The sequence below is a fragment of the Dendrobates tinctorius genome, unplaced genomic scaffold, assembly GCF_039654945.1.
Source record: "Dendrobates tinctorius isolate UK_male_01 unplaced genomic scaffold, ASM3965494v1 ptg000159l, whole genome shotgun sequence".
NCBI lineage: Eukaryota > Metazoa > Chordata > Amphibia > Anura > Dendrobatidae > Dendrobates > Dendrobates tinctorius.
Genome location: NW_027361826.1, coordinates 10,943,115 through 11,087,293, shown reverse-complemented (window position 1 = coordinate 11,087,293; position 144,179 = coordinate 10,943,115). Strand labels below are relative to the sequence as shown.

General features: G+C 44.0%; 1 protein-coding gene and 1 long non-coding RNA gene across 7 annotated transcripts; one reads left to right on the top strand and one right to left on the bottom strand.

Annotated features, from left to right (window-relative positions):
• Positions 1-32,086: 32,086 nt before the first annotated feature.
• Positions 32,087-120,559, bottom strand: PLA2G6 (phospholipase A2 group VI). Of its 6 annotated transcripts, none has more exons than XM_073549516.1 (19): positions 120,443-120,559; positions 118,694-118,910; positions 91,515-91,730; positions 88,024-88,207; positions 87,513-87,700; positions 84,836-84,932; positions 83,711-83,893; positions 78,818-78,926; positions 75,103-75,237; positions 74,191-74,281; positions 59,194-59,357; positions 45,798-45,948; positions 42,150-42,286; positions 41,821-41,856; positions 41,380-41,534; positions 34,365-34,532; positions 34,201-34,274; positions 32,656-32,816; positions 32,087-32,486 (listed from the first exon to the last, which is right to left on the bottom strand). In XM_073549516.1, exons 2-18 carry the CDS (start codon positions 118,900-118,902, stop codon positions 32,672-32,674), a joined length of 2,442 nt encoding a protein of 813 aa, XP_073405617.1. In that variant the 5' UTR covers positions 118,903-118,910; positions 120,443-120,559; the 3' UTR covers positions 32,087-32,486; positions 32,656-32,671. The 6 variants fall into 6 exon arrangements, with proteins under 6 accessions (XP_073405617.1, XP_073405616.1, XP_073405619.1 ...); XM_073549515.1 differs by having other exon boundaries at positions 120,368-120,495; XM_073549518.1 differs by lacking the exon at positions 75,103-75,237 and having other exon boundaries at positions 120,368-120,495.
• A 16-nt stretch (positions 120,560-120,575) lies between these two features.
• On the top strand, positions 120,576-132,272 carry LOC141052310 (uncharacterized). The gene is made up of 3 exons (XR_012220775.1): positions 120,576-120,681; positions 129,009-129,074; positions 131,241-132,272. It is a non-coding gene; the product is annotated as an uncharacterized lncRNA (long non-coding RNA).
• The last annotated feature ends 11,907 nt before the right edge of the window (positions 132,273-144,179 follow it).

Below are 144,179 nucleotides of genomic sequence, written 5' to 3'. Positions count from 1 at the left end.
CTATGGAGCATCTTATGGGGGAATAATCTATGGAGCATCTTATGGGGGAATAATCTATGGAGCATCTTATTTGGCATAATCTATGCAGCATCTTATGGGGGCATAATCTATGCAGCATCTTATGGGGGCATAATCTATGCAGCATCTTATGGGGGCATAATCTATGGAGCATCTTATGGGGCCATAACCTTTATGGAGCATTATATGGGGCATATTATTGGGGCATTATTAACCTTTGTGCAGCATTATATGGGTGTATTTTGTATGGAGCCCATCATGAACTGTATGGATCATTATATGGGGCTCCTGATTCAATATGGATAGTAAAAAACATTTAACCTACTGATGTCTCAATTAATTTTACTGTTATTGGTATCTTTTAATTTTGAAATTTACCAGTAGCTGCTGCATTTTCCTTCCTAGGCTTATAGGCGAGTCAATACGTTTTCCCAGTTTTTTGTGACAAAATTAGGGGGGGGTCGGCTTATACACGAGTATATACGGTAGGATTATTTAGTCTAGAAAAAAGACATCTGAGGGGCGATCTAATAACCATGTATAAGTATATAAGGGGACAATACAAATATCTCTCCAAGGATCTGGTTATTCCAAGGAATGTGACGGTCACAAGAGGGCAATCTCTGCGTCTGAAGGAGAGAAGGTTTATCCACCACCATACACTACCGTTCAAAAGTTTAGGGTCACTTAGAAATTTCCTTATTTTTGAAAGATAGCAGCTTTTTCCAATGAAACTAACATTAAAATGATTCAGAAATACACTATACATTGATAATGTGGCAAATGACTATTCTATCTGCAAACGTCTGGTTTGTACTGCAATATCTTCATAGGTGTATAGAGACCCATTTCCAACAACCATCACTCCAGTGTGATTATGGTACTTTGATTTGTTAACTGTGTAAGAAGGCTAATGGATGGTTAGAATACCCTTGAAAACCCTTGTACAAGTATGTTAGCACAGCTGAAGACAGTTTGGCTAATTAGAGTAGCTATAAACCTGACCTTCCTTTGATCTAGTTGAGAATCTGGAGCATTATATTTATTGGTTCCATTAAACTCTCAAAATGGCCAGAAAAAAAGAACTTTCATGTGAAACTCGACAGTCTACTCTTGTTTTTAGAAATGAAGGCTATTCCACATGAGAAATTGCCAAGAAACCGAAGATTTCCTACAACGGTGTGTATTACTCCCTTCAGAGGAGAGCACAAACAGGCTCTAACCAGAGTAGAAAGAGAAGAGGGAGGCCCCGCTGCATAACTGAGCAACAAGACAAGTATGGTACATTAGAGTCTGTAGTTTGAGAAATCAACGCCTCACAGGTCCTCAACTGGCAGCTTCATTAAATAGTACACGCAAAACGCCAGTGTCAACATCTACAGTGAAGACGTGATTTCAGGATGCTGGCCTTCAGGGCACTGTGCCAAAGAAAAAGCCATATCAGAGACTGGCTAATAAAAGGAAAAGATTAATATGGGCAAAAGAACACATACATTGGACAGAGGAAGATTGGAAAAAAGTGTTATGGACAAACAAATCCAAGTTTGAGGTGTTTGGATCACAGAACAACATTTGTAAGACGCAGAACAACTGAAAAGATGCTGGAAGAGTGCCTGACGCCATCTGTCAAGCATGGTGGGGGTAATGTGATGGTCTGGGGTTGCTTTGGTGTTGGTAAAGTGGGAGATTTGTACAAGGTAAAAGGGATTTTGAATAAAGAAGCTATAATTCCATTATGCAACGCCATGCCATACCCTGTGGACAGCGCTTGATTGGAGCCAATTTCATCCTACAACAGGACAATGACCCAAAGCACACCTCCAAATTATGCAAGAACCATTTAGGGAAGAAGCAGGTAGTTGTTATTCTATCTGTATTGGAGTGGCCAGCGCAGTCACCAGATCTCAACCCCATTGAGCTGTTGGGGGAGCAGCTTGACCGTATGGTATGCAAAAAGTGCCCATCAAGCCAAACCAACTTGTGGGAGGGGCTTCTGGAAGCATGTGGTGTTATTATTTTCCAGATTTCATCAGCAAATTAACTTCTAGAATGCCGAAGACCTGCAATGCTGTAATTGCTGCAAAGGGAGCTTTCTTTGATGAAAGCAAAGTTTGAAGGAGAAATTTATTCAAATAAAAATCTTTTTTTCGAAACTTGTCAATGTCTGGACTAGATGTTAAATTCATTTGGCAACTCATTTGATTAATAAAAATGTGAGTTTTCATAGAAAACACAAAATTGTCTGGGTGACCCCAAACTTTTGAACGGTAGTGTAGAAGAGGATTCTTTACTGTTAGGGCAGTTAGAATCTGGAATTCCTTGCCTGAGGAGGTGGTGATAGCGAACTCAGTCGAGGGGTTCAAGAGAGGCCTAGATGTCTTCCTGGAACGTAACAATATCGTATCTTACAGTTATTAGATTCTTTAGAAGGACATAGATCTGGTGATTTATTCTGACGGAATATAGGCTGAACTGATGGACAAATGTCTTTTTTTCGACCTTGTTAACTATGTTACCATGTTATTTTTTTGGGTCTTATACAGGGGACATGGGCTTCGATGGATTTTAGGTGGATAGTGATGAGCGAGTATGTTCATTGCTCGGATGTCCTCAGAGTATTTTGGCGTGCTCGGAGATTTAGTTTTCGTCACCTCAACTGCATGATTTGCGGCTGCTGGACAGCCTGAATACATGCTGGAATTCCCTGACAGGCATTCCTCACATGTATTCAGCCTGTTCAGCACCCACAAATCATGCAGCTGCGTTGACAGAAACTAAATCTCCGAGCACGCCAAAACACTCGGAGGACACCCGAGCAGGCTCGGAAAAACTTGAGCAACGAGTATACTCGCTAATCACTAGTGGAAAGGTGAAAATAACTTTGTTTTTTTGTGAATAAATGTGTAAAAGAGGATGTGGAGTTTTATTTCAAATAGCAGACTTTATTCTTGGTGTGTTTATTTTACAATATGACTATTGAGTTAGAAATTATAGCTTCTTATAGATGCCTCTCCATTACTATTCTGTCCCCAGGGCCTGTGGCTGCAAATACAGGTCTGTGAGATGCTGGATCTCTTCACCCTACTTACAATTGGCGAAGGTCACAGATAGCTTAACTCAGCTGCCGGCACACATGTTATGAAGAATCCAGAAGAGACTTTGATTTCTTTAAGAATTCTTGTTGAATGCATACAAACAGCAGGTAAAAAAGACTTTCTTCAGACAGGCTGAAAGCACATGTGCCTCTAATGAAGCCAAGATGGAGACTGAGACACAGGGGGAAGACAGACATAAAATTGTTTTGTTTGGTTATAGATGTAACCAAGTACCACTTAACTGTCTGTGTAGAAGGTAAATGAATCAATAGCAATGTCCATTTCCTTTATAGCGTCAGCTAACTCCACTGCCAGAACGGCGGCACAAAGTTCGAGTCTTGGAACAGAGTGAGCAGGTTTTGGGGTTAGTTTTGCCTTATACTACAGTTTCACACTAGCGTTTATTGCGCTGCGTGCGCAGTCCAAATGCATACAAAAAACGTATCAAGTGTTTTGCATGCGTTTGCTTATTTTATGCGCATGCGTTTTAACCAGTTTGTTGCCATGTGAACTCTTAAAACGCATGCGTTTTTTAAATTCTGACGTGCGCATGTGCACGCCAGCATTCCCATAGACTGTAATGTGATTTTTTTGCGCATTTGTGCCCATGCATTTTTTTGACACAGGTTAGTCGCACAAAAAATGCAACAGGGTGCGTCCGGTGCGCCTAGGCGCACACTGGAGAAAAACGCTTACAAACGCTAGACCATGCGCACCCATGTTATACTTAGGGGGGCATTGCGCATGTATGCAAGATGCGCTGCGCTAAAAAACGCTAGTGTGAAACCAGCCTTACCGAGGATGAATCCACAATACATCTTGCTACCTTCTTCCAAAGTCTTCAGGTAGGCTACGTCAGCTATAGCCTCTGTAGAAGCGTCGGAGAAAATGTGGACTTCCCTTCTGATGGTGGCCGAAAGGGTGCCTGGGGAATAACAACGTGGGACTTGGAAATGTTCTAAGACCTTCAGAGATTTCTTCCACGCCTCCCATCTTTGTTGTTTCTGGGATGGTAGCGGAGTGTCCCAATCCGTACTCTCGGCGGTCAACTGTCTCAACAGTATGTTGCCTTGAATGGTGATGGGTGCAATAAACCCGAGAGGATCATAGATGCTGTTCACAACAGATAGGACTCCTCGTTTAGTGAAAGGTTTATCGCAAGCTGACACCTGGAAAGTGAACGTGTCCTGCTTAATAGCCCAAAGCAGACCGAGTCTGCGTTGCATGGGAGGAACGTCAGAACCCAGAACAAGATCCCTTACACCAGCAGCGTGATCCTCAGATGGAAATGCTTTCATTACCTTTCCACTGTTGGAGATGATTTTGTGGAGTCTAAAGCTGGAGTCACACATAGCGACTCACCAGCGATCCCGACAACGATGTCAACGTGTCAGGATCGCTGGTGAGTCGCTACATGATCGCTGGTGAGCTGTCAAACAGACAGCTTCACCAGCGATCAGCACAGCGACGCTGTGTTCGTTAGTTACCAGCGCGCTGATGCAGGGAGCTGGTAACTAACGTACATATCGGGTATCCAAGGGTCGTGCGTCCCTTAGATACCCGATGTGTACCTTAGTTACCAGCTCCCTGCATCAGCGCGCTGGTAACTAATGTACACATCGGGTTTCTAAGGGACGCACGTCCCTTGGATACCCGATGTGTACGTTAGGTACCAGCTGATCGCTGGTCTCCCGCCTGTCACACGCAGAGATGCGTGAGGGCCAGCGGGAGACCAGCGATGGAAGAAATGTCCAGAGGTTTCCAAGAGCGATCAGCGATACCGGCAGGGGGGCCGGTCGCTGATCACTGTCACACACAAAACTTGTGATTCAGCAGCGATCTCGCTAGTGAGATCTGTTAGCATGGGTGGTCTGGAGCCGGAACTCCAGGAGTGGACCCTCTGGACCGTGGCACCGAGGGGCCCCCGGGCGAGCTGCCAGGTGGGATTGACCCCTATACAGGGACCGTTAGGAGCAGGCCCAGGGGTTCGAGTACCACGGTAGCCGGTACCGAGAGGGGCGGCTCAGGATGGACCGGAGTAGGACTGTGGGACTGAAGAATAGAATGACAGAGCTGGAACCAGGATTGGAGTGAGACAGTAGACTGGAACGAGGAGGGATGACAGGAGTAGGAACACAGGAGAAAGGATGGGAGGAGGACGGAAGGACAGAAGCTGGAAGGAACTGGAACACCGGAGGCAGGACTGGAGTATGACGGCAGGACTGGAGCAGGATAGAACAGGAACACTGGATGCAGGACTGGAGTAGGATGGAACAGGAACACCGGAGGCAGGACTGGAGTAGGATGGCAGGCCGGGAGCAGGAATCCCGGAGGCAGGACTGGAGTAGGATGGCCGGACTGGAGCAGGATGGAACAGGAACACCGGAGGCAGGACTGGAGTAGGATGGCAGGAACACCGGAGGCAGGACTGGAGTAGGATGGCAGGAACACCGGAGGCAGGACTGGAGTAGGATGGCAGGAACACCGGAGACAGGACTGCGGAAGAGAGCAAGGAACACGGGTAGCAGGACTGAGAGGCTGCTGCGGAGAGCAGGCGAGAACGGAACTGCAGGAGCAGAGAGGACACGATGCAGCGAGGCCAGTGTGCTAGGAAACACAACAATCAGGCACCTCCCTCAGGGGGAAGCGGCCTGATATGCTCCTGTCTGGTCTGCCATTGGTTAGGGAGGTGCTTCCGGGTCAGGGCATAGCCGGAGCACAAGAAGCCGGAGGGAGGCGCGGCCTATGGCGCATGCGCATAGCATGCATGAATGGCATCGGCCGCGAGCCCGTCACAGGTGAGCGCCGCGACCGTCGGAAGGAGGCTGCGAGGGAGCGGAGGCCGGCAGCAGCGTGGGAGTGGAGGCCAGGTGAGTATGATGGAGCGGTGTAACAAGATCGCTATGTGTGACGGGGCCTTAAGGTTTTCTGTTGACAGCATTTCCTGAGTCCTAGAGAGCAGATCGATAGTCTCTTCACTTGTGGGAAGAGACTTAAGCCCATCATCTATGTAGAAGTTTCTTTCCACAAATAGACGAGCATCAGACCCATACTCTCTCACCTTCCCATGCTGTCCGTCTTAGTCCATAGATGGCCACTGCAGGCGAGGGGCTGTTCCCGTAGACGTGCACCTTCATCCTGTAGTCTATGACCTTGTTGCGGACGTCATTGTCTTTGTGCCATAGGAATCTGAGGTAGTTTCTGCGGTCTTCTCTCATGAGAAAGCAATGAAACATTTGTTGAATGTCGGCCATTACTGCGACAGATTCTTGTCTGAAGCGAATCAGTACTCCTATAAGGCTGTTTACATTAGGCCCAGTGATGAGCAGGCTATTTAGGGAGATGATTTCATACTGAGCACTGGAGTCAAATACCACTCTAATTTGGTTCCTTTTGTTGGCTCACTTGTGATGTACAAAGTTTGTACACTTCCATCCCACATGATTTGGCTATTTTGGCTCTTACTACTTATTTACAGAAATACAGTAATTTTTCAGAAGATTTACAGATGTATTTGATTGAAGTGACCTATTTTTTGTTAAAAAACAATTTTTTTTCTTTTTTGGATGATCTTTATTTACAGGTGCAAGGCTGTTCCATGGGTCCTAGTTTTCACCATCTCTTGCTAATATTTTTATGGCCTGGTGGGAGGAGGAGTATATTTTTTCTGAAAAAAATCCTTTTTCTTCTGATATTTTTCTTTTTTTGAGATTTATTGATGATGTTATAATTGTGTGGGATGGTGATGTATTTAATATTGAGAATTTCATGTTCTATATTAATAATAATCCATGCAATATACGTTTCACATATCAATTTGATGCCAAGACAATTTCGTTTTTGGATATTCTTTTGTCGGCAAATTTGGAAGAAAAAAAGATTGATTGTGATATTTTTAGAAAATCTACGGCAGGTAATTCACTGTTACACGCATCTAGCTGCCATCCACGTCATGTTATAGCCAATATACCTACAGGGGAGTTTGTAAGAGCAAAAAGAACATGTACCACGCCTAATTTATACGATAAACAATGTGAGATCATTGGTAAACGTTTTATAAAGAGGGGTTATACTAAGGTAGACATTCAGAAAGCTAAGCATAGAACGGATGAAAAAAGTAGAGAGGATTATTTGCAGAAGGAAAGCAGAAAAACACCAAATTCTGTGGAGGGTCGGTCACCTATTGTTTTTTCAACTAATTTTAGTACTGACTACTACAGGATTGTTCATATTATTAAAAAATTCCTCCCTATTTTGTATGTTGATGATACATTAAAGAATATACTGAAGGATGGGATTAGATTTGTTTCAAGGAGGAATAAAACTATTGCTAATAATGTATCTCCAAGTGATCATACTAGTGCCAATAGACATGCTAATAAATTTTTTTCAGACAGTTCAGCAAGTATAACTAATTGGTTACCCACTTGTGGATCTTTTAAATGTGCTCAGAAAAACTGTGGGCTATGTAGGTTTATGTGGAACACAGAAAAAATAGTATCTTCTGTTAATGGAAAGGAATTTAAAATAAAATCTTTTTTGAACTGTGGTTCTACTGGTGTGATCTATGTCATAACATGCGTGGATTGTAATATTCAGTATGTGGGAAATACTTCACGCACCTTGAGACGTCGTATTTCCGAGCACGTTTATGACGTGGGTCACACTACCACACGCAGTTTGTCTGCTTCTCGACATTTTTTGCATATACATAAAGGAGATCTCAGCAACTTTAGGGTTAATGCCATAGAGAAGGTGCAGACAAAAAGGGTAGGTGGAAATTTAAATGATTTATTATTACGCCGAGAGGCAAAATGGATGTTATTGTTACAAAGCAGAGTTCCAACGGGTATGAATATTAGGAGTGAGATTTTGAGTGTTTTGTAAGTGTGATTTTGACTTACTACCCTCTATTAATCAGCTGGCTATGTTTAGTCTTGATTGTTCCTTGACTTCCTTTGTTTCCCTTTATAAGCATGTGTTCAGATGTATTATGTGTTGTCTTAGAATAAGGACTGTTTTTTTGTCCGAAACGCGTCCAACTACACGTCCTGATGCGTCTCTTATCATGATGGAGAATCTTATGATTTTTTTAAATTTTGGAATAAAGGAATAAAATTTTTTTTAATCTAATTACTGATCTGGATGCTGGAATTTTTTTCCATATTACGCTTTGCTGCAGAGGGATCCTGTTTCCACATTCCGTGCACCGATCGGACTTATAGCTGTCTTCTTTGGGGTGAGCTGAAAAAATGTTCTTTTTTTACCTTACTGTTTGGATTCCCTATTTTTCGTGCTCCCCTTAATTTGATTTTGACATATCCATTATTATTCATAAATATGAATTTGGAGATAGCTACCAATATTTCTGATGACATTATCAGTGATGATTTTTTCAATGTGAACAGTCGGCAACGACTAGACAAGGCTGCCAACATTTTTTCTACTATCCATGCCTTTACACCTGAGGATGGAAAGGATTTGAAACCACTTATGTGGGAACTTGAAAAACTTATGTCATCACGACTCAGGGTGTGGTGGGACCACAAAACCTTACAGGCTTATATAAGCAGCAATATGATTCCAAGAGGTTTGCGCATTAAGAAGCGCCCTACTACGGAATATGACCCTGAATTTGTAAAAGAATGGGACAATATTCTTAGTGACTGTTCTACTAAGCTGATGAATTTGATTGTGAAGAGAGAGGAAGCCAAGATGTTAACTTTGGAGGAATCTATTAAAATGATTGAAAGTGATTTGGTGAAATATAAAGATTCTTCTTCTTTTATAATGGCCAGAGATAAAATTAATGACAATCTGAGCAAAATGGAGGACTCTATTACAGTGATAAAGGAAAAGAAATTCAGAAGAGATAAAACTGATTACCAGAATAATCATATTTATGACTGGCATGATTATAGAAGAAAACGTAATAACATTCACCCTTCCATTCTCAAACGCAGAGATAATAGGGTAAGCTTTTCCTCAACGGATATGGATAATACGGATGTTAATACTGACACTTCCGATACTGAGAATTTACCATCTAACAGTTCCATGTGTGCACGGGATGTGGGGCAGCTGATTTCACAAAGCAGTAGTTTTTCAAAAAACTGTTCAGGAAAAAGAAACGTCAGAGGAGATCAGGGAGGAAACACTCCCATCATAAGAGAATTCAGGAGATCCGCGCGGAACAAGCATGCTTAGATACAACTGATAATTTTACAGTCCTGAACCTTTCTGCATCGATTTTATCGAATGATCAAATTAATATCCTTGAAAGGGGTCTTAATTTTGTGCCTACAGCGAAAATGGACTTATTCAACACTATGCTTGATGTTAATCACTTTATGAGAAGATTGACTCTTAGGAGACATTTTTTTGCAGAAGATGTGGAACGTGAAAAAACTTCCAATATCAATGATGAATATGTTGATAAAGTTCCTGAGGAATTTATGCCTACTTCTTTCCAGGAGCAAGTTACCCTAAAGAATTTGAGGGACTTGTCTGAATCTGGTTCTAAGTTAATGTATTTAACTGATGTTAATTTTTCCTCTAGAGTCCCTAATCCTAGATATTATCCTGAGCAGTCAAAATTGCAAGTTATGGATGATTTTCAATTTCTTGTTGAGGATGAACTTATGAAAATCTATAATGCTAATCAGAATGGTCGTTCTAACATTTCTCGTACTGAGAAACAGGCACTTGATTTGTTATCTGCTAATGTCAATATCGTGGTAAGAAATTCTGACAAGGGGGGATCTGTGACCATGTTAGATACTGGGCTGTATGAAAGAGAGGTGAGGGCTATGCTTTTTAATAGTGAGGTATACAAGGGAATTAATTATAACCCTACAGATAACATCAGAATGGAATTACAGGAATTGTTACATAGGGGTTTTAGTTTGGGAATTATTAATCAAAAACAATGTGAATTTTTCTGTCCTTTATATCCCAGAGTTCCTTTGTTACATGCACTTCCAAAAGTTCATAAGGAGGTTTTTCCACCTTTGTTCCGTCCTATCATATCGGGCATAGGATCTCTTAATGAAAATTTGTCAGAATGGTTGGATGCAAGATTAAAACCTCTAGCCACTATTTCACCTAGCTATGTGCAGGATTCCAAGCATGTTCTTAGTATTTTTTCTCAGGTGGAATGGCGAAGTTCCTTTTGTTGGCTCACTTGTGATGTACAAAGTTTGTACACTTCCATCCCACATGATTTGGCTATTTTGGCTCTTACTACTTATTTACAGAAATACAGTAATTTTTCAGAAGATTTACAGATGTATTTGATTGAAGTGACCTATTTTTTGTTAAAAAACAATTTTTTTTCTTTTTTGGATGATCTTTATTTACAGGTGCAAGGCTGTTCCATGGGTCCTAGTTTTCACCGTCTCTTGCTAATATTTTTATGGCCTGGTGGGAGGAGGAGTATATTTTTTCTGAAAAAAATCCTTTTTCTTCTGATATTTTTCTTTTTTTGAGATTTATTGATGATGTTATAATTGTGTGGGATGGTGATGTATTTAATATTGAGAATTTCATGTTCTATATTAATAATAATACATGCAATATACGTTTCACATATCAATTTGATGCCAAGACAATTTCGTTTTTGGATATTCTTTTGTCAGCAAATTTGGAAGAAAAAAAGATTGATTGTGATATTTTTAGAAAATCTACGGCAGGTAATTCACTGTTACACGCATCTAGCTGCCATCCACGTCATGTTATAGCCAATATACCTACAGGGGAGTTTGTAAGAGCAAAAAGAACATGTACCACGCCTAATTTATACGATAAACAATGTGAGATCATTGGTAAACGTTTTATAAAGAGGGGTTATACTAAGGTAGACATTCAGAAAGCTAAGCATAGAACGGATGAAAAAAGTAGAGAGGATTATTTGCAGAAGGAAAGCAGAAAAACACCAAATTCTGTGGAGGGTCGGTCACCTATTGTTTTTTCAACTAATTTTAGTACTGACTACTACAGGATTGTTCATATTATTAAAAAATTCCTCCCTATTTTGTATGTTGATGATACATTAAAGAATATACTGAAGGATGGGATTAGATTTGTTTCAAGGAGGAATAAAACTATTGCTAATAATGTATCTCCAAGTGATCATACTAGTGCCAATAGACATGCTAATAAATTTTTTTCAGACAGTTCAGCAAGTATAACTAATTGGTTACCCACTTGTGGATCTTTTAAATGTGCTCAGAAAAACTGTGGGCTATGTAGGTTTATGTGGAACACAGAAAAAATAGTATCTTCTGTTAATGGAAAGGAATTTAAAATAAAATCTTTTTTGAACTGTGGTTCTACTGGTGTGATCTATGTCATAACATGCGTGGATTGTAATATTCAGTATGTGGGAAATACTTCACGCACCTTGAGACGTCGTATTTCCGAGCACGTTTATGACGTGGGTCACACTACCACACGCAGTTTGTCTGCTGCTTCTCGACATTTTTTGCATATACATAAAGGAGATCTCAGCAACTTTAGGGTTAATGCCATAGAGAAGGTGCAGACAAAAAGGGTAGGTGAAAATTTAAATGATTTATTATTACGCCGAGAGGCAAAATGGATGTTATTGTTACAAAGCAGAGTTCCAACGGGTATGAATATTAGGAGTGAGATTTTGAGTGTTTTGTAAGTGTGATTTTGACTTACTACCCTCTATTAATCAGCTGGCTATGTTTAGTCTTGATTGTTCCTTGACTTCCTTTGTTTCCCTTTATAAGCATGTGTTCAGATGTATTATGTGTTGTCTTAGAATAAGGACTGTTTTTTTGTCCGAAACGCGTCCAACTACACGTCCTGATGCGTCTCTTATCATGATGGAGAATCTTATGATTTTTTTAAATTTTGGAATAAAGGAATAAATTTTTTTTTAATCTAATTACTGATCTGGATGCTGGAATTTTTTTCCATATTACGTGTTAGACTTTTTGCAGGGTTTTTTGCGTGACAGACAGTGTCTTTCCTTTCCTGTCTAGTCAGTGTGGGCCCCATCGTTTGTTCAATCTATTTTTCTGCCTGCGTTTGCGTTTTCATCTTGTCTCACCAACAATATATGTTTGGGGGCTATCTATTCCTTTGTGGTCTGCTCCGGGGCAGTTTAGATTTCCCCTTTCTTGCTTTAGGCTTGGTTAGCTCTCCGGCTGTGCCGAGGCGTTTAGGATTATCGTAGGTACGCTCCACGGCTACTGCTAGTTGTGTGGATAGGATCAGGGGTCTGCAATCCGCTTAGTTACCAACCTCTGGTTTTCTGTGGCGTAGGCTAGTTTCACATTAGCGCTTTTGAGCGCAGCCCCGCCCCCTGCCGCGCCTCCGCTGGTAGCTCTGCCTACCGGCGCATGACGCTGCATGCGTCCCCTATCTTTATCACTGGGGGCGCAGGCCGTGCGCAGTATGCATTTGGCGGCGCATGCGCCTTTTTGACTTTCCGCCGAGTGCAACCAAACTGCAGCAGGTTGCGTTTGGCGCAGGTCGGCGCACCGTCAAAAGGACGCATGCGCCGCCAAACGCATAATGCGCACGGCCTGCGCCCCCAGTGATAAAGATAGGGGACGCAGGACGCATACAGCGTCATGCGCCGGCAGGCGGAGCTACCGGCGGAGGCACGGCAGGGGGCGGGGCTTAGCGGCGGCCGTGCGCAGGCCGCCGCTGCGCTCAAAAGCGCTAATGTGAAACTAGCCTTAGCCTGGGCCTGCTATCCTCCTCGGTGACCCAGTCATAACAAGAGGGTCTTCAGTATCAAAATCACTTAAACTGATGCTGTCTCTTTGGCACCCACTGATGGCTTGTTCCAGGACCTTTAACCCTGCCATGGCTATGGCGTGTTCACGTTCCTTCTCTTGGGCCTCTGTTTTCATCTGTTTCCTTTTGAGCGAAGGCAGCTTGTATTTTAGTGGCCTTGGCTTCTGCATGTGCTTTTACGAGCTGTTCGCTAAGGGTTGAGGATTTTGAAGAGCATGACTTAGATGATCGCTTTGACTGTCTGGCTGAGCCAGAAATACAAGATGACATCTTGGCTATTAGCGCTATTCTTGCCTCTGTCTTGGCTTTTATATCACGCACCATGCTTTCTATCTCAGAGTTAAGTTTTGGAAAGCTTGCAGCTCTTTGCAGGTAACTAATGGGTTAAGTCTCTAACACTGAGATGTACTGGTCTGCTATTTTTGCATAACGTTGATAATCTGAACACCGTTGTGCAAGGGTTCCCTCTGGTGGTCGTTAGAGAGAAGCAGGCTGAGACAGGCTGTCTATATGACTCAGCAGTTTTTGCCATAGCACTGCTATAGCATGGAGAAGATCATGTTTACTGGATTCTAGAGTCTCCCTTATTTTCATGTTGGCTTTGTGGGACGTCTAGCCTTCTCACTAAATGATGGATCAAGTTCTATGCACTCTTCCTCTATCAATGGATCTGGCAGAGACCGTGTAGTCATTCCTTTAGCCATCCTGATTCACAAGGAGAAGGGGAGCTATATAGTCTCTTATATGCTGAGAGCAGGTGCTCTGCAGGAAGTTCTGTAGCTTTATAGAAGCTGTGGGTGGCTTTACAGATTAATCTATTTTTACTATTCTGTCCCCGGGGCCTGTGGCTGCAAATACAGCTCTGTGAGATGCTGGATCTCTTCACCCTACTTACAATTGGCGACGATCACAGAAAGCTTAACTCAGCTGTCGGCACACGTTATGAAGAATCCAGAAGAGACTTTGATTTAAGAATTCTTGTTGAATGCATACAAACAGCAGCAGGTAAAAAAGACTTTCTTCAGACAGGCTGAAAGCACATGTGCCTCTAAGGTTATGTGCACTGCACACGCTGCGGTTTTTGCTGCGGTTTTGGCCCTGCAGAACTGCAGCAGTTCCGCAGACATGGTACAGTACCATGTAACCCTATGGGTTTTGCTGCGGTTTTTTTTCCGCAGCATGTCAATTGTTTCTGTGGATTCCGCTGCGGTTTCACACCTTTAACCCCTTCCCGACCTGTGACACAGCGTATGCATCATGAAAGTCGGTGCCAATCCGACCTATGACGCATACCCTGTGTCATGAATTCAAAGCCCCCCTGCGGGTCGGGTGACCGGGGTCAATGAAAGGTCACCTGACCCGCAGATACAGGGGGCTTTGTAATTCACCACAGGGGGCGTGGCTTCGCCCCCACGTGGCTACGATCGCTCTGATTGGCTGTTTCACTTTTAACAGCCAATCAGAGCGATAGTAATATTTCATCAATGAAAATTGATGAAATATTACAATCCAGCCATGGCCGATGCTGCAGTAGCATCGGACATGGCTGGAGACACCGATTCGACCCCCCCCACTGGCGATTGCCCCCCGCCACTGAATGACAGCGGCGATCTGCCGCCGCTGTCATCTGCCCCCCCTCCCATTCCCTCCGCTCCCTGCCAGCTTCCGATAACCCCCTCACCCACTCTCACCGCCCCCGGCACCTTCTAAGTCCCCCTGTCGCTCCCGGTGTCCGGCGGGTCCGGTTCATGGGCGCCGCCATCTTGGAAAATGGCGGGCGCATGCGCAGTGCGCCCGCCCAAATCTGCCGGCTGCAGATTCCATTATTTCATTTTGATCACTCTCACAGTGATCAAAATGAAATAAAAAGTAAATGAACTCCCCGCTTATCACCCCCATAGGTAGGCATAACTAATAAAATAAAGAAAATATTTTTATTTTTCCATCAGGGTGAGGGATAGGGTTGGAAAGAGGGTTAGGGTTGGAAAGAGGGTTAGGGTTGGAAAGAGGGTTAGGGTTGGAATTAGGGTTAGGATTAGGGTTAGGCTTGTGGTTAGTGTTATGGTTAGTGTTGGGGTTAGGGGTGTGTTGGGGTTAGGTTTATGGTTAGGGTTGGGACTAGGGTTAGGGGTGTGTTGGGGTTAGGTTTATGGTTAGGGTTAGGATTAGGGATGTGTTGGGGTTAGGGTTGTGGTTAGGGGTGTGTTGGGGTTCGGGTTGGAGTTAGAATTGAGGGGTTTCCACTGTTTAGGCACATCAGGGGGTCTCCAAACGCGATATGGTGCAACCTTTGATTCCAGCCAATTTTGCGTTCAAAAAGTTAAACGGTGCTCCCTCCCTTCCAAACCCCGACGTGTGCCCAAACAGTGGTTTACCCCCACATATGGGGTATCAGCGTACTCAGGAAAAATTGCACAACAACTTTTGGGGTCTAATTTCTCCTGTTACCCTTGGGAAAATAAAAAATTGGGGGCTAAAAAATTATTTTTGTGGAAAAAAAATGTTTTTTTCATTTTCACGTCTCTGCATTATAAACTTCTGTGAAGCACTTGGGGGTTGAAAGTGCTCACCATACATCTACATAAGTTCCTTGGAAGGTCTAGTTTCCAAAATGGGGTCACTTGTGGGGGGTTTCCACTGTTTAGGCACATCAGTGGCTCTGCAAACGTAATGACGACTGCAGACTATTTTATCAAAGTCTGCATTTCAAAACGTCACTACTTCCATTCCGAGCCCTGACGTGTGCCCAAACAATGGTTCCCCCACACATATGGGGTATCAGCCTACTCAGGACAAACTGGACAACAACTTTTGGGGTCCAATTTATCCTGTTACCCATGTGAAAAAAAAAATTGCGGGCTAAAAATCTTTTTTTGAGGGAAAAAAATGATTTTTTATTTTCACGGCTCTGCGTTATAAACTTCTGTGAAGCACTTGGGGGTTCAAGGTGCTCACCACACATTTAGATAAGTTCCTTGGGGGGTCTAGTTTCCAAAATGGGGTCACTTGTGGGGGGTTTCTACTGTTTAGGCACACAGGGGCTCAGCAAATGTAACATGACGCCCGCAGACCATTCAGCATTTCAAAATGTCACTACTTCCCTTCCGAGCCCCGACGTGTGCCCAAACAGTGGTCCCCCCCACATATGGGGTACCAGCGTACTCAGGACAAACTGGACAACAACTTTTGGGGTCCAATTTATCCTGGTACCCTTGTGAAAATAAAAAATTGCCGACTAAAAAATTTTTTTTTAGGAAAAAAAAAGATTTTTTATTTTCACTGCTCTGCATTATAAACTTCTCTGAATCATCTGGGGGTTCAAAGTGCTCACTATGCATCTAGATAAGTTCCTTAGGGGGTCTAGTTTCCAAAATGGGGTCATTTGTGGGGGAGCTCCAAAGTTTAGGCACACAGGGGATCTCCAAACACGACATGGTGTCCGCTAACGATTGGAGCCAATTTTCATTTCAAAAAGTCAAATAGCGCTCATTCCCTTCTGCGCCCTGCCGTGCACCCAAACAGTGCCCCCCCCCCACATATGGGGTACCAGCATACTCAGGACAATCTGGACAACAACTTTTGTGGTCCAATTTCTCCTGTTACCCTTGTGAAAATAAAAAATAGCGCGCTAAAAAATCATTTTTGAGGAAAAAAAATGATTTTTTATTTTCACTGCTCTGTAATAAACTTTTGTGAGGCACATGGGGGTTCAAAGTGCTCACTACACATCTAGATAAGTTCCTTAAGGGGTCTAGTTTCCAAAATGGTGTCACTTGTGGGGGAGCTCCAATGTTTAGGCACACAGGGGCTCTCCAAACGCGACATGGTGTCCGATAACGATTGGAGCTAATTTTCCATTCAAAAAGTCAAATGGCGCTCCTTCCCTTCCGGGCCCTGCCGTGCACCCCAACAGTGGTTTATAACCACATATGAGGTATAGGTGTACTCGAGGAATTGCCCAACAAATTTTAGGATCCATTTTATCCTGTTACCCATGTGAAAATGAAAAAACTGAGGCTAAAAGATCATTTTTGTGAAAAAAAAGTACTTTTTTTTTACGGATCAATTTGAGAAGCACCTGGTGGTTCAAAGTGATCACTATGCATCTAGATAAGTTCCTTGTGGGGTCTAGTTTCCAAAATGGGGTCACTTGTGGGGGAGCTCCAGTGTTTAGGCACACAGCGACTCTCCAAACGCGACATGGCAAGCGCTAAATATTCCAGCATATTTTCCATTCAAAAAGTCAAATGGCGCTCCTTCCCTTCTGAGCCCTGCCGTGCGCCCAAACAGTGGTTTATGACCACATATGAGGTATCGGTGTACTCAGGGGAAATTGCCCAACAAATTTTAGGATCCATTTTATCCTGTTGCCCATGTGAAAATGAAAAAATTGATGCTGAAAGGAAATTTGTGTTGGAAAAATTAAAATGTCCATTTTTTCCTTCCACATTGCTTTAGCTGCTGTGAAACACCTGAAGGGTTAATAATCTTCTTGAATGTGGTTTTGAGTAGCTTGAGGCGTTCAGTTTTTAGAATGGTGTCACTTTTGGGTATTTTCTGCCATATAGACCCCTCAAAGTGACTTCAAATGTGAGGTGGTCCCTAAAAAAAATGGTTTTGTAAATTTTGTTGTAAAAATGAGAAATCACTGGTCAACTTTTAACCCTTATAACTTCCTAACAAAAAAATATTTTGCTTCCAAAATTGTGCTGATGTAAAGTAGACATGTGGGAAATGTTATTTAGTAACTATTTTGTGTCACATAACTCTCTAGTTTAACAGAAAAATTCAAAATTTGAAAATTGCGAAATTTTCAAAATTTTCGCCAAATTTCTGATTTTTTTCACAAATAAACGCAAAAATTATCAACCTAAATTTACCACTAACATGAAGCCCAATATGTCACGAAAAAACAATCTCAGAATCGCTAGGATGCGTTGAAGCGTTCCAGAGTTATTACCTCATAAAGGGACACTGGTCAGAATTGCAAAAAATGGCCAGGTCATTAAGGTCAAAATAGGCTGGGTCATGAAGGGGTTAACATAGTAGAGGTGTGAAACCGCAGGGCAAAACCGCAGGCCAAACCACAGGTCACTTTGCCTGCGGTTTTACCTGTGGTTACATGGGAAAAAACCTGCAAGTGATTCCGCAGCCTAATGAAACCAAGATGGAGACTGAGACACAGGGGGAAGAAGGAAGTGACATCACACCCAGAAGAGGGAGAAAGGGAAACAGAACAGACAAACTTGATGGAAAGGGAGGATTTCAGCTATGCAAAACACAGGAACACATAGCAACAATAAAACAATATGAGAGACTGCAATACAGCATGCAAAATGTACAAGACAGTCTGTAAAATGTCTCATTCATGGGACATAACCAGGGCTGTGGAGTCGGTAAGCCACAGTTGCGACTCCGACTCCTGGATTTTATCAGGCTCCGACTCCTTCATAAATGGCCAATTCATAACAACAAATTTACTGTTGTAAAATATTAAACATCGTGCTTATTCAGTTTCTCACCATCATATAAGTAATCAGACCACATAGAGCAAAAACTACATTTATTAGAATACAATTAGAATATAGCAAATAACTTTTACAAACTTTTCTAAACTGTAAGTAAATATGCAATAAACACTTTTATGCAGTTAATAAGAAGAAATCTATAAATTTGTCGTCAGAAAAAGTATTGCCTCTGTCAGATCCTCCTTCATGGATGCCCTCAAATCTGATCTAATTATTTTGAGAGCAGAGAACAACCTCTCTACACTAACTTGTGTTGGTGGCAAAGCAGTAACCACTCGGGCAACATCTCTGACAATGTCAGGATACAGAGGAATCGCTTGTTGTACTGTTATTTTTGATGAACGGTCAAATTTCTCAATTTCTTTTAGTGCACATGAAAAATTCTGCTGAAATGTACTGGCTGTGTTCCTTGATGGGGATGACTCTTCTTCTATGCGGGAACGCTTTGCACGGTCTTTGTGATCCAAATATTTTTCGAAATTAAATTCTTCATCAGTTGATGATGAGGGTGAAGATGTGGCAGGACGACCAAATTCTTCTTGTTCCTCCTGACTGTTCTGCAACCCTTTTATCCTTACTGCTATTTCAAACAGAGCTTCTTTTCCTTTACTTAGCTGTTGATCATCTAGAAGAATCCGATGCATTGGGTCTACATAAACAGCTGCCAAAAGAATGTTATTTTGTAATAGTAGCTCCTCTCTCCGTTTCATTGATGTAGCAATGCCACTTGCAATTAACCCTCCTCTTTGGGACAGGCGAAACATCAGGTTCTTCCACTCCTTTAAGAAAATACCTGGAGTTAAGTCGTCTGCTTGTAATTTTTTAGTCACTGTGAATGGGTGCTCTAGCAATTTTTCCAGCTCAGTCACCTGATTCCACTGACTTTCATTTAGCGTCAGTTGAGGGTTAGCCATGTCTACAAGAAAGGTTTTCAGTTCAACCAAGCGCTGAATCATTAAGTAAGTACTGCCCCATCGTGTGGCTTGATCAATAATTGCCCCTTTTCCAGCACGTCTCTTCAAAATTGAGTCAACTTTAGGGGTTCTGGCAACAGTAGCCAATTTTCTCACCTTGCCAATCAGTGCAGCAGCATGTCCTTCTTGCAGACTGTCTCTTATAGCCAGCTGTAGCGTATGCACAACACAGCGCATGTGATGAATGAAAGAACATATTGACACAGTTTCAACAAGATCATCTAAACTATCATGTTGCTGTTCATCTGAAGCAACTTCAGTTTGCTCCTCAGTTACAATACTGTCTTCCTCTATTTCAAACATTTCTGTGTCTGTGGACCCAGAATGTTCTTCTAGCTGCTGGTCACCATCATTACTCTCATTCATTAGCTTAATAGTACTTATCATATTTGAAGCATTGTCAGTTACGACAGAAAGAACTTGCTCTTTTTTAAGTTCATAGTCTTGCAGAACCTTTTCCACCAAGACCTGGAGAAACTCACTGGTGTGATGAGCTTTGGTGTCTTTTACTGCCAATGTCTTGGTAACTATTTCATTTTTGTCACAAATCGGACATTGATGGCAAAATAGTTCACTCTGTGACGTGTGCAGGCATCCATTTTAAGAAACAGAAAGCGTCCCTTGATAGTTTTTTTTTTTAAGTTCTTCCTTTTGTTTAAAAGCTTCTTCGATTACTAATTTTCTAATACTCTCTCCAGAGAAACACCAAGCTTGCGGGCCATTTCCCCATTCAGACTCATAAAAGCTGGTCGTGAAAATGATGAAATAGGCACACTATCCTTTACAACAAGCTCTATGATCTGTTTTTTAAGTGTATCTACTGTCATTGTCACAGTAACTTTGTCACTGACAAAATATCTTGCAACTGATGGCTGCAAAGTTCTCTGCTCCTTTGTTTGGCTGGAAGAGCTGGGCACTGGTTCATTGGTTTGGATGCAGTCTCTCATCCACTGCTTTCAGTACTTCTGGATGAAAGCGCTGTAAATGTCTCTTTAGATTAGAAGCTCTGGTAGGAGCATTTTTATCTTTGCCTGAATATGCACTCATCTTGGCTTCACAGCATTTGTTTTCGTCTGGATCATTTGTCATACACTGACAGACATAATGTTTTCTATCTTGAGTGATGGTGAAATGTTCAAATACAGCTGATTTAATGTGATGCTTCTTTGACATTCTCAGGTTTTTAATTCTGCATTCACAATCCAAATGACAATTGTTTTTCCTAAAAACAATTGTACAAAATTATTGCCAGGTCGTACAACTGATATAGTGGTCAGTAATACTGTTATTATTCCTCATGTACTCACAGTTAACTGATGCAAAGTTTGTTGAAAGGATAATACTTCTTACAGTCTTCCTCTTCTGAGTAGCAGGCAGCTGTGAGATGCTTGGAAGACGCACACCTAGTATGATCTAGTCTAGAGGAGGAGCTTTACTACTAAGAATTTGCAACACATTTTCACTTTCAGTTTCATACATTGTAAGTAGGGGGGTTGGGGCAGCATGAGGTTAACCAAGTATAAGATTAGATAAGGGCAGTAGAGAACAGTGACACACAAGAAGTAAGAAATGTCTATCTCCAGCAGAACTGCTTATCACTGTTGTTCATAGTTTGATAGAACATATATATTTGAGTAACATTTATAAAATTCATATGAAAGTTCAATTATGAAATATTAATACATTTTTTTTAAAGCTGGAGTCGGAGTCGGTACATTTCTACCGACTCCGACCAAAACTAACTCCGACTCCACAGCCCTGGACATAACAATTACTAACCCCTGGGCTTCATGTCAACTGACAACACAAAGTTGACATCCACCCTATTACCCCACTTGCCACCACACTAGAGCAAATGGGAGGAGTGAGGTTAACCCCTTAAGGACCGGGGTTATTTTCGTTTTTGCATTTTTTTCGCTCCCTTTCTTCCCAGAGCCATAACTTTTTTTATTTTTCCGTCAATATGGCCGTGTGAGGGCTTATTTTTTGCGGGACGAGTTGTACTTTTGAACAACACCATTGATTTTACCATGTCGTGTACTACAAAACAGGAAAAAAATTCCAAGTGAGGTGAAATTGCAAAAAAGTGCAATCCCACACTTGTTTTTTGCTAGGTTCACTAAATGCTAAAACTGACCCACCATTATGATTCGCCAGGTCATTACAAGTTCATAGACACCAAACATATCTAGGTTCTTTTTTTATCTAAGTGGTGAAAAAAAAATCCAAAGTTTGCTAAAAAAAAAAACAAAAAAAAACCACCACCATTTTCCGAGACCCGTAGCGTCTCCATTTTTCGTGATATGGGGTCGGGTGAGGGCTTATTTTTTGCGTGCCGAGCTGACATTTTTAATGATACCACTTTTATGCAGACACATTCTTTTGATCGCCCGTCATTGCATTTTAATGCAATGTCACAGAGATTAAAAAAAAACAATTCTGGGGTTTTGATTTTTTTTCTCGCTACGCCGTTTAGCGATCGGGTTAATGCTTTTCTTTATTGATAGATCGGGCAATTCTGATACCAAATATGTGTATGTGTAATTTTTTTTTTTATTGTTTTATTTTGAATAGGGCAAAAGGGGGGTGATTTGAACTTTTATATTTTTTAAAATCCTTTTTTTTATTTTGTCATGCTTCAATAGCCTCCATGGGAGGCTAGAAGCATGCCATACTTGATCGGCTCTGCTACATATAGGCGAGGAGCAGATCGCCCATATGTAGCAGAATTACTGCGTAGCTATGAGCGCCGACCACCGGGTGGCGCTCATAGCAAAGCGGCATCAACAATCATAGAGGTCTCCAAGAGACCTCTGGTTGTTATGCCAACGCATCACTGACCCCCGATCACGTGACGGGGGTCTGCGATGACCTCATTTCCGGCCTGGCGGCCGGAAGCGCCGGTTAAACGCAGTTGTCAGCGTTTGACAGCGGCGTTTAACGGGTTAATAGGTGCAGGTGGATCGCGATTCCACCTGCGCCTATTGCGGCCACATGTCAGCTGTTTAAAACAGCTGACATGTCCCGGTTTTGATACGGGCTTTGCACCGGAGCCATCATCAAAGCAGGGGAGAAGTGCAATGACGGACTGTGTCCGTCACTGGACATTAAGGGGTTAAGTGCCAGAATTGGGCCAGCTGAGGGCTGATGTTGGTTGCCTGCGAGGGCGGGCAATATCACTGGCCCTTCCCAGGCTATTAATATCAATCCACAGTTGTCTCTTTAGCTTTTGCTAGTTAGAATTTATGGAGGAATCCTACATCATTTTTTTCTGTGTTTCACCATAAACTAACCAGTAAAGGCTACGCGAACAGCTGTGAGAACCTTTTGGGATATTGTCCCCTTTCCCAGATTAACATCAGCCCCCAGCTCTCCCTCTGCTGGGTATCAAAATTAAGTGGGAGCCTATGCCATTTTTTTTTAAATTCTTCATTTTACACACAATATACTTTGTGGGTGCTGAATACAGTTCACATTATTGTTGCCTTGTTGCGCTGATCACAGGGAGACCAGGCAACAATGAAGAGAGCTGCCTTCAGCACCCGGCACCAAGGAACAGCTAACTGTACTGCTTTTCCCAGGTGCTGGTACGTGTCACACGGATATGATACCAGGACAGCAAATGGATATGTATGTCACATATGTACATATGGATGGCACACGGACATGGACCACTGATCTCACCAGTACTGTTTTTTCCTGTACAGGAATCACCAGGACATGTGAATTACTGCATCAATGAGGTGTGGCATGTAGGCGATCAGCCTGTGGCACTGCTGAGGTGTTATGGAAGCCCAGGTTGCTTTGATAGCAGCCTTCAGCTCGTCGGCATTGTTGGGTCTGGTGTCTCTCATCTTCCTCTTGACAATACTCCATAGATTCTCTATAGGGTTAAGGTCAGGCGAGTTTGCTGGCCAATCAAGCACAGTGATACCGTTGTTTTTTATACCAGGTATTGGTACTTTTGGCAGTGTGGACAGGTGTCAAGTGCTGCTGGAGAATGAAATTTCCATCTTCAGAGCAGTGTGCATATCAGTATTTTTACCGATTTGTAGGTGTCTCAGAACCAGACCCCACCATTCACAAACTTCTATAATATAAAATTACAGATACATAAAGATCAGTTAATCCGGACAATAGTTAGAATCTTGAAGGTATCCTTAAGTGCAGTCATGAAAACCGTTATTAATGATGGTGAAACTTGCTCCCCTAATGACCACCCCAGGAGATAAAGACCAAGCATTACCACTGCTGCACAAATTAACAGCACCTAAGATAACACAACACATAAATGGTGAACAGATATCAAATAGGAGACCAATCTTCCTCATCCTATAACTACTGTATGGGAGCCTCTACTGAGGACCGCAGACAAGACACTTGTTTAGACAAAGCAATAAAAGGACTAGACGTTAGATCAGTGGAAATCTAGACTGTGTTCTGAGGAGTCAAAATTTGAGATTTATGGTATAAACCGCCAGAAAAGGTGAACAGATGGGATTTGTGAGTCACAGAGAAGGTAAGCGGAGAAACCCTATGTGTGGTGCCAACTATGAAGCATGGAGGTGATGGTGTGTTGAGCGGGTGCTTTACTGGTGACACTTGATGATTTATTCCAAACTCAAGGCACACTTATCCAGCATGGCTACCACACCATTATACAACAAAATGTCATCCCATCTAGTTTGCACTTAGTGGGACCATTCTGGATGTGTGGCAACAGAACAATGACCCCAAATCACTCCAGGCTATGAAAGGTCCATGTGACCAAGAGGGACAATGATGGAGTGCTGCATCAGATGTCATGACCTCCAGAATCACCCTACCTCAACCCAATTGAGATGATTTCGGCCGAGTTGGACCGCAGGGTGAAGGCAAAGCAGTGAACAAGTGCTCAGCACCTCTGGGAACTCATTCAAACCCATAGGAAAGTTACTCCAGGATGGCTAACTGATGAAGCTATTTGAGAGAATGCCATACACACCCATACATATACATAGCTGTATTAGTCTAGAAAAAGTGAACACAAAATGATTCCTTTTAAATCACTCATTTAAGACCCATTCACATTTAGACATAATCAATAAAGTTGTAAGGAGTGTGAGGCTATGTACCCATGTATTCAGAAAAAAAACCACTCCTTCTCAGGAAAAACCCATGTTTTTTAAGCGTTTTTTACAGGAGCATCCTCCTGCTCATAGAATACAGTTTGAAATGCGTTTTTTTCTGGAAAAATTAATGAACATGCTGCGTTTTTTTCTACGATGCATTTTTTTGCGAAAAAAAAACGTATCATGTGCACAAAAAATTGCGGAATTCATTAAAAAGAATGGGATGCTTAATGTATGCGCTTTTGAAGCATTTTTTACTGGGAAAAATGCTTAAAAAGCGCAAAAAAACGTTTACATGGGTACACAGCCTGACCGCTCTCGCTCTCTTAATGTACCCTAGCAATTCCTATTTTCATCCTCATATTTGCTGATTGGATGCCCTGACAAAGTCAGACTGCAGGAAAAATGGCACTAACTCTGAAATCCAATATGTCCTGATATTTCTCCCTACACATTCCACAATGAGGAGCTGGGTTACAAGAGACAGTTAAGGATCTGGCAAACTTGCCTTTATATTAAACTCTAACCCCAAATGAGGGTCATCCAACTGGAGTAACGCAGCCCATTAGTTCCACCTACTGTCCAATTGGCAATCAGCCGATGAGCATCGCATAGAACGATTGCATCTTGCCTATCAAATTATAAGCAGGTAGTCCTCAGTCATTGCTAACTGATGCTCAATCTCACTCACGTGTATCCTCTTTGTTAATTTTTAACCCAGCTGAAAACGTATATACCCTTAATTACGTCAGTGTTGTGCAACAAGAACAATGCAGCAGGGAAACACAGTAATGTGTCACTTTCAAAAATATCTTTCATGATAGTTGGTCATGTGGCAAGGCCCTTTAAAGAGCCGATACTGACTTTTAGGACTGCCACTTCTAGGTGACAGTAGAGTTGTTGTCCTTTGACTCACTGAAGAGGCCATTTGCAGATTTAAAGCAGTGTTTTTTTTTATTCCCCATCTGTACAGAGCATGCATTAGAATGTTTACCGCTTGCTGTCGTCTGTCGTTTCAAGCGCTGCTCTAGTCCTATCCTGAACCACGTGGCCACAGCTGTGACTGACCAGCTAACACCACGAGTAATTACCGTAGTTCCTCTCTTAATACAAGTCTATGAGAGCCTTGCTCTGAGTCTCAAACTTACTCCAGCATCTTCTGAGTGACCAGAAGTCACTTCTCAGTGTAAGCTGGCTATTCACAGTTGCGGTCACATGATCCAAGAGAAGACTAGAGCAGTGCCTAAAATTGAGAAGATACAGGCTCGCCCGCTGCACTCGCATCTTTTCCCGCGCATACAAGTGATTTAATTAGCCATTATATGCCTTTAGCAGCCACAAGTGAAGCAGGAAACCTATTAAATGCTGCTGTCAATCTATGACTGCAGCATTTAACACGCACTGACAGCAGTACCGTCATTCAATGCTCCCATCAGCGCGCCCATGATGTGATCGTAGGGCACCGAGTCTGTTGATGATCCCCGTGCCTGTGGCTGGCGTTCATAGATCGTAATTTCTGCTACACATAGTAGTGCTGACGACTGCAGTCTCCTAAGGGGACTATTAAAGGGGTTGTCCACTATTAGGACAACCCCTGGTTTATCTAAATGTTTGGAACCGATAAGATAAAAGCTTATACTCGCCTCCTGTTCCGGCACCGTTCCAGCAATGTCAGCACTTGCGGGTGTCAAGGCTCTCGTGCGGTTGTTATGACACGTGGTGTCCGGCGTCCAATCAGCGCTGGCGTCACTGTCCCTGCCTTCAGACGTATTGAACATGAAGAGGAAGTCAGAGAGGAGCCGCAGCTTGGACTTTCTCTTCTTGTTCAATTCATACTAAGGCGGGGACAGTGACGCCAGCACTGTTTCGGTGCCAGGCACCACGTCATATAACCGCACAAGAACACTAGGACGCGACTGCCAGCAACACTGCAACGGCGCCGAAACGGGAGGAGAGTATAAGCTTTTATATTTTATCTGTGCAAATTTTTAGATCAAGAAGGGGGTTGTCCTAGTAGTAGACAACCCCTTTAAATACAGTGTAAAGTGAAAAAATGTTTGTAAATAAGGAATGGAGTCCGAATCTCTGCATGGCTGTGCTGTTTGCTTCTGATAACTGAGTGGAACAGTGCTCCGCCCCTGGCCATCAACCTGTTAAATGCTGCTGTCAATCTAATTGCCCAACCTCCTTCCTCACCCTCCAATGCAATGGCAGGGCATTGAGGGGTTGAGAGGACAGCTGGAGACATGCTAAAGAACCTGTGCCTGGCATGACAATTCCCAATATACTGCATGAGCCCCCTAAGCCTCCCTACATACTGCGTGAGTCCCCACAACTTCCCTACATACTGCATGAGCCCCACACAGCCTCCCTATATACTGAATGAGCCCCACACAGCTTTCCCATATACTGCATGAACCCCAGACAGCCTCCCTATATACTGCATGAGCCACACAGCCTCTCTATATACTGCATGAGCCCCACAAAGCCTCCCCATAGACTGCATGAGCCCCACACAGCCTCCCCATAAACTGCATGAGCCCCACACAGCCTCCCTATATACTGCATGAGCCCCACATAGCCTCCCTATATACTGCATGAGCCCCACACAGTCTCCTTATATACTGCATGAGCCCCACACTGTCTCCTTATATACTGCATGAGCATGACAACTCCATTGCCTCCTCATGTGCAGCATGTCACCCCTATAGCTTCCCCATGTGCCGCATGACACCCCCTCATAGCCTTCTCATGTGCCGCATCCCATGTGCAGTATGACACCCCCATAGCCTCCCCATGTGCAGCATTGACACCCCATAGCCTCCCCATGTTCAGCATGGCACCCCCATAAGCCTCCCCGTGTGCAGCATGTCACTCCCATAGCCTCCCCATGTGCAGCATGACAACTCCATTGCCTCCCCATGTGCAGCTTGTCACCCCCATAGCTTCCTCATGTGCCGCATGACACCCCATATAGCCTCCCTATGTGCCGCAAGTTACCCTTGTTGCCCTCCATGGGCAACAAGACACCCCATAGCCTCCCCATGTGCAGCATGACACCCCCATATGTGCAGTATGACACCCCCATAGCCTCCCAATGTGCAGCATGTAACCCCCATAGCCTCCCCATGTGCAGCATGTCACCCCCAAAGCCTCCTCATGTGCAGCATGTCACCCCCATAGCCTCCCCATATGCAGCATGTCACTCCCAAAGCCTCCCCATGTGCAGCAGGTCACCCCCATAGCCTCCCCACATGAAAAAAAAAACATACCTCGATCGGTCCCATTCCCCCGCACTTTGCTTCTGCTCCTGTCTTGTTGTCTCAGATGCGCTGACTCTCCGCAGTACATAGCTGACGCGATGAAATTATGTCATCGGTCAGCTGTTTCATACGCTGATTGGTGGGAGGAAGTGGCTGGACGTCCCTCCTCAGCCAATGAAGTCAGTGCAGATGGAGACAGTAAGAGGACAGGCACGGTGCGGCCCGTGGACTTCTGGTTTCCAGCCCCACAGTTGTCTCGGTCCATGGGCCGGACTGAAACAGCCAGAGGGCCCAGGTCTGCTGTATAGGGTACAAGCAATCGGCTGGTTCAAGTCAAAATACAGTTAAAAAAAGTTTTTAAAATATGAAAAAAACCCCAAAAGATTTGAATATGGACACCAATAGAGCCAAATGACAAACAGTGCCAGAGTTCAGGAGAACACCACATAGTGCGGCACGATATGTATGGAGAAAAAACAATTATTTTATATATCATGTGAGGCCCCATGTAGTGTTCTCCTGAACTCTGACACGGTTTGTCATGTGGCTCAATTGGCGTCCATATTATTATTATTTATTATAATATTCAATATATTCAAAAGATTGATCTATTTATACAGCAAACCCTTTTTTTCCTGTACACATGTGGTCATTTCCTGATGCAGAAGTAACTTTGTACTTCGAAACGCGTGGAATAAACCACCATCTTTCATTTCATCATAACTGCATCTAAAGGCCCCGTCACACTAAGCGACTTACCAGCGATCCCGACACCGATATGAAGGTGTCAGGATCGCTGGTAAATCGCTATGTGATCGCTGGTGAGCTGTCACACAGACAGCTTCACCAGCGATCAGCACAGCGATGCCGAGCGCCCGGCATCGCTGGCCATCCTGTAAAAAATAGAATCAAAATAAAAAATATAGTTATTCTCACCTTCCGATGTCGCGTTCAGCCATCCCGCCTCTCTCCACGCTCCGGTCCCAGTGATCCTTTGCGAGAATGACCGCGAGATGTCACAGTCTCGCGGGATAACAAAGTCTCGCGGTCATTCGTGCAAAGGATCACTGGGACCGGAGCGTGGAGAGAGGCGGGATGGCTGAACGCGACGTCAGAAGGTGAGAATAACTATATTTTTTATTTTTTTAATTATTTTTTACATCTTATTCAGCAGTGCGGATAATATTCACAGACATACAGTTAATCTGATTCTAATATGGTCACTTGATGACCCGTGGATCTGCTGCAGCCGATTTCCCTATTTGTACATTTTTCGCTCTTACAAAGGATCAATCAGGTTAGTATAATCTGAGCAATTACCTGTCTATCGGATAAGACCCTATTTCGCGATGATTTCTGCTACAGCTTTATTATTAGAAAAATTTCTAGAAACACCAGAATTGTGGTTTTCGGCCACCGAAACACACAAAAATTGCAATAAGAGGCAATAAAAATATCATATCCATCCTAAAATGGCATCAATAAAAGCATCGGCTTAAGGTGTAAAATGCTAGCCCTCACACAGCCCCATTAATGGCAAATGTTATGGGTCTTGGAAAACGGAGACAAGTAAAATTCTAATTTATATGAATGACCACATTTTTTTCACCAATTAAATAAAAAACAAACAAACAAAAACAAGCCCTTGTAAGGCTATGTCGATAGAAAAATAAGAAAGTTATGGATCTTGGAATAAGGGGAGGAAATGATGAAATCGTAAAAATGGAAAAATCACCTCGGGTTACATTCCCAGGGGAACATTGCATGGCTATAAAACTCTCTATGACAACTTAGGGTGGTGATAATCTCCTGCTGATAAAACATTCATTGTATTGAAACAACAGCGCATAGCCTAATAAGTAACATCACTGAAATCAGTGTCTCGGCCCCTACCTCATGCTGCCCTCAAATTACATAGCAAAAACCTGCTGACAGATTCAGTATTAGTTTTGTAATTGTAATAAACAGTGCGTGTGAATCAAATAAATGCTTGAATACTGGTTGCAATATGCTATCATTATCACAAACTTGGCAAGTCTCACCATATGCACAAATGGGGAAAGACCTGTCAATCAAACCAAGCTGGTAATAGTAGGACGAGGATGGATGCTCAAAACTTCCTACTAAAGATGGAAACAATCCTCTTTTCTCTCCTGGATTAAAACAGGGAAAAGCAGGAAAAATACATAAATAGACTTTCTTAATATTTTTATTACAGTATGTGTTCACTTATAGAAAATTTAATAAGATTTTTAAATCAAAGAATACTTCAGTGCATGTTGGAAAAAGAGCAGCAATAAAATAATAAAATTAAAATTATAAAGTGTTATTCATATATTGCCTATGGATTACAAAAAAAAAGTTACATTTGTAATATTTATTCCTTGAAAAGCTTTAAGTGTAAGGTCACCGTTATACGAGCCCACGTGAAGGCGTATCTTTGGCAGTAGCGGCTGTAAGTTTCAGGCAATGTGCAGCATGAGGTCCAGTGACTAGTCCGCAGACTACTGGCTGCTGTGAATAGCAGCTTGCAATCTGCTAACAGTGTCTTAGACGTAGAGAATGTGTACGAGGCCTCGATCAGATGGATGTGCTGCGGCTGCCTCTTAGCATTTGTATTACAGCACCTTTTATATTGGGTCATTTCGCTTTTGTTCAGGCCGCGACATGGTGCTGTAATACAGCTGCATCAGTCCAAGCACCAATGTGCTATACTATATAATATTTTGAAAATCCTCTACCTGTGCTCATACAGAGGAGAAACAACAGGCAATTAAAGTGCATATTCACCTGATAACAACTCCGTCCATTACAGGGGTGATTGGGAAGATGGTGAAAACAGAGCTATTGATGCAAGAGGAGAATGCAAGGACTGGTGACCCACGCCCATATGAGCTCTTTGATTTGGGCCATTAGGGCATTAAAGAAACTAATCATCAAATGCTGTACTTCAGCACTATACCTTGCTTGTGTCTGCGGACAGTCCCTTTAAAGTTTTTAAGAGGTCATGAATACACACGCAGTATTTCTGATGCAACTTCTATCACTGGAGATTTACCCACAGATTTACCTGGTGACTCCATTTGTATTTTCAGTTCACACTGGATTGAATGACTTAAAGGGGTACTCCGATCTCCAAGACCTTATCCCACTATGTAGTAGGTGTAGTAATAATAATAATAATAATATTAGCAAATAAAATGACAAATATACACCGGCGCTTCCTAATGCAAGTGGGGGTGGATATGTGCAATACAGCCGCTGCTGGTAAATGTCCTGGGTCTGTGCACACCCAAAGGAAAACCAATTGCAAATAGAAAAAGTGAAAAAATACCTGCGCTGGCTGACTATATCCTGAGGCCACCCATACAAATGGACGTAAATGAGTGTACCACTTACGTCATGCAAACTGTAGGGCTGCAGATGGATCCAGCGTGCGCCACGTGTGGAGATGGCTGTACCACGGTGGTGAAAACAGAGACGCAGCACCAAGGTGAAGCTGTCAGCTTCAGAGACGCTACTGCGCCACCACTCACAGGAGGGACGCCTCCTTGGTGCTGCGTCTCTGTTTTCACCACCGTGGTACAGCCATCTCCACACGTGGCGCACGCTGGATCCATCTGCAGCCCTACAGTTTGCATGAAGTAAGTGGTACACTCATTTACATCCATTTGTATGGGTGGCCTCGCGATATAGTCAGCCAGCGCAGGTATTTTTTCACTTTTTTTAATATTAGCAAATACCTCCAATTAGAAATGCAGTATATTTCTTCTGATTTGCTTTGTCGCTTATCCCATGTGCAAGGCATTGCAGTAGATAAGGTATCCATGGTTACGACCACTCATACAGTGACAGTTAGCTTGTCGTTAGTGGTTAGAAACATAGAAGTGGTTATAGCCATGGATACCTAAGCAATTTTGGTAAGCAACATAGCTTATCAGAGGAACTGTACTAGATCTCATAGGAAGTATTTACTGATATTATTATTATACCTACTACATATTGGGATAGGATCTTAGAGATGGGAATACCCCTTTAATGACTTGTCCATAAATACAGAATAGCCACTGTGCACTAAGAATATAAGCACATTTACAATATGTTTTGTTGATCTATATAATTTTGTACAGTTTTCAACGTTGCTATATTAATGTGAATGCGAACATCCATGTTTATATCCAGTGGTTAAAAATCCATACAGGCCTGAAACTGCAAATTTCAAGATTTACGAATCAATTCTTGTGTCCCAGTCCATCGACTATGATCACTCGCATGCGTAAAATCCTCACAGTGTGCGCAATAGAGTGACTGCAGACTTGCAGCCTAGGCTGGACAACCTGTTTATTTGTCTATAGGATTAGGGTAGATGGCCAAGTACAGCACAGTCTCCAGAAGCCCCATAAACAATGAAAAATGCCACAAAAGACCCAAACTTCGGATCAATGATGGCTCCAGTGATCACTTCCCAGAAATGATCAAGTTATCATGTATCCTGTGGAAATAGAGAACTTGCAAACTATGAAGTCCAAATGTGAGTGACAGAGACCTTATATTACAGAGAAACTATTCATCAGGGTCTAGGTGAAACGTAGTGAATATCATCCACAGGCAGAAATGCTGGACAAGGGCTGTATGAGTAGGGATATTTCTTCAATGGCTGCTGTCAGTCCATACAAGTTCCAGTTGTTTCACAGCAAATTATATCTTTTGTCAGTGACTACACCTGAAAGACAAAGATTTCAGCTAGCAGAATAATACTTAATGAATTTATGCATTACACAGATACATTATACAGTCTACCAGCATATATGGCTACAGGAGACTGAATATAGCCCCATAAAACAGCACGTTTCCTGTCCCTGTGCAGAGAACTGATGATATACAGAACTTACTGATAGAGCTCAGCCTTCAGCGTGCCAGTAAAAGGCTTGCTAATCTTTGTAGTTCTTCCTTCTGCTGGTAGATGTAGATCTGGGTGTCCCACAGCATGTTCACCAACACTGCATCGCTAATTTCATCTAGCATCACATCTGTTTGGAGCTGTGGACTCAATCTACATTATGGATATTAAAAAAAAACAAAAAACAATACAGTTTTAGACTACATGTCAGTCTCATGCAGGAAGATTAGAGGGAGGCATATTCATCCTGACAAATACAGTACATAGCACCATATTTTAATACAGTCATTAAAGGGATATTCCACTAAGAAGCATTCGCCACCTACCCAATGAATAGGTGACAAATAATAAGTCAATGAAGAGCCAGAGTAGGGTAGTGCCACAAATTCTGAATGAAGGGGTGGGACACATACTCCACCGCTGCTCCATTCACACTTCTAGCGGCAGTTCTGTATTGGTGTCATCACTCAGGAATAAACAGGAGTATGGATACCACCAGTGTATGTGTGAACCTGCCTACCTCCCCATTCAGATTATTCACTTAACATATTTAGAAAACTTGTGATCAGAACTGTATACCCTAACTAATGGCATATGTGGAAAGGCCCTTTAATGCTGATTAAATTCTTACAATATTCGTAAAATTAAATTTTTCCATTTTAGAGAATTCCAACGTTTATATTATATGTTAATGAGCTGCAAGTGCACTTGCGGCTCTCCTTCCACTCCTCCCTATTCCCTGCCCACTGTCTGCCTCCTGCCTGTGACTGACCGCTCATTCTTGCATCAGTGACCTGTCTCCCCTGCTCAGAAGGGACAGTGCATACGCAAATCAATAGTCTTGCTCTCATCGTGTCATCAGGACCTTATTGCAAATACACTGCCCAAAGCAATGATGGCACTTGTGTGAATTCCCAGTCAGAGGAGGCAGGTCACTGAAGGAAGAGAAACCTGTCAGTCAAAGAGTGGAGGCCGAAAACAGGGGGCAGGAATAGGCAAAAGAGCTGAAAGTGCAGGTTATCTCTACACTACACTTGCAGACAATTAGCAAAAAACTTAAACCCTTTATATCTCTAAAATGAAAAATCTGCAACTCTAAAATGAAAAATCTGCAATCAGTATTAACTCCTCCCTGACATGGCAATTTTTCGTTTCTACCTCTCCTTCCAATAGACATAACTCTTTTATTTTTCCATTCACATACTGTAGCTTTATGAGGGCTTACCTCAGGAGCAATTCCACAGTTTTTTTTTTTTTTTTTTTTTTTTGGGGGGGGGGGGAATAATGTTCAATACACTGTAAAATTACTCAGCAACATGGTTCCCCAGCCATGCTCCACCTACAGCTGTAAAAGGCAGATGAAGGCTGAACATCACATCCATCCTTTTCCGGGAAAGAGTCAGGCTCGGCTTGCAAGCCCACATCAAAGTTGGGGACCCGACATATGACGTAACTGTGCGTCATATGCCATTAAGTGGTCAAAGTGCCGTAACACACGTGCCATTAGTTTGGGGTATAAAATCAACAACATGATCACCTGAAGTATGGAACGTCTATCATCTCACACCACGCCTGGGCCCTATTTACAGCTGGTCCATCTGAATCTGTGCACTGGAAAGACACAACTAGAGTAAATGTGTGTATGCAAGCTGAATACATAGAACAACTGGATAGTCCTTGCTCTGGATGAGCTATACATACACAGTCTATAACCATCTTGCCCAGTTCTCTTGCTCCAACCACAGTCTTCATCACCTCCCATGGGTTAGATGGCCTAAACACATCAACAGAGCTCACTTGTATTTGTGGAGGTTTCCCAGTACCTAGTGATACCACCACACCTAACTTCTTTACTTGCTCGCCTTTCCCCTGGATAGAACAGATGAAAACATAATATATTATTAAAGGAATTGTATGTTAATAAGGTTACTCACTGTGTGATTAAAAGTTATGGAGACTTCTATAAAACCTTCAAAAAACAAGTTTATGTTTAGTTTCCCTGACTAAGTAACAATGAAAGGAACAAACCGAAACGATATTAGAAAGTTGCAAGACTTGTAAAACTTTATTAAGTACAGTACATGGAAGCCACTGTAAAATATATATATATTTTTTTTTTTTTTTTAACTGATCTAACATTTATGTTATCAAGTATTTAATAAACAGATAAATGTGCTACCACGTATCACTTATCTCACAGTCTCTAGTGGGAAATTAAGCGGCCACACACATAAAAGACAGCTGATGGCAAACACTCATTCTGACCACAATTCATCCAGACCCCCATACACATACATGCTCATCCCATGCACATTGCACATTTAATCTCAATAAACTTTGTTGTTACATTTTTTTATTTCAGTCTATTATTTTCTTTTGGTAGATTAGTTACACCTGGCATGCTCACCTATCAGCTGTTACCAGTGACTGTGGCAGTAGGCAGTTTTCAGATGCTACCGGAACAAAGCAACTCCATAAAAATTATAGTGTACGCAGTCAAGTACTAAAGATCCACCCTCTATTCCTTTTAATAGTGGGGTGGATCTTCAATAGCCTGCCGCGGTCACTACAGAAATGACCGATCTGCTGCGTTCCGGCAGCATCCAAGATCTTCTGTCCAGAGCAAGTAACAGCTATCCTGAGGATAGACCATCAATAAAAAGTAGTGGTCAACCCCATTAAGTGTTGGCTTGCACACACCAGTCTTAATTAAGAGCTCGCTGGAGTACAATGCATGAAATCCATTAAGAGGCATACGCCATTAACTGAATTCAGAGCATCTTCTCTCTTGTGCGCCAATATGTTTCACCAGCAGGATGGAAACACATGGACCTCCATCCTTCCTGGGGCAGAATGGAGACACGGGGGCAAGATTGGAGACACGAGAGCAAGATTGGAGAAACGAGGGCAGGATGGGAGACACGAGGGCAGGATGGGAGACACGAGGGCAGGATGGGAGACACGAGGGCAGGATGGGAGACACGAGGGCAGGATGGGAGACACGAGGGCAGGATGGGAGACACGAGGGCAGGATGGGAGACACGAGGGCAGGATGGGAGACACGGGGGCAGGATGGGAGACACGGGGGCAGGATGGGAGACACGGGGGCAGGATGGGAGACACGGGGGCAGGATGGGAGACACGGGGGCAGGATGGGAGACACGGGGGCAGGATGGGAGACACGGGGGCAGGATGGGAGACACGGGGGCAGGATGGGAGACACGGGGCAGGATGGGAGACACGGGGGCAGGATGGGAGACACGGGGGCAGGATGGGAGACACAGGGGCAGGATGGGAGACACAGGGGCAGGATGGGAGACACAGGGGCAGGATGGGAGACACAGGGGCAGGATGGGAGACACAGGGGCAGGATGGGAGACACAGGGGCAGGATGGGAGACACAGGGGCAGGATGGGAGACACAGGGGCAGGATGGGAGAAACGGGGGGCTCAATGTAGACAATTGGCAGAATAGAAACAGGGGGCAGAATGGAGACAGGAAACAGAATGGAGACAGATGAGGCAGGATCATGGCGCAGGATGGAGACAGATGGTGCAGAATTATGGGGCAGGATGGATACAATGGAGACAGATGGGGCAGGATCATAGGGCATATTGGGCAGGATCATGGGACAGATGGGGCAGGATCATGGGTAGATGGGGCAGGATCATGGACAGATCGGGCAGGATCATGGGACAGATGGAGCAGGACAGGGAGATCATATGAGGGAGGATGGGGAGATCACATGGAGGCAGGATGGGAGAACATATGGTTGGAGCCAGGAATGAGACACACAGGGGCCAGGATGGAGGATATTATTACTGCAGTGATGTATTTATGTTATTTTTTGAGGATATTGTTTTAAATGGGGGAGGCGGTCCTGTTACTGTGCAGAGCGACACTGTCTCCTTTTTTTCTTCATCTAGTGTAGTAGTTTAGAATTTGAGAAAAAAATAAGTAATGTGTTCTGCAAGCGGTGCTCTAGATAACTATGTTATTTCCTGCAGAGAGGAGCCCTGGCTGGAAGAAGTGACGGCGGTCTGTGCTGGATGAAGGTGAAAAGTGAAGATGAAGGACTTCACCTAGAGACGTCACTGGTTAGTCAGTGTGTTACCTATACACTGACACTATACACTGTATACTATATACAGCGTACAGCGGTCCAGTGTACAATGTCACCAGTGATCACTGTATTACCTTTACACTATATACAGAGCTCCTCTGTATAATGTCACCGGAGATCACTGTATTACCTGTACAGAGACACTGCATACTAAGTACAGATCTCCTGTGTATAATGGCACTTATGGTGATATTAGTATTGTGTTTTTTTATTAATGATCAGCATTTTAATATTCAGTCACTATGTGGCGGTAATATGTTGTCCGGCCATTGTGTGGCAGTATTTGTTCCTTATATGTGCTATTATTTGGTCACAATGTGATGGTAATATGTGGTCTGGTCATGGTGTGGTGGTATTTGTTCCTTGTATGTGGTATTATTGATCGTCATGTTGTGGTAATATGAGTGGAGTCAGCTTTCCCTCTGCATCATTAGAGTAGCGCAGCAGCACTGAAGGTAGGCCAGATCCGGCAAACCAGCCAGCTTACAAGCACATGTAGCTAACCAGTGGAAACCAGTGGTAGCTGGTATCCTTAGCAATAGGAAGTACACAACAGAATAAGAAACACCTGTTATTAAAAATCCTCTCCGTTCCTATTAACAGGTAAATTATAAAGTAGCTTGCTTTCACAAGCATTTTGCAATTTTACAGATTTTATATCATGAGGATAATCCTTTAAAAGGGAACCTGTCATTAGATTCATCTAAAAAGTCTTACAAATCATCAGAGTCTCAGGAACATGTGAAAAAATTATAGAAAACAGCAGGGCCGGACTGGGACTAAAAGGAGCCGTAGGACACAAATCCCACCAGCCCCCCATCATATACTCCCACACTCCAAATAAAAAAGATAGCGTTAAGTAATGCACAATAGAGGACATTTTGCTTTACTTTGGCAAATGTTTCAGAATTCCCTGAAACATTTATCCACACTATTAACACAGGAATGGCGAGAAGGTGAGGATAGGATTTATTGTTTATTTATACTGGGGGATATAGTATTTATGAAGTGGTTGTTCAAGTAGCGGACAACCCCTTTAAGCAACTCAATGAGCACCCTAACTGTCAAAAAGTGTTTTCTAATATCTAATCTGTGTCTCCTCCCATTCAGTTTCATCCCATTGCTTCTAGTCTTTCCTTGTGCAAATGAGAATAAAGATGATCCTTCTACAATGTGACAGCCCTATTTGTAGACAGCTATTAAGTCTCCTCTCAGTCTTTTTTGCAAGCTAAACATTCACAAATCCTGTAACTGTTCCTCATAAGACATTTTGCAGACCGGTCACCATTCTGGTTGCTCTTCTCTGAACTTGCTCCAGTTTGTTGAGGTCTTTTTTTAAATGTCATGCCCAAAACTGGACACAGTATTCCAGATGAGGTCTGACCAAAGAGGAGTAGAGGGCAATAATGACTTCACGTGATCTAGACTGTATGCTTCTGTTAATATATCCCAGAATTGTATTTGCCTTTTTTGCTGCTGCATCACCCTGCTGACTCATGTTCAGTTTATGATCTATTAGTGTTAGGGACGGCGGAACGCACTAAATATAAAATAACGTAAAGTGCGTTTGCCGCCCGGGGTCCACCTTGCAGAAGGTGTAAACACTGCTGCTAGATAATGGCGGACATACCATATGGCGGTATGACGCACGCGGGTTGAACGTCACCCGGGTGCGCTGAGCGATCTCTGTTAATTCACAGAGACGCCTATGTTAAACACAAAAGGCTGAGCCTGTTAACGCCACAGGTCTCAGAGAAGTGCACACACGGTATCTGGTCACAGGAGCTGAACCCTTGGCAGAGGGTCAGCGTCCGTCTAGACCTACCGTGCGTGCGGCGTCGCTACTGCGGACGCCAAGGGGAGCTGCAGACTGCAGCGCGGCAACAGACACTGCCGCCAATCGACAATGCCCGGTAGCAGGTGCACTGTCGGACGCTAGCACTGTTGATGATGCTGCTGTGGCTTGCTACTGGCTGGCGCTGACTCTAAGCTTAAGTCCCTGTACACACTCGTAATATCAGAGGGAGGGGATCTTAATGAGTCATTCACAGGTTCATGCATCCATCATCATTCACACAGTAGACAACTAGAGACTATAACTAGCGCATGGCCGATCGGCCATGCAAACCTTTTATAGCCGGGACCTTCCGGAAGCTTCCAGATCCCTGAGATGGACCAATCAGATCACGAGAAGGACCTGGGCATGTGACTCCCAATCTCCAATGGGAGATCGTCTCGTGAGCATGCCCAGTAGAGCAGCTGGAGGACTTAGCCTCTGGAGAGTCTCGTTGCTGAGCAGCCTGCGCTGCCATTGCTAGCCCAGAGGTGGCAGCAACAGCGAGACCCACAGAGCTGGTCTGAGCAGAGCGTCTGAGACGCTGGGATTTCTGTGCAGGCTTCTGAGCAGTCGGTGGAGAATGGGAGACCGCTGAATGCAAGGCTCTGGATTCCCGCTGTGCAGCTGCAGGAACCCGACGCCTAACATATTAGTATACCCAAGTCTTTTTCCCCATGTGCTGTTGCTTAGCACTATTCCTCCCATTCTGTATATGCTTTTTGCATTTTTCCCTGTTAAAAACCATTCTGTTAGTTGTTGCCCACTGCCCCAGTTTATTTATATCTTTTTGAATTCTCTCTCTCTCTTCTGTAGCATTAGCTATCCCTCCTAGCTTTGTGTCATCAGCAAATTTAATCAGTTTACCCTCAATTCCTTCATCTAAATCATTCATAAAGATGTTGAACAATACAGGGCTCAGGACCCTGTGGTACCCAACTTTAGACATTCTTCCAACTGGATGTGCAGCCATTTACGACCACTCTTTGGGTCCGATCACTAAGCCAGGTATGAATCCACCTAACAGTTGCCTTGTTCATTCCATACTTAGTCATTTTTTCAATAAGGATGAGAGGTGGTGAGTTCTCCTTCCATGGAAGTCTTCAAGCAGAGGCTGGACAGACATCTATCTGGGATGATTTAGTGAATCCTACTATGAGCAGGGGGATGGTCCAGATGACCCAGGAGGTCCCTTCCAACTCTACCATTCTATAAGTCACAATAAAAACATATTGTGCACACAGAACATCAAAGCATCCACACACAAGCACTATGTACACATCACACAAGCACAGAGCACGTCATGCACAGCACACAAGCACAGAGCATGGCACACAAGCAAAGAGCACGTCATGCACAGCACACAAGCACGTCATGCACAGAACACAAGCACAGAGCATGAAACACAAGCACAGAGCACGGCACAAATGCACAGAGCACATCATGCACGGCACACAAGCACAGAGCACATCATGCACGGCACACAAGCACAGAGCATGTCATGCACAGTACACAAGAATAGAACACGTCATGCACAGCACACAAACACAGTGCAGTACACACAATATACAGATCGCACAAGCACTTGTCACAAGCACAGAGCACAAATCATGAACGGAACATGGGAAAATATCCTGCGTCACACAAACAATGGGCATAAGTTGCACATGGCACAGAAGCACATTGCCCCAGGTACACAAGCACTATGCACATATGGCAGACATGAAATGATCACAATGTACATGGCACAAAAACACAGCACACATATCATGAAAGTGCATACAAGTAAAGGGTATGCACAGCACAAATCACCTTCTAAACATGACAGTAAAATGTCAATCATATTGTCATGATTACTGCATCCAATGTGAAGTCCAACAAGATGTATCCTGCAACTACAATAATCTGCCCCCAACGCTACTAAGCTCAGACTCATGCCAAAAAACTAAAAGAAGAAATTCCTTCTCACAATGTTTATATGTAGCCCCCCCGCCCCCATTCCCACACACTGGATAAATGCTGAAATATGTCTCTAGACACACAGCCAAGGAGCAGATTCTCTGTATTCCCTAAAGCTAAGCAGAGGTTGCACACACTATGAGAGATCAGGCTGAGAGACTGGAGGAACTCAAGCTTTGCCCCCACAGAGCGTCCTGATGACCAGCGTCAATCAACAAAGCAGGATGTTGTGTGCAAGCTGTTTGGAATAGAAGCCACCAGGAGAATTGGAGGCAACAGTAGGCAGGTCACTGTGTCTTCAGCTAATGTAGCCCATCATTAATCTGCCTTACTTGTGAAGATGGCCAGTCTGGGACTGGGAGACAGTGACAAACTGATACTTTGCGTCCAATGACCTCAATACACAATCCTCAAAAGAAAAAAAGAAAAAAAAAAAAAAAAGTATATTTTGGCCTTGGTGGGACCTCGGAAAACTTTGGGTTCTGATACCACGTATACCTGTGCAGCACAGTTGTTAGCACTGTTGCTTTGCAGGACTGGCTCCTGGGTTCAAATCCCACCAAGAACAACATCTGCAAGGAGTTTGTATGCTCTTTCCATGTCTGTGTGCGTTTCGCCCAGGTTCTCCGGTTTCCTCCAACAATCCAAATACATACTGATAAGGAACATAGATTATGAATCCCAATAGGGACAGTGATAATGGTGCTATATAAGTAAAATATATATGTTGCCTAATGTTCTGCATATCAGTTTTTAATACATTTCCCACTACCTCTGAAGTAAAAAAAAAATGTCCATACCTGGCGTTTCATGCAGGTGTTGTATTCATGTACTTCACTCATGGCATCTAAAGTGGGATTATTTGATAGCAGCCCACCATCTAGGAAACGGCCTATAGGACGGAAATAGGACGGAGCAGCACCACTGGAACGGGCAGCACGCCACACCAACTGCTCTGTGTTCAAGACACAAAAAAAAAAAACAAAACAGTAAAATAAGAAAAAGAAGGGGGGAAAAGTAAAAGCAAGAACGTAGATCATAGAGACAAGCCATCAGGAAATTTGCCCAATGTACTGGAATCTCAATAAAGACAGAAAAAATTGTATTAAATGACAGTTATAATACAATGGAGCTTCTCAGTGACCTAAAACTACTGTGCGCACTCTACAAGTAATTCTAAATTAATTCAGCACCTAGAGTGATGGAAAACAGTAATAATAGCTGTCAGACACTACTCATACCTTCCCACGACAACTCTAAACTTTCAACCTCTTCACCTACAAGTGGTAAGCAAATATAATTATGCAAAATACATCTAGAGTAACAAACTAGCTAATTATTAGGGTCGTACACAATTTTCTTTAAGCAAAGCAAACTTTCAGAGCACAGCTTGAACTGTCAGTCTTTACTCAAATATTTTAATCCCTGAGTGTGGTGGCTACGTTTAGGCTTGTATTATTTGTGCTGCTCAGTGGGAAAGGACCATTGTAGATTATTAATAGTATTTCCACAGACACTGATAGCATAATTTTTAGATCAAACACCCTGTTCATGGTTGCACATAATTTACCTTCTGGTCCTGTAACCGGACGGAACGAAGCAAGCCTCTTGAATGTTGGTTGTCGTCCTGTATTAGGTGGATCATAGTTTCGAAACAGATGCAGTTCTGCAGGGTGCCGATCTGACAGTGTACCGGTTACCATTACCCTGGAAAAATATAAACAGGAAAATAAAGACTAAATTACTTACCATAAATTAGATTTTCCAGAACACATGACAGCACCACACGAAAGAGGGGTTCCATCCATCAAGGACAGGAACCTTACTGAAAAAGAGGGTGGAACCTCTCCCCCACATCAGTTGGGTTACAGAGCACAAGAGGACCTCCAAGACAATTACATGTGCATATTGTTACCAGACAATAACTAAAACACCATCTAGACTATACACCTATATTTTTATTAGTGCACACCAATATCAGTGACGGAGGGGAAATATATGGGTGCTGTGGAAAATCCCATTATAGATAAGTAATTAGGTCTTTCATTCACCCTTGACAACACACAAGAGATTTACAGAGAAACGAAGTCCACCTTAGGGAGAGAACACTGCTTGTAGAACCCTTCTCCCAAAGGATCAGCACAGGAGGTCATATCAAGACTATAGTGCTTATAGAAGGTTGAAGGAGAGGACCATACTGCCCGCCTTACATATCTGGTCTTTAGACATCTCAGCCTTCTCTGCCAAAGAGGTCATGAAAAGCACAGTAGAATGAGCTTATATACACTCTGGAACTCATACATCACTAGAGAAGAAGCTAACCTAATGGCTTTCCTAATCCATCTAGCTAGGGTACTCCTAGAGACTTTAAGGCGTCTCCTACTGCCTTGGAAACACAATTACTGGCTCTTCCTCCCCGGTTTTGTTACTGACATGTAATTTATTAAAGACCTCCTAACATCCTGTGTGTCGAATTTTTTCCCAGGATTAGTACAAAAGGAGGGAAGAATAATCTCCTAACTCCTGTGAAATTTCATGGCTAGGATTATTCTAAGACCAGATCCAGCCTACCTTGCAAAATCTGTGTAAAGCGGGAGATTAACTGACAAGGCCTGGATATCACTGACTCTACAGGCTGTTAGTCTGCCAAGTCAGTTATACAACACCCTTAAGGACTTTAGAGTGCTAGAGGATAGCCCAAGCTCTAATCCTTTCTGGAGAAACTTTAGGATAGATTTAATCAGAATTTCCTCACCCAGACTTTCCCCTGAACTAGGCCGGCACTTTTTCCATGTCGTTCCATATATTTTTGTTGTTATTGATTTCCTGCTCTTATGTAGATACTAAACTCTGAGGACAACCTCTCTGGATTAACAGTGATTTTTCAAGCTCCACGCTGTCAAATGAAGGCCCGCTGATTGTGAGTGCCAGACTGGGGACTTTGGATGAATTGATCCGGAATCTCTAGTAAAATCCATGGATTGGAGATCAACATCATCCTTATCTCTGAAAACCAAGATCTCTTGGGCAGAATGGGGTTACAAGGATAACCCTTGCCTGGTTTTCCCTGATCTTCCTTAGCACTTCTGGGATCGTCATCAGTGGGGGAAAGGAATAGGCTAGATCGAAGTTCCATGCAATCTGGAAGGCATCTACAGCATGTGGTCTTATCCTGGGATTTAGCGAGCATAATTTTTTTACTTTCCTGTTCCACCTCTTTGTGAAAAAGTCTATACTAGGAAGGCCCCATAGGCCTACTATTTACTGAAAGACTGTCAGATTCAGGGCCCATTCTCCTTGTCTTAGCTGATTTGGGCTTAGGAAGTCTGCCCAATTGTTCTCTTTTCCATTTATGTGCAAAGCTGTTAATGACAAGAGGTGCTTTTCTGCCACCTGGAAAAAATGTCCTCAGTTGCCGCCATCAAGAAGCAAGATCTTGTCCCCCCAATTGTTGATGTAAGTCACCGTTGTTCGATTGTCAGACAGGATGCGAACATAACGGCTTTGTAGAAATACGAGAAATTTCTCCATTGAATGTTTTACTGCCAGACGTTCTTTCATTTTGGATGAACTCCTTTGCTCGTGTTCTGACTAAGCACCCTTGACTACGCAGTCTCTAAGATGTGCTCCCTATCCACTTGTGCTTGCATCTGTAGTTATGATATCCGTAATGTGATATACCCATTATAGTGTTCCTTCCAAACTCTTTCTGAGTTATCCTTCGCCTATGAGTGTCTCCTGCAGCAATTTTCTGGTATGTTATTGGGCCCACGGTACTGCTGGAATACATGAGGCAAGGCCCCAAACAAGGACTTTACCTTTGAGTGTCATGGTAGGATTGTGTGCTACCAGTGATACCAAGGTTGCCACTTTGTGCATTTTGTCTTCTGGTAGGAAACAAGTTTGACTCACTGAATCTTAGGAAAGACCTAAAAAAAAAAGACTGATTTTTTTTAATGGAATTAGCTTTGATTTTTTTTTGGGTTGAGGAGCCAACTCAATTCCTCCAAGATGGCTCTGACCATTGCTAGCTGTAAGTTGCAGTGTTCTACAGATCTAATAACAATCAGGAAATCGTCCAGGAACGGAATCAGAGAATTTTGCTTCCGAAGATGAGCTGTCATTTCCACTACAATTTCTGGAAATATTCTAGGGGCCATGGATAGACCAAAGGGCAAGCACCCGAACTGAAAATGTCTGATCTTTTTGTTTATAAATAAGGCCACTCTTAGGAGGCATTAATGGTCTCTTGGATGGATTGGAACATGGTAGTATGCATCTTTCAGGTTCAGCACACTCATATAACAATCTGTAAACAGAAGTTTTATAGCCGACTTTATTGACTCCATTTTGAAAGGCCAATATATCAGGAATTTGTTCAGATTGTTCAAATTGATGATGGTTCTGAAAGTGCCATCTGGCTTGTTTATCAAGTGTTGGGGGGACAGAATCCTTTTTCTTCTCTCTTTCACTGGTACTGCCATGAAAACTTGTTTCTGAACTAGATTCAAAACTTCTGCTTCCAAGGCTAACTGTTCCTCCCAAGATTTCCGGGGAAGGATGTTACTGCAAATGTTCGTGGAGGAACAGTCCGAAATTCCAACCTCTGGCTGGACTCCCTTCTGCACAGAAGACAGGAGAACCGAAACTGCCGCTGAGCCGGGGCAACTGGGCACTCAAGAGCACATTAAGGATGTTCTTGGTCACCTTCTCCTCTAGGCACCACTCACCTCGCAGCACTAGAATTCGGCTTTACGATGGCCGCCACTTTCTCGTCAGCGTGCAGCTTGCTTAAGGTCCTCAGGGGCACCGGGTCTTCCTGCCTTCTTCACCGCTGCCACACGGAGCCCAGCAGATTCCTCTCAACACCTTCCAAATTCCAGCCAGGGAGGGAAACTTATATTCCATCAATTCAGGCTGTATTCTTTACAGGATATCTGGAGCTTTGCTTCAGTGCAGCCGCTCAGCTCAGCTGCATAACCAAGCCCCACCAAAAGGTGCTCTTTAAAGCCTTATGTTGATGGCATTAACAGAAAAGAAACATTGGGGTCAAGACAGTAAAATACATAAACCTAGAACATTAAAGAAAACTAAAACTAAGAACTGGGCAAGGGCAAAAAAATGACTACAGTACACAAAAACACAAACAGCAAACTAGTATAATTATTAGAGTTAAAAGATCAGTAAAAATTAAACATTTTATTTAGATTCAACTCACTTGGGGTGCCTCACATCTGTCATTTTGGTTTCCTCGCCAAATTCCCTTTTTAAAAACTCCTCAAGAGGTCCAGACTCATAAGGTCGTGATCCACGAAAAACCTCATTCTTCATGCGGAAGTACAAGCAGCGAAGGTATTCCATGGATTTTCCTGCCAGAACAAATATATACATTTATATATGCAAAGTGCCCTGTACAAGTATACACCCTCTAAAAATATATATTTTTTGTATTACAAGTAGCACTTTCAGACCGTACTGGTTATTGAAAACAATCAATGTCTTCTTAACCCCTTGGTGTTTTGCACCCTAGATTTGTTGTCTAAAGGGGTTTTCTTACCTTAAAGTAAAATAAATAGAGAAGCCACTACCCACCTTAACATTAAAATTGCACTACCAAGAAGGAAAAGTTGTAGAATTATGGAAATCACATGATGGATAGACATGTAACCAATATGCAAATGATGACAAAATGGAAATAACATTTTCAAAACAGCTCAATTTATTCAGTAACAAGTATGAGCATCACATGCAGCAATACAGGCACTTACAGCCTTAGCTGCTATCAACAAGGTTATTAATGGTTGTCTGAGGAATGTTCTGCCACCCTGAACGCACTTGGATAAATCATCAAGATCCACTGCTGGCAGCTTCCTTTAGAATTGTTGACCAATGATGTAAAAATGTGATCGATGGGAGACAGGTCCAAAGACATGGTAGCACATTTTGGGCATTCAGGCTTCTCAGTATAGCACGGGCAACATGCTTGACTTTGTTGTGTTGATAAACCGCTCATGAGACACTTTGGATAAAATGGCCATATCCCAGATTCCATGACCAAATCAATGTAACGCCAAGCTCTTAGTGTAGCTGGAAAGAAGAAAAGTCTGACTAACCAACATTATGCCATCCCACACCATAATTCCAGAAGTAGAACCAGTGTGACTTTCCCTAGTGAAGGCTTCTTCTGGTGTTGCCCACAAAGTGTCATCAGATTAGAAGAATGACGCATAATGATCCATGCTCTAATGTAAGTGAAACTAGATATCACATACCAAGCCTAAGACATCAGTGACTACACAAACCATCAAAAAACCTTTACATGACATCGGATTATGAGCCACACCAGCTACAGGTGTTCTATTGACCTTAAACCACCACTCTCAAAGGCTATAATGGTGCAGAGCAAGACAGCAATGGAGGTCTATTCTCTTCAGCAATGAGTTCCTCTGTTGTCTTGGACGCATTGATTCCCAGAGATTGGTTTGGAGACCACATGGGCAACATCATGCCTTATTGAAGAACTTTGAATGTGTCCCATAAGCAGTTTTTTAACACGACAATCCCAGGCCGCAAGATGAGCAGCCTGCGTGGCATACATATGCTGCTATGTCTTGCAGCGACTCTGAACATGTCTCCCAATGAGCACATATGGGCATCATTGGTCAGCAATTGCGAAGGGAGCTGCCAGCACTGGATCTTGATGATTTCAGTGCCTAAGTGCATTCAGTGTAGAAGAACATTCTTCAAACAACCATTAATAGCCTCCTCAGGAGCAGCCAAGGTGTGTAAGTGCATATATTACAACATGTCCAATGCTTTCTTTCCAGACAAAATAGGCCACTTATTCGAATCTATCTTTTGCAAAAAAAAAAAAAAAGCTTAAAAATTAATTGTTGTTTTTGCTTCAGAAATCAATAGTAAACCTGAAAATAAGAAACTCTGTAATATATCTTATAAGAGCAATCTGCTTCTTTCTCCTCCTGGACTGATCTTTCATTCTCAACATTTTTAATTCATGGGCAAAATCTATCTCCATTGAATAAAAAAAATGTCACATTATTGAGATAGTAGATGACAATTGGTGCATATAAAATTCTATTAGCAAGGAGGTGGAGGCGGGGAGATAGAGTCAGACACAGACATTCTGCTGCAAGATCTCCTGAAACAGTTACACTTTAAAGGGGTATTCCCATCTCCAATATCCTACCCCAATATTTAGTATGTGTAAAAAGATGGAATTTTGGTTCTTACCGTAAAATCTCTTTCTTGGAGCCTTCATTGGGGGACACAGAATACCATGGGTGTATGCTGCTGCTGCTAGGAGGCTGACACTATGCAAAAACAGAAAATTAGCTCCTCCCCGGCAGTATACACCCACCGACAGGCACCAAGCACCTCAGTTGGTGAAAAAGCAGTAGGAGAAGCAACGAGAAAAACTCGAAACATATGTACCAACCCAACAAGGGACTCTAAGACCCAACACGGTACAACTTAAACAGGGAGGGTGCTGTGTCCCCCAATGAAGGCTCCAAGAAAGAGATTTTACGGTAAGAACCAAAAATCCATCTTTCTTTATCGCCTTATTGGGGGACACAGAATACCATGGGACGTCCCAAAGCAGTCCCAAGGGTGGGAACAGCAAAAAGGAACGAAAGTAACCGAAAGGCTCAGGTCGACCGGTGAGCCACCGCCGCCTGCAGAACCTTCCTACCAACCACAGCATCAGACGAAGCCTGGGTATGAACCCTGTAGAACCTCGTGAAGATGTGCAAAGATGACCATGTTGCAGCCTTGCAAATTTGCATGGCCGAGGCCTGGTGACGAGCAGCCCACGAAGCCGCCACAGCCCGGGTGGAATGAGCTCTTACTCCCGGAGGGGGCCTCTTTTCCTGAAGACGATACGCTTCCAGAATGGTAGAACGAATCCAGCGAGCGATCGTGGATTTGGAAGCCGGAAGGCCCTTCTGGCGACCTTCAGAGATGATCAGCAAGGAATCGGACAGACGAAAGGAAGAGGTCCTGGCAAGATAGACACGCAGGGCACTAACTACGTCCAGTTTGTGGAGAGACTTCTCAAGAGGATGAGATGGAGCCGGACAAAAAGAAGGAAGGACGATATCCTCATTGATATGGAAAGCGGAAACCACCTTTGGAAGAAAAGAAGGAACGGGCCTGAGGACGGCTTTGTCCTGATGGAGAATGAGGTAAGGGGAACGACATGACAAGGCCGCCAATTCAGAAACTCTTCTGATGGATGAAATGGCGATCAAAAAGGTGACCTTCCAAGAGAGAAGGGACAAAGGAATGTCCTGGAGAGGCTCGAATGGCGCCTTCTGGAGCGCGCTAAGAACGAGGTTGAGATCCCACGGGTCTATTGGCGAATGATGAGGGGGAGCCACGTGGGAAACCCCTTGTAGAAAGGTCTTGACCTGTGGTAGAGAAGCTAGCTCTCTTTGGAAGAGGATAGAGAGAGCGGAAACCTGGCCCTTGAGCGTACTGAGGGACAGACCCGCATCTAACCCAGCCTGAAGAAACCCCAGGATAGACGGGATAGAAAAAGACATTGGGAAGACTTTTTTATCATCGCACCAACGGAAAAAAGCCTTCCAGGACCTATAGTAAATGCGGGAAGAGGCTGGTTTCCTGGCTCTGATCATAGTTTGAATAACCTGACTGGACAGACCTGATTCCTTCAGAATTGCGGTCTCAACGGCCATGCCGTCAAACTCAAGAGACTGAGAATTCTCGTGGTAAAGGGGGCCTTGCGAGAGAAGGTCTGGACGGTCCGGAAGCCTCCAGGGAACGTCCGCGAGCATGTTGACCAGTTCCGCGTACCAAGGCCGTCTTGGCCAATCTGGAGCGACTAGAATCACTGGTACGCCTTCCGATTTTATCTTTTTGACCACCCGAGGGATCAATGCCAGAGGCGGGAACAGATACAGAAGTTGAAACTGGGACCACGGAGTCACCAGTGCGTCGCATGCGACGGCTAGAGGGTCCCTGGACCTGGCTACGAACTGCGGCACCTTGTGGTTCATCCGAGATGCCATGAGATCGACATCCGGGGTGCCCCAACGGTCGCATATCTGAGAGAAAACCGCGGGGTGCAGGGACCATTCGCCGGACGCTAGGCCCTGGCGACTCAGAAAGTCGGCTGCCCAATTTTCCACCCCTGGAATATGGACGGCGGAGATTGTCGGAACGTAACGTTCTGCCCAGCGTAATATCTTGGCCACTTCTGACATTACTTGTTTGCTGCGCGTGCCCCCCTGATGGTTTATGTACACCACGGCCGTGGCGTTGTCCGACTGAATACGGACCGGCTTGCCGGAGAGGAGGGGCTGCCAGTGAAGAACGGCCAGGAAAATTGCCCTGATCTCCAAAAGATTGATTGGAAGGAGAGACTCCTGTGGCTTCCAGCGGCCTTGGGCCTCTTTCTGATGGAACACGGCTCCCCATCCTAGGAGGCTCGCATCGGTGGTGATGATTTGCCACTGAGGCGGAAGAAAGGACCTCCCTTGGAGAACTGACGCTGGCCGTAGCCACCAAGTGAGAGACTGCCTCACTCTGAGAGGAAGCCGAATAGGACGGTCCAAGGACATCGTGGTCTTGTCCCAGGCTGAAAGCAGAGACAGCTGGAGGGGGCGAAGGTGAAACTGCGCAAAGGGCACTGCTTCCATGGAGGCCACCATCTTCCCCAGGACCTTCATGCAGAACCGAATGGGAATGGGAGCAGGCCTCTTGAGAGTTCTGATGCCCTTGGACAGAGTTGTAAATTTTTCCTTTGGAAGAAAAACACGGGCTAGCTCCGTGTCGAATTCCATACCCAGAAAGGTCAGACGCTGGGTGGGGATCAGAATGGACTTCTCCTTGTTGACCAGCCAACCTAGGCGGCTGAGAGTGTCCAGGGTTATCTGAAGGCTCCGGAGACAGTCCTGGCGAGACGAACCCTTGATCAAAAGATCGTCCAGATAAGGGATGATGAGGATCCCTCTGGAGCAAAGGATGGCCATGACGGTCGCCATCACCTTCGTGAAAACCCGGGGCGCTGAAGCCAGGCCGAAAGGAAGAGCTGTGAACTGAAAATGGTCTCCCTGAAACGCAAATCGAAGATACTTCTGATGTTGCACACATATTGGAATGTGCAGATAGGCATCCCGAATGTCCACCGAGCAGAGAAATTCCCCGGGCTCCATGGAAGCAATCACCGACCGAAGAGACTCCATCCTGAAATGAAGAATCTTCACGTGGCGATTGAGCAATTTGAGGTCCAGAATAGGACGAAGAGAGCCGTCTTTCTTCGGGACTACAAAGAGATTGGAGTAGAACCCGGAAAACCGTTCGTCTGAGGGAACGGGAACAATGACTCCGGCGGAAAGAAGGGAGGAAATGGCCTGCAGAAAACCCGGAACCTGGGCCCGCTGTCGCGGAGGCCGAGACCGGAAAAAACGTCTGTTCGGGAGTGAAGCAAATTCGATTTTGTAACCGGATGCGACGAGTTCTCTGACCCAAGCGTCGTCTACAACGGACAGCCAAGCATCCGCGAAAAAGGAAAGTCTGCCGCCCACCCTGGAAGAAATTCCAGGTGGGGGGTGACCCGTCACTTAGATGAAAATCTGCCGGAATTGGCTCCTGCAGATCTGGAATATTGTCCTCTAGATCTCCAGCGAGGAGCGGGTTTGTAGGAAGGTTTCCTCTGATCCCGCTCCCTGGTGGCAGGCGGCCGATCCTGTTGAGTGGCTCTCTCCGTGGCAGAGAAGGGACGAAAGGGCCTGAATGGTCGAAACCCCCTTCTGTTGAAGGGACGTTTTGGTCGAGACTGGGGAAGCGAAGTACTTTTACCTCCAGTGGCATCGGAAATTATCTGATCCAGCTTTGCTCCAAAGAGCCTAGAGCCATGGAATGGCAGATTGGTAAGCGACTTTTTCGAAGTAGTGTCCGCATTCCATGACTTTAGCCAAAGGACTCGGCGTACAGCTACTATGTTGCTGCTAGCCCTTGCTACGCAGCCGGCCGCGTCTAAGGAGGCGGCCAAAAGGTATTTTCCCGCCTGGTTAATCTGATCTGCAAGATCTGCCAATTCGTCTTGAGGAGCTGACGCTAAGATGCCTCTGCGAAGAATTTTTGCCCAAGCGGAAATGACCTTCGCCACCCAGGCGGATGTGAAAATAGGGCAGAGAGAGGCGCCAGATGCCTCAAAGATAGACTTAGCCAGAGATTCAATCTGCCTGTCAGTAGGATCTTTGAGCGATGCCCCGTCTGGCAGAGAGAGCACTGTTTTAGAGGCTATCCGGGATACTGGAGGATCTACCTCTGGAGCCTTGGACCACTGTGAGAGCAGTTCTGCGTCAAAGGGGTACAGAACGTCCAAATACTCGCGGCCTGAGAAACGTTGCTCAGGGCGCTCCCAGTGTTTGGATAAGGTAGTATCGAAATCGTTGTGATTGGGAAAGGATCGGGACGGAGGTCTGGCTCGTCTAAGGAGAACAGAGCTTTCCTGAGCTGGAGCCTCATCCTGTTTAAGTTTTAGTGTTTGGAAGATAGCTGCAATAAGACTATTGACCATGTCCCGCGTTTTAGAAACGCTGTTCCCCTCTGAGCTAGCTCCCGAATGAGAATCATCGCCTGACTGAAGGCTGTCATCCGAAGAAGGAGAAGGAGGCCTGGGAGCGGAAGGGCCCTGCGAGCTCGAAGACGAAGTGGACAGAGCCCGCTTCCTAGAAGTCCTTCCCTGTCTGTCTCTCTGAAGGTCGCGGTCAGGTGTGGACGACTCACCCCGAGAGGTGGTCGGGGCAGAGGTGGCTGAGGATAGCTGAGGTAATCGTTCTAAGACCTGGACCAGCGACTGTGATACTTTTGTCAAGTCAGAAACAGACTGTGACATTGTAACGGCCCACTCCGGGGGGAGAATGGAGGGAAGAGCGCCCTCCGCCCGGGACTCTGTGCGTTCCTGAGATGCTGACATATTGGAAGGACTGCAGGGGGGGCAGAATGGGGACGACTGACCCAATGCCCACTTCTTTTTACAGCGCGCACAGGCGTAATAGGTAGCGGTGGGCCTGAAGCAGAGATCCCCTGAAGGGTTGGGCATAAGTGAACTGCACTGAATGGCCGCAGAAATTAGGGAATAACTGCCGAGGAGAGCTAATCCCTGTCCCAGAGCCGAGCCTACCGAGATTCTGTGAGCAGCAGAAGAAACGCTGAAGTGTCCCCCAAACAGCGCAGGAAGGAGTGAAAAACCAGGAAATCCTTGTGCTGGAAGATGGGGGCGGAGCTTAGCGGCTGCGCCGTGATTGGCTACCAGCGACGGAGAGGGCATGACAGAGAGGGGAGGCTGGCATCTCAAAGAGAAAGAAGCCCTGTGATGGGCTAGAAAGGGCGCGCTGAAAGAGCGCGCTCAGGAAGGGAGGAGGGAGCAGAGAAATTCCCCTCGCTGAGGGGAAAGTGAAAGTGAAAGTGACGGCGCCCGCGCCGGCACCGCAACCCCATGCCTACCCCGACATACCGCGCTCAGGAAGCAATATGACAGCGGTCCCCTGCTTGCGACGCTGCTGCGGTGAGTGAAGGGATCCGCAGAGTCTCCCTGACTAGAAGAGGGGAAGGGATAGTGTCCGCATTCCATTGTGTGAGCGCGCGGCAGGCAGAAAGGGCGGGAGATTCAAAAACTGTGGACCTGTAATCCCAATGTCCAACTTCTCCCATGCACTGGAGCTTATGCGGGGGCCGGAGGGAACGTACAGGCACTTACCTGACGTCCCTGAAGAGGATGACCACAGGGGCCCAAGGGGAAACGGCAGGGAGGGGAAGGAGTCCTCTGTACCCGCATCCTGCAGAAGACGGCTTGAACCACCTGCGATTGCCGTCTTCCTCTCAGCCCTGTCCGGAGAGAGGGGTGAGGAGGGGGATTCGGCAAGGACCACCTGTCCACAACCCTTATCACCGGAAGGTGATAGGGAAAAGTCCTGCCTGCGGTACTGAGAGTTGCGATGTGGATGACACCACACTGCTCGCTCAGCCGCATGATATAGGAAATCAGGGTGATAAGTATACCCTGTTTCCCAACGGAAAAAACCTAAAAGATAAAAGAAGAAAGGATTAAAAAGTTCAAACTAAACCCTGAAAGGAAAAATTGGATTAATAACTGCGGATCTGGGGAGATCCCGGTCCGCCTCCTACAGACACTAAGCACAAACTGAGGTGCTTGGTGCCTGTCGGTGGGTGTATACTGCCGGGGAGGAGCTAATTTTCTGTTTTTGCATAGTGTCAGCCTCCTAGCAGCAGCAGCATAAACCCATGGTATTCTGTGTCCCCCAATAAGGCGATAAAGAAATAATAATATTAGAAAATATCTCCAATTAGAAATGTAGTATAGTTTTTCTAAATCACTAGGTTGCTTACCTCATGTGCAGGCATTGCAGGACCTTAGGTATTCATGGTTATGTCCACTGATATAGTGACATTAGCTACCTAGTTGCTAGGCATCCATGGTTAAGACCACTAACAATTAGCTGTCACTATATCAGTGGCCGTAACCATGGATACCCTAAAGGTCCTGCAATGCCTGCACATGAGGAATTAAGAAATGGCAATTAACAGGAACAGTGGAGGTCAAGATAAGATTTTGAAGACCGCGCAAAATTTCACTGAGAGCTGCTCGTAGGAATGCTAAAGAGGCAAATCAGAAACCCCGTTTGACTGCAAAAGCAAACTCTGGAGTTGTGGTACATTATTCTACTGTTCAGAGACACATGCACAAATATGGCCTTCATGGAAGAGTCATCAGAAGAAAGTCTCTCCGTCATCCTCACCATAAAATTCAGCATCAGAAGTATGCAAAAGAACATCTAAACAAGCCTGACGCATTTTGGAAACAAGTTCTGTGGACCGATGAGGTTAAAATAGAACTCTTTGGTCAGAATGATCAAAGGCATGTGTGGAAAAAAAAAAGGGAACAGAATTTTAGAGTAGAGGGGAGTATGGATTCAATGAAATTTCAACAAATTCTTGATGCAAACATAACTGTAAAAAAGCTGAAGTCGAAAAAGAAGATGGCTTCTACAAATGGATAATGATCCTACACACACATAAAATCCCACAATAGACAACCTCAACAGGCGCAAACTGGAGGTTTTACAATGAACCTCACAGTCCCCTGATCTGAACATCATTGAAAATCTGTGGCTAGAACTCAAAATAGCAAAGGATGCAAGACAACCCAGGAATCTCACAGAACTGGAAGAATTTTCTAAGGAAGAATTGATGAAAATCCCTGAAACAAGAAATTAAAAAGTCTTGGATGGTTACAAAACGCATAAGCTGTGATACTTGCAAAACGAGGTACTACTAGGTACCAACAGTGAAGGGTGTCCAAACTTTTGCATCGGCCCATATTCCTTTTTGTAATTTTTAAGATGTAAAAGATGAAAAAAATATTCTTTTTTGCCTAAAATACAAAGGAAATGTGTCATCTTTAATTTTAGGCCTTTAGAGATCATCTGATCTTCACCTTGCTTAACTGTTCTTGCCACTGTACCTGGCTGCAAATGTGCAGCCAAACTGTGATTGAAACTGCCTGCCAATAGGGCAGCATAGATCGACTAACAGGTTCCCTCCCTGTGTGCATGTATCTGGAAGGTATGGGGAAATAGCTATGGGTAAACCATGCATTTATCATAGCGTTATCTAAAATGAGTAGGTAGCTTAAAGGGTATTCCCAAAGGCTTATAAATGATCACGGGGGACAGCTGGGACCCCCAGCATATCCAAGAAAGGTGCTCAGAGCCCTTTCCTGAATGGAGCCAAGGTGCCCATTTTAAGGCCCTTTTACATTTAGCGATGCACCAGCGATCCGACCAGCGATACGACCCGGTCAGGATTGCTGGTGCATCGCTAAATGATCGCTAGTGAGCTTTCACACAGAAAGATCTCACAGCAATGCAGCAGCGACGCAGCGCACGATACTCACCTTTCACACACAGCGATGCTGACGTCCTCCCGCCCGCGTCCAGCGTCGCTCGTCTCACACAGCAGGAAGCCCAGCAGGAAACGGACGACGAGAAATGGAGCCGCGCGATCAGCGACGGACAGTGGGGGAGCCGGTCGGAGGTAAGTATCACACATAGCGATATCGCTATAACGTCACAAAATTAGTGACGTGCTAGCGATATCGCTATGTGTAAAACCCCCTTTAGACCTCAAGCTTAAATCATTGCAGGAAATGGCTAAGTGCTATACTGATAGTTGTTCCTCCAGACACTCTTACTGATATACAGGATCAAACAATTGTGCAAGTGTTTTCAAAAAGGACTGGGGAATACTCTATGGTCGTCTTTGGCAGCGACTTATCTGCCACAAGAACAAAGTATCAGCCGTGACAAAATCCAAAGACGTTTCTTCGAATATCAGAACATGGTGTGATGTATTTAATGGCTATAATGAAACGATAAGTATGGTGCTCAAAGAACACGCTTAAAGTGTAGCTACATTTCAAAGTAAGTCTTATATATTGTAGTTAATAATCAATCTCTGCACGCCTTGCATTCCTTGAACAAAGTCCTCAAGTCTTCCCATGTCACAAATGCAGACATCAGCCAATACTGCACTGCCACAAAGGCTGTAAGCAATAGAGCGTAGACTGGTCAGTATTTGGCATCGGTGTTTCGCAGCGCATGATCACAGGCAGGGGCAGTAGGGAGGACATTATACAGGAGTACGGAGCAGTGTTTATCTCATTCCAGTGCTGGATTCATAGTTTATTAAAGCACCAGGGGTCTGTGTGTTTCTATGCCGGCCCCTCTTGCTCTGCTCCCGGCCTTTTCTATACACTTCAAAAAGGCAGCGGTAATGTGTTACCATCTCGTTTTGATGGAATTTAGCTGTATTTCAGAGTTCAGAAAACAGGAGAAGTGGCTCTTAAGTGTAGAAAGAAGCATGACTTCTCTGATATGATACAAAGTATATTTTTTGTATTTGCTTGTGCGATTGAATTATACATAACCATAACAGTGACCATTCAGTTGTGGGCTGTGATGCTGTAGCACATTTGTTCCATGGTTGGATGCCGGTCCCAGGAGTTAATTACTCAGATACTCAGTTGCCCATGCCAAATCTTAAAACTATGCCACATCTCAAGGAGCCTAAACAGCTTAGATAGAAGTTGGGCTGAGAAATCATGTTCAAAGTTCTTGTTTTCTCTATTAGGGTAATAGAGCAAGCTGTGGTAAAAAAAAAAAAACTCAGTCGAAAAATCTTCAGTGGAAACAAAAGGATGAGACTTTTATATTCAAGTGGTCCAAGACCCCTTGTCTCCCAAAACATCATCTTTCAGGGCATAGTTGGGAGGCCCCATTTACATTACATAGTCGCTCTCTCCCACCAATAATGTCAGGTTCAGACAACTTTATTCTGTGTTTGGAGGGCTTAAAGATCACTCCTATAAGATAAGTGATAATTTGCTGATCACTAGGGGGTCCAAAATAGAAAAAACACAGCACTCAATAAGAGGAGAGAGGTGCACAACACGGTAATCCAGCCAACTAACAATGTAGTACAAAAACTTGGCACTCAAAAGAAAAAATGATATGACAGTTCCTTTATTGTAAAAAGCATCCAGTTCAATATACTCCTTTGAACGTTTTCGGTCATACAATTGACCATCAGAAACGGAATTTTTTCACAGTTGGTTTTAACTGAGAGGAGCTGTAATGGAAAATTCCATATATTATAATATTATTATTATTATTATTATTATTATTATTATTATTAAAGAACAGCTGTCGTAAGTAGGCACTATTCAGTACTAGGTATATTCATTAATAATGTGGAGAAACAGACGTCTGAGAAGCAGCGGCTATGGAGGATGAAAGGGCGCACTTCATGCAGGAAATCACCAGACCCACAGGATTGACACCTTAAAGGGAATCTGTCTCCCCTTGTTTGAGATATCATACAATGATATCATTCAATTGTGTGTCACATAAGGATTCTCTTATTACTTTTGCTTCCGCCTGACCCCGCACCTTTCATGCATAAATACCTTTTTTATATCGGTTCAGATGTATGTAAACTGCCACGGTCCGGTCCGCTGGACGGGGCTTATTCACCTGCTCCCCCCCTCCCTGTCTTGCTCTACACAAGAAGAAATGCATAGAGCAAAACAGGGAGGGGGGGAGCAGGTGAATAAGCCCCGCCCATCGGACCGGACAGCAGCAGTTTATATTCATATGAAACAATATAAAAAAGGTATTTATGCATGAAAGGTGCGGGGTCAGGGGGAAGTAAAAGTACTAAGAGAATCCTTATGTGACACACAATTGAATGATATCATTATATGATATCTCAAAAAAGGGGTGACAGATTCCCTTTAAGTTATGCAGGGACTGGTATATCCAATAATTGGTGTGGGTGTCCAGAAATTTGCACTGTAATATATTCAGGAAACTACCCCGTGTTGGTTTGTGACAGGCATAAATGTCCACAACTGGGTGCTGCGATTATCCCAATGGTCTGTCCTTCCCAGGGAGGCAAGTGTGTCACAGGGAGGGTGAACGCGCTGTTAGAAGAAGCCCCGAAGGTGCAGAGGAATGGCGCTTAGCCTGTGGCTGGACGACATGTGCTACTGGTGTGAGAGACACAGAGTACTCGTGTTGGAGATAACAGTACAGCACTCCGCTTTTGCCATTAGTTTTATATGGGTCAAAATTAAAGGATGTATATGCCCGTCCACCACTCCTTTAAGCTGGGACACTGTAAAGTCCTGTTTTTGTTACCGTTGCCACTCCCAGTGAATGCACCCTTAATAATCAGCAAAATATCACTTATCCTATTAATGGGTGATAACGTCTAAAAGGGAGAATAACCCTTTAACTATGGAGGGAATATCCCTAAATTATAGGGAACAAGCATTCCTAGGAACACTTGTCTCTTGATAATCAGCCGGTGTAAACAGGCTGCCAATCGCTCACTCACCGGGTAAATCAATTTGTAATAAGCTTGCTTGGAGAAGAAAAAAAAAAGTATTCTCACCAGCGCATTTTCCTGTGTAAGCAGGACATGTGCTGCCGAGAACAATGACAATGTATGGGCACAGAATTATCGTGTTAGCACGCGTTCACTGCACATGGATGTGTGGTCGCGCTATCTATACAGGCCATTAGATGAAAATTGGCAGTTGTTTGACACCTTGGGTCAGTTCGTCTAAATCCACACTAATCTTTTCAAAATAAAATAAAATTATACAGCTTAGTAAAATCAAAAACCTCACAACTACTTCCTAAAACTGTACATACATAAAAAAAAAAATGCTCAAAACGTTTTAATGTCTAAGAAAAAGTAAATAAGAAAAAGTACAATTGTTTATAACAGTTTCCTAATGATCTGACAGGCTTGTGATGCCCCCTGCAGGATCACGGAGGATCTGTGAGCCCAGGAGTCATTTTTATCTGCATTGTAAATGTATAAACTGTTATACTCATGAGGAGACAGTAGAAAGATAAGGATACGGAAAATACTACCCCTCTATGATAGTCTGTTCCCCAAAAAATTAAAATACACTAAAGCAAAAACCTAAAAACAATGTTAGTGTAAACCTAAAAAGGGAGTGAGGAATAACTTACCATGCACTATGGCCAATGCCAAGATGCCACCAGTACTGGTGCCAGAAACCCAATCAAAGAGCTCTCTTATGGGACGACCTGCTAATTTCTCTATAGCAATAAGCAGCTGAATAAGAACCAGTCCACGAATTCCACCACCATCCAAGCACAGAAGACGATCCTGCCTGCAGGTATAAATGGATTAAACCTCTTCTCTATATATCAGTTTTTTCATTTTCACACTCAAGGGTATTTGGTAACCAACACTTGGCTATCACTGGCCTTTTCCATCCTGCCTGTGGCTATGAGAGGAGCTGGACTAAGGCCTAAAACACTGATAAGTGCATTTCTTAAATGGATTTCTCTGCAATGAATATGACAAGAAATGCAGATGTGATATCTAGAGATGTAGTAATATTTTTACAGCCAGTGGACTACATGATTAATGTAACACGGAGCACTGCACTACTAATGTACTGCGCTGTTCTAATAGTAAGAGCATTTGCGACACAGAGTGTGCTATGTGAATAGTGTATCATGCCGACTGTAAGAGATTGGTATGTCTGTAGTTATATAGTGGATAAGGTTGAAAAAGACACTGGTCCATAGACCAGCCTATAATCCTACTGTGTTGCTCCAGAGGGAAAAAAAAAACCTTTGATGCAGATGCCAAATATCTCAAATTGGAGGAAAAGTTCATTCCTTATTCCATTTATCAAAATAAATCCCTGAAATAAATATATCTCCCTAAATCAAGTGCCAATAAATGTAAATACTGTATGTATTTTCAGAATTTTTTTCATTAAAGTTATGGATAAGATGCTGCACAGTAAGAATGTTTTCGAAAATAGAAGTGTTAATAGTTTATTTTTAACAATAAAATGTAAAGTGAATGAACAAAAGAGAAATCTAAATCACATCCACATTTGGTGTGACCGTTCATTGGTCTTCAAAAAAAGCATTGATTCTTCTACGTACACTTGCACAAAGTCAGGGATCTTGCAGGGTTCTAGTAAAGTGTATGAGTAACCAGTTATACCAGACAGGTGATAATGATCACCATTTTCATATGTAGGTTGAAACAGCTTTTCAATGAACCTAAAACAGCTTTGTAGGAGGCTTAAAACTGAGTGCGGAACAAATAAATTCTGCTACAAAGGTGAGGTTGTGGAAGACAGTGTCATTGTCATATCACAGGTCATACACCATAGCACAACTAAGCACAGCAACAAGACACAAGGTAGTTATACTGCATCAGTAAATTCTCTTCCAAAGATTTCAAAGCAGATTAAGATTTCAAGTTGTACTGTTCAAACGTTTTTGAAGAAGAACCAATAAATGGGCATCATTTAGGATCACATATGTAGTGTTCCGACAGAAATTTATTGCAGCAAATGAAAGACACATTATGCTTATTTTCCTTCTAAATTGGAAGACGCCCAGCAGCGCCTTCAGTTCAGAATAGTCAGCAACCAGTGGGACCCAGCTACAGCCATATACTGTTAAGAGAAGTCTGGCCAGAAATGGTGTCCATGGAAAAACTGTAGCCAAAAATCCATACCTTTGACATGGACACCAGGCCAAGCAACTCAGCTATGCATGAAAACAGAGACTGGAAGGTAGAAAAATAGTAACAGGTGCCTTGGACTGAGGAGTCAAAATAGGAAATATTTTACTTAACACAAGGCAGTTTGGTTGCAGGAGGGCTGGAGAATGGTACAATAAAGAGTGTCTGCAGAAAAAAAAAAAGTGAAGCATGGTGAAGGGTCCTTGCTAGTTTGGGGCTGTATTTCATATTTCAGCAAATGGTGTTGGGAATTTGGTCAAGATTAATGCAGTCTTCAATGCTGAAAAATACAAGTCAATATATATACACTTAGAAGTGTCTGTTATTTTCATTTCACAATGGGGAATATAGTATTTGCAAGTGTTATCGTCATCATACAGAAGAACAAGAAGTCATGGAAGTGATGATACGGCCCCATAGAGCCATGATCTCAACATCATCAATTCTGTCTGGGATTACATAAAGAGACAGCAGGATTTATGCAAGCAACATCTGCAGAAGATCTGTGGTTGGTTCTTCAAGATCTTTGCAACAACCTCCCTGCAAAGTTCCTCCAAATACTGTGTGCAACTACTAGTGTACTTAGAAGAATTGGTGTTGTTTTAAAGGCTAGGGACGATTACACCATTGAGGTGATTTAGATTTCTATTTTGTTTATTTATTAATTTTACAATATGTGAACTGATACAAATAAACTAGTAGCACTTCAAATTTTTTAAAAACATTCTTCCTTTCCAAACTTTTGCAAACTGTGTATTCCTATACATGTATACGCATATTAAATACACATATATACTATACATATACACAAATACATACATGCACATACATACAGTTGTGTGAAAAAAGTGTTTGCCCCCTTCCTGATTTCCTATTCTTTTGCATGTTTATCACACTTACGTTTTTCAGATCACCAAACAAACTTGAAATATTAGACAAAGATAACACAAGTAAACACAAAATGCAGTTTTTAAAATTAAGGTCTTTATTATTAAGGGAAAATAAATCAAAACCTACAAGTCCCTGGGTGAAAAAGTGATTGCCTTCCCCCTTTAAAACATACATTAACTGTGGTTTATCACATCTTTGGTAAGCCAAGATCAAATTCCCTAGCCACACCCAAGCCTGATTACTGCCACACATACTCTCAATCAAGAAATCACTTAAATAGGACCTGCCTGACAAAGTGAAGTAGACCAAAATATAGTCAAAAGCCAGACATCAGGCCACGATCCAAAGAAATTCCAGAACAAATGAGAAGCAAAGTAATTGAGATCTATCAGTCTGGAAAAGGTTATAAAACCATTTCTCAAGCTTTGGAACTCCAGCGAACCACAGTGAGAGCCATTATCCACAAATGGCGAAAATATGGAACTGTGGTGAACCTTCCTAGGAGTGGCTGGCAGACCAAAATTACCACAAGAGATCAGCGACAACTCATCCAAGAGGTCACAAAAGACCCCACAACAACATCCAAAGAACTGCAGGCCTCATTTAAGGTCAGTGTTCATGACTCCACTGTTATGAATGAGTCACCGTAGGAGGCAAAAGCAGAAATACAAGCTAAGTCCAGAAAACCAGAGAAGTTGGCAACTATCAGATTGCAGACCCCTGAACCTATCAACACAACTAGCAGTAGCCGTGGGGGGTTCCTACAATGCCCTAGACCCCTCGATCACAGCCGGAGAAATACATAGGCCTAAAGAAAGAAAGGGGAAATCTAAACTGCCCCAGAGCAGACCCCAAAGCAATAGGCAGCCCCCAACATATAATGACGGTGAAGCAAGATGAAAATACTAACACAGACAGAAAGATAGACTGAGCAAAGACGGGGCCCCAAAACTACCTAGATAGGAAAGGACAGGAAGGCTGCTGTCTGCAATCTGCCAAAACCCTATCAAAGACATAAGCCAACCAGCTTATATGAAAAAGGCCCTGAAGCAGCTAGGCTTCAAAAACTGAATCAGCACTCAGGTATTTTCAGAAGACAGAGCTAAATGAATTCAGCACACCCCAGCTGGGAATGGAAGAAATCCAGAAAAACAAAGCAAAAACAAAGTCAAAGCACAAAAGCAAAAGGCCGAGCAGCAAACTTAGCTTTGGAGGAGCAGGAATTCAGACTGGTCTCCAAGGATCCCACAGAGAAATCACCCGCAGGGCAGAAGGGCGTCGGCAGCATTATATCCAGTCCGTAACTCCACTCAGCCAGTCACAATCATCAGCCTCAGGTGTTTGACAATCAGGCTCACTACCTTTCTTTACCAGAAGAGGGAGTTCCTCGGGCCTCAGTAATGAAGGGGAAAATGAACTCACAACACTCCACCATAACAAAGAGACTAGGCAAAAATGTCCTACATGGCAGAGCTTCAAGATGAAAACTGCTGCTGAGCAAAAAGAATGTAAGGGCTCACCTCAGTTTTGCCAGAAAACATCTTGATGATCCCCAAGACTTTTGAGACAATACTCAAAATACTGACGAGACAAAAGTTGAACTTTTCGGAAGGTGTATGTTCCATTACATCTGGTGTAGAAGTAACACAGCATTTCAGAAAAGGAAAATCATACCAACAGTAAAATATGGTGGTGGTAGTGTGATGGTCTGGGGCTCTTCTGCGGCTTCAGGACTGGGAAGACTTGCTGTGGTAAATGGAACCATGATTCTGCTGTCAATCAAAAATTCCTGAAGGAGAATGTCCGGCCATCTGTTCATGACCTCAAGCTGAAGCACACTTGGGTTATGCAGCAGGACAATGATCAAAAACACACCAGCAAGTCCACCTCTGAATGGCTTAAGAAAAACTATATTAAGACTTTGGAGTGGCCTAATCAAAATTCTAACCTGAATCCGATTGAGATTGCGTTGCATGACCTTAAAAGGGCAGTTCATGCTTGGATACACTAAATGAGGCTGAATTACAATAATTCTGCAAAGATGACTGGGTCAAAATTCCTCCAGAACATCGTAAAAAACTAATTGCCAGTTTTGAAAACGCTTGATTGCAGTTGTTGCTGCTAAGGGTAGCCCAACCAGTTATTAGGTTTATGGGGCAATTACTTTTTCACACAGGACCCTGTAGGTTAGGATTTCTTTTATCCTTAATTATTGTCACGAGCGGGTCACGTTCTACTGGGAGATCTGGGATTAGGCTAGTTTCACATTAGCGTTTACGGCCGCATCGTCGGGCTGCGCACGGCCGCCGCTAAGCCCCGCCCCTACCGCGCCTCCGCCGGTAGCTCCGTCCCCTATCTTTAGCACTGGGGACACAGGCCGTGCGCAGTATGCGTTTGGTGGCGCATGCGTCCTTTTGACGCTGCGCCAAGCGCACCAAATTGCAACCTGTTGCGTTTGGCGCTGGTCGGCGCAGCGTCAAAAGGACGCATGCGCCGCCAAACGCATACTGCGCACGGCCTGCATCCCTAGTGCTAAAGATAGGGGACGCAAGACGCATGCAGCGTCATGCGTCCGTAGGCGGAGCTACCGGCGGATGCTCGGCAGGGGGCAGGGCTTAGCGGCGGCCGTAAACGCTAACGTGAAACTAGCCTTAGACAGTCACTACGTATTGTGATTCGCAGATCTTCCATTTAGCCAATGTGTTTGTGTTTCAACATTAAATTTAGTTTCCATTGGTACTGAAGAGGTTAACGATCCTTTCTATGCTGGTCAGACCCTCTCCTCCTTGCCAGGGTGGATAAAAATCAATGTTTTTTTTAAAAAAAAATAAATAAAAAAAAAAAAAAATCGGATTTTTTTGATTTAAATCGGATTTTTTTCAATAAACTGCTTTTTGAGGAAAATATTTTACCATCCAAAGGTTCTTCCATCATGAGATAAAGCTGAGTTGTTTAACTCAGTAGAATAAAGGCTGTATATGTGTAACATTCACAATGCCATGCTCTTCCAGAGGTTTCTGTAGGATTAGTGGGCAGTTTCTCTCCTATATTATCACAGACGCTCGCTTTACTTACGCAGTCCTCAAAACTGAAATTGACTCCGCAGAGGTCCCAGCCTCTTCTTCACGGCAAAAATGTTACAACATGAACAGAGTTGAGAAAAAGACCTTAATCCTATTGTTCTACAAACCTATGAATACAGAATCAACCCCTTCAGTGCCAAGTCCAAGAAGTTAGACAATATGTTTCTGATTGTTTGGAGTGGAATAGATCTGCACAACACAAGAAGAATGTGAATCTAAGTGTGAGGAGGAGGAAGGGCAAGCAGACAAGAAAATGAAAGTGAAACTTTGAGCACAATACTGCAGCATAGCCACAGACAGACAAGTCTGGATCTGTTTGTGTGTACGATCTGAGGTTTATTACATTCTTTCCTTATAATGGCAGCAGGCCGTAAAAGAGACCCAGTTTGGGAATATTTTAATGAAGCTCCTTCGCCTATCGGTAAGGCAGGCAAGCGTGCAAAATGCAAACGATGCAACAAAGAGATGCAAGCCCTGGTGGCGCGAATGAGGCAACATCATGAGAAGTGCGGTGATGAAGATGACCAAAGAAACACTTCTGAACAGGCAGGATCTTCAGGTTGCTAAACATTTTTATTGAATCCTATTTCTAAAGACTGAACTGTCAAGTGTGAGAAAAATTATATTTCTTATAATTACTGCATGTTACTGTCATTTGGTACAGTTATGAAGAAAAACAAATATTCCTTTTGGGGCAGGGGCAGTGATGTGTTGTGTACAATAAGCAGAAATTGTATAAACAATAAAATAACAGCATTGACTTTTTTTGTTTAGGGGAATTCATGGATTCTGGAAACTATCCACCTCCAAGATCACCATCATCCTGTTCTACAGTTTCAGAGTTATCCATCCAGGATAGTGCTTCATTAGCAGCAGCAGCAGCATCATCAGACACCCACAGCCACATATCACCATCACCCAAAAGGAAGAAAAAACCTTTACCTCCTGGAACCACCATAGATAGGTTTGTGATAAGAACTAGCAGATTAGAAAAAGAGTTGATTGATGAAAAAATTGCCCAGTTTATTTATGCAACGAACTCTTCTTTCCATCTGACTGAGAACCCACATTTCATTAATATGGTTCAGTCACTGAGACCAGGATACAGTCCACCCAGCAGAGCTGATGTTTCAGGGAAACTGCTGGATCAAGTGTATGACAGAGAAATGGAGCAATGTGCAACAGCTCTGGAGGGTAAAATTGTTAACCTAAGTATTGATGGGTGGAGTAATGTCCACAATGATCCTATTGTATGTGCTTGTATAACAACAGAAGAAGGTAAAGTCTTCCTTGCACAAACAACTGATAAGTCAGGAAATGCACACACAGCAGAATACTTACAAGAAGTGGCAGTAAAAGCTATAACGACATGTGAACAAAAATTCAAATGTCTAGTACGCAGTTTGGTCACTGACAATGCTGCAAACGTATCCAAGATGAGAAGAGATTTAGAAGAGCAGGGAGGGAATACAAAGCTGCTAATAACATATGGTTGCAGTGCTCATTTGCTGCACCTCTTAGCCAAAGACTTAAGTGTTCCAGAAATAAAGGCTAATGTTGTTGAAATTGCTAAATACTTCCGTAATAATCATTTTGCTGCAGCAGCTCTGAAAAGGATGGGTGGAACCAAGCTAACGCTCCCACAAGATGTTACATGGAACTCTGTGGTGGACTATTTTGAGCAGTATATCAAAAACTGGCCTATTCTGATGACACTTTGTGAAGAAAATCGAGATAAAATAGATGGCACTGTCACGGCCAAAATCCTCAACATTGGGCTTAAGAGAAATGTTGAACATATGCTGAGCTTCCTGAAACCCATCTCTCAAGCTTTAAACAAAATACAGAAAAATAGCTGTTTTATTGCGGATGCTGTTGAAATTTGGAAGGAACTGAGTGAACACTTAAAAACAGAACTACACATGGACAGAATTAAATTACAAGCAGTAAACAAACGAATGGGACAAGCACTGACTCCAGCTCATTTTTTGGCAAATATTGTCAATATCCAATATCAGGGTCAAAACCTAAGTGCTGAGGAAGAGGAGTTAGCTATGACATGGGTATCCAGCAATCATCCATCTTTAATGCCAACTATAATAAACTTCAGAGCTAAGGGGGAACCATTCAAGAAATATATGTTTGCTGAAGATATTTTAAGGAAGGTCACACCAGTAAACTGGTGGAAGTCACTTAAGCGCTTGGATTTAGAGACTGTTCAAGTAATGATTTCACTTTTAACAGCAGTAGCTTCTTCTGCAGGCGTTGAAAGAATATTCTCTTCCTTCGGACTCATTCATTCTAAATTGAGAAATCGGTTGGGACCCAATAAAGCAGGAAAGCTTGTTTTTCTTTTCCAGATTATGAATAGGAACAAAGAAGAAGATGATGATTAAGATGACGACAAGTGAGCTGCAGAGGACAGCAGGGACAGTAGTATTTAAGTTTTTCATGTGTCGGCTGGGCTGACAGTCTAAGTTTCTTAAAATATATATATATTTTGTTTAGCCAAATTAGTTAACAAACATGGATGTTTGTTTAAGCAAATAACTTATGCTGTAGTGTTGTTATTGTTTCAGTTGAATAAATCTATTTAAATTGTTATTAAGGTCAGGATTATTTTTCTCCTTCCTAAGTACAACAGAACAGTGGTGTCCAAATATGAATGATTAACCCATTAAACTGGGGAGAAAAAGTAATATAAAAAGTGATTCTAAAAATCTTCATCTACTTGCATGTTAAAGTAGCAAGAACTAGTTTAGGTAGAAACTTTGATTTAAATCACTGATTTAAATCAAGCCTTACTGACTAGTGATTTAAATCGTAATTTAAATCGTGATTTAAATCAGTTAGATTTAAATCAAATCCACCCTGCTCCTTGCCAGTGAAAGCTTTGTTTCTAGCTCCTTGGAGACACGGTGCGGAATTGGAAAACAGGATTTTTGGGTTCCTTACCGTAAAATCTGTTTCTCGGAGCCTTCATTGGGGGACACAGAGACCATGGGTGTATGCTGCTGCCAGAAGGAGGCTGACACTATGCACAAAAAAAGGTTAGCTCCTCCTCCGCAGTGTACACCCCACCGACCGGCAGGGAATTCCTCAGTTAGTGAGAATGCAGTAGGAGAAGTAACAGAATAGATTGAAAACAGAACAAACAACTCAACTGTAACCAACCAACCAAAGTAAGAACAGGAGTTGTAGAACATGGGAGGCTGATGTGTCCCCCAATGAAGGCTCCGAGAAACAGATTTTACGGTAAGCAACCCAAAAATCCTGTTTTCTCGTTCGCCTTATTGGGGGACACAGAGACCATGGGACGTCCCAAAGCAGTCCCTGGGGTGGGAAACAAACTTCCATCAGGCCAGTGGACTTACCACGGCTGCCTGCAGAATCCTTCTACCTAGGCTGGCGTCCGCCGAAGCGTAGGTGTGGACCCTGTAGAATTTCACAAACGTGTGAACCGAAGACCAGGTTGCAGCTTTGCAAAGCTGCAGCGCGGAGGCTCTGTGGCGTACCGCCCAGGAAGCACCCACTGCCCAGGTAGAGTGCGCTCTGATCCCCGGAGGGGCCACTCGATGCTTAACCCGGTAGGCCTCCAAAATTGCCGATCTGATCCAGCGAGCAATAGTAGCTTTGGAAGCCGGGTGACCTTTCTGCGCCCCATCTGGAATGACGAAAAGAGAGTCTGTCTTTCGCAAGGAAGACGTCCTAGACAGACTCTCATCGCCCTGACCAGATCCAGCTTGTTCAGGGACCGCTCCCAAGGGTGAGTTGGACTCGGACAGAAGGACGGCAGAACAATATCCTCATTGAGGTGAAAGGAGGACACCACCTTCGGAAGAAAAGAGGGCGGAGGCCGCAGAACTACTTTGTCCTGGTGAAGTACCAGGAAAGGAGAGCGGCAAGAAAGAGCCGCCAATTTCGACACGCGCCGGATGGAGGTGATGGCCACCAGAAAGGCTACCTTCCAGGAGAGAAGGGAAAGGGAGACTTCGCTGAGAGGTTCAAAGGGAGAACCTTGCAGAACCTCAAGAACCAGATTAAGATCCCATGGATCCACGGGCGCTCGATACGGAGGAGCCGTGTGAGCCACTCCCTGAAGAAAGGTTTTGACCTGAGGGCGGGAGGCCAAAGTCATCTGAAATAAAATGGACAGCGCTGAAACTTGACCCTTCAAGGAACTGAGAGCAAGCCCCGCATCCGGCCCTGCCTGAAGAAACGCCAGAACGGAAGGGAGCGAAAAGCACATAGGCGCGATGTTATTGGCCTCACACCAAGTGAAATAGGCCTTCCAAGTACGGTAGTAAATTTTGGAAGATGATGGCTTCCTGGCTCGGATCATGGTATGAATTACTCGACCGGAGAATCCTGCTCGTTTCAAAACCTCGGTCTCAACAGCCACGCCGTTAAATTGAGCGGGCGAGAATTGGGGTGGCAAATCGGACCTTGAGACAGCAGATCTGCCCTGTCTGGAAGCTTCCAGGGGGCGTCCGCGAGAAGGTTGACAATGTCCACGAACCAAGACCTTCTGGGCCAATTCGGGGCGATGAGAATGACTGGAATTCCTTCTGCTTTGATCTTCTTCAACAGCTTGGGAAGAAAAGGCAGGGGAAGAAAGAGGTAGGGGAGCTCGAACTGTGACCAAGGAATGGCCAGAGAGTCGGCGCCCACTGTGAGAGGATCTCGAGCTCTGGATACAAACTATGGGATCTTCCTGTTGAGGAGAGAAGCTAGCAGATCTACGTCCGGGGTTCCCCAACGACGGCAGAGCTGAAGAAATACCTCCGGATGTAGGGACCACTCTCCTGCCGCAAGACCCTTGCGGCTGAGAAAGTCGGCGGCCCAGTTGTCTACGCCGGGAATGTGTACCGCGGAGATTGTCGGTACCAAAATCTCTGCCCACTGAAGGATCTTGGACACTTCTGCCAGGGCTGAGACACTCCGTGTCCCTCCTTGGCGGTTGACATATGCCACCGCTGTGGCACTGTCTGTCTGAATCCGGACAGGCAGGCCCCTGAGGAGCCTCTCCCAGTGGACGAGAGCCAGATGGATCGCTCGTATCTCTAGGACGTTGATCGGCAGAGCAGATTCTTGAGTCGACCAACAACCCTGAACAGTGTGATTGCGGAACACTGCACCCCAGCCGAGGAGGCTGGCATCCGTTGTTACAATCTGCCAGTGAACAGGAAGAAAAGACCGCCCCAAGAGGATGAGAGGTGACGTCAACCACCAGTTGAGTGACCGCTTGATCCGGCATGAAAGACGAACAGGGCGATCCAGGGACAGAGCCGACCTGTTCCACCTCGACAGAATGGCGTGTTGGAGAGGTCTGGCGTGAAATTGGGCAAAGGGAACTGCCTCTATCGCCGCCACCATCTTTCCCAGGACCCTCATAGCTGTTCAGAGGGACGGAAATCGTGTGGTCTGCAGCGATCGTACAGCCTGCTGCAGGGAGAGAATCTTCTCTTGTGGGAGAAAGACCCTTGACAGACGAGTGTCGAACAGTAGGCCCAGAAACACAAGACGTTGAGTAGGGACCAGACAGGACTTTTTCCTGTTGACGATCCACCCGAAATCGGAAAGAGTGTCCAGGACGATCGTCAAACTTAGGCGTGCCTGTTGGAAAGAGGGAGCTTTGATCAGAATATCGTCGAGGTACGGAAAAAGAACGAGACCTCTGATCCTCAACAAGGCCATCAACGCAACCATGATCTTCGTGAAGACTCGGAGCGGTGGCGAGACCGAAGGGCAGCGCGACGAACTGGTAATGTTCCTGGCGAACCGCAAAACGCAGGAACTTCTGATGTCTGGAGAATATGGGAACATGTAGATAGGCATCTTGGATGTCTATCGAAAACATGAATTCCTGCTCCTCCATGGAAGCGATTACCGAACGAACCGACTCCATCCGGAAGTGGCGAAGACGAACTCTCTTGTTGAGCAGCTTGAGATCCAAGATGGGTCGGACCGCCCCGTCTTTTTTCGGCACGACAAACAGGATTGAATAAAACCCTGTAAACCGCTCCGATTCGGGAACGGGCAAAATCACCCCGGAACTGAGGAGAGAGTCGATGACCGTAAAGAACCCCGGGATCAAAGCTGGATCTTTTGGAGGACGGGATTCGAAGAAACGATCCCGTGGAAGAGAGACGAACTATCTTGTATCCTGACGATACAATCTCCCTGACCCAAGCGTCCTCTACTGCGGCCAGCCAGACGTCCTTGAAGAACAGGAGTCGACCTCCCAATTGGAAGGGACCCTCGGGAGTCCGAGGATAGTCATGCTGATGTGGGCGGTCCAGATCCGGATCTGGATGGTCTGCCCTGCGAAGAGTGGGAGCGCCAGGAGGGAGTGGGTCTGAAGGAAACTTTCTTCCTATCTTGGCGTGCCTGCGGTCTTTGTTGGTTGGAGGAGGTCTCCGCCGTATTGAAACGGCGGTAAGCCCGAAAGGGTCGAAACTGACGCCTCAGTGGGGGTCTGCGAGGCTTTGACTGAGGCAGGAGAGAACTCGTGCCTCCGGTGGCGTCCTTAATAATTTGGTCCAATTGGGATCCAAAGAGGCGCCCTCCCTGAAAAGGCAGATTAGTAAGAGACTTTTTAGAAGACAGGTCCGCCTGCCAGGCCTTGAGGCAAATTGTACGTCGGATTGCCACAACGTTACTTGACGCCAGAACTGCGCAGGATGCGGCATCCAAAGAAGCAGAAAGCAGATAATCCCCCGCATGCGAAATCTGATTGGCAAGATCGGCCAATCGATCTGGTTGTGCTTTCTCTAGGATGCCCTGACGAAGATCCTCTGCCCAAGTGGCTATGGCTTTTGCTGCCCAAGATGAAGCAAAAATTGGGCATACCGCCGTAGAAGCCGCTTCGAAAGCAGACTTCGCTAGGGATTCTATGATCCTATCATTAGAATCCTTAAGAGACGCCACGCCTGAAAGCGGGAGAACCGTGTTATTAGAAAGCCTGGACATGGGCGGATCGACCGAGGGAGAGGCAGACCAGTTGTCCGTGAGCTCTTTAGCAAACGGGTACAGAACGCCGAGACGCTTCCCTCGTTGAAAGCGTCTGGTCGGATCCCCTCTTTCCCTGGTAAAAATCTTTCCAAACTCGGAATGTAAAGGGAATACCCTGGAGGGTGTTTCCTCCCGTCTGAACGAAACCTCCTGATCTGAGGATTTCGCGGGGGGGGGGGGTCAGCAATGTCGAAGGTCTGATGGATCGCTGCAATGAGGTTCTGCACAGTAACCCTCATGTTCGCATCCTGGTCCGAATCCAGTTCTAGGATCCCCTCAGATGACCTGTCCGAGAGTGCTTCACCTGACTCGGGAGAGAAGGCCCGGGAGGGAGGCTGCCGAGAAGGACTATGTGGTGACATGGGGCGAGGAGAGGATTCCGGCTGGAGATCCTGCCTGGGTCTTTTGCGACTAACGCTGGCCGACTCAGATGGAACCTCTTGAGGTCTGCTGGACCCTGTAGAGGTGTCCAGGGGCAACTTATCCAGGACGGCTACTAGGGACTGAGACACCCTGGTGAGGTCTGCCACTGACTGTGATAGAGACGAGGCCCAGCCAGGCATGGGGGGTTCACTCTTGCCTGGGGCCCTAGATGGCTCCTGGGCGGCGTCAGGTTGAATAGGATTGCTACAATCCAGGCAGAGGGAAGTGGACTGACCTGAGGGAAGTTTGTGATTGCAAGAAGAGCATGCAAAGAACTTGACGAGAGTGCAGGAGGGAGCCGCAGGGCGGTTACGGTCAGATTTGGAGTTAGACATAGTAAAACCTGAGGTAGTGCCGGAAGGTTGGGGGACAGGGTGCAGAGAAGGGTGTCAGCCTGCAGATGCAGAGCTACTCACGGTCCGGTGACCCCAGAGAAGAAGGTATCCACCTCTCTGCAGCTGCAGGTCAGAGCGATATCCGGCTGACAGGCCCAGGGAGTGATATCCGGCTGACAGGGGCGTCCGGCTGTGCGGCTGCAAGATGGCGACAGCCTGAGAGGAATCAGGGAAAAACGCGCTCCCAGGGGAAGGAGGGCGGAGCTAACCGCCTGCTGAATCCGGCACCGCCCCTGGCCAGGAACAGGCTGAGAAGAGCTGTGGGAGGGCCTGGAACGGGCGGGAGAGAAGCCCGCTTAGTAGAAAGGGGCGGGGGGCGTGGACGCGATACAGGAGTAGGCCCGAACTGAAGCCGGGGCCTAAATTAATCGCGGCGGCCGCCTGTCAGCACAGGGGCGGCGCGGAGGAACCGCAACCTGAGCGCTGCCGGGGAAAAGACCCCTGTCCGGGATAGGGACAGTGGCTGACCACAAAAAAGGCTGCCTGGAGGCGCGGGATGGCCACGGAGACCTGGAGTGCTACCGCATCCTAGCTCCAAGGGAATCTCTCCTGACCAAGTCCAGAGACGAGTGGGGATCTAATACTCACCCTGTCCCGGGCCCGAACCCTGAAAATAACGGTACCTTCTGATTGAAGCTTGTCTGCGTCTCATCCGACCGACAGGCTCTGGCAGGTGAGTGGGTGGGAGACGGACGACCAGGACTCTCAGAAAAGCCGACGCGTATACATGTTGGCGTCCGCCCGGAAGGCTGCTGGTCCTGGTGCAGAGAGCTGTGAGGATACGGGGCGGCAGTACGCTCTGTACTCGCAGCCTCTTCATGGGACTACAGAGGTGACTATTCACCCTGTATCCCTCCGGAGAAACCTGAAAAGGAACGACGCACATCGAGGTAGATATGGGTCTAATGAAAGACCCGTGTCCACCTCCTACTGACACTAAGCTAAACTGAGGAATTCCCTTCCGGTCGGTGGGGTGTACACTGCGGAGGAAGAGCTAACCTTTTTTTGTGCATAGTGTCAGCCTCCTAGTGGCAGCAGCATACACCCATGGTCTCTGTGTCCCCCAATAAGGCGAACGAGAAATTGTTATTGCTACTGGAGATTGCTGCATGCTTTTCTCTTTGTCCTACTTCCACTTGGTTAGAACATTTCTATCCCTTCCTATAGACTTCTCTACCTTTGGTGAGTGTTTTTGGATGTTTGTTGCTTTCTGTTACCCCGGTCTGTCTTACGTGTTAATAAAATATTCCCAGGCTTCCTGGGGGAGGGGACGGCTTAGGGAATAACAGGAAAACAGATAGGCTGGTGGCCCAAACTTCCTCACCTTTAGAGGTAACTTTGGAAGTAGCGATAGTTAGGGCCAAAGTCCTAGGGACGGTTCAGGGCCCCTTTCCCGAATCACGTACAGTCACTGTGTGACAATTATAAAGACCTTCTTTTAAAAACTGCATTTTGTGCTTTCTTGTGTTATGTTTGTCTAATATTTAAAATTGTTTGGTGATCTGAAACATTTAAGTGTGACAAACATGCAAAAGAATAGAAAATCAGGAAAGGGGGCAAACACTTTTTTACACAACTGTATATATATCAGCAGGCAAACAAGGGCAAGTGGAACTCACACTACTGCGCCTTATATGTCACTCACATTCTTAGGCCATTTCCCGTAAAATCCACACAGTCATGTGACCCCATCATACTGCTTAAAGCGGTGGAAACATATACCAAGTCCTGGAAGCCTGCGTAATAATAACAAACAAATTTTAGAACACTGGCAAAGAATCCAACAGCAGTAAGTAAGGAAAAGAAGCCAATGGATAAAGAAGCCATTCATTACTAGGATAAGGAATAAATAGAAAAGTGATGAAAGCCAATAGAAAGTCATTACGGAAACCCATGACTGACGAGTAGACAATTCTAGTAATCAGCAACCTTTGACAATCCAGCTGTTGTGGAATTGCAACCCATCTCATACCATGAGAGCAACAAGCTGTCAAGGGATGTTGGGAGTTGTAGTTTGATAAGAAGGGTAGAGTGCCACAGGTTGCTGATCCCTGTTCTATTCCATGACTCTTTCAGAAAGGTTTCGTAAGAGTGATCTAAACATCAGGCATAATTATTTATTGGAATTTATGAGGTTCCCATGCATCACATAGATAAAGAGATCTGAGACTCCTTATATACACACACAAAGACCTACAAGACCTATATGTATAGATCTGTAAAAGGAAAGCTTGCAAAGAAGAAACCATTGTGCATTAAAAGAGAAAGGATTCCCACATCACTTGTGGAAAAACACCAAAAAAACACCTGGAAGAATAAAAGGAGCAACAGAGATGTAGAAAGGAGACTTGCAAAAAGGAAAAGGAGTAGGAGAAGATACACTCAGAGTAAGGTCACCAACCATCATTACTGGGAACTCAGAACCATATGAATGATGAAAGATATTATTTCATGGTAATAATGTCGTAAATTAAAAATAAAAGACGTGAAAATTTAAGTTTTGAGTTGCCGGCATGATTGTAGGAGGGAAGATCTGTGCAGGAGACAGTCAGGTTACCTATGCTGCTATTTCTGTCCACAGGGGGCGCTGGTGTAGGGAAGGATGCAGCTGCTGGAAGCTGGGTGCCAGGGGGAAAACAGCGCTGTGCTCCTACGTTACAAAGCATGTCGAGCAACACCTTGCGATTGGACCCTTTAAATGGCGGAGGGGAAGAAAAACATCATATGTGGATGGATCCAGCTTTTGAAATGGTAATGGAAAACATGATCTATCATAGATGCAACTGAAGTAGTGATGGGAAGAAGTAAGTTAGAAAACATGAATAATACCGTAACACACCGAATGAAGATTGAACAAGCCATCTGAAGAGAAAGCTGGTATAATCATTTTATTTCTATAGCACCAACATATTCTGTGAATTCAGCCATAGGTGATAGATAATGTTGAAACATACATTTTAGTAAACTGCATCAAATAATGCTGCTAAAATAATAACATACAGAAAAGACAACACTGAACTCCAGCTGGGATCCTGTGCCTGTAAAATATGGAGCAATTGATATTTCCTGAGATCAGGTAAATAACTAACAGAGAATGGGATCAGGGATGATCCGGGTGCAAAATCATATAGAAGCATCAAATCCAGGAGCTCAGACCTGAGTTGCGTCATGGCCACCTGTTGATCCCAGTCACTTATCAATCTGTTTCAATAGCAGAGTTAAGGAATACTTGGACAGTGAAAGTCTGATTGAACTAGGAGAGCAAACGCTGGTGTTGATCTTCTCAATCCTGTCCAAATAATTATGGAATAAAAGTGACAGTGGTCAAAATATTCCTATATAAAAAAAAACATCCATATAATTATACCTGTCCTCACAGTGGTGAGATAATGTAGATGGGGAATAAAAGGAACGTCCTCACACATTAGGCGTTGCATAACAGACAGGCAGGTTCCGTGTCATTTGAAGAAAGTCCAAGATGCATCAGAGTAACCCTATAGATCTACAATAACCTGCATCCACCTTTACTCCTGCACTAACAAGGGCAGTCCACAACACAACTAGCCCTATTAAGGAGGACCTGCTCTATTCCCAAGGGAGTTCCGACAAGCTTCAGGTAACTAAAGCACGTAATGTGGTCGGAGTATAAGGAAAGCTAGTACCGAGAATAAGAGCCATTCCTGTCTAATGCTATCTCTTCAGGAAAGCACATGGAAGCCGTTGGGCAGGCAAAATGACCTATAGTTGATTAACCTAATGATAGCCCAGGTGGTGAAACTGATATGAACACTCGCGTGTCGCCATCCAACAGAAAGGCGTTAGCATGGTTACCATCATACTCCTGTTTAGAAGTACGCGCATCGTGTTGTGGGTTTCTGGCGCTAAAACTACGACACTTCCGGTACCTGGGACGCACACCGGCGTCACTTCTGGACACCATGGAACGCATATACAACACAGAATGCCCCAATCGCTTACCAACCGGAGCGGACGCAGCCGAGGTGTAACGGAACATACCCACTAAAGACAGGGAGGTACTATGGTCTAATAATCATTGAGAAGTGACTGGGATCAATTGGTGGCCACATTACAACCTCAGGTCTGAGCTCCTGGATTTGTTGCTTCTATACGCTTGTGCACCTGGATCATCCCTGATCCCATTCTGTTAGGCCAGGATCACATGCGAGAAACTCTGACGAGTCTCACATCTTAATACCAGGTACTACCGCCGGCACTCAGATCGGAGCGTGCGGCTGCATAGAAATACATGCAGCTGCACGATCTGCTCCAGAGTGCTGGCGGCAGGGCCGGGTATTAAGATGCAAGACTCATCGAGAGTTTCTCGCATGTGTGATCCCGGCGTTAGTCATTTATTTATCTCAGGAAATTTCAATTACTCCATATTTTATGGGCACAGGATCCCGGTTGGAATTTCAGTGTTGTCTTTTCTGTATGTTATTATTTTAAACAGCATTATTTGATGAGGTTTTATAATGATTTAGTAAAATGAACGTTTTAACATCTATCACCTGTTGCCGAATGATTGTGAGTGCCTAATATATTGATATGTATTCCCCGCTTGCTGCTGAGCACCGACATATACTGCAGCACTTTACAATTAGGCTGGGACATGTACAGGCAGAGACATTACAAAACAACACTTAGATCAACAGAAAAAAACAACAATTTTCCAGCTCCTTATAAAAATGTATGGGGTAGTACATTCCAGAAAACTGGCCCTGCATGAGAGAAGTCTTGGAGATGGAGATGCGAGGTTCGGATTATGGAGGATGTTAATCTTAGATCAGTTGTAGAACTATTGAGAGCTTTGTAGGTGAGAGAGAGAAGTTTATATTGTACTGGGTAGTGGATGGGTAACTAGTGCAATGACTGGTCAGATTCTGGAGAGGTTATTAAGATACATGGGGAGCGAGTGATTGGATACAGGAAATTAAGGAAAGTTATATGTCAAATATGACCCCAAGACAGCGAGTGCGCTGCTTGGGAGTTATGGTTGAACCACCCAAGGAAATTGAAATATCGGTATAGGTAGGTTAGTAGAGGGAGGAAACATAAAAAGTTCAGTTTTGGAGATATTCAGCTTCAAATAGAGGACATTATATTACAGATAGCGGACACTCCATGGCAGGGTTGATGTCAGGAGACGATGTGTATAACTGGGTGTCATCAGCATAAAGATGGTATTGGGAACCAAATCTGCTGAAGGTTTGTCCAAAAGGGGCAGCATATAGCCTTGTAGTGAATCTGGAGGAACACTGACAGTAGGGGAAAGAGGAGATGAAGAATAGCCAGTAAATGATACAGTGAAGGAGTGGTCAGAAAGGTAGGGAGAGAACAGTATCCTTGAGGCCGATAGAGCAGTGCATAGTGAGGAGGAACTGGTGATCCACAGTGTCAAATGCTGCAGAGAGATCAAGGAAAATCAGCAGGAAGCATTGATCATTACATTTAATTGTTAGTAAATTTTTAAGAGACCTTTGTAAGGGCAGTTTCTGTCATGTGGAAGGCTAAGTTAACACTTGCGTTCCCGTTTGGTCTGCGGGCACGTCAAAACTACGCATCCGCATACATACGCATGTCCTGTGTACCAAATGTTAAAGATGGGTACGCAAAACACATGCAGATGTAGGCGGACCTAAATGGAAGAAGTGCGGAAGTGGGCGGAGCTTAAGGGAGGAAGTACACAGCTGTCCGCAGAGCCCCGGTACGCAAGTGTGAACTTAGCCTAAGTAGCAAAAACCAGATAGTAAAGGGACAAGAAGAGATCTGAGAGATAAAAGTTCAGACTGGAGTGGATCAAATATTTTAGAAGTTTAGAGATGAAGGGGAGATCAGAGACCGGTCTGTAATTAACCGTACAGTTCTGGTCAAGGGATTTTGTTTTTTTGTTTTTTCCAAGTAAAGTGTGTTATGAATGATGGTGTGTTTGAATGATGAAGAAAAAAAAAAAAAAGTCTGGAAGAAAGAGAGGTTAAATATTTTAGTTAGGTGGGCAGTGACACCTGGGGAAAGGGACTGAAGGAGATGTAAGGTAATAGGACCAGTGAAGCAGGTAGTAGGAAGAGATGAAGCGAGAAGACTGGTAACTCCCTTTTCCCAGGTTCAAAGGTAAAAAGTGAACTTTAGGTGGAGGGGGGGTGGGAGGTGAGATCTTTGATGGCTTGCACTGTAGAAGACATCATGTACTTGATATTGGTCAAATATACATTTTCCACTATTAACTTATCACTACAGTAATTGAAATGTATTACCTTTACTTGCTCTAGCTGCGAGGAGTCCTGGCGTTTCCCCAAAATCATTAGCCTGCTCCACATCTGCGCCAAAAACCATGAGGGCTTTAATAAGCTCCAGGTGATCTTTCTGTTGAGGAAGAATAATGTAGATGTCAGTTCTTCACTGCTTTCGGCTTAAGTTGGGTGTTGAGTTAATCTTATATCGTCAAAAATACTGTTCAGTCATTAGCTAGGATTTAGCCATGACCGCTGGGTACCTATCTAGGTCTTCATCACTGCTGTGATATCATCCTAGGAATGCTCTACCCCAGTTATGACAGCAACTACCAAAGATCCTGCTGTCTAAAAAGATAAAAGGAAAGGAATGCCATCTAGTGGCCAAACCATTGTCCGTGTCCATACTGTTCAATCGAAAGTTTCCATGGCCAGGTATCTAGCGCTAATACAGATTCAGCCATGTTTTTTTGTCCCTGAGAACAGCCAAGAAGCCCCAAGGAAGACTTCAGAATCAATCTACCTGAAGAATTAATATACTCACAGTGCAACACTATATTTCATATTCTGGAGATAAATGTGTGAAATTTCTATAATGCTAAAAAACTGATGTGCACTTTATTCCTTTCCACAGCACCTGATTTCAACCCCCCACCCCATCAGCTTGAGGATGCAGTGAGGGGGGGGGTCACCACAATCATAGCTCCTAAGATAGCAGCAGTCACCCATACGATTGCTTCCTTGGCGGTGTGCTCTTGCACACAGCTGCTAAAGGCGTTCAGCGCATGAATACACAGGGGTTCGCTTACTTGCATCTGCACATGATGAACGCTTTTGCTAGGGAAGATACGTTTGCAAGTGATGTGACGGCCGCCACCTTGACAGTTATGGACCACATCACCCTGTGTACACAACACACCCATGTGCAAGAGGGGGATTGACATGAGGTGCTGCAGTCCGGACCGGAACGATGCATTTTCTATGAGTACATAAGTTCATGGTATTTTGAAAATTTTATCAGAAAGGGACAACCCCTTTAAGGTGAAATCTTTAATTACACTGGATAAAATGGAACGTAAACGACACAAAGTGAGACATCTAATTGAAGAAGTGTCCGTCTGACATCCGAGTATATTCCGTTTTCATACATCTACATTAAAAAGTGTACATGATCAAATACAATTTCCTAGGCTAATAAAAGAAATGTGTCCATAAAAATCGGATACTACGCAAATGTTCTGTGTGGGATCAGATTTTTTTTTATCTGAGACTCGGAAGAGTTGTGAATGCTGCAATTATTTTTGTGCACCCATAGACTTGAATGTATAAGTGTCATCTGAGACTCAGATGGAAAGTAATGCATGCTGTGATTATTTTTCTCAGACTGCTGACAGGTCACTGATCCCTCACTGACCTGCCCCCTAGTTTACATAATGAACATAGTATATAAAAAAAAAAAAATCCATTTGAAAATGGCGCCCACCGCGCCTGCGCAGTAGCAGCTATCGGTGTATATAGAGGTGATCCGATAGCGGCTACTCCGCAGGCGACGCTATCTTGGAGGAGGAATTTCTTTTCTTCTTCTCTAGTAAGATAGCTCCACCAGCACAGTAGCAGCTATCGGATCACAGCTATATACACCAATAGCTGCTATGGCGCAGGCGCAGCGGGCCCCATTTTCAAATGGATTTTTTTTTTATATACAGTACAATCAGGATAACCTCAAGCACATTTATTAACAAATTAAACATGCAAATATGCTTCAGCGCAGGGGCTACAGCTGGCACCTGTCTGCAAAAGGGTTTGTTTTTTTTCTTCAGTATGTAAACTAGGGGGCAGGTCACTGAGGGAATGTATGCGGGAAGCCATATTGATGAACACCTAATCAGAATACCACATGAAGACCCCCCCCACAGGCCGACCCAGAACACGAGCATATCATTAACTCGAAACTGAAAATAAAAAACTTAACCACAAGACAGATTTCATCACCAGGTATCATTGTAATCAGTATAATGGCATCGCCCTGACACTGTCTGTAGTTACTGTGCAATCCTGCTGACAGGTCCCCTTGAAAAACGCATGAACAAACCCTAGCCGATCATAATCACTCCTTGCTAACAGCAAGCAGGAGCTGTCATCATAAGTGTTCTTAAGGCTCAGATGAATGTGTATTGCCTTCCCGTTTGTCCACACAGGAAGCCGAGAAAGGTTGAGAAATAGCAGCACTAAGCTACCACTAATGGGTCTGCCCCATGATCTGCCTTCTGGAACACGCTGCTCTCTGACCTCACAGCTTTCTGGATTCTGGGGTGCAGTGTGTTCCTGACAGCTCAGACCAGTGGTATGGAGAATCGCTGATGGCCTGATCTTTGCACTCCCCAATGCTGCAGCAACAAAGGAGTACAGGGAGACTTTATCTTGTGGGACCTATCAATCTGGCCAATTTCAGAGCGCCCACAAGTGCTGTTGAAAAAAAGCTTCGCTCCTTGCCTAGGAGACCAGCCACTTCTGGTAGACTGCAGAGGTGGCCATGAGCTAGGCAAAGAGCAGTTAATAATATACAGTAATTAAAAATCCCTCTGTTCTGGAGAATGTTAAGGATTTTTTATAACAACTTACAAAGTTGCCTGTTTTACAAGCACTTTGCAATTTTACCAGTTTAGGCAGCTGAGAGAACCTAATTACATGCCATCATTCCTAGTGCTTACCTACAGCAATGAGACTGCAATAGCCAGAATGGGAACTTTCTTCGTGAAGTAGGAAATGTAAGCCAACGAGCCAAGTTCCACTATGATGAATTGGTTTACATTACGATCATAGACAATCCATGGCATAGCCGCAGAATACGGCACAGATGTCTGACAGATGCAGTTCTCACCTCTCTTCTGTCACTTACAGGCAGAAAATGTATGGAAAGTTGGAAATAGCTCCCTCAATTCACTTCTAGAGGAGTTAGCTGGCATCTATCAGACATTTATAGTACACTAGATGGAGGCCCGATGCTATCGCATCGGGAGGGCACAGTGCTCAGCACGCGGGATTTCTGTTACAAAGAAGAGAGATATACTCACCTTCCGACGGCCCCCCCGATCTCCTCTCCACGCTCCCGGCATCTTCCGGTCCCAGTAATGCTTAGCGCGAAGGACCGGAGATGACGTCACTCTCGCGAGAGCGCGATGTCATCAGCGGTCTTTCGCACAAAGCATTACTGGGACCAGAAGATGCTGGGCGCGTGGTGAGAGGAGGGAAAGAGTCCGGGGGCCGTCGGAAGGTGAGTATATCACTTTTTTAATTCTATTTTTTTACAGGTTTATGGTACACAGGGCCTGGAGGAGCGTCTCCTCTCCTCTGGACCCTGGGTACCATCCGCACATTGAGCGCTGCACCGGTCATCTCCCGGCTGCGTCACCGCCGACCTCCGTGCGGCAGATGACCAGCGGCAACCGTTGGGAGATCAGCGGCTAGCACCACAGATCTCCCGATGATAGCGGTAGCGTGCGTCGTTCGAATGCCGCGCCAATTCGCGGCCGGACCGCGCCTGTCACTGATTGGTCACGCCCGGCCGGGCGCGACCAATCAGTGACGCAGGATTTCCGTTACAGACAGACAGAATTAGACGATTATATAGTAGATATAAGTGATGGTATATACTGTAGCCTGGAGAAGTGGGTAACATTCATTTTCATAAGATACTCAAACCCCTGACAGAGAGGGAAATATTTGGCAGAAAGTGGTCAGTTCTTAAAAGTAATGCTTTACAAAAAGTTAAAATGAGCAATCATTAGGATCTAAATAATTTTGAAAGTCCAAACTAATAGCCAGATGACTGGGTCAGGTCAGAGCATCTCCAAAACCACAGGCCTGGAGAGGTGTTCCCGATATGCTTTGGTTAGTACCTATTAAAACTGGTACAATGAAGAACAAGCAGAAGACTGGTGAAATGAGTAGTCTACGTAGCCACAGACCTGTCGGACTGTTGACCCGTTTCCACTGCTAAAGGCATATATATAATGGGCATGTGAGAAATCAGAACTGGAGGGGGGCTGCTCTGTGGAAGAAAAATTGTACAACATTTTGATGGCTGCTGTCATTAAGCTGGGAAAGAGATGGCACCAAGATGCACTATTGCAGAAAAGTGTGATGCTCTGAGCAACGTTCTGCTGGAAAATCTCAGGGCTGGTATTCGTTTGACATGTTGCATCTGCCTAAACATTGTCCCTGACCAAGGACACATGATTCTCTGATAGAGGCAGTACAATGCCCCTGCCATGTTGCCAAACATGTTCAGGAATGGTTTGAGTATCACGACAAGGCCAGAAAATGCATCAGACCTCATCTGTGGGACAGCTGTAAAAACACTTCCGATCCATAGGTCCCACTTTGCCATTTACAGGACTTGGTGGCACTGTTGCTAGCATCTTACTGCTGAATACCGTACAACACCTTCAGAGAACTTGTGGGGTTCTGAAATGGGTTGGAGCTATACTAGTAGAACAAGGGGGGGGTGGGGTCTACACAATATTAGTCAGATGGTTTTATTGTTATGCATTATCATACATTGGAGATATGGAAGAAGACTGAAATAACACTCAATAGCAGGTTTTGCTGGTAGATGATTTAAGTATTAGTTATGGGCAGAAATAGGATCACAAAAAGATAACATTAGAAGTAAAATTTAGAACATGTGCTCAGCAGCTCGAAATGATGAGCGCACACCACCATTTTTGTCAACATCCTCTTGGTGGGTTTACACTGTCCACCCCCTTTGGCAGAGAGATAAATAGACAATATAGAGTTATGCACCATATCCAAAGCCAGGTTGTGTGTGAAATCTCATCCGCCAACCTTCCATAAAATCTAATTTTTACCCCTATCTAAACCAATATCAAAGTGAACAATTATGAATTGTCATACCTTCATAGCAAGATGCAGGGCTGAATTTCCATGTTCACCCTTAGAATTTGGGTTTGCTCCATTTGTCAAGAGCACCATGACGCAGTCAAATCGCTCCTTCTTAACCATAATGTGCAAAGGTGTTTCTGCTGTTCTGCTTACAGCATTAACTTTACTGCCGCGCTCAAGCATCAGTACAGCCATCTACAGAAAGAAAAACGGAAACACACAATAAGTAATCGGGCAGCCTCAAAACACTATATAAAAATGTTTATTCCTGTACATAGAAGTGGTACACAATGGAAGGACCAAGGATTATGTTCTATTACTCTTGTGATTCTTTCTGCCTATGCAGAGGGTCGTCTTTCAGGTTTCCTATCCATCTGGTGGTAGTGTGCTGCTCCCTCCATCTAGATCAAGAGCAGGAACCAAAATTCTAAAGTTTACGCACAGCCCTATTCATTCCTATGCTTTCCCATCTTTTTGTTGACTTTGATGGACCCTTGTCTTTTTTGTACTGCGACAAAAAAATAAAAACAATCAGATCTCACCTCTGAGACAACATCTATCTCATGAACAGAATTCCCACAGAAGTGGATGGAGCCATGTATGTGCAGCCAACTCTCTGGTCACAGTGACCGCAGCAGCAGTCAAAAAGGGGATATGAGACCCCTTTTCTGGACTGGCACCTTTCGCACATTTTAAGCACATTCTTTGCACCTACAACCTGGTGCTGATAGAGCAACAACAGTTTCTGAACCATCCCTGTGCGCAAACTGCACATGTTGCAAAAAGTACTCGATATACGGTAGCAGATGTAATGGACTTCGCAATAGTTGCTGCTATATGCAAATAACACAGCTGCTCCAAGCTGTTGCCACAGAGTGATGCAGTGAAAAGCTTGGCCCATCTAGACATCTGTACATTCATTACTCAAGGGATCAGACATAATATGAAATTAGGGCCAAGATGCCAATGTGAACCAGGCTAGTACCAGTCAGTTTGTTGGCATGTCTATCACTTGTAGCTGCCATGCACATAAAATCACCCCATAAATGGGCACACTTGGCTTAATCGGCTGCTCCATTTAACTGGAGAAAAAGAATTAAAAAGGCTTTATATTTTGTATGTCCAGCAATATCATACCTCAGCAGTCTTTGCCCAATGCAAAGGGATTGCATGATATTTAGGATCTTCAACATGGACCTGGTCTGCTGCAACATCCAATATAGCTTCAGCACATCTAGGAAAAACAAAGTTATGTTTTTTGTTTGGGAATTTAATACAAAAAAAATCTGCAATCTGGCCTCAGTAAAGCAAGGATTTTTGAGAATGGAAAAAAAAAAAAAAAACATGAAAACTAATATGGCCTATTAGCTCCAACTCGGATTGTCCCTTTTGGAAATCTAGCATCCAGGATAACTAATAAATGGCTAAACATAGATTTTTGTTACTATCTGGGGATTATACACTTATACTAGTGAAAATGCAGTACTGCCTACAGTGAATAAGTTATATTTAACAGAACGCTGAATGTGATGGACAGATATACTGTTGTGTGAAAAAGTGTTTGCTTCCTACCTGATTTCCTATTCTTTTGCATGTATGTCACACAAATGTTTCAGATCACCAACAAAATGTAAATATTAGACAAAGATAACACAAGAAAACACAAAATGCAGTTTTTAAATTAAGGTTTTTATTATGGTTAAGGGAAAAAGAAATCCAAACCTACAGAGCCCTGTGTGAAAAAGTTTTAGTCCTTAAAGGGAACCTGTCACCTCATTTTTCGCATATAAGCTGCGGCCACCGGCATTAGGGGCTTATCTACAGCATTCTATAATGCTGTAGATAAGACCCTGATGTAACCTGAAAGATAAAAAAAAAACAAGTTAGAAAATACTCACCTGGGTGGCGGTCCGGTCTGATGGGTGTTGTGGGTCCGGAGCCTCCCATCTTCATGCGATGACGTCCTATTCCTTGCTTCAGTCGCGGTTCCTGTGCAGGCATACTGATTTGCCCTGTTGAGGGCAGAGTAAAGTACTGCAGTGCTCAGGCGCTGGGCCTCTCTGACCTTTACTGGAGCCTGCGCACTGCAGTACTTTGCTCTGCCCTCAACAGGGCAGAGAATTACGTCTGCACAGGAGCCACGACAAGAAGCAAGGAAGAGGACGTCATCGCACGAAGATGGGAGGCCCCGGACCCACGACACCTATCGGACCCAGACCGCACCGGACCGCCCCCGGGCGAGTATAATCTAACTTATTTTTCTTACCTTTCAGATTACATTGGGGGCTTATCTACAGCATTACAGAATGCTGTAGATAAGCCCCTAATGGCGGTGGCCGCAGCTTATATGCGAAAAATGAGGTGACAGGTTCCCTTTAAACCTAATAACTGGTTGGGCCGCCCCCTAGCAGCAATAACTGCAATCAAGCATTTGCGATAACTGGCAATGAGCCTTTTACAATGCTCTGGAAGAATTTTGGTCCACTCATCTTTGCAGAATTGTTGTAATTCAGCCACATAGGAGAGTTTTTGAGCATGAAACACATTTTTAAGGTCATGACACAGTATTTCAATCTGATGAAGGTCAGGAGTTTGACTAGGCCACTCCAAAGTCTTAATTTTGTTTTCCTTAAGCCATTCAGAGGTGGACTGGCTGGTGTGTTTTGGATCATTGTCCTGCTGCATAACCCAGGTGCACTTCAGTGTGAGGTCACGAACAGATGGCCTTCAGGATTTTTTGGTAAACAGCAGAATTCATGGTTCCGTTTACCACAGCAAGTCTTCCAGTTTCTTAAGCAGCAAAACAGCCCCAGGAAAACCATACTGCCACCACCATATTTTATTGTTGGTATGATGCTGCTTTTCTGAAATGCTGTTACTTCTACGCCAGATGTAATGGGACATTCACCTTCCAAAAAGTTCAACTTTTGTCTCGTCAGTCTGCAGAGTATTCTCCCAAAAGTCTTGGGGGTCATCAACATATTTTCTGGCAAAACTGAGACCCTTTATGTTCTTATTGCTCAGCAGTGCTTTTAGTTTTGGAATTCTGCCTTGGAGGCCATTTTTGACAAGTCTCTTATGACTTGTGGAGTCATGAACACTGACCTAAACTGAGGCAAGTGAGGCATGCAGTTCTTTGGATGTTGTTGTGTGGTCTTTTATGACCTCTTGGGCGAGTTGTCGCTGTGCTCTTGAGCTAATTTTAGTCAGATGGCCACTGCTGGGAAGGTTCGCCACTGTTCCATGTTCTCGCCATTTGTGGATAATGGCTCTCACTGTGAGTGGCTGGAGCCCCAAAGCTTTAGAAATGGCTTAATAATCTTTTCCAGACTAATAGATCTCAATTACTTTGTTTCTCATTTGTTCCAAAATTTCTTTGGATTGCGACATTATGTCTAGCTTTTGAGGATCTTTTGGTCTACTTCACTTTGTCAGGCAGGTCCTATTTAAGTGATTTTTTGATTGAGAACAGGTGTGGCAGCAATCAGGCCTTGATGGGGCTAGAGAGTTTGAACTCAGCTTCCCAAAGATGTGATAACCGAGTTAATTTATGTTTTAAGGGAGGGGCAATCACTTTTTCACCCAGGTCCCTGTAGGTTTGGAATTCTTTTTTCCTTTAATAATAAAGACCTTCATTTAAAAACTACATTCTAGGTTTACTTGTGTTATCTTTGTCTAATATTTACATTTGTGTAGTAATCTGAAACTTTAAGTGTGACAACATAGCAAATCAAGAAGGGGGCAACACTTTTTCACACAACTCTATATCTATCTATATGGAGCAATGCCTGAAGGAATAGTGTGTCCGCCTCACCCTTTCATTGAGTATTTCATAGCCGCGTGAATGGCGTATCCATCTTTTCCAAGGACATCACAGCGAGCACGGCTTCGCAAAAAGGCTAGCACTGACTCAGTTTTGCCCATGCGACAAGCCACATGCAATGGAGTCTCTCCAGTGTTGCTCAGGTGGTTGATACCAACAGAAGGTACAGAGCACAGGATCTGAGTATGTAAAATATATCAACCAGAACATGGATAAAACACAGATAACAAGCAAAAGGTAATTCATTCAAACTAGGTGGTATCTTAAACCACTGATCACACAGTGCAGATTTGGTACACTTTTCAAAACCAGTATATGATTTTCTTTATACAGTTGTGGATCAGGAACAGAGATTGGTTAGAAACTGCATTTCAGGAATACAACAAATCTGCATTTGTGGACCTGATGAGGATTTTTAAAAGTTTGGTGCAGTCACATCATGCATTACTGAAGAATAATCATGAAATGCTAAGGACAGACATCACAGGACAAAAATAAGAACCTCGATAACACGGGGGTTGTTTTGCCGGGCAGCATAGTGGTACACGGTCTCGCCGTTGACGTCAGCAATATCCTCACGAGCCTGACACTCTTCTACCAACTCCTGTAAGCACTCAATATCCCCTTTCTTGCAGGCCAGGTGAAGTGGAGTGCAGCCATCATCACATTCAGTACTATTCACACTTCTAGAAAAGAAAATGTCTGTATTGCATACAAAGAATAATAATTGAGCTTCCCACAAAATGCATTTGATTACAGCTTGTCAACACCAGGTAATGGAGTTTTATAGAGTAACTGTTGTTCCTTTTTTCGAATTTCAAAAAATTGCAAAATCCTGTGCTGATCAATGTTATAACGTAAAATATTAAAAGAGTATTATGGCTTCAGCAAATAAATGGCTCCATTTAGAGTTGGCACGAGCAGAAGTCATCTTCTCTAAGTGGTGTATGGTGTTGTATGTGTCAGCACGGTGGCTCAGTGGTTAGCATTGCAGCGCTGGAGTCCTGGGTTCGAATCCCACCAAGGACAACACCTGCAAGGAGTTTGTATGTTCTCCTCATGTTTGCGTTGGGTTTCCTCCGGGTACTCCGGTTTCCTCCCACATTCCAAAGATAGGGAATTTAGACAATAGGGAATTTAGATTGTGAGCCCCATCGGGGACAGCGATGATAATGTGTGCAAACTGTAAAGCGCTACGGAATATGTTAGCGCTATATAAAAATAAAGATTATTAAAGTATTGCTTCAAATTAACATATTGATCAGTTAAAATCTCATACATTTTTTGCATACGAGTGCAATCCATGTTTCTCAGATGGTGGCTATTCACATGTTCAATATTTTTCAAGAAACGAACGTTCTGCACAAAATCGGGGTGACATGTCTGATTTCAATCCAATTTTCGGAAAGAAATCAGCAATGCAAGACTAAGAGTCAGTGGAAAAAAAAAAAAAAAAATCAGACCACACTCAGATGACATCCGAGTGCTTTCCCTTGTTCAAAGACTGGTAGATAGGAGAAGATAGATACATATTTTTTGTTTCTAATAAGAGATGAAACTTTGACCAAACCCTGATGGTAAAACCTTACACACTGGCTGAACTCTGATGAGAGTCCGATAAAGAAAACACTGATCAAACTCAGACCAATTTTCTCATATGAGAAAATCAGTGACGTATGAATGAAGCCTAAGGCTGGAGGAGCTAATCAACACACATCTGTCTCCACAAAATTTTATTTGCCATGGTCATTGATTGTTTCTCTGATTTTGCTTTCCTTCCCGGTAAGGCTACTGTCATAAATTGCTAAACTAAGCAAAATCTGCTGTTCGTCCTCATTTATCGGGTCAGGGGCAATGTCCCCAACATCTACAGTAAGTCCACCTACTCTTCCTGAATAACATCAACTTCTTACCTAACACACAAGGTAACCCTATAAATATCATTACCGTTCGGACCTCAAGCATTTTATTTAAGAAATGTATACAATTTTTGACAAAAAAAAAAAAACTTTCTTCAACAGGGCTTTATTAGTGTTAAAGGGTTATTCCCATCTACAGGGAAGGATATGGTCAAATTGTGTTTGTAAAAACACATTTGTAATTTACTGCTTATTAAAATTTGCAACCGTTCTTGAGATATTAACACTTTTGTTTACAGCTCGTTGACTAGGAGACCGACCACTGCTGATGTGCAGCTTGCAAGCACTGAGCTGGAGTTGGCCAGAATTAAGCGGTAACAGTGTGCTCCAGAGACCCCAGTCAGCTTCAAAACAGAGCTTACAAGCTAAATAAAAAAGTGCTTGAAAGAACTGTGCATGTTATGAGGGCTAGCTGTGGTGGTCGGTCTCCAAGGCAATGAGATGTAAACAAAAGAAAATAAAGTGTTAATATGTCAAAGATGGCTGAAAATGTTAAGCAGTAAATTGCAAAATAGCTTGTATTTGGAAGCACTGACAACACCGACTCATGAAGATGGGAATGACCCTTTAACCCCTTTAGGACCGTGGTTATTTTCGCTTTTGCGTTTTTGTTTTTCGCTCAACTTTCTTCCCAGAGCCACTTTTTTATTTTTCTGTCAATATGGCCATGTGGGGGCTTATTTTTTGCGGGACGAGTTGTACTTTTGAACAACATCATTGATTTTACCATGTCGTGTACTACAAAACGGGAAAATAATTCCAAGTGCGGTGAAATTGCAAAAAAAGTGCAATCCCGCACTTGTGTTATGCTTGGCTTTTTTGCTAGGTTCACTAAATGCTAAAACTGACCAACCATTATGATTCTTCAGGTCATTACGAGTTCATAGACTCCAAACATGTCTAGGTTCTTTTTTTATCTAAGTGGTGAAAAAAAAATCCAAAGTTTGCTAAAAAAAAAAAAAAACAAACAAAAAAAAACCAACACCATTTTCCAAAACCCGTAGCGTCTCCATTTTTCGTGATCTGGGGTCAGGTGAGGGCTTCTTTTTTGCGGGCCGAGCTCACATTTTTAATGATACCACTTTTATGCAGACACGTTCTTTTGATCACCGTTTTAATGCATTGTCACAGAGATAAAAAAAAAACGTAATTCTGTAATTCTGGGGTTTTGATTTTTTTTCTTGCTATGCCGTTTAGCGATCGGGTTGATGCTTTTTTTTATTGATAGATTGGGTGATTCTGAACGCGGCGATACCAAATATGTGTATGTGTAATTTTTTTATTGTTTTATTTTGAATAGGGCAAAAGGGGGGTGATTTGAACTTTTATTTTTTTTTTCATATTTTTTAAAATACTTTTTTTTAATTTTGTCATGCTTCAATAGCCTCCATGGGAGGCTAGAAGCATGCCATACTTGATCGGCTCTGCTACATATAGGCGATGAGCAGATCGCCCATATGTAGCAGAATTACTGCATAGCTATGAGCGCCGACCACCGGGTGGCGCTCATAGCAAAGCGGCAACAACAATCATAGAGGTCTCCAAGAGACCTCTGGTTGTTATGCCAATGCATCACTGACCCCCGATCACGTGACGGGGGTCAGCAATGACCTCATTTCCGGCCCGGCGACCGGAAGCGCCGGTTAAACGCCGTTGTCAGCGCTTGACAGCGGCGTTTAATGGGTTAATAGGTGCAGGTTGATCGCGATTCCACCTGCGCCTATTGCGGGCACATGTCAGCTGTTCAAAACAGCTGACATGTCCCGGCTTTGATACGGGCTCAGCGCCGGAGCCCTCAAAGCAGGGGAGAAGTCCAATGACGGACTGTGTCCGTCATTGGACATTAAGGGGTTAAACCATTTAGCTTCTACAGCCTCTACGTATATAGACTGCAGAATGAGTTAACGTTGAAGTGTCAGTGAGCTCAAGCAGATGGTAAGGTTTTTAACTCTTATCTCTCACTTAACTTTGTGTCAGTTTAGAAGACTGTGCCAGACTAGAATACAAAAAATGACTGCATTTTTTGCGCGCCTAAACAGTTACACATCACAATGTACCATTAGCTTCTTCCTACCTCAGAATGCCGTTGTGTTTAAAACTTTCCCGAAGACCCAACTCTACAGCCACGTGTGCCAAAGACCAGTTGGGGTGTCCACGCAGACAGTCTGTTAGTAGCTGGACAATGTCCAGGCGGAGACCGTGTCTGGAGCTCTCATAGAATGGACGCATTTTGGTTGCATATTCTTGGAACAGACGTAAAGCTTCTGTCTCAGAATCCAACTGAAATAGACTGAGAGGAGATTGGAAACATTAAATTGTGACTAAATATGTGAATGACGGTAACGCCATGATAAATGAAGCCAAATCTGGCATCTGTAACCCCCTGTGATTAGGGATTATCAGCATGGAAAGCCAATGCAGGAGGAATGTAACACTGGTGGCCAGAGCTGTGGAGTCGGTAAGCCAAACCTCTGCTGACTCCTCAATTTCCCCGACTCCACAGCACTGGTCACTACTGAGCATGTGCATAAAGTGCAGCACAGATTCATCTCCACTACGACCCCACAGCACTGGTCACTACTGAGCATGTACATAAAGTGCAGCACAGATTCATCTCCACAGCACTGGTCACTACTGAGCATGTACATAAAGTACAGCACAGATTCATCTAACCTCCGACTCCACAGCACTGGTCACTACTGAGCATGTACATAAAGTACAGCACAGATTCATCTAACCTCCGACTCCACAGCACTGGTCACTACTGAGCATGTGCATAAAGTGTAGCACAGATTCATCTCAACTACGACTCCACAACACCGGTCACTACTGAGCATGTGCAAAAAGTGCAGCACAGATTCATCTCCACTCCAACCCCACAGCACTGGTCACTACTGAGCATGTGCATAAAGTGCAGCACAGATTCATCTCAACTAAAAGGCCAGATCCTTAGATCAGGAACAGAACAGACATATATAGGACAATTCAGAACTTTGCCAAATTCTTATGAAAACATTTACAGCACATCCTGCACTGAACTACTGAACTCAATATATTATATATTTTAGTAGTCGGTCCATTTTATACCAACTCTGACTCCACAGCCCTGATAGTGCCTAATCTAATCAGCGGCAGTCCATGTAGTGCAGAGATGGATTAGGTCCATCAGACACCTATGATCCTCAGAAGGAAGAGATCTCTGCACTGCTGTGGCTCTTTCTTCCTACACAATGGTATTTTCAGTCATCTGGGGTACAGGGAATTGAGGCGCAGCATTCATTCTTCTGTCTCTCTGTTCTCAGGTTCAGTGGGGTCCTAAAAGTTTCTTATTACAGCATGAATCGCTCTACAACCTGTGTGTAAGAGGATCAAGGGGCTGAGTTACTAAATGCTCCAAAAGTGGATGTTCTCTAGTACCAAAAGAAAGTAGCTAAAACAGCCCTTAATCCTATTGGATAAAAAAAATTGACAAAATGTGCACGTATTAAAAAACAACATACGGTAATGCTTACGCGTTTTGGGTACAAATACCCTTAATCATAGCTAGACATTCTAAAGGCCCCTTTACATTTAGCGATGCACCAGCGATCCCGACCACGATACGACCCGGTCAGGATCGCTGGTGCATCGCTAAATGGTCGCTAGTGAGCTGCCAAACAGGCAGATCTCACAGCGATGCAGCAGCGATACAGCGGTCGTTACTTACCTTTCAGACGCGGCGATCCTGACGTCCTCCCGTCCGCGCGTCGCTCGTCGGCGCCAGCAGGAAGCGCCCGACGAGAAATGGAGCACCGCGATCAGCGACAGACAGCGGGGGAGTCGGTCGGAGGTAAGTATTACACATAGCGATATCGCTAGCGATATCGCTGCTGCGTCACCAAATTGGTGATGCTTTAGCGATATTGTTAGCGATATCGCTATGTGTAAAACCCCCTTAAAAGGGAATGAAAGAACAGCAGGGGCACCAAAACAATAATATCGAGACACAAAAACAGAGTAAAGTAAACTGCAATTATGGGATAAGCAGCTTTCCTTTCTAGGATCCCCATCTATGACGATCATAAGCCCCAATCAGGCATACATGTAGAGGTTGTCCTTGTGGGACAACTCCTTTAATAATAAGACAAGAAAATCTTCCAGGCAAAAACACTCCAATGTTAATCTCCCATCAGCAGAATACTGGTTATTTCTACACTTGGACTCTAGAGACACATACAGACCCAACAGGGGATCTAATGTCCCAAACCAACAGCATCATAGAGATCTATGACACTGGTAGTTCTGGTCATCAGATCAGCAATCAAGCCTGGTACATTAACCCCTTCACCCCCAAGGGTGGTTTGCACGTTCATGACCGGGCCAATTTTTACAATTCTGACCACTGTACCTTTATGAGGTCATAACTCTGGAACGCTTCCATGGATCCCGGTGATTCTGACATTGTTTTCTCGTGACATATTGTACTTTTTTTTTTTTTTTTTTCTCCCTTCACACCATGTGTTTTTAATTTACTGGGTGTAAAGAGTATATATTGCAGTAACACCCAAGGGAAGTAGTTTTGAGAAAGAACAAACTATTGTTCGAAACGCGTAATCTACTACTTGTTACTCATGTGAACACACCATTTTTTGCTCTGTTTTGGACTTGTTTTTAACAATAAATTGGACTTGAATTTGCAAAGCTGGACCTTTTTTCTTTTTCCTATTGTACTTCATGTTAGTGGTAAAATTTCATTCAAATAACTTGCGTTTATTTGTGAGAAAAACGGAAATTTGGCGAAAATTTTGAAAATTTCGCAATTTTCCAACTTTGAATTTTTATGCCCTTAAATCACAGAGATACAGCACACAAAAAACTTGATAACTAACATTTCCCACATGTTTACTTTACATCAGCACAATTTTGGAACCAAAATTTTTTTTTGTTAGGAAGTTATAAGGGTTAAAAGTTGACCAGCGATTTCTCATTTTTACAACACCATTTTATTTTTAGGACCACATCACATTTGAGGTCACTTTGAGGGGTCTATATGATAGAAACTACCCAAAAGTGACACCATTCTAAAAACTGCACCCCTTAAGGTGCTCAAAACCACAATCAAGACGTTTATTAACCCTTTAGCTGCGTCACAGGAATTTTTTTGAATATTTAAAAAAAAATGAACATCTAACTTTTTTTCACAGAAAAAATACTTCAGGTTCAATTTTTTTTATTTTACCAAGGGTAACAGGAGAAATTGGACTGCAAAAGTTATTGTGCAATTTGTCCTGAGTACGCTGATACCTGATATGTGGGGGGGAACGACTGTTTCGGCGCATGGCAGAGCTCAGAATGGAAGGAGCGCCGTTTGACTTTTTCAATGCAAAATTGACTGGAATTCAGATCGGACGCCATGTCACGTTTGGAGAGTCCCTGATGTACCTAAACAGTGGAAACCCCCCACAAATGACACCATTTTGGAAACTAGACCCCCTAAGGAACTTATCTAGATGTGTGGTTAGAACTTTGAACCCCCAAGGGCTTCACAGAAGTTTATAACATACAGCCGTACAATTAAAAAATCATTTTTTCCACAAAAATTATCTTTTCACCCTCAATTCTTATTTTTCCAAGGGTAACAGGACCCTAAAAGTTATTGTGCAACTTGTCCTGAGTACGCTGATACCCCACATGTGGGGGTAAACCACTATTTGGGCGCATGGCAGAGCTCGGAAGGGAAGCAGCGCCATTTGACGTTTTTGGCTGGAATTGAGATCGGACACCATGTCGCGATTGGAAAACCCCTGATGTACCTAAACAGTGGAAACCCCCCACAAATGACACCATTTTGTAAACTAGACCCCCCAAGGAACTTATCTAGATGTGTGGTGAGCACTTTGAACCCCCCAGTGCTTCACAGAAGTTTATAACACCCGGGCGTGAAAATAAAAAATTCGTATTTTTTCCACAAACATGATCTTTTAGTCACCATTTTTTTATTTTCCCAAGGGTACCAGGAGAAATTGGACCCCAAAAGTTGTTGTCCAATTTGTCCCGAGTATGCTGATACCCCATATGTGGGAGAAAACTACAGTATGGGCACACGTCGGGGCTCGGAAGGGAAGTAGTGACATTTTGGAATGCAGACTTTGATGGAATAGTCTGCGGGTGTCATGTGCGTTTGGAGAGCCCCTGATGTACCTAAACTATTGAAACTCCCCACAAGTGACCCCATTTTTGACACTAGGCCCCCCACAGAACTTATCTAGATGTGTGGTGAGCACTTTGAACCCCCAAGGGCTTCACAGAAGTTTATAATGCTCGGGCGTGAAAATAAAAAAATCATTTTTTTCCACAAAAATGATATTTTTGCCCCCAATTTTTTATTTTCCTAAGGGTAACAGGAGAAATTGGACCCCAAAAATTGTTTTGCAATTTGACCTGAGTAGGCTGATACCCCATATGTGGGGGTAAAACACTGTTTGGGCGCATGGCAGAGCTTGGAAGAGAAGGAGCACCATTTGACTTTTTCAACTTAGAATTGGCTGGAATTGAGATCAGACGCCATGTTGCATTTGGAGAGCCCCTGATGTGCCCAAACAGTAGCAACCCCCCAATTCTAACTCCAACCCGAACCCCAACACACCCCTAACCCTAATCTCAGCCCTAACCCTACCCTAACCCTAACGGAAAAATGGAAATAAATACATTTTTTTAATTTTATTATTTTTCCCTAACTAAGGGGGTGATAATGGGGGGTTTGATTTACTATTTATGGCGGTTTTTATGTTTGGCAGCTGTCACACGCTAAAAGACGCTTTTTATTGTAAAAATAGCTTTTGCATCACCACATATTGAGAGCTCTAATTTTTCCGTATTTTGAAACACCGAGTCATGTGAGGTCTTATTTTTTGCGGGACGAGTTGACGTTTTTATTGGTACCATTTTCGGGCACGTGACATTTTTTAATCGCTTATTCCGATTTTTGGGACGCAGAATGAACAAAAACCAGCGTTTCATGAATTTCTTTTGGGGGGGTGCGTTTACACCGTTCCGCGTGCGATAAAATTGATAAAGCGGTTTTATTCTTCGGGTCAGTATGGTTACAGCGATACCTTATTTAGGTCTTTTTTTATGTTTTGTCGGTTTTATGCAATGAAAACTATTTTATATAAAAAATAATTATTTTTGCATCGCTTTATTCTGCGAGCTATAACTTTTTTATTTTTTTGCGGATGATGCTGTGTGGTGGCTCGTTTTTTGCGGGACAAGATGACGTTTTCAGCGGTACCATGGATATTTATATGCGTCTTTTTGATCGCGCATTATTACACTTTTTGTTTGGCGGTATGATAATAAATCATTTTTTGCTTCGTTTTTTATTTTTATTTTTTAAGGGGTTCGCTAAAGGGGTTAACTAATGGGACAGTTTTATAGGGCGGGTCGTAACGGACGCGGCGATACCTAATATGTGTACTTTTATTGGGATTTTTTTTATTTCTAAAAAATGGATTTATTTGGGGGAATATTTTTTTTTTTTCTAATTTATTTGGCGATTTTTTTTAATTTATTTTAACACTTTTTTTTTTTTTTTTTTTACTTTATTAAATAGTCCCAGGTGGGACATCACAGATCACTGTGACAGATCAGCAATCTGTCACAGGCACTGCAGAAGGCTTCCTCATGCCTGCGCTTTGCAGGCACTGAGGAAACCAGCTTCCTGCAGGCCCCCGTCGCCATCTTGGATTCGGGGGCCTGCAGGAAAGGAGCCCCCCGCAGCAGCGCTGCACATTGTGCTGCCGTGGGGGGCTCAGGGAAGCACGGAGGGAGCCCCCTCCCTGCCGATGCTTCCCTTTAACCCCCGGTACACCGCGATCATGTTTGATCACGGTGTGCAAGGGGTTAACGTGTTGGGGGCGGTCCGTGACTGCCCCTGACACATTGTGCCGGGTGTCAGCTGTGATAATCAGCTGACACCCGGCCGCGATCAGTGGCGCTCACCATGTGGGCGCCGCTGATCGCGGTAGACGTACTATCCCGTCCATGGGCATAGGGGCCCGGGTCCCATGGACGGGATAGTACGTCTCATGTCAGGAAGGGGTTAAATGAGGAAATTCCACGGATTCACATTTGCTTAAAAATTAACCCAATAGTGAAACCTAATTCTTCCAGCAACCGAATACAAGGAAATTGCTGACATTTTTGCATCCTTAAGACAGATTTAACTCTGCCCAAACCTGTCATTTAATAACCCAGCTGGCACAGTTTCAGTCCAGAAAGAATGGATCTTCCAGGCCAAGTCTCTGTACCAATGAATGTGCCAGCTTTTTCCTTATACTGTATTTAAAAGAAAGCTTACAAAGTAACTAAGCCCTCAGGAGTTTACCGTAGTTTTTTTTTTTAATATGTTGCAGACACTTTAATTACTTGCAGGCTGGTGGGGTCCAGGTCCCGAGACCCCCACTGAATACTCCGAGGTTGCCCGAAAAGTGCGCAGCTTAGGCGACTGGAAGGTGGAGTCACTAGAAAGCATGGGCTTTGTAGCCTCTCTGAGTTTGCTCAGGCAGCAGTGATCTGACAAGCCGAAAATGGCCACTACATCGTGGGAAGCCGGCTATCAATCAGCATGATATTGACAGTCACACCCCATCAACAGAGCAAACGGAAGAGCAGAGGAAGAGCTGCTCTGTTAACGTGGAGCTGCTGAATCGCAGACAGGTGCGGTCGGTGACCACTTTAAGCCAGCACCGTATAGTACAAGCAGGGCAGGTAGTTAGCAATTACCTGTTTGTTTTTTTGGCTCATAGTAAAAAACTAATACATTCCTGGATAACCCCTTTAACAAGAGGGAGAGGCATTTTTTGCTTTTTTTTTTTGCACTTTTGTTTTTCCCTCCCCTTTTTCTAAGAGCCATAACTTTTTTATTTTTCCGTCGACATGCTAGTATACCAGTAACAGGGCTTGTTTTCTTGTGTGATGAGTTGTACTTTTGAATAACATCATTCATTTTACCATGCGATGCAACGGAAAGCAGGAAAAAAAATTCCAGGGACGGCAAAATTCTAAGCAAAAAAAAAGCAATTTCGTCATTTTTTATCTTTTGCTTTTCTGAGACCCATAATGTTTTCAATTTTCAGTCAATTATGCTGCATAAAGGTTTATTTCCACATCCTCAGGCAATATTTTTCTTGATACTATTTTGGGGTAGGTTACTGCTTTTTCCCCTTCACAATAACCTTAGCACACGCTCATTAGGTGATTTAATACGATACGGTTGAGGTCCGACCATTGTGGCCATGTACACGTGTTATTTTCTGAAACAACAGGAAGTATGAGTCTCAAATAACCCTAGCAACCAGTGTGAAAATTTGAATATTTTTTTTTTTTAGATCATTTGGGGGTTTTACTGTACAGATTTTTATTTTTTTTTTTTTTAAATTCGCTTATTAAACCATAAACAGATGTACAATACACATACTGGTATATAATGTTAAGCATAATGCACAATATACATATGCTTCATACGACATTGAAATGTAAAGCAAAATGTACATACCAGTTGTATACAAAATAAAGCAAAGCATAATGTCAATTAAATCACAATGGTCTCGTGTTATTATTCCAGTTATGAGATCTACCTAACTTCTAAACCATACATACATCTACAAGAACATAAACTATACCACAGACTACTTCCACACAATTAGCTGTTCATTATGTGACCTCTCCACTCTACAAAGTGAGGTGAGAGGAATTCCACCTCTCCCAAATATTTTCAAATTTACCTGGGCATCCTCTGTTCTGATATAACATGCGTTCATATGGGATAATCGAATTCACTAAATTAATCCAGGACCCGAGAGAGGGAGATGAACCCCCCATCCATCGCAATGCCAGTACCTTTCGTGCCATAAACAGTGTCTCCAGTAGGAAAATCCCGACATATTGATCCCATGTCTCCTCATCCCATACTCCAAATAGACAGATCAGCGGTTCAAGGGGAACAGGAATTTGTACCAGAGATGTCAATAGTGATGTCACCTCCCTCCAATATTGTGCAACGATAGGACAGTACCAGATCATATGAATAAAGTCTGCATCTATTGAATGACATCTCAAACATTCCGATGATTGGTATCGGCCCATCTTAAAGAGTCGAGTTGGAGTCAAATATGATTGATTTATAATATATAATTGTATCATCCTGTTATTAACAGACGGAGACACCCTGGTTGATGACTCCAGGATTTCTTCCCACTCCTCTCCCCTTGTATCTGGGATGAGCCTTCCCCATTTCTTCTTAACGGAGTCTATGGTAGATTCTGTTCCTACTGACAGCATATATGTACTGAATATAGAGAGGAGACGAGACCTTGAGGGCCCTGTGATTTAAGGATCCCTATCAAGGGTAGAGACGAAATAGCATTATCTATTCCTATACATCTCATGTGCGATTGAAAAGCTGATCTTAGTTGTAAATAACGAAAGAACTGGGACCTCGGGACATTGTGATCAACCTGTAAGGCTAAGTTCACACGTACCGGAACTCTCGCAGAAATTACCGCGAGAATTCCGGAATTCCATTCCGCTGGAAAATCGCATTTTAAATTCCCGCGATATTCCTGGGGAAAAACTAGAATTTTGCAAGCGTAATTAGCTTGAAAAATGCTAGCGTTTTCCAAGCGATCTGTAGCATCGCTTGGAGAACTGATTGACAGGTTGGTCACACTCGTCAAACACAGTGTTTGACAAGTGTGACCAACTTTTTACTACTGAGGCCGCCTATGCAGCATCAGTAGTAAAAGATAAAATGTAAAAAATAATTAAAAAAAGGTGTTATTCTTACCTTCCGGCGTCCCGCGCAGCCGTTCCCAGTAATCCTTTGCGAAAATGCCCGCGATGACGTACGCTCTCGCGGGATCGCGACGTCTCACGGTTATTCGCGATGACGTTGCGCGAATGACTGAGAGATTTCGCGATCCCGCGAGAACGTACGTCATCGCGGGCATTTTCGCAAAGGCTTACTGGGACCGGGAGCGTGGAGGCAGGAAGGCTGCGCGGGACGTCGCAAGGTAAGAATAACAATATTTTTTATTTTAAATTCTATTTTTTACAGGGATATGGTACCCAAAGCCCGGAGGACAATCTCCTCCAGACCGTGGGTACCATCCGCAATTGTTCTGCTTACTTTTCGCATGGTGTGCACAGCCACATGCAGAAAGTGAGCAGAACAATGCATTCCTATGGGTGCGGGATCGCCGCGATTCCGCAAAATTAATGAGCATGCTGCGGTTTTTACCGCAAAGCGATTCGGCCGCAGTAAAAACCGCAGCATTAGCACAGCATTGCAGAATCCCATAGGAATGCATGGAATGCTTAGTTTTCGCGGCAAAATCGCGCGGTTAAAACTGCCGCGGAAACGCAAAAAAAATGCAACGTGTGAACTCAGCCTAATTGTTCAAAAGACATCAAAGTTCCATGATCATATAGATCACCTATCGTAGAGACACTATACTGAGCCCAAAACTTGGCGGATGGATGTTCAAGTAACGCCGGAAGGTAACCATTATTCCATAGGGGCATTTCAGCTACAATATCCTCAAATCCAACCACCCTTTTAATATGTTTCCATACTGATCGTGCCAGACGAAGCAGGGGTTACAGTCGCGAGACATTTATTTTCTTCATTTCCAAAAAACCCAGTGTGCAACTAATTTGTGCGGCATGAAGTAGATGATCTTCAGAATTAGGGAGGCAACCGCCGGGCATCCACGTACTTATGGCTTTGGCCTGTCCAGCCAGATAATACAGAAAGAAATCGGGTAACGCTGCCCCCCCTCCCTTCTTGGGTCTCTGCAGAGTGGATAGTTTAAGTTTGGGCCTGGTTTTCCCCCATATAAAGGATGTGATCTGGGAATTCAGATTAGCGGAAAAGGATCTGGGCACCACTACAGCACTATGTTGGAGAAAGTAGCTAAGCTTGGGGAGTAATATTTTAATTAAATGAATACGTCCGGCTACAGACAGTGGAAGTTTACCCCAGATCGCGAATTTGGCTTTGACCATCTCCAGTAGTGGATGTATATTAAGTTGTAGATCAAATTTACTGCCTCGAGAAATATGAACACCCAGATATTTAAAATTGGTTACAATGGGTAGTAAGGAAAGAGTCTCAAGTCGTGGCATTGGAGCGTGGGAAAGAGGCATCAAGGCAGATTTCTCCCAAATTATATATAGGCCAGAATATTTACCAAATTTATTTATAGTAGTGATCACTTTTGTCAGGGTTTCCTCCACTTTGTCCATAAATATTACCATATCGTCAGCATATAGGCCTATGGTATCTATCCGACCCGCTATTTCTATACCAGCAATATTAGGGGAAGATCTTATACGAATTGCCAGTGCCTCAATAGCAAGAGCAAAAAGGGCTAGGGAAAGGGGACACCCCTGACGAGTTCCCCTATGTAATGAAAATGACTCAGATATGGAATTATTTACGATGACCCGGGCCTTAGGTTTCATGTATAAAATACTGACCCATTTTTGGAATCTATCACCGAATCCATATCTCTGCAAACATGCACGGAGAAAAGGCCATTCGAGAGTCAAAGGCCTTGGCCGCATCAAGCGATGCCAATGCCCATTCATTGTCCGGCACCAGAGAGCTATATTGGACCGCTGACTGGACTCGTCTAATATTGATGGATGTATTCTTACCAGGCATAAAACCAGTTTGGTCAGAGTGTATGAGGTCTAATATGACTGAATTCAACCTTTTGGCCAAAATTTTTGTAAAAATCTTATAATCCACATTTACTAATGGGCCGATAAGATCCACAATCTAGAGGGTCCTTTCCCTCCTTTTTAAGAACTATTATATTAGCCTCATAGAAGGATTCCAGCATGCATCCCCCCTCCCAAATCCCACAAAACACCGTCAACAAAAGGGGTGCCAGTATCTCCTGGTATTTCCTATACAATTCAATAGGAAATCCATCCGGCCTGAGGGCCTTCCTAGAGGCCATATCCTTTATGGCATCATCTACCTCCTCCAAAGTAAACTCAGCATCCATAAAGGCCCGTTGGGAAGGACTCAGTGTGGGAAACTCTATATCTGACAGATAATTAAGACACCCCGGGCCATCAACATCAGTCTTAGAATTGTACAATGAACTATAATAATCAGAAAAGCATTTCAGTATTTCCTCAGTTGAAGAAACCAATGTACCATCCGAACTGCGAATCTGTAGAATTATGTTGGTTGTATTCTGCTGTCGCACTAAGTAAGCCAAAAATTTGCTTGCCTGATTCCCTATCTCAAAATAAGATTGTCGGGCAAAAAATAATTTACGCTTAGTTTTAGTGTCAATATATTGAGTATATAGCCTTTGAGCAGTCAACCACTCCACCCTGTTACTGTTAGTTTGATCAGATATGTAGGCTGTCTCCGAATCTTTCAGACGTCGCTCCATCTCGCCATCCTCCTCCGATGCCACCCGTTTAATGTAAGAGATTGTAGAGGATAAACAACCCCTCAAATAAGCTTTAAGAGCGTCCCAAAATAAAATATTTCAGGGTTCAGGGTGGGACGAGAAGAAGCAACATAACTGATCGATCGTTCTATCGGGCGATTTTATCAACTTCAGTCAAAAAGGGTTCAATTTCCATGTTATCCTACTGGTCGATGGCCCGTATTTAAGTTTAAGAATAACCAGACTATGGTCTGAAATCCCCCTACAACCATGTTCAATATCATCTACCCATATCGCTAGGCTGCTGGATCCAAAAATATAATCTATACGAGACAGAGCGTTTAGTGGAGGAATGGCAAGTATACGCCCTCGTCTCAGGATGGCGTATTCTCCATAGATCCAGCCACCCGCTACCCGCCATGAATTGTGACAGCTGGGACGTAACCGGGGGGGGGGGTGTCCCACTCTGTACTCCATCATCTAATCTCAATTTATCGAGGTGATTATTCATGACCAGATTAAAATCTCCCATACAAATGACGTGTGCATCTGGGTAATTCAGGGCAAAACTCAATGCCTTCTGGATAATTGACATATTGGCCGGGGAGGGGGGGGGGGGGTTGTAGATACACAGAATAACATATTTCTGAGAGTTGATCAGCGCATGTACAAACACAAACCGTCCCTCAGGATCTTTCCGGGCCTCCCTGGTTTCCCACCGAACATCTTTATGTATTAACAGCGAGACTCCACTTGAATAGCTGGTATGGAAAGCATGTATAAACCATTGTACCCACGGCTTTTGCACCCACCGAACTGTATCCCTGGTCAGGTGCGTCTCCACCAAAGCCACAATGTGAGGGCGACATTGTCTAATTTGTGAGAACACCTTAATTTTCTTTCAGGGTTTTTTTTATACCTCTCACATTCCAGGTCATACATATCAATTCAGAACCCATTCCGCCCATCTGGATATGCAGCATAGTGGTGCCCAAGCAGTATGCAGAGACATCACCTAGATAACAAAATTGGTATTGGCTGTGGCATTTACCTAAGTAACTATAAAAACTAAAACCTTTGAAAAAGAAAAGACAGAACAAGAACCTAGTAATATAGGAGCACAGTCTCACGCCCCCATCAAAAAATAAGCAAGGGGATACCATCACTGAGCACAGTGTCCGGTATTGTTAGTAACTGGATACTCGCCGAGAGAGCTCCAATTAGACCTTTTGACTGAAAGGATCCAAATTATCGCTGCCTCATTAGGATTCCTTTGCAGGGGATCCCCTATGGGACTGCAGCCATTCAGTCGCCTTCGCTGGATCCGTGAAAAACACGGAGGAACCTTCGTGACTTGACTTCGTTGAATTGTGCCCGCTGCTTCTGCAGTTCCATGGAAATGTCCGGGAAGATGGAGATCACAGCACTGTTGAACTTGATGGGACTTTTTAGTCGTGCCAAACGCAGAATGGTGTCTCTGTCCTTACAATTGAGGAGGCGTGCCAGGAAAGGCCGAGGCGGGGCCCCCGGAGGCAGGGGTTTTGTAGAGACCCTATGAGCTCTTTCAATAGCGAACACTGAAGAGAATTCATCTCCCAGGGAGGTCTTAAGCCAATCTTCCAGAAACTGCTTAGGATGCTGAACTTCCGAGCGCTCAGGCAGACCGAAGATGCGAATATTATTCCGGCGTATTCTGTTTTCCAAGTCATCCGCCTTCTGCTTCCAAGCATTCATGGAGCCCGCCACTTTCGTTAATTTGGCCTCCATAGGTGTAATGGTATCTTCCACCTGGGACACCCTCGCCTCCACCTCTGTAATGCGTCCCCTCATGGTCTGCATATCTTGACGAAGTCTCCCCACCTCCGTGTAAACATCCTCAATTTTCTCGGTCAGGGATGTCCTGGTTAGGGAGATAGCCTGCATCAATTGCTCAGACGCTTGTTTAAGGGTCAATTCCTCCTGTTCAGTCTCCTCCTCACCCCCAGAAGGACGATTTTTTACGTTGAATTTGAGAGGAAGTATTTCTAAGGGGTCGTGCACCCTCAGGAGGGATCGGGTCTTGCATATTCTTTTAGTTTTTCTGCTGCTCCAGACCCCTTGAATCGACTCATGATTAGCTGCGGTGTGATGCAGTAAGACAGCTGGAGGTATATACTTCAGATACTTCCCACCACAGATGGCAGACACAGCAGGGTTGTTAAGGCTATGTGCACACGGTGCAGAATTACCTGCAGGTTTTTCCGCGCGGAACCGCAGGTAAAATGACCTGCGGTTTTCCTGCGGTTTTGCCCTGCGGTTTCACACCTCTACTATGTTAAAGGTGTGAAACCGCTGCGGAAACCGCCCAAACAATTGACATGCTGCAGTTTGTAAACCGCAGCAAAACCGCGCGGAAAAAAAACGCACCGTGAGCACAGCGTTTTTGAAACCCCATAGGGTTTCATTGTACTGTACTATGTCAGCGGAACTGCTGCGTTTCCGCAGGGGCAAAACCGCTGTGGAAACGCAGCAGAATCCGCACCGTGTGCACATAGCCTAATAGATAATTGTAGCTCAGGCCACAGAAAAGGAGGTCACATGAGATTGCGAGGACGGCAACCAGTATTATGCCTATATGGTTCCTTGTGGCCAGGGGAGGGAGAGGGGTCCCCACAGAGACAGCAGCAGTGGGGGGGGGGGGGGAGATATTCAGAGCCCCCCACAGTAATGGTGCCAGCCGGTGCAGTGATTAGTTAGCGGAGGGGGAAAGAGCACGCAGGGCCCAATCTTTCTCACCGCGTGTCCCCCTCTATCCTGTCAGCCGATTTCTTCACTGCCCGAGCAGCGGTGCAGCGGTATGAGCCGACGCGCAGCTCACAGTAGCAGAGCCGCGCGTCCAAGATGGCCGCCGCCTCGTGGGGATCAGCCTTCCGCTCCGGTCCTCCCAGCCGCTCCCTCAGAAAGCCGCTCACCGTCCTCCTGCGGGGGTCCAGGGGGATCCCGGTGTCCAGAGGGGTCCAGGCAGCCCCAAACATATCGCTGAAAAAGGGCCCAGCGTCCAGGATTAAGCAGGATTATAAGGAGCTCTCCCGTCCAGCGTCCTCTCTCTCTCACTACATAGCCACGCCCCCCCTACTGTACAGATTTTGATATAGAAAAGTTGTTTGTTTTTTTTAAATACATTTAACAAAAACCTGATTTAAACATTAGGTCGCTTTGTGATTACACATTTTCTTTAAATAAACATGAACTGCATTACTATGAGCAGTCACCAAGTATTACCATGCACATGTTCGGACAAGGCTCCATGAACAGAAAAATAGTGAAGGTGTTATGGGGCTAGCATTAATATTTTATGACCCTCATCTTCCCTTATATTTTTGCACTGCAGGACTTCTCTCATGCTGCACCCATTAGCTGGCTCATTGGCAAACTCATAAGCAGATTGACAGCACTTGACCACAATTTGATGTGGTAGCAAATATCTCAAAAAGTCCTCAGTTAGCTACCCTTGCAACATCCACCGGCACTTCATATCTGTGTTGGCTCAGATACTGGGCTAAAGGCCCTTTTACATTTAGCGATGCACCAGCGATCCAACCAGCGATCCGACCCGGTCAGGATCGCTGGTGCATCGCTAAATGATCGCTAGTGAGCTTTCATACAGAAAGATCTCACAGTGATGCAGCAGCGACGCAGCGCACGATACTTACCATTCACACACAGCGATCCTGCGTCCTCCCGCCCGCCTCCACGCGTCGCTGGACGTCACAGCAGGAAGCCCAGCAGGAAGCAGACGACGAGAAATGGAGCCGGACATTCTCGCGCGATCAGCGATGGACAGCGGGGGAGCCGGTCGGAGGTAAGTATCACACATAGCGATATCGCTAGCAATATCGCTATAACGTCACAAAACCAGTGACGTTTTAGCGATATTGCTAGCGATATCGCTTAGTGTAAAACCCCCTTAAGGGACTGGTTCCTGCAGGTTTATTTGAATCCCCTTTGCCAATACAGGGGGGCTTTTTCCAGGGACAAAACTGTAATGCATCTATTGTGTCATTCCTCCCATAGCATCTAGATTGTAAGCTCTTATGGAAAGGGGTCCCTCGGCTTTATTATCATGTTCATGAAGCAAAATATGATCACGATCAGTTACACATTATAATATTAGTCAAAGTGGTGCGTCTAATTAAAAACCGGATTACTTGCCGGTAATACTCTTTTGTAGAGCCACGACAGCACCCACTGAGAGAGGGGATCCGCCCCTGGAACAGGAAACCTACAGAGAGAAAAGGGGCGCTCCCCCTCGCTCCCTCAGTTGGATTACAGAGAACAAGAGGAACCGCCACACATGCTTTAGTCAATTTGCTCAGTAAGCGATCCTAATATATATATATATATTGTGAGGTAGCGCTGTCATTTAAGTAGGGGATCACTCACTTGGCAGCCACAAAATCAGATCCAGCACAGGTTTTCCATAAACCAGTGTAGTCCATGCGGTTTATTAAACATCATAAACCATGACCAGCAATACATAAACGGCATAGCGTCCATGACAGAGTTTCACTCTGTTAGCAATGTCCAATACGCAGGCTTTTCAGCCTCACAGTTATATCTCACCCCATCAGGGCTCTCTCATGGCTGCTTCTCCATACTGCAGACATTCATTCCCTCCAGGGAACTCTCAGGCACTTGCAGCCATTACTCACAGCGTCCACACGTGCTGTCAGGCAGGAAGCCCCATCTCAGCGGGACCTTCCACACTGGACCAACCGGGTCCAAGCATTCACCACCATGTGACCTACCCTAGCCACATTATAGGGTCCATAGCCACGCTCACCGAGCCACATGACTATGACCTCATCACAGGTCCTTCACACACACATACACACTGCGTTCCAAATTATTATGCAAATTGGATTTAAGTGTCATAAAGATGTAATTTTTTGTTTTTCAAATAAACTCATAGATGGTATTGTGTATCAGGGCTCTTTGGATCACTGAAATCAATCTCAAACGCCTGTGATAATTAATTTACCAGGTGAGCCCAATTAAAGGAAAACTACTTAAGAATGATGTTCCACATTATTAAGCAGGGCACAGGTTTCAAGGAATTTAGGAAAGAAAACGGATCTCTCTGCTGCTGAATAGCATCAAATGGTACAATGCCTTGGTCATGAGATGAAAACATTAGATATTTCCCAAAAACTTAAACGTGATCATCATACTTTTAAGAAATTTGTGGTTGATTCTGAGAACAGACATGTTTGTGCTGATAAAGGCAGAATGAGGAAGGTTTCTGCCAGGCAAGTTCATCGGATTAAGAGAGCAGCTGCTAAAAAGCCATTACAAACCAGCAAACAGATATTTAAAGCTGCTGGTGCCTCTGGAGTCCCTCGAACCTCAAGGTGTAGGATCCTTCAAAGGCATGCTGTGGTGCATAAACCTACTATTCGCCCACCCCTAAACAGTGTTCACAAGCAGAAATGGTTGCAGTGGGCCCAGACATACATGAAAACTAATTTTCAAACAGTCTTGTTTACTGATGAGTGTCGAGCAACCCTGGATGGTCCAGATGGATGGAGTAGTGGATGGTTGGCGGATGGCCACTATGTCCTAACAAGGCTGCGACGTCAGCAAGGAGGTGGAGGAGTCATGTTTTGGGCCAGAATCATGGGGAAACAGCTGGTAGGGCTCTTTAAGGTTCCTGATGGTGTGAAAATGACCTCTGCAAAGTATATAGAGTTTCTGACTGACCGCTGTCTTCCATGGTATAAAAAGCAGAAATGTGCCTTCAGGAGCAAAATCCTCTTCATGCATGACACTGCACCATCTCATGCTGCAAAGAATACCTCTAAGTCATTGACTGCTATGGGCATAAAAGGAGATAAACTCATGGTGTGGCCACCATCTTTCCCTGACCTCAACCCTATAGAGAACCTTTGGAGTATCATCAAGCGAAAGATCTATGAGGGTGGGAGGCAGTTAACATCAAAACAGCAGCTCTGGGAGGCTATTCTGACTTCATGCAAAGAAATACAAGCAGAAACTCTCCAAAATATTCACAAGTTCAATGGATGCAAGAATTGTGAAGGTGATATCAAAGAAGGGTTCCTATGTTAACATGTAACTTGGCCTGTTAAGCTATTTAACTCCAAAATATCCTTTTTGTTCAGTGAATGTGACCTCCTAATGCTGCAAATTCCACAAATGAGCATTTTCAGTTCTTTAAAACATATCAAATGTTTAGAAATTCTACAGTGCATAATAATTTGGAACAGTGCAATTTGAGTTTTTATTCATTTTGGAGATTATACTGTTATCATTGGGAGGTTTCTTCAATAAAATTCGATGCATACTCTAACGGGTGATGACCTTTATTAGACTGACTGTCATTTGTACCGACTATTTAGGAAAATCAGAGAAAAATATCATTTGCATAATAATTTGGAACACAGTGTACACTTTACAATAGCGTTATTAAAAACACCCCCTGTGTGGGTTTGTAGGTAACTAGTCCCTGACACATTGATTAACACACACTTAATCTCCATCTCAAGGCCACCCACCTTGAGATACACAACGGTCATTCAGTATCTTGCCATTCATCCACTCTCCTGGGACATCTATACAGCGCCCCCTAGTGGACACAGTGGTCACTACACCACAATATATATATATTTCGCTGTATACATTTCACATATTTATATACAGCCTCTATCCTTCACCCACCAGAGTGAACCACGTGTACATATATTAAGGGAGGGAAGTGAGAGGGTGCTGTTGTGGCTCTACAAAAGAGTATTACCGGTAAGTAATCCGTTTTTTTCTCTTCGCCACGACAGCACCCACTGAGAGATTTTCAGAGATAATCACCTGGGAGGGCCTACCGTGTCAAGGATAGATCTACCAAAGGTTAAGTTATTGGAATAAGATAAATCTAGCCTGTAGTGACTATAAAAGGCAGAAGGAGAAGACCAGGTTGCGGCCTTACATGTTAGCTCAATTGGGACATCCGTCCTTTAGGCCCAGGAAGAAGATATGGCTTGTGCAGAATGTGCCCTCATGCCCTGTGGCGGGCCTTCTTTTTGTCAAATATGCCAATGCAATTGCGTTTCTGATCCACACTTCTTGTTACCCTGGAAAGAGACAAAAAGAGCCCTGCTCTGCCTCCAGGGCTTAGAGTTAACTATATAGACTAAGATGGCCCCCCTTTACGTCTAGGCAATACTATCTTTCCTTCTCTGGTATTGCCGGGCAATCATAAAAAAGAGGGAAGGTAGATTTCTTGGATCTATGAAATTTAGCAGCCCCTGTAGGGAAGTAGGATGGGTCCGTCTTTGACACTATTCTGTCCTGAAATATTGTCAGGCAGGAGGATCTAATGACAGGACCTGGAGATCATGCATTCTCCTTGCTAATACTAAAGCTACCAATAAGGCGGCCTTCAATGAAACGCACTTTATTGAGGCCAAGTGTATGGGCCCGAACGGTCCCTGTGTGAAAGCATCTAGGACTAAGCTAAGGTCCCAAGGCGGTTTTTGAAGAATGTGAACCGGGTTTGGGTTTGCTTGCTGGCAAGCAGAGATAGATCGAGCTACCCCTTCGCTGCCCGAACGTCATAATTATACGAGGCCTCCAGAGCTGAAACTTGGACTTTTAGGGTGTTAACCGCAAGTCCGAACTCACGCCCTTTCTGCAGGAGCTCTACTATGGCAGGGATAAGACCCTCCCCAGAAAGGTCTGCTGAATGGAAATGTAAAGCTTTTCCTGCAAGAGGGTGCCAATTAAGTCATCTGAGAAACCCTTTAGCTTCAGTAACTGCCTCTCAAATTCCATGCCGTGAGGTGTAGACCTTTGACCTGAGGGTGGTAACAGGGTCTTTGCGAGCATAGGTCCCGATCCAGAGGGAGAACCCATAACATGGCTCTCAGCCATGAAACCCATGGCTTTTTGGCTCAAACGGGCTATTAAGATGACTCTCGCTCCTTTTTGCCTTATCATCCTGGTAACAGTTGGTGACAGTAACATCGGAGGGTCTAGTGAACCGTCCAAGGGGTTTGAAGGGTGTCGAGTACATCCGAACTGTCTGTTCTGTACAGTGGAGCGAACCTTTCGACCCGCCTATTGGCCCTTGTAGCAAACAGGTCTCTCTCCGACATACCCCATATAGCCACTATCATACTGAAGATGCGCCGGCTGAGCACCCATTCCCCTTGATGCAGGGTAGGGTGGCTGAGGAGGTGTGCTCCGGAGTTGTCCACTCCTCTGACATGGAGAGCAAACAGGGACAGGCTCTGAAGGTATTTATTACCATGACCAGGAGGGTCAATAGGGACAACAGGTGTGTTTTGGCTCTCTGCAGGTTTCTTTCTGCGGTAGATATCAGAGTTCTTGATCGTATTCCTCCTCATACTATGAAGGTACCATACCATGAAGCATCATGAAGTAATATGAGGCCATATGAAGTACCATGAAGCACTAAGTACCATGAAGCCATATGAAGTACTATGAAGCACTATGAAGGTACTATAAAGTACCATGAAGTAATCTGAAGTACTATGATGCAATACTAAGTATGATGTAGTACCATGAAGTAATATGAAGTATTATGAAGCACTATGAAGTACTATGAAGAAATATTTAGTATTGCATCATAGTACTTCATATGATGTAGTACTATGAAGTACCCTGAAGCAATATGAAATATTAGGAAGCAAAATGATGCACTATGAAGTACTATGATGCAATACTAAGTATGACGTAGTACTATGAAGTACCATGCACTATGCAGTACTATTATGCCACCTGAAGTACTATGATGACCATAGTACCTGAAGTACTATGATGCAATACTAAACATGATGAAGTACTATGAAGTACTATGACTTACTATGATGTAAACAAGAAGCACAATGAAGTCCTATGACATACGATGTCGTACTAAGACATATCAAGAAGTACCATGAAGCAATATGATGCGCTGTGGCATACTATGATGCACTACGATTAAACAAGAAGTACTACGAAGTACTATGACATACATTGACATACTATGACACATCATGAAGTACCATGAAGCAATATGATGCGCTATGGCAAACTATGATGCACTATGATCCCACCAGAAGTACTAAGAAGTACTATGAGATATAATGACGTACTATGACGTATCATGAAGTACCATGGAGTACCATGAAGCAATATGATGCGCTTTGGCATACTATGATGCAACCAGAAGTACTATGAAATACCACGAAGTACCATGAAGCAATATGATGCGCTATGATGCAACCAGAAGTACTATGCATATCATGAAGTACCATAACGTACCATGAAGCAATATGACGTACAATGAATTATATTATTGGCTGTGTGTGCTTCACTATTTGCGCCTTTTTCTTTTTCCTTTTGATTCATCTTTGGCGCATGTCTGCACCGGGCCGTAGTATTTGGTAATTTATACAGTGGTGTCCACCTTTCACTGCATATCTTTCGTACTATGAAGCACCATGAAGTACTATGAAGTACCATGAAGTATTCTGTGATGCAGTATGATTCATAGAGGCGCTATAATGTATTCAGACTCTATTATACCATATGATATACATAGGCCCCATTGGGTACAGATAGACTTACAGCCCCGCTTGAAGGTGCCAAACAAGAGACCAGGCCCACAGTTACATTCAAGGGGCACCCTCTCAGAGTTCCAGATAACCTCCACTCTGAATGGTACATCTCAATTGTCAGAGTGACCTCACCCGAAGGAGCCAATTAACGAGCCGCAGCTGGCAATCTTCACTGAGACAAGGTGCTGGATCGTGCCCTTTATGGGTGGAGTAGTTAAGTTGCAAGAAAAGGTCTAAACTATAGTCTAGTTCTTAGATGCTTCCTTCAACACTAATCATTCTGAGGATATCCGTAGTGATGGAATTATCGTAAGGAGATCAAAAAACGACGGAGAAGAGCGGGGAGGAAACATAAAAAGAAACTACCACTTCAGAAACAGGAGGAGATATCAACATGCCCTGTAATAAATCTTTCAAGCTATATCCTATCAGAAGCTCATATGACTCTCTTGAGCAAAGGCTTGGGATTTAGTCCAGTCAACAAATTTGATATTTATCAGACTCTTCTAGATGTGAATAAGTTTGCCAGAAATTTAACTTTGAAATGTCATTTTGACTACCAGTCCACCTCTTCAGAGACCTTGTCACTGTCTGGATCTACAAATATTCCTGAGTTAATTTTTCCCTATGGAAATTTTTCTTTTAAAGATCTTATAGGCTATTCCACTCTTAGAGACTTACAATCACATTCCTTACCAAAAAATAGGACTTTAAATGATCTCTTTAATATGCCCAATCCAGGGTTTTATCCAGTTTAGTCCAGACCTGCTATTCTAGATATATTCCAAGAACTAATAGAGAAAGATTTAGTGGAGCTTGATAAAATAACAGAAATGACATATGACAATTTAACAGCACAAGAGAGAGCAGCTATGAAAGAGTTAAAAGATAATGCTGACATTCTGGTGAGACAGGCAGATAAAGGGGGTGGAGTAGTCGTGCTTAATGCTGGTCTGTATTACTCAGAAAATCTGCGCATTTTGAATGATTCTGCTACCTATTCCAAGATTTCTAGTGATCCCACGTCTAAATTTCAGTGTGATTTGTCAAAATTATTAAACGATGGTTTAGTCACAGGGGCCATAACACAGAAAGTTTATGATTATGTTAATATCAAGAACCCTGTGATTCCCATTTATCATGCGTTTCCTAAAATCCACAAGAATTTGTTCCCCCCCCCTTTAGAACTATAATTTCGGGGATAGGGTCTTTTTCAGAGAAATTGGCAGAGTGGGTTGATCATTACCTACAACCTTTGGTCATTGATCTTCCAGGATATATCAGAGACACCAAAATGTTAATCTCTGCCTTGGATGATTATCATTGGTCACCAGAATATTCATGGATTACTTGTGATGTGGTGGGTTTATACCCGTCCATACCACACAATGTGATTATCTCTAGTCTCACATTCTTTTTGGACAAATATAGCACATATGTGATAGAAATTCAATCCTTCATTGTGGATGCAGTTTCCTTTCTTCTCTCACATAATTATTTTTCATTTGATGGAATTTTTTTCTTACAAAAACAAGAAGTATGGGGGGTAAATGTTCCCCAGCTTTAGCTAATATTACAGTAGCTGTTTGGGAAGAGAAATATATCTTATGTAACAATAATCCCTTTTCACAAAATATACAACTATATGGCCGCTTTATAGATGACCTGATTTTGATTTGGAAGGGAGACATCTCAGGGATTAGTGATTTCATTAGCTATATTAATATGAATGATTTTAATCTTTCATTTACATTTACAGTGTCGGATTTTTCTATCAGTTATCTGGATGTGACTTTGTCTGTGAATCCTGACAACCCAAAGGTCTGCGTTTTTCCTTTCAGAAAACCCACAGATACAAATTCAATTTTACAAGCTTATTCTTGTCACCCCAAGCACGTGGTTAAAAACATTCCAGTGGGAGAATTAATTAGGTTAAAAAGAAATTGTAGTTCACCTATAACATTTGCTAAAGAATCAAACAAAACCCTCTCTAGACTTAAGGACAGAGGATATGCTAATTGGATGCTAAGGAAAGCTGATAATATTGTCAGCAGGATCGATAGACACACCCTGCTGAATGAATCTCCTTTGAGCCTTGTACACACTGGAGTTACTGCTAACAAGAAAAAGAATCGCACACGGGCCCCCTGTAATAATTATGACCGTCCTATAGTTAGTTTTTCTACCATGTACAGTCCACAATTCAATAAGATAACGGACATTGTCAAAAAATAATTTACCTATTTTACACAATGATAATAAACTTGGTCAAATTCTGGACAATACCCAGATATGATACATAGCCAGGAAAGCTCCTGCTTTGAGCGATATCTTATCCCCCAGTCTTTTTATCAGTAATAGGAGAACTAAAAATAATACTTGGTTGTCATATAAAGGCTTTTCCAAATGTGGACATCATCCCTGTAAAGTCTGCAACTATGTGGTTAAAACCAGCAGATTCACTTCTAGTGTTACTGGCATATCATACCCTATTCAGTCTCACATAAATTGTAATTCAGAAGGAGTAATATATGTTATTGAATGCGTTTTTTGTAACCTACAATATGTAGGCTGCACAATAGGACCTCTTAAAAAGAGAATTAGGGAACACTTGTCAGAAGCTACTAGTAGTAATTATAATATTTCAGCAGTTTCTTATCATTGTAAAACTGTTCATGGAGGTAAAACTGATAGTCTCAAAATTATAGCAATAGAGAAAGTCTATAGATCTACTAGGGGAGGTGATTTCAGGAGAAAATTATTAAATCGTGAATCCTTTTGGATTTTTAAATTAAATACAAGAGTACCATTAGGTATGAACAAACGACTTGATTTAATATTGCAATTAGATTGATATTTTCTTCTGTATATTTACATTCTACTTAGTCCTATTCAATTCTGGTTATTCTGATAATTTTTGTGATTGTTATTATATTCTTATGATATCTTTTTATTAGTTTTTTTTTTTTTTTTCCTGTTTTTCCGACTAGTTTTTGTTTCAGCTCCACATTAGGCTGAGTGTTTGCAAGAGTTAACTGGTAGGGATACTCCCTATTTTCATTAATTCTTTTGTCCAACACCTGTGATTTACTAGTTTTTGTACTATTTGTAGTCGTCAGTATTGGTCTAGTGTGAACCATGAGTAAGACCCTCTAGGTCGAAACGCGTTGGTTGGAGACCACCAGAGACCCCATCAGCCTGTATGTCCTTATCCACACTTTTTTCTGTTCGATTTTAAGAATTTACAATAAATGATGTATTTTTAACTGAAGTCCAGCGCTGGAGATTCCATCCTTTATTTTGCTTCAGTCAACACCCCTGATCAAGGTGACTCCGTGCGCAGGAGGATTATGGATCGCAACCGAGACTGGTGAGCTGACCTCCCTTCATTTTCCCTATCCTTCTATAATTAAACTATAACACTGAACCATACACTTCACAGAGTTATTCTGAAGTCCCCCATAAGGCTCTGTGCAGACAAACATGCAATTAGCTGAAGTCAGATCAAAAGATGTAGCCTTACCAAGGCATAGAAGCCCATCTCTGTAAGCATACCTCAGCACTTGTGTGTGTGTGCCCCTAGGACTGCTACCAGTATGCTGCTGTCTACCAGGATCTATGACTGGTATTCCATTCTGGTACTTGCCTGGCTTCCTGCTACTTAGCTGCTGCCATCTAACGAGAGCAGTCACATTCGGACTGGAATGGCCGCCGACCCTCGGAGAGCAGGAGGAAGAGTGAACTCCTGCAGGCTGCTTCACTGACCCCTGCCGGGTGCTGCAGCCGCCAATTGCAAGCTGAGGGTCCAGCTATACTGAGCTTCCCCTTCAGGGAGCAGGGTGAGGTTAGACCTTCGGCCTGTGCACTTTTTTTTTTTTTTTCCCCCACACATCAACCAGATCAGGGATCTTCAGCTGGTCTCCGAATCTGGTAATTGCTCGGCCTTCATATGCTCAGCAGCCACCTAAAGAGAGCAGCCCAGCGTCTCCTTGATGATTAACACATGGTACCGGCTGTGGAAACTCAGCCTAAGACGTGGTTTGTTTCACCGTCTACCACCTCTTTCCGTGGAACCACTCTGTCTAGAGCGTCCACTCTTTCTGCTGCTCTACGGTAGCACCTCCACCACTTCATGTGGGTGTACCTTGCACCGCCATATGAGGCGTTCTGAGACGTGGTTCGCTTTCCTGTCTACCACTTTTATCCGTGGCCATACGAGGCCTTCAACTGCAGACCATCTGCGCAAACGCGCACCAGTTCCACTCCAGCCATATCGTGCTGTATCCGTGAGCGAGGACGGCCACACCCGGACCCCTGCCTCACGCAGTCATTATCAGCCGAGGGGGGGAGTCAATCTGCCGCAGCGCTCATCGTCCCTCTGGGTCTCAGGCCCACCATGCCAAGCCCCCGGCTGCTGGCCTTCTGCACCGTGCTGCGCCTCATACGCGTCAGGACGGCTTCTCCCGGTCTACGCTGTCAGTCCGGACCATACCACTGACCATCCGCAAGGAGTCAGGTATGGAATCAGCGTTCAGCATCTTACAGCGTCCTTTTTGAGCTCGGTGCTCCATTCCCGGCCTTGCATCATACCTGGGGGTGCTGGTAGCCTTGACGCTGAGTCGCGCTCTCACGCTGAGCCAGGACGCTCTGGTCCGTAATGCGTTCTCCAAGGGGAGTCGCCATAGGTGCCGGCTCCTGCCGCTCAAACCAACTGAGGGATTGAGGGGGACATCCCCTTTTATCTCTCTGTAGGTTTCCTGTTCCTAGGGGCGGATCCCCTCTCTCAGTGGGTGCTGTCGTGGCGAAGAGAAAAACAAGTTATCACCTGTAATGCAGGATAAGTGATAACTTGCTGTTCGTTGGGAGGCTGATATCTGGAAGTCTGATCGCTGTGACCCGCACTGATCGCCAGAATGAAGAAATATTATGCCTGTTACAATGCAGCGTCAGAGCACATGCTCGACTGCTGCTCTATTCGTACCCTTTGGGGCTGCTGATCACTCACCTTTTTCCAGCAGTCCAATAGAGAATGAATGGAGCAGCACACGGGCGTTAGACCTGGTGCAACATTTTGCAAAAGGAAATAAAATTCTTATGCAGATTGTTGCAGGTACCAGCGATTGGACAACCACTTATCCTGTGGATAGGCGATAATTTGTTTTAACTTCTTTAATAATTTCTGACAATCATTTTTCATTGTAGGAAACTAGTATTAGGGTTTGCCAACACTGGCGTATAAAACGGAGCAGTGCAACGCGAGAAAACATTGCATTGCACTCTGACCAATGTTATTAAACGACTCAGTGCTCATCTGGGATAGAAGCCTCTCCATTACTAACCCCTGGGTTTGATGCCAGCTGACATCAACCCCATAAACCATTACCCCAGTTGGCACAGCACCTGGGCAATCGGGAACAGCCGGGTCAAGTACCAGAATTGGTGCATCTCATGTGATGCGCCACTTCTGGGGCAGCTGCGGGCTGATATTTTTAGGCTGGGAAAGGTCCAATAACCAGGGACCTTCCCAGCCTGATAATATCAGTTGACAGCTGTCTGCTTTACCTTGACTGGTTACAAAAAAAAAAAAAAAATAGTGGGGAACCCTGACGCATTGTTTTCTAATTATTTATTTATTTAATAGGTTAAATAAGGCTAAACACCTTTTAGTGCTATATGAAAGGACTAAATGGTGGCATATATTATAGGTCTACAGGATATCTATATAGTCTTTCTATATCTGTATATAAGATTGCTTTATTAATTTGTAAACTAGCATTAATTACATAGAGCATTACTGTATGTAAACGATGATGTTAAAAATGCATTGCATAAGGATGTCATACGGATGCTAGGTGACAAAAATCGAATTGCATTCGCATGACACTTGTCCTACTTTTCTGGATCAGCAGCAGACCGATTTTTTTTTTTCATACGCTAGTGTGACTCCATCTTTAGGGAGAGATCAGTGCTTCTGTTGATGTAATCAGTGTACATAAGATTACCTAGAGTCAGGATTTCAGGTTCGAGTAGTGAATAACTCCCTTATATCCCATAAATATCCCATAAATGTCAAAGCAGGGAATGGACATGTTGACACAATTCTTAACTCCCCTTGATGTCATTTCCAGATTGCCAAAATTGGTAACAGTTTAGCAAGCTGCCCTGGAGAAAGCCAGTTGTGAACTTACCGAAAAGCATTTTGTGGCGAGAGTGGATTTACCAAGAGACATTCCCACGATTTTGCCGACTTGCTCTTGTAGAGTAAGACTCGTCCTTCTTCCCGAATTCGATGGCATCCGACATAGTCCAAAAGTGCCACCTCCCGCACTCGGTAAGGATTTGTGAACAGGTTGCCCACTGCGCTCACCGTGTTGAATATTTTTCCAAAGAGCTCCATGGAAATCACTGGGAGAAACCACATTACCGGACAATAAGGGCTAATGAAAAAGAACCAGAAGCCGTCTCCAGGACTGGGTGTACTATTAGATTGTCACTGAATATTAACCCATAATTCTAACAGAAATAAAGATCAAAGCCACGTGTGTGATCTGCTGTTTGGGTGCAAAATAAAGGTCTTATCATGTGAAGGGGTCATCCCAGCTCGTACATTTATGGCATTTCCAATAATAGGACCCAAATCTAGCTCCAGAATTGGGTGTAGAGTCAGCGGAGAGGTGGTCAGGACTCCCACATAGATGAATGGCACCCTTGTCTACTACACATTTATCCAGTGGAGATGCCATAAATGTACAAACTTGGACAATCCCTTTAAAGTCATGTCAGCTTTACTTCCCTGCACCAGTGTTGCCTCACCACTGCTGCTCCTGCTCACTGGCTACAGCGGTGACGTTATATCTACAGTACATATCGCCGCTGCAGCCAATCACTGGGCTTAGCAGGGATGCTGATGTAGATGGGAAAACCCCTTTAAACAGCCTGCTCTCTGCTGCTTCTCCTTGTCATTTCTTACTGGCTGCAGGAGTGACATCATGACCACAGGGTGCATGTGACCACTGCAGCCAATCACTGAGCTCAGTCTACATAAGCGTCAATGCTGTGCCATGTGATTGGCAGCAGCATTGTTGTGAGCGGCAGTCATGATGTCACCACTGCAGCAAGTAAACAATGACCAGCAGAGGCGGGGTTAAAGGGGTTGTCTGGGCACATTTATGACACCCCATTCATTCTGTGTACAGCAGCATGTGACTGGCTGCAGCGGTGATGCATGACGTAGTCATGACGTGACCGCAGCAGGGAGGCGCTGCTGGAGGGGGGAGGGGAAAGTACAGCTCAATTACTTATTTTTTTTACATACAAGTCAGGCTATGTGCACACGCTGCGGATTCTGCTGCGTTTCTGGCACTGCGGAACCGCAGCAGTTCCGCAGACATGGTACAGTACCATGTTATCCAATGTGATATCCAAACCGCAGTGCTCACGCTGCGTTTCTTTCCGCGTGGTTTATAATCCGCAGCATGTCAATTCCTTCTGCGGATTCCGCAGCGGTTTGGCACCTGTTCAATTGTCCAGGTGGCAAAACCACAGGTCACTTTACCTGCGGATCCGCACGGAAAAAAATGCAGATTAATCTGCAGCGTGTGCACATAGCCCTAATGTGGTAAAAAAAACGTGACAATAGAAAATCCCTTTAGAAGAATGCAGGGTGGGACACTGGGGTGGCGGCAAATTTACAGGGGGCCCAATATTTTTATTTCATTGACACGCTCACTGCTTTGAAGCAAAATTTTAAGGAAAATCCCGTCCATGCCCCATAATAACCACAGAATAGCCAGACGAGCACACCGCCCCCCTCACGGACACACACACACTGACATAACGGCCCCGAGTAGTCAGTCACTCACGTGATGCTGTAAGTCACAACAAGTCTCCCCGCCGGCTGTCACACGCTTCCGTACTAGCGGGTGGGAATTACTAACCAATCAACGCTCTCCTGCGTTAGCCTGCGTCCTCAGCTAACCAATGAGCGCTCTAAGAGGGCGGGACTTCCCCAGGCACGGACCAATAGGCATTAGGCATTCGAGTAGCCGTGTTCGGAGCTACAATACAACTGAAGCGGTTACGGGTAATGTCTCATGTAACTAAACAGGCCGGGAAGCCGCTAGCAACGGCCGCCATCTTGTGAGAGACTGAAACTGCGAGCGCCATTTTTACTGTGGTAAGCAGTTGCCAGTGAAAGGAATAAAGCGAGCCATGACGCAGCGCTGTTTACCACACACTGTACGGCCACACACAGCGCACACCGCCATTACACTTGTGTATTACAACGGTTGGTAAACTAATCTTGTTGGAAGTTAAGCTTCCATTTCGTGTTGCTGTTAGGGCGAGCTGGATTAGCAGGAGACCATTAACCCCTTCCGGATTGGGCCTTTTTTTCCCGCTTTTTTCCTCTGCTCACAAGACCTTTCTATGTTTCTGTGCACACAGCCGTATGAAGCCTTGAGGGTTTTTTTTTATTACCATTATTGTAGTATTGAATGACACCGTTTATTTGATCAATGAACATGTAAGTGGGAATAAAGTACAAAAAACGAAATATTTTGAAAAAAATGTGATTCCACCATCCGCCATGTTTTTTGAGGCATTTTTTATGGCACTCATTCTGTCGTAAAAAAAATGTCCTGGAAACACGATTGTCCAGGCCTGGAGGATTATGGTGACGCCAAATTATTATTTTAGCAGTTAAATAAAATTCAGAACTTTGAGGAAAATAAAATTGCTTTGTGCCGCCATTTTGTGAGCTCTTTGTAGTGTTTCTGTGGCGGGGGCTTGTGTTTTGCCTTTCAAGTTGTATGGTCTATACATTTTGTATAGGGCGTTCTAATCACTTTTTGTTGCCTTTTTCTATAGGTGCCGTGACCAAATTACAGCAGTTTATTTATTCATTTTGTTCCTTTCCATCGGTTGCCCTTTTGATTGATTAATTTTATATTTTGATAAACGACTTTTACAGACGCCGCTGTACCAAATATGCTTTATCTTTTTATTTCGTGCCTCATTCACACATACGTCTTCTATCCATTTTTTTCACAGAATCAACACGCATGAGTTATAATTTATGCTGCTGTTCACGTCTGGGGTTTTTTCCGGCAGCACAGATGACAAGGGCCAATACAAGTCTATGGGACTGTGAAAAACCCATACAGCACACGGATGGTGACAGTGTACAGTCCGTGTCCTGTACGTGTCTAATATTGTAAAGTATAGGAGAAGCTTTGTCATTTATTTATTATTTTTATCCATCCGTGAAAAGCACTGATGTCACCGGTACCATTTTTTAATGGACATGTGAATGATCCCTTAGAATTTGTGTTTGGGGTGATTAAAACTTTTATATTTGTTCTTTTTTTTACTTCACTCTTGGTTGCTTGTAGTAGAATATTACAGTATTGCGGTATACAAGGGGAGTCTTCTGGAGGGCTGGCTCTCTTGTAGTGCGGGTCTCCATCAGTAAGTGAATGTTTGCAAATTCCTTCCAAGTTATTATGACAGCCGATAGTGCCTGTGAAGGTTGTGTTTAGATCCAGTGATTTTTTTTTTTTTCTCAATGAGTTGTTCAATCTTTTGCTTATTTTGTGAGGTCTGAATCACACAGGCATTATGCAACTAAGACATTTTTGTTTCCTTTTGGGTAGAAAAACATAGCAGTCGGCTGTTTTGAAAAATACATTTTGCTGCAACGCATTTCATGCCCAATTTCTGCTTAAAAATTCGCTGACAGGAATGCTATGAAATCTGTTATGATTGAGTCACCGAGGAGGAAAAAACAAAACACAAGCTCAGCCCAGAAAATCAGAGAGGTTGGAAACTAGCGGATTGCAGACCCCTAATCCTATCACACAACTAGCAGTAGGCGTGGAGCGTACCTACGGTGATCCTAGACACCTCGTCACAGCCGGAGATCTAAATAAGCCTAAAGAGAGAAAAGGGAAAAACTGACTGCCCCAGAGCAGACCCCAAAGCAATAGACAGCCCCCAACATACAATGACGGTGAAACGAGATGAAAACACTAACACAGATAGAAAGATAGGTTGAGCAAACGATGGGGCCCAAGCTAACTAAAAAGGACAGGACAGAAAAGCTGCTGTCTGCAATCCGAGAAAATCCTGCTAAAAATATTACCAACACAACTGATAAGCAAAAAGGACCCTGAAGTCACTAGACTTCAAACCCTATATCAGCACTCAGAATATTCTGAAAGTAGAGCAAAAGAGAACACTGATCAAGGAATAAGAATCCAGCACATCCCCGGCCGGGGATGGCTGAACTCAAAAAACAAGGTAAACAAAACCAAAACTAATAAGTTCAATAGCAGAGCAAAAACTTATCTTTGGGAAGCAGGAATCAGACTGGTCTCCAAGAATCCAGCAGAGAAATCACCAGCCACTCAGAAGGGCGTTGGCTTCCTTATATCCAATCTGAAATTCCTGTTACCCAGTCACAATCCACCTGATCAGGTGTTTGATTTCTTTCATCCAAATCAGCCTCACTACCTTCCTTCACCAGAAGAGGGAGATCCTCGGACACAAAAGGTGAATGTACAGATGAGCTCACAACAGTACCTCCCCCTTGAGGAGGGGTCACCGAACCCTCATCCAAGCCACCAGGCCGATCAGGATGAGCCCGATGAAAAGCACGCACCAATATTTCGGCATGAATATCAGAGGCAGAGACCCAGGAATTATCCTCCTGACCATAACCCTTCCACTTAACCAAATACTGGAGTCTCCGTCTAGCCAGACGGGAATCCAGTATCTTCTCTACCTCATATTCCATGTTACCTTCAACCAACACAGGGTCAGGAGGTGCCGCCATAGGAACCACTGGTTCAACAAACCTCTTCAACAAGGACTTATGAAACACATTATGAATCTTAAATGTGACAGGAAGAGCCAACCGAAAAGAGACCGGATTAACAATCTCCAAAATCTTGTAAGGTCCAATAAATCTAGGTTTAAACTTTGGAGAAGCCACTTTCATAGAGATATTCTTTGATGACAACCAGACCATATCACCTACCTTAAACCGGGGACCAATGGTCCTATGCCGATTAGAAAACCGCTGGGCCTTTTCCTGGGAAAGAGACAACTTATCCACCACTTGGTCCCAAATCTGCTGCATTCTTTCCACCACAGTGTCAACCCCTGGACAGGCAGAAGACTCCACCTGCCCTGAAGAAAATCGAGGATGAAACCCAAAGTTACAGAAAAAGGGTGACATCAAAGTGGCAGAACTAGCTCTATTATTTAAAGCAAATTCGGCCAAGGGTAAAAATGAGACCCAATCATCCTGATCAGCAGATATAAAACATCCCAAATAAGCCTCCAAAGTCTGGTTTGTTCTCTCCGTCTGCCCATTGGTCTGAGGGTGAAATGCAGAGGAGAAGGACAACTGAATTCCCAACTTGGAACAAAAGGTCCTCCAGAATCTAGAGACAAACTGAACTCCTCTGTCCGATACAATGTTCTCAGGAATCCAGTGCAAGCGAACCACCTGTTGCAAAAACAAGGGTACCAACTCTGAGGAAGATGGCAACTTAGGGAGTGGTACAAGATGGACCATCTTAGAGAATCTATCACAAATCACCCAGATAACAGTCATCCTCTGAGAGACAGGCAGATCAGAAATAAAATCCATTGAAATATGGGTCCATGGCCTCCTGGACACCGACAAAGGCATCAACAACCCACTAGAACGAGAACAAGGCTTAGATCGGGAGCAAGTCCCACAAGACTGCACAAAATTTCTGACATCACGAGACAAGGCAGGCCACCAAAAAGACCCCGACTCACCAAATCTCTAGTACCAAAAATACCTGGATGACCAGCCAACGCGGAGCAATGAACCTCAGACATCACTTTCCTCCTCCACTGGTCAGGAACATACAACCTACCACTGGGACAACGCTCAGGCTTATCCTCCTGAAACTTCTCCAGAGCATGTCTCAAATCAGGTGAGATGGCAGAAAGAACCACCCCCTCACCTAAGATGGTAGCAGGCTTGGTCACAATAGGAGAATCAGCCAAAAAACTCCTAGAGAGGGCATCAGCCTTAACGTTCTTAGTATATTAAGGAGTTGGTGATCGAGTTATTGCGTTTTACATTGACGCATAACTTTTTTGTTTTTATGGGGTCCTTCTTCCTACAGCTCCAGGGAACAGCTATGGGGGCCTCCTTTGCCCCTGCCTATGCTAACCTGTTCCTGGGGCTGTGGGAGAGGGACCTCTCCCTGCCAGATCAGCAGATGCCGATGTGCCGCGTCCTTTCTTGGACGCGGTACATCGATGACATACTGCTGATCTGGCAGGGATCTAGAGATGATCTTGAGTCCTTTATGCTATCCTTAAATAATAATGATTTAAATATCTACACTTATAAATATGATCCGGTATCAATAGATTTCCTAGATATAGTCTTGAAGAAAGATCATAGGGGTGAGATACAAACGGATATCTTCCGTAAGCCAACTGCTACCAATATGCTGCTCCATGCTTCATCTTCCCATCCGGGACATATGGTCCAGTCGGTTCCCACCGGACAATTCCTGCGATTACGCAGGTTGTGCTCGACCAATGAAGACTTTTTTAGACAGGCAGAAGATTTAAAGGAAAGACTGCTTGAACGTGGTTTTAGTAACCGAATGATCAAAAAAGCATTTAATAGGGCCAGATACTCGTCAAGAGACACACTTCTATATGGTACAAAATCTAGTAAATGTCAGGAACACCGCACTGCACTTGCTCACTGTGCCAGTGCGGGTGTCCTGAGTACAAAGACAGTACTCACAGATACCTGTGGAGCAGGGCAGCAGCGGTGACGATGCGTGCTTCAGAGTATCAGGACCTGAAGCACATGACTGCTGGGGGCGTGGCCTAAGCTCCACAGATCTAGGAGCTGCAGGGAAACTCCTAGAAAGGTAACTATGGGGCAATGTTACCAAGGGGCATAGACAGAGACAGAAACCAGACGAAGCCAGGGTCAAAGCACCAGATAGCAATATAGTACCACGGGGTTTAGACAGAAAGGATAGTCAGGACGTAGCAATAGGTCAGAAAACCAGAACGGGCAATAGACGGTACAATAGGGACAAACTGTAACGGAGTAACGATAGCCAAGCCAGGAGGTCAGAACCGGAGAAGACAGTACTACCAAAGCGAGAGACGGAGTACAGAGTGAGGGAACAGGCCGGGTCATACACGGGAATCAAACAAGCAACGCAGAATACACGCACACCAGGGGTCAGACACACCAGAACAACAGTATAGCTGACAGAGAACCCTGGTAAAGAGTGAGTATAAATACCCCTCCCAGATCCAGAAAGAGGCCACGAACACTTAACCCTGTGAGTGCAGGGCAAGAACCCTGTTCAAACCATGACAGTAAAGAATCAGGTAAAGTGAGGTTTGTTACCAATTATCATTCACACTTCCCACGTATGCGTAAGATTCTGGACAAATCTTGGCACATACTGAAGGCGGATCCGGTCTTGTCGAGTCTCCTGCCTGATAGGGCTGCTGTCGCGGCGAGAAGATCAAGAAATTTGCGTGACAAGTTGGTGCAAAGCCACTATGTGGGTGAGCCAATGGTCACTTTCTTAGATCAAATGGCTGGTCGTTGTGGTAGTACTCCATGCGGTCGCTGCGTCGCTTGCCCAAACATTGATCGCACAGAAGTTTTTGTTACCCAAAATGGATCTCGGGAGTTTAAAATAAAAAAATATATTACATGTACCAGCAAAAATGTAATATATTATGCTGTCTGCCCATGCATATGATCTACGTGGGTATGACTACTAGACAGCTAAAGGTTAGAGTGCGGGAGCATGTTTTGGGCATAGAGGCAGCAGCAACCGCGGAGGACATAACATCATTAAAGACCATTCCACGCCATTTTCGGAGATATCATGGCTGCGATGGCAGCCTTCTAAGGGTTAGGGGTATCGACATGGTTGAGACAGGGATCCGTGGGGGTGGGATTTCCAAGAAGTTGGCCCAACTTGAGTCCAGATGGATATGGACAATTGGATCAGTCTATCCATCTGGACTCAATGAAAACATCAGCTATGCCCCATTCCTATGAACACTGCTCTGTGGGTAGACATCGCCTATGATTTGTGATATCACTATTTTAATTTTTCTTCTTTTTTTCTTTTAATGTTTTATTCTATTATCTTAGTGTTGGGATCTATAAGGACGGATACAGTGAACCGTATATATATGGACATCACATACAATCTAGCCCCTTGTGGGTGAATAATTGTTGCCAAGAAATGAAGAAATCTAAGGATCAGGATGTTTATATTATGTATATCCTGAGTTGAATAATAATATGCAATGATGATTGTCTATGATGTAATAGCTGTTTTATCTTATATAAAAAATATATATGGTATTATCCTTATAGATTTTTGTTGGTCCTTTGTATAATTGATAGTATGTATATATTATAATGAATATGCTTTTTGTATGTTTTTTGTATAGTTGTGGGTTGGTGCCAGTGGCCCTGTACGCGCCTGTCCCCCTGTCACCGCTGCCCCTGTCCGCATGTGGCGTCTTTACATGGTGGGGTTGGCCCGCCCCGGCCACTCCCACTGTGTGACGCCGGTGCTGACTGGCGTTGTGGTTGCCTCGGTGACGGAGCGCGTCATTTCCGGGCCGCTGACATCACTTCCGGTAACGCCGATCTCGCGGCGTCCGGGTACACTATTTAAGGACGCTGGTGTACATACCGGTCAGGCCCCTTGAAAAAGGCAGGTCGGGGCGGACGCGCTACCCAGGCACCTGCACACCTCCTGACCACCACCGCCGGTAATAACTTGCTTAATATGGACCGTAATTTTTATATATATGGCGGCCATTGCTGTTAATGGCCATTATGGTGTGAAGTGATTTTTTGCATACAATGGCTATTGCCGGGGATAATCACTATGGCATATTCAGTGGCCACTTGTTGGCGGTATTGTAGATAACATTATGAGTGATTAGCCATGATAGTGGTTACACTTAGGTACCACACCATATATAGTTTATTATTATAAATGATTACGCCCTTTGTATATACAGCGGTCATTTTTTCGGTGGTGGAGGCATGATATAGTAGTCATCCAATATGAATTTTCTAAATTGGCTGAAGGATATGAGGACATAATATTGTAGTGTCCACTTTGAGATTGATGTACCATTTTTCAGCTAAATTGTTAATTGTGGACAGTTATATAATTAGAGGTGTATAGGTTATACCTTCAGGTGCTGGTTATGTGCGTCTTTTTAGATGTGTAATCACATTATACATATGTGTATGTTTACTTCCCCTTAATCCCCTAATTGATGATATGTAATACTCTATCTGTGGTTCTAAATAATAAAGCTTCTTTATATCAGTGATAAAAGCCTTTTAATCATCGTTCCTTTTCGTCCGATATGCTATATTTGATGATAGGCATAACTAATCCGAGTGGACACATGGGGATTTAAACTAATTATATGTAATGACTATTACCATGTGTCCTAGTCATATTTGGTTTATTTATCTAATTGTTACTGTGTTTTGCACAGGTTTCTTGTATGACATGGATTTCCAGGCCAAGGAGAAAGCCTGGCTTTCACATATCGACCAGGTGTTTGGGGGAGAAGGGTCCAACATACAGCAGAGCAGTGATGGGAAATGGGATGATCGTACGGTGGTACTACAAAACATGGTAGTCAAAAGAACTAAATTGTGGTGGAATCGCACATTTTTGGAGAAATATTTAAATAAGAAAATTATCCCTAGGGGCCTGCGAGTCAGGGTTATCCCTACGTTTCCGGTGGAGGACAGTGGATTTGTGTCTCGGTGGGAAGATGTATGCAATGAATGTTCTAGATCCCTTATGCAACTTCTAAGCGAGCATAATACTAAAATTATTACTCAATTGGATGGGTCTATTCAAAATCTTGAAGAAGAACTCAAATCTATTGGTACGGTTGAAAAATTGAAAACCTTTCATAGTAATATCGATAAGACTTTGGAAACTGTTGTAAAGAAGATACAGGCTACACAGTTGAATAAAATTAACCGTGATCGTCGAGATTACGAAAATAATACAGTATATTTATGGAGGAAGTTTTCATCACATGGCCAGCAATTAGGTCGTACTCCATCTCAAACGTCAGTCTCATCTTTAAGCGACATGTCAGAAAGATCAGGGTCATCTATGAGTACTGGATCAGGATTGATGAGACGGAATCAAAGAGAACGCACGTTTCATCCATATAGACGTCATGATCGCTCTCCTGTATCTACTAGATATGGTAACAAAGTAATTAACCTCAGTGATCATAAATTTACTGTGACTGATTTGAAGTTATTGGAGAAGGGGTTTTCATTTTCCCCATCTGCATCTTTTGATGCATTTTTGGCAATTAAGGACTTACATCTGTTTGCCCGTTCATTGATCTATAAAAAACATTTTTTTGATGGCAACCTCTCCAATTTATTTCCAACAGAGGAAGAACAAATAGCGTTGCAGACAATGGAGGATTTAGCCACCGAACACAGTGTCCCAGAGGGAGGTAAGGTTCCACCCTCGATACGGCCCAAATCTAAGAGGTTTCCCCTTATATCATAATGCCCCAGTGTGGACTTATTTGTACAAATTGTAAGTAAAGAATTTTTGGAAATTTCAAAATATATTCATGGTGATAACCTTACAAAAGAAGAACGGGAGCGTCTGCGTGTCCTTCAGGACCTAAGGGATGTGGTTTTTAAGCCGGCGGACAAGGGGAGTAATGTAGTAGTTTGGCCAAAGGTGTTATATGAAAAAGAAGCCTTTCGCCAGTTAGATAATAAAATCTGCTACAAAAAACTCACATTTAACCCCTTGTCCGCCTATTCTCTACAACTACATACTATTATTAATAAAGCAAGGGAAGCAGGAAGCATCACGAAGGAGCTGGCTGATGCCCTGATGGTTGTGGAACCCACTATCCCGACCTTTTATTTACTCCCTAAGGTCCACAAGGACGCGCAGACGCCCCCTGGCCGGCCCATTATATCGGGTAGAGGTAATTACCTGGAGCATGTAAACAGGTGGATAGACTCCAAACTACAACCGCTAGTGGAGGGGTTTCCATCATTTCTTAAAGATACGGGTGAGCTGTTGAGACGTGTGGATGGCTTGCATTTGGAAGATGACATGATGCTGGTGACAGGAGATGTTGAATCCCTGTACACCAGCATCAGGCATGAGGATGGCATTAGGGCTACAACATTTTTTCTTGGGATGTCCAATTTACCCATGGAGATTAAGGAGTTGGTGATCGAGTTATTGCGTTTTACATTGACGCATAACTTTTTTGTTTTTAAGGGGTCCTTCTTCCTACAGCTCCAGGGAACAGCTATGGGGGCCTCCTTTGCCCCTGCCTATGCTAACCTGTTCCTGGGGCTGTGGGAGAGGCCTGCCGGATCAGCAGATGCCGATGTGCCGCGTCCTTTCTTGGACGCGGTACATCGATGACATACTGCTGATCTGGCAGGGATCTAGAGATGATCTTGAGTCCTTTATGCTATCCTTAAATAATAATGATTTAAATATCTACATCACTTATAAATATGATCCGGTATCAATAGATTTCCTAGATATAGTCTTGAAGAAAGATCATAGGGGTGAGATACAAACGGATATCTTCCGTAAGCCAACTGCTACCAATATGCTGCTCCATGCTTCATCTTCCTATCTGGGACATATGGTCCAGTCGGTTCCCACCGGACAATTCCTGCGATTACGCAGGTTGTGCTCGACCAATGAAGACTTTTTTAGACAGGCAGAAGATTTAAAGGAAAGACTGCTTGAACGTGGTTTTAGTAACCGAATGATCAAAAAAGCATTTAATAGGGCCAGATACTCGTCAAGAGACACACTTCTATATGGTACAAAATCTAGTAAAGAATCAGGTAAAGTGAGGTTTGTTACCAATTATCATTCACACTTCCCACGTATGCGTAAGATTCTGGACAAATCTTGGCACATACTGAAGGCGGATCCGGTCTTGTCGAGTCTCCTGCCTGATAGGGCTGCTGTCGCGGCGAGAAGATCAAGAAATTTGCGTGACAAGTTGGTGCAAAGCCACTATGTGGGTGAGCCAATGGTCGCTTTCTTAGATCAAATGGCTGGTCGTTGTGGTAGTACTCCGTGCGGTCGTTGCGTCGCTTGCCCAAACATTGATCGCACAGAAGTTTTTGTTACCCAAAATGGATCTCGGGAGTTTAAAATAAAAAAATATATTACATGTACCAGCAAAAATGTAATATATTATGCTGTCTGCCCATGCAATATGATCTACGTGGGTATGACTACTAGACAGCTAAAGGTTAGAGTGCGGGAGCATGTTTTGGGCATAGAGGCAGCAGCAACCGCGGAGGACATAACATCATTAAAGACCATTCCACGCCATTTTCGGAGATATCATGGCTGCGATGGCAGTCTTCTAAGGGTTAGGGGTATCGACATGGTTGAGACAGGGATCCGTGGGGGTGGGATTTCCAAGAAGTTGGCCCAACTTGAGTCCAGATGGATATGGACAATTGGATCAGTCCATCCATCTGGACTCAATGAAAACATCAGCTATGCCCCATTCCTATGAACACTGCTCTGTGGGTAGACATCGCCTATGATTTGTGATATCACTATTTTAATTTTTCTTCTTTTTTTCTTTTAATGTTTTATTCTATTATCTTAGTGTTGGGATCTATAAGGACGGATACAGTGAACCGTATATATATGGACATCACATACAATCTAGCCCCTTGTGGGTGAATAATTGTTGCCAAGAAATGAAGAAATCTAAGGATCAGGATGTTTATATTATGTATATCCTGAGTTGAATAATAATATGCAATGATGATTGTCTATGATGTAATAGCTGTTATATCTTATATAAAAAATATATACAGTATGGTGTTATCCTTATAGATTTTTGTTGGTCCTTTGTATAATTGATAGTATGTATATATTATAATGAATATGCTTTTTGTATGTTTTTTGTATAGTTGTGGGTTGGTGCCAGCGGCCCTGTACGCGCCTGTCCCCCTGTCACCGCTGCCCCTGTCCGCATGTGGCGTCTTTACATGGTGGGGTTGGCCCGCCCCGGCCACTCCCACTGTGTGACGCCGGTGCTGACTGGCGTTGTGGTTGCCTCGGTGACGGAGCGCGTCATTTCCGGGCCGCTGACATCACTTCCGGTAACGCTGATCTTGCGGCGTCCGGGTACACTATTTAAGGACGCTGGTGTACATACCGGTCAGGCCCCTTGAAAAAGGCAGGTCCGAAACGCGCGTCGGGGCGGACGCGCTACCCAGGCACCTGCACACCTCCTGACCACCACCGCCGGTAATAACTTGCTTAATATGGACCGTAGTTTTTATATATATGGCGGCCTTTGTATATACAGCGGTCATTTTTTCGGTGGTGGAGGCATGATATAGTAGTCATCCAATATGAATTTTCTAGATTGGCTGAAGGATATGAGGACATAATATTGTAGTGTCCACTTTGAGATTGATGTACCATTTTTCAGCTAAATTGTTAATTGTGGACAGTTATATAATTAGAGGTGTATAGGTTATACCTTCAGGTGCTGGTTATGTGCGTCTTTTTAGATGTGTAATCACATTATACATATGTGTACGTTTACTTCCCCTTAATCCCCTAATTGGTGATATGTAATACTCTATCTGTGGTTCTAAATAATAAAGCTTCTTTTATATCAGTGATAAAAGCCTTTTAATCATCGTTCCTTTTCGTCCGATATGCTATATTTGATGATAGGCATAACTAATCCGAGTGGACACATGGGGATTTAAACTAATTATATGTAATGACTATTACCATGTGTCCTAGTCATATTTGGTTTATTTATTTAACGTTCTTAGTGCCCGGAAGAAAGGAGACCACAAAATCAAAACGTGTGAAAAACAAGGCCCACCTGGCCTGTCTCAGATTCAAGCGTTTAGCCGACTCAAGGTAGATCAAATTCTTGTGGTCAGTGAGGACCACAACTTGATGTCTAGCTCCCTCCAACCAATGTCTCCACTCCTCAAATGCCCACTTCATGGCCAACAGTTCTCGATTCCCCACATCATAGTTGCGTTCCGAAGGAGAGAACTTTCGGGAAAAAAAGGCACAGGGGTTCATTTTAGATGTTACAGGATCTTTTTGGGACAAAACAGCTCCTGCACCAGTCTCTGAAGCATCCACCTCCACCTGAAATGGAAGTGAGACATCGGGTTGTCGCAAAACCGGAGAAGAAGTGAACCTCCGCTTCAGCTCCTGAAAAGAAGAAACAACCTCTGGAGACTAGAGTTGAGCGATACCGTCCGATACTTCAAAGTATCGTATCGGATGGTATCGGCCGATCTTTAAAAAAAGTATCGGTATCGCCGATTCCGATACCGGAAGTCCCATTCAAGTCTATGGGACTTCCGGTATCGGAATAAGAAAAACCCTTTCCTGCCCTTGTACAGCCTCTCTGGGGTCTGTACGGGCCTTTCGGGGGGCTGTGCCGGCCTGCCAGGGGGTCTGTGCAGGCTCCGGTGGTCTGTGCCGGCCTGCCGGGGGGCTGTGCCGGCCTGCCGGGGGGCTGTGCAGGCTCCGGGGGGCTGTGCCGGCCTGCCGGGGGGCTGTGCCGGCCTGCCGGGGGGCTGTGCCGGCCTGCCGGGGGGCTGTGCAGGCTTCGGGGGTCTGTGCAGGCATCGTCCGATGGGACTACAAGTCCCATCGGGCGATGCCTGCTACCATGACAGTGATTGACACATTAGCCAATGATGGGACAGTAGTAGTCCCATCATCCGGCTAATGTGTTGAATGTAAAAAAAAAAAAAAAAAAAAATTACATGCTACATACATACAACATGCATACTACATACATGCTACATTCATACTACATACTACATACATGCTACATTCATACTACATACTACATACATGCTACATTCATACTACATAAATACTACATGCAACATACATACTACATATATACTACATACATACTACATATATACTACATGCATGCTACATACATACTACATATATACTACATGCATGCTACATACATACTGCATGCTACATACATACTACATGCTACATACATACCACATATATACTACATACATACTACATGCATGCTACATGCTACATACATAACACATATATACTACATGCATGCTACATACATAGTACATGCTACATACATACCACATACATACTACATGCATAGTACATGCTACATACATACCACATACATACTACATGCATGCTACATACATACTACATGCTACATACTACATACATACTACATGCTACATACTACATATATGCTACATGCATTCTACATACATACTACATGCTACATACATACTACATATATACTACATGCATGCTACATACATACTACATGCTACATACATACTACATATATACTACATGCATGCTACATACATACTACATACATACTACATATATACTACATACATACTACATGCTACATACATACCACATACATACTACATACATGCTACATGCTACATATATACTACATATATACTACATGCATGCTACATACATACTACATGCTACATACATACTACATATATACTACATACATACTACATACATACTACATACATACCACATACATACTACATACATACTACATGCTACATACATTCATACATATATACTACATGCATGCTACATACATACTACATATATACTACATGCATGCTACATACATACTGCATGCTACATGCATGCTACATACATACTACATACATACTACATGCTACATACATACCACATATATACTACCTACATACAATACATTCATACAATACATACATAGACATACAGTACATATAACATAGAGTAACATACTTACCAATACTTGTCACATTGTTCCCCGAAGCCATTGTCTTTTCCGGAATAAATATTAACATAACAAACCACAAAAATACTCACCCACGATCCGAAGCAGTCCACGAGTGTGTCCCACGACGATCTTGGGTAGAGAACTGCAGCATCAGCTGATGCTGCCGTTCTCTACGGGCTGCAGGAATCCAATGACGGAAGGTAGGTATCCTTCCGCACTGTATTTCTCCGCCACTTAAAAAAAAAAAAGTCCCTAGTCTCACTTTATGCCATTGCTGTGTGGGAAATTCCCACACAGCAATGGCATAAAGTGAGACTAGGGACTTTTTTTTTTTAAGTGGCGGAGGAATACAGTGCGGAAGGATACCTACCTTCCGTCATTGGATTCCTGCAGCCCGTAGAGAACGGCAGCATCATCTGATGCTGCAGTTCTCTACCCAAGATCGTCGTGGGACACACTCGTGGACTGCTTCGGATCGTGGGTGAGTATTTTTGTGGTTTGTTATGTTAATATTTATTCCGGAAAAGACAATGGCTTCGGGGAACAATGTGACAAGTATTGGTAAGTATGTTACTCTATGTTATATGTACTGTATGTCTATGTATGTATTGTATGAATGTATTGTATGTATGTAGTATATATGTGGTATGTATGTAGCATGTAGTATGTATGTAGTATGTACTGTATGTAGCATGCATGTAGCATGCAGTATGTATGTAGCATGCATGTAGTATATATGTAGTATGTATGTAGCATGCATGTAGTATATATGTAGTATGTATGTAGCATGTATGTAGTATGTATGTGGTATGTATGTAGCATGTAGTATGTATGTAGCATGCATGTAGTATATATGTAGTATGTATGTAGCATGTAGTATGTATGTAGTATGTATGTGGTATGTATGTAGCATGTAGTATGTATGTAGCATGCATGTAGTATGTATGTAGCATGCATGTAGTATGTATGTAGTATGTATGTAGCATGCATGTAGTATGTATGTAGTATGTATGTAGTATATATGTAGTATGTATGTAGCATGTAGCATGTATGTAGTATGTATGTGGTATGTATGTAGCATGTAGTATGTATGTAGCATGCATGTAGTATATATGTAGTATGTAGTATGTATGTAGTATGTATGTGGTATGTATGTAGCATGTAGTATGTATGTAGCATGCATGTAGTATGTATGTAGCATGCATGTAGCATGCATGTAGCATGCATGTAGTATGTATGTAGTATGTATGTAGCATGCAGCATGTATGTAGCATGTATGTAGTATGTATGTAGTATATATGTAGTATGTATGTAGCATGTAGTATGTATGTAGCATGCATGTAGTATGTATGTAGTATTTTTTTTTTTTTTTTTTTAACATTTAACACATTAGCCGGATGATGGGACTACTACTGTCCCATCATTGGCTAATGTGTCAATCACTGTCATGGTAGCAGGCATCGCCAGATGGGACTTGTAGTCCCATCGGACGATGCTTACACAGACCCCCGGACATCAGCACAGCCCCCCGGCAGGCCGGCACAGCCCCCTGGCAGGCCGGTACAGACCCCCACAGGGTGCACAGACCACCGGCAGGCCGGCACAGCCCCCCGGCAGGCCAGTACAGACCCCCACAGGGTGCACAGACCACCGGCAGGCCGGCACAGCCCCCCGGCAGGCCGGTACAGACCCCCACAGGGTGCACAGACCACCGGCAGGCCGGCACAGCCCCCCGGCAGGCCGGTACAGACCCCGGGCAGTCCACACAGCCCCCCGGCAGGCCGGCACAGCCCCCCGGCAGGCCGGCAGAGACCCCCGGAAGGCCCGAAATGACGGCGCATCATGATGCGCACACACCGCGCATCATGATGACGTCAGGCTGTCAATCAACTGAACTTCCGATTCCGATGCCGAATTCCGATATTGAAAAAATATCGGCAGTCGGTATCGGAATTCCGATACAGCAAGTATCGGCCGATACCCGATACTTGCGGTATCGGAATGCTCAACACTACTGGAGACCAATTCAGCAAATCAGCGCCCTTCTTAGTCAAATCAGTCAATGGTTTGGCAATAACAGAAAAATTGGCTATAAACTTACGATAAAAATTAGCAAAACCCAAAAACTTCTGGAGAGCCTTCAAAGAAGTGGGCTGAACCCAATCATAAATGGCCTGTACCCTGGCCGGGTCCATTTCAATAGTTGACGGAGACAAAATAAATCCCAAAAATTAAATCCTCTGTACACCAAAAAGACATTTCGATCCCTTAACATACAGGGAGTTTTCCCTCAAAATCTGGAACACAGTCCGAACATGTTCCACATGAGAGTCCCAATCCCTGGAAAAGATCAAAATATCATCCAAATAGATGATCAGAAACTAATCCACAAAATCCCGGAAAATATCATTCATGAAGCACTGGAAGACAGAAGGGGCGTTAGTGAGCCCAAAAGGCATCACCAGGTACTCAAAATGTCCCTCCGGAGTATTAAACGCTGTCTTCCATTCATCCCCATGCTTAATGCGAAAGATTATATGCCCCCCTGAGGTCAAGCTTGGTAAACCAGCAAGCACCTTCAACTCTAGAAAATAGGTCAGAAATCAGGGGTAACGGATACTGATATTTAACAGTAGTTTTGTTAAGGGAGCGATAGTCAATACAGGGCCTTAATGAACTATCCTTCTTGGCCACAAAAAAAAACCCAGCACCCAAGGGTGAAGAGGATCGTCTAATATGACCCTTCTCCAACGACTCCTTAATATAAGAACGCATAGCCTCATGTTCGGGTACAGATAAATGAAAAAGTCGACCCTTGGGAAATTTACACCCCGGACTCAGCTCAATTGCACAGTCATAACTCCTATGAGGAGGCAAAGACGCAGACTTATTCTCACTAAACACATCATAAAAATCAGCCAAATAGTCAGGAACCTCATGCGACTGGGGAGAGGTGGAGAAAACAGGAGTGTCACTAAGAGCACACAGACAACCCCAACTCACCACAGACACAGATTTCCAATCCAAAACTGGATTATGAATTTGCAACCAGGGAAACCCCAGAACAATGGTATCATGCAAATTATGCAACACCAAAAATCTGCAATTTTCTTGATGGTCTGGGGCGACCCGCATTACCACCTGGGTCCAAAACTGAGGTTTATTCTTCACCAAAGGAGTAGCATCAATACCCTTCAAAGGAATAGGCGTCCGCAGGGATGTCATAGGGAAACCACAACGTTTAGTAAATTCCAAATCCATTAGGTTCAAGGCCACTCCTGAATCCACAAAGGCTTTAGCAGAAAATGTGGACAGGGAGCAGATCACAGTAATTGCCAGAAGAAACTTAGGTTGTACACCACCTATAGCAAATGTGTGTGCAAAACATTTCTCTCGTTTAGGGCAGACAGAAATAATATGAGAGGCATCGCCACAGAAAAAAACACAGCTTATTACACCTTCTAAACTCCTGACGTTGCGCCCTAGACAAAACTCTATCACATTGCATAGGTTCAGACATTTGTTCAACAGGTGGCAACATTTCCCGTGTAGTTTTACGTTCCCGTAAACGCCGATCAAACTGAATGGCTAATGACATAGAATCGTCAAGACCAGAGGGAACAGGAAATCCCACCATAGTATCTTTTACGGTTTCTGACAAACCCTTCCGAAAGAGAGCTGCCAAGGCACCATCATTCCAAGTGGTGAGGACCGCCCACTTTCGGAATTTTTGACAGAAAATTCTGCAGAATCTTGACCCTGGCTCAATGCCAACAGGGTCTTTTCAGCTTGATCAATCGCAATAGGTTCATCATACAGCAACCCCAAGGCCTGAAAAAATGCGTCCACATTAGTTAGAATAGGATCATCTGGTACTAAAGAAAACGCCCAATCCTGGGGATCGCCGTGCAGCAAGAAGATGACAATTTTAACCTGCTGCGCAGAGCTCCCCGATGAGTTAGGCTTCAAGGCAAGGAATAATTTACAATTCTTAAAATTCAAAAATTTAGACCGATCCCCAAAAAACACATCAGGAGTGGGGATTTTGGTTCAGCAGCGTGTGAATGAGCAAGATAAGCGGAAATTCCTTGCACTTCAGCAGCAAGCTGCTCCACACGATCAGACAATTGCTTAAACGCCATCAGAAAAAAATATTCCTCCTACGGCCTCAGAGAAAAAGAGGAAAAAATATACACAAAAAAAAAATTCTGACACTTTTTTTTTTCTAACAATTCCTTCCTGCTTTTGAGTTCCCTAGAATCTGCGGTATGGCTGGTGATTCTGTTATGATTGAGTCACCGAGGAGGAAAAAACAAAACACAAGCTCAGCCCAGAAAATCAGAGAGGTTGGAAACTAGCGGATTGCAGACCCCTAATCCTATCACACAACTAGCGGTAGCCGTGGAGTGTTCCTACGGTGATCCTAGACACCTCGTCACAGCCGGAGATCTAAATAAGCCTAAAGAGAGAAAAGGGAAAAACTGACTGCCCCAGAGCAGACCCAAAGCAATAGGCAGCCCCCAACATATAATGACGGTGAAACGAGATGAAAACACTAACACAGATAGAAAGATAGGTTGAGCAAACGATGGGGCCCGAGCTAACTAAAAAGGACAGGACAGAAAAGCTGCTGTTTGCAATCCGAGAAAACCCTGCTAAAAATATTACCAACACAACTGATAAGCAAAAAGGACCCTGAAGTCACTAGACTTCAAACCCTATATCAGCACTCAGAATATTCTGAAAGCAGAGCAAAAGAGAACACTGATCAAGGAAAAAGAATCCAGCACATCCCCGGCCGGGGATGGCTGAACTCAAAAAACAAGGTAAACAAAACCAAAACTAATAAGTTCAATAGCAGAGCAAAAACTTATCTTTGGGAAGCAGGAATCAGACTGGTCTCCAAGAATCCAGCAGAGAAATCACCAGCCACTCAGAAGGGCGTTGGCTGCCTTATATCCAATCTGAAGTTCCTGTTACCCAGTCACAATCCACCTGATCAGGTGGTTGATTTCTTTCATCCAAATCAGCCTCACTACCTTCCTTCACCAGAAGAGGGAGATTCTCGGACACAAAAGGTGAATGTACAGATGAGCTCACAACAGAAATCCCAGTCAATTCCACGAGTTCATAAATGGTTTGACGCCGATCTTCCAGAATGACTTGCAGCGTTTTCGGCACATTTTCATCAGATCGGGCAGTTGATTGACGTCCGGAACGAGGTTGATCCGATGATGTCGGTTGACATTTCACCTCATTTTACCCCTTAAGAACTGAACCACTTTGTAGGTAAATGACCTGGCCTTATTTTATAATTCTGACCAGTGTCACTTTTTTGAGGTAATAACTCTGGAATTTCACCGATTCAGAGATTATTTTCTTTTGACATTTTCACGGATCGGGGGGTGTTAGTCCAGTCAAAATATGGTTTGACCTGGATCAAATTCCAAGAAAGCGTTTTATGATTTATTTTTTTTTTACTATTATATGTGGAGAACAACATATTAAAAGTTTTCCAAAAATTAATCACCACAAAGGTCCTAATTATGACGTCATAAGACGATGACAGCCATCGCACTAAAAATAGCGAATATTTCCCTATTTCAAAGCTGTAGCTTTAGGTTACAGAAGAGTTTGCATTTTGTATACTATATATTTTCATATAACAATTTTTAAACAAAGTTTTATACAACTACATGGACAGGCGAGGTCATGACGTCATCAATGACGTCATGATATATATGTACATTTCTAGAAATTATAGAATTAATACACAGTGCATTTTAAGACCTACTTCATCACTGAATAAGCGTGTCAGGTCAATAGTCACTATTTTCGTCATCAGACACTGCTTCCTCACTCTTATTGTCAGAATGCCCTTCTTGACATGGTCTGCATACCCGTGAACAGATAAGTCTGTGTCTTTTGCAAGTGCATCGAAGTGTACTACAACCACGAGAACAATTGCAGTGAATTATTTTCAGAAGTGTTTCTGGCGCGGGTGAAGTATCCATCACTGGAACTAGACTGTTGTTCTGCAATTCCCATCCCCATTCATTAGTGTCCATGGCCTCACCATTGTCCATCCAAAGTATCACTTGGAGGTAACTCCGAAGGGCATGATTCTTTGTTGCAGAGGAGATCGGTGGCAGTCGTTCAGGTGTAACAAATATTTTGGCTGAACCAACTTTTTTGCAGAGAGTAGAATACCTCATTGCAGACAGATTGTCTCCAGGTTTGCCCCGAACAATGCCACCATCGCTTTACACCCAGCGTCTTCAATCTCTGCTCTGTTTTTGTTAGGTGTGGAAAAGATTTTCGCACAGCTATTTAAGACCGAGTCTCCCTTCAAAACCTTGTGTAGACCGAGTTTTTTTTCCGATTCCAAAAACCGCGGAAGTGTTATCGCAACCCGTGAATGCATGAAGGAACAGAAGACTGCTGCAGACATTTTTTCCCAGGAACTTCTTCATAACCTTAATGTCGTATACTGTTGCAGGACTCCCTTTATCCGAGTAGAAATAAAGCATGTTGCCATCGCTAGTTGACACGTGATGAAGTAACAACACCAAAAGATCTGTATCTTCGCCAATGAGACTAGTACTTTTGTTGGATGACATTGTTAAGGCAGCAGTGTCAATCTCCACATCTGCATCCCCCTCTGATTGTATTACGTGGCAACCTCTGTCATTCATGCGCTGTGAAACGAGATTGATAAGAGACTGTTTGTTCTCCACATTCGAAAGGAAGTCCTCCTTTTTCCCGACAAATTTCGTTCCTTCAGCAATGTTCACTTTGTTACTTGTTCGTTTTTTGCGCCGTCGCTGATGGGTAATGTCCTTAGTGTTTGGTCCTCCAATGTAACCATCAAATACTATTGTAGCCTTACCATTGTTCCTTATTGTGAAAGATGCATAGTCTTCAGTGATTGAACAATATGTCTTTCCTTCTGACCACTTCAGTCGATGAAGAAGAGAACCTCCGTCAAGAACATAATGTTCCACTTCTAGTACATCCTTGAGTACTGCGTCATCTGAACTCTGTTCTTTTATAGCAGCCATCAGTTGTGCTTTGTTTGGTTTGCGTAAGAGATGTTTTGCTTCAAAGAGGGATGGTGGGTATGGTGAAAGTTCATAGGCCATCACCTCATCAAGGGAAAGATCAGCAGTTTGAGACACCACAAGAAACCTTTGGAACAAAAGAGCGGGGTCTATTGTTTTGTCCTTAGCAACATCAATAGCCTCACAGGATGCCAGGGTCTTGGCTTTCATTGACCGCTTGTACGTAACTGAAAACAGTGATTGACCCTCCATTGTTGCCACTATTTCTCTGCCAATGGTGAACAGGTTATGGACATTCACATCCTTATTTGCATTGACACTGGTGATAATGTTGCGAAGAGACACTTCATCAGAGAAAGGTGAAAAGGTCTCGAGTTTATCTGCAATTTTCTTCTGGTCTTCACAATCTCTTCTCGTCCTTGACGTTCTTGCCTCCTTGTGTTGTTCACTGGTGACAAAGCTCTGGCGAGTGAAACCCTGCATTGCATCACTGTAGGAAGAGGACACTGGCACAGACAGAGTCCACAAGGCCCTCTGATGTTCGGACATTCCACTTCCTCTGGTGAGTCCTCCTGCAGTTTTTAGGGAGCGCATCAGAGCTTGCTCGATGACTAGGTTGCAACCCAGGCCTGCCCAGTACTGATCAGTCCGCCTTACAACATGCAAGCCATTCATAAATCTATGGAAGACTGATGGCATATCATCTTCCAGAGTGGTCATAGACTGGAGGTAAAGGTAGGCGGCCTTCACATAGTTCCCATGCCCAGCAGCTGCAAGAATGGGCAAACATTCGGCTACAGCATGAAGGTGCATCAGCCAGGATCCTGCTATGGACGGCAGAACGCACCAAATATAAATAATAGTAGGTGCGTTCGCCGCCCGGGGTCCACCGTGCGGTAGGTGACAAGACCGCTGCTGGACAATGGCAGATGCACCTAGTAGGTGCGGTACTGCGCTCGGGTTAACGTCACCCGAACGCTAAGAGCGGCTCCGTAAAAACACAGAGTCGCTTGGAGAACACTAAAGCAAAGGCGCGGGCCCTGTTAGCATCACAGAGGCCTGCGTGTGGCGTCACAGCCGCGAACACCAATAGCTGCTGTTACTACAGCGCAGCGGCAGAGAAAGCCGCAAGCGTCGGCGCCGAGGACCGGGCGCCGACGGACGCTAGTGTAGGCGTGGAGCAAGTGGCTTGTAGCTTGCCACAACCCTGGAGCTGACTATACACACTCAGTCACCACTCGTAATATCAGAGGGTAGCGGTTTCATAATGAGTCAGACACCAGTCCATGCATCCATCACCATACACACACAGAATAAAATGCTACACTAGCGCATGGCCGAGCCGCCATGCGGGCTTTTTATAGCCATGCGCTTCCGGGACCTTCCAGTACTTTGGGAAGGACCAATCAGATCCGACATAGGACCTGCACATGTGACCCATGCTCTCCACTGAGAGGACAAGTTGCGGGCATGCCCAGTAGCACGGCACGAGGACTTAGCCTCTGGGGCAGTTCCCTGCAAAGCAGGTTGCGCTACCATTGCTGCACCAGAGGTGGCAGCAACATCCAGGCTCACAGAAAGAGTCTGAGGGAAATGCCTGGCTCGCTGTGATTGCTGAGCAGGAGTCTGAGCGGTCGGAGGAGAATGAGAGACCGCAGGATGTCTGGCTCTGGATTCCCGCTGTGCAGTGCCAGGAATCCGGCACCTAACATTGCCCCCCCCTCTAAGCCTCACTGCGCTCAAAGGCCGCGATCAGGCGCGGTGCATGAATGTTTTCCACCAGGTCCGAGCCTCGGGCCCATGACCCTTCCAGTCCACCAAATAAAATTTTTTGCCACGGACAAACCTGCGCCCCACGATGGCGTTAACCTCAAACTCATCAGGCGATAAGTCTGATGACCCGGCAGATGACTCAGAAAACCGGACCATGTGAACTGGTTTGAGGAGGGACACATGGAACACGTCCGAAATGGCCAAATGTGGAGGAAGAGCCAGGCGGTAGACCACCGAGCTAAGTCGCTCGAGGACCTTGAATGGTCCAATGTATCGTGGTGCGAACTTGGGAGACTCGACCCGCAGTTTAATGTTTCGGGTGGAGAGCCATACCATGTCGCCAGGGGAGAAGCTTGGCGCGGGCCGCCGATGCGTGTCGGCGGACGCCCTCATCCTTTCTTTAGATGCTCGGATAGCATCCTGAGTGCGATCCCAAATGTCCCGGGCCTCCACTGCCCAGTCTGCCACCCTGGAGTCGGTGGAGGACACTGGCATCGGGACAGGGACGCGTGGATGTTGACCATAGTATAGGAGAAAGGGCGTCTGACCAGTGGAATCAGCCACCGCATTGTTTAGGGCAAATTCGGCCCAAGGTAGCAAGGATGCCCAGTCATCCTGCCTGGCAGAGACAAAATGCCGTAAATAGGTGACCAAGGTCTGATTGGCTCTCTCAACCAAGCCATTCGTCTCGGGGTGGTAAGCGGAGGATAGATTTAGCTCGATGCTAAGTAAACTGCAGAGCTCCCTCCAAAACCGAGACGCAAACTGGGGACCGCGGTCACTCACGATTTTGTCCGGCATGCCATGTAGACGGAATACGTGCTTAATGAACAAGGTGGCCAGACCTCGAGCGGAAGGCAGGAGTGCGAGTGGCACCAGATGCACCATTTTGGAAAAATGGTCGGTGACCACCCAGATG

Coding starts and splice junctions, on each gene's coding strand:
- PLA2G6 (XM_073549516.1), bottom strand. CDS start 118,902: ATGGAGCTCTTTGGAAAAATATTCAACACGGTGAGCGCAGTGGGCAAC. Junction 78,927..83,710: donor CCCTGCATCTTGCTATGAAG/GTATGACAATTC, acceptor CTTCCTCAACAG/AAAGATCACCTGGAGCTTAT. Junction 74,282..75,102: donor GGACAGAAATAGCAGCATAG/GTAACCTGACTG, acceptor ATTATTACGCAG/GCTTCCAGGACTTGGTATAT.